Raw genomic sequence first — 121,030 nt, forward strand, 5'->3', positions numbered from 1 at the left:
CAGGTGCATTGTTAAGGTAATTAATTATGAGAGGATCACTGGACTCAGGAGAGATTTTGTTGGATTGGAAAATTGCCAGTGTATCGACAGTACATGAGAGTGGTTCTCTAAGAATGTAGTGGGAAATTACTGACTGGTCAGTCTAACTTCAGTAGTAGGATGGAGGCAATGAGCAAGGGTGGAATTCAGGATCATTTAGACAGAAATGGAATTCTGAAGGATACGCAGCATGGTTTTGTAAAGGGAAAATCCTGTCTTAACAAACCTGTTTAACTACTTTGACAGGATCACTCATGAGCTGGACTTAGGGAATAATTTCGATATTGTTTATTTAGATTTCAGCAAAGCATTTGGTTCAGTCCCACATGAACGGTTAATTTATAAGCTGGAACAGGTTGGAATCACATGAAAAATTCTTAGATGGATAGCAGGATAGCTTCAGGGAAGGAGGCAGAGGGTTGTGATAAATGGTTGTCCCTCAGGTTGGGTTAATGTAAGAAGTGAGGTTTCCCCAGGGACCACTGTTGGGGCCACTATTGTTTTTGATATTCTTAAATCACATCCATGAAGGTATAGATGGAGGGACCTCTAAATTTAAAGTTAATGTAAAGATTAGTAGAGTAGTTAATGATCGCCGCCAAGCAGAGCTTCTTAAAGTGCTGCCACTTTATTAGGTACACCCCTGCTGTGCAAACAAATGGTTTCTCCCACAACGTTGCAAGTCACATGACCACAGTTCTGGATATAAATGCAGCAGAACAACCTTTATAGTATCAGTTAAGCGTACAAACCGTAGCAAGAATGGGGAAAAGGAGTGATGTAACGGACTTCGAACGTGGCATGGTAGTAGGTGCAAGACGTGCTGGACAAAGCATCTCTGAAACGGCAGTTTTCCTGAACTTTTCACGCACCACAGTTTCAAGGGTGTATTGAGAATGGTGCAACGAACAGAAAACATCCTCTCAACGGCACTCCTGTGGAAAAAAATCGCTTGTTGATGAGAGAGGGCAGAGGAGGACGGCTAGAATTGTGCAAGCAAAGATTCGGCCCACAATGTCGCACATCACATCACAATACAACCTTGATGCGCAGAACAAAATATTGCAACGGGCCACTTTGTCGAATGGGGTACAACAGCCGATGGCCACATCGCGTACCTTTGTTATCAATGAAGAACAAGAGAGCACGCCTCCTGTGGGCATTGCAACACCAGCACTGGACTATCGAGGATTGGAAAACAGTTGCTTGGTCTCACGAGTCGAAGTTCCTGGTGCATCATGTTGATGGAAGGCTCAGAATTTGGCGAAAACAACATGAATCCATGGACCCGTCATGTCTGACGACTACTGTGCAAGGTGGTGGGGTCAGTGTTATGGTGTAGGGAATGTTTTCTTGGCACACGTTGAGTCCATTGATACCCATATATTCACGTCTGAATGCCACATCGCAATTAAACATTGTTGCTGACCAAGTGCATCCGTTCATGCTCACAGTTTATGCTCAGTAAGATGGTTACTTCCAGCAGGATAATGCGCCGAGGCACAAAGGCCGAATCACTATGGAATGATTCCAGGAACGTGACATTCTTTGCTGCATTGGCCCGCTCAATCCTATTGAACAACTTTGGGATGAGCTGGAAAGGGCTGTTCGCTGCAGGCCTACACCTCCGTCGAATCTCAAGGAACTGCTTGACACACTCATGTCTGCATGGTACTCCATTCCTGCACAACGTTTTCAGCATCCTGTTCAATCCATTCCTAGGAGAATTCATGCTGTTTTGAAGGCTAAAGGAGGCTCAACACGCTACTAGGTAGGTGTACCTAATAAAGTGGCAGCACAGTGTAGTTCAATATACCTGGGGAAAAGTAACCCCAAAATAACTTATTCATTTGGTGGAGTTCAACTAAACCCAGTACTGGAGGAAAGGGACTTCGGTGTTACGATACGGTCAGACATGAAATTCTCTGAGCATTGTAAACAGGTTGCAAGGAAGGTCCATGGTGTCCTATCGATGATCTATCGAACAATTGTGATTCGACGTAATAATCCCATTATATAAGGCTTATGTTAGACCACACTTGGAATACTGTGTTCAAGTATGGAGACCGCACCTAAAGAAAGACATCGAGCTTCTTGAAAGGGTGCAAAGAAGGGTAACTCGCCTGGTGAGATCGGCGAAAGGGCGTCCTTATGAAGAAAGACTTCGAATATGTGGGTTGCAGAGTTTGGAAACTAGACACCTTAGAGGAGATTTGATTGAGGTGTTTAAGGCTCTGAGAGGCATCAGTAAAATGAATGAGGACAAAATTTTCAAGATTATAAATGATGCTAGAACTGGGGGACATAAATTGAAGTTACGGTGGAGGTGTTTGGACTGGATTGCAGGAAGTTTTATTTTAACCATCGAGTTATAAATTACTGGAATTAGTTGCCTTCATAAGTGGTAGAGGCTGACAGTTTTGGGGAAATTCAAAAGTCATCCGAATAACTACCTACAGGAGGCGGGAAACGCATAGGTTGTCCATTTTTATTTATTTATTTTATTATTTTACTTATGTTTTCCTTTTTTGTTTTGGTGCAGAATAAGAAGAGAGAGAGAGAGAGATTTGCGTTTTTAATTGCAGATCCTTTTCTATGCACCAGTTGTTAGCGTTTGAATTATATTAAATAAAATTTACATTTTATAAAATGTAATAAAAATATACGTTTAATAAAATTGAGGCATACCTTGCCCATGCTGACGATTCCCGATTGTTCAATTGTTTTCTTTCTTGTTATTTTGGAGAATTTTATTGGCGCATCGACTTCTTAGACCATATGGACTGATGTGATCACATATCCCTGTACCATTTGTTTGAGCAAGCTGAAAAGCCGAAGAAAATTCTACCCCCTTCTTATTCCTGAGATTGAATAACTGTAGCCCCCATCCCATTTTGAGATATTTCAAGAATTTTTCCAATCTCCAATGAAAATCTCTTTAATTGGGCTTTCAGAGAATACCTATACCTCATATTATTAGTACTAGGGATGATCATTTAATTGGAGGACTGGTGCAAGATCTTATCTTAATTGTCATCATCTGAATCTTCTGTGGATTTCTCCTTCTCGGAATACTCCCTCTCCCTTGAAGTTTACACACTGTTGTACGCATTGAATGCTTGTTGCAAGCTATTTTTCGAAAGAACGCGAAGTGCTTCCGTTGTCTCTCTGCCAGCATCATTGTGTCACGCGAAACGCTTGCCTTTCAGAGCTTTCTTCAGACGTGGAAACAGGAAGAAATCGCACAGGGATAAGTTCGGTGAATAACAGGGATGTGGCAGAATCTCGGCACCTATGGCAGTGATCACTGCATGCAAAATATTAGCCAATGGGGCCTGCCTTTTTCTTGATGGAGAAATCACTTCACACCGGAATATGGCCGCCCTACCAAGACACTCGTTACCACACGCTTCGTTCATCTCTTTAACTGTTTCCGATGCATTTAAACCTTGTCCGACACAACAACGAATCACATAGCGCTGTTCAATCTGTATGTCCGACATAATACTGTGTAAATACATTATAATATCTGGCTCTGTAAGTTGGAAAAGCAATAAGAACTTATCTACTTATTACTGAATTTTAAGAGTTTCCTGCTGGATACAAATATGTATAAGATTTGGCCACATCTCTGCACCAATTCTTTTAGGATCGTTGTGTTTAATGCAGGATGGCTCGTGTTCTTAAGCTGATAAAAGGCCGTTACAAGATAATTAGAAATTTAATTAATGATATCCATGTTTCGCTCCTCAGTGATACGATCATAATTGAATGAACTATTTTAATAATCAATTATATTGGTAATCAGTAGCATTATTAATTATCATAAATATTCATTAACAGTTTAATTAATAATAATCTACGATTAAGTAAACACGGCGAGAGGAAACTTGACTATGTAGTTTAATTTATTAATAAATTCTTGGAGAGCTATTATAATAAGAAATTCAAGTTCCCGAATTTCTTAAGATTTAACTGAAGCTCAGCCAGAGTCGACCACCCTTAATTCAGTTCTTCGAAAGTTGTTTTGTTTGTTTTAAGCCATACTGCATCCTATATATTATCTCTAAATTGCTGTTGTGGTGGTTTTTTTATTTATTAGATAAAATATCCGAGTTTTTGGGACAAAAAGTGCCGAGACCGAATAACTGGGCCACGTCGTGAAAAAGGCCATAAAATTTCCCACAACCAGATTCGAACTCAGTTGTTTTCCGCCCCTTTTGACCATTCAGATATAAGGATTGATATACAAGGAAGGCAGTAAACGACTCTGTTTCTTCAACGATTTGGGTAGAGTTTTCATTTCCAATGTTTTTATATCAATTTTAATGAAAACGAGATTCATGTTCAGCACAGCGATTGGTCAATGTGCGTAGGAGAAGCTACAGAGCTAAACATATTTCTGTGACATGTTTACATTCAACAGGAATTGCCAATGCGGGAGCTCTAATAAGGAAAGGTGTCGTGATTGCTTGATTGCAGTTGTAAACCACGCTTTCAACTCCGTTGCCACGAGCAAATTCAGCTCTGAGCACTCAAATTGAAATCGGAGATTATAATGGTAGTTTATGCCCTTGTAAACAAGTAGAGATTACCGTGTAATATATGAATCATAAATTAAGTGATCATGCGTGCTTCTCGTCTCCTAGAAAGTGCATGCGATCTGCTCGACATTCCACAAATTCCAGCACTAATATTTTCTGTAGTTGTGAGAATGCTCTGGCTCCATCTACCGAGTAAACTATGTACTGTATGTGTATTAACGTCATATGCCTTTCAGGTTAATACCTCCAAACATAAAGCCGTTTTAAAAAAATATATATATATATAAATAAAAAAAAAAAAAATATATATATATATATATATATATATATATAGTTTTAAGGATAACATTGTTTCCTTTAGCCAATTTTAACACCCTTGATTTTTTCTTTTTTTTGTTCTGTAGCAGTCAGTAAAGAATAAATTTTTCAAATGAACGTATTGGTAGAATTATTTCATTCTTCATCTTCTTATTTGGATTCAATTCCGTATTAACCTACAAAAATGTTATTACCATAATTGCTAAAATCATTAATATGTGCTAATAACCTTTTTTTATTATTATTTAAAACTAACGCTTTCAAAATTTAATCCGTTAAATTAGAAATTCATAAAGATCAAAGTGTAAATCATGTATTATTCATGTAAAGGCTTATTTGCAAACCAAAATTCACTTCATTGTGTAAATTTAAAAATTCAGATAATTTATTTTGAAATGGTGTTCCAATAAGTTATTTTATCCGCTCTAATCTTATTCTCCGAGGTTAAATTTTTTAAATTATATTTAATTTATTTTAGAACCTTTTCTCTATTTGTCAGCTGTTCCGAAAAATTTTATGTACACAATTGCCAGCCAATGCCATTTTTTTGAAATATTTACCTTTTTTTTTTTTTTTGCACTTCAAACGAGAATAGTTTAATGTTCACTTCATAGATGGCGCCACCTGAAAATGGCTTATTATCTCGCTATTATTACGTATTATAGTTGGAAGTTAAGTCAGTTAATCACGTTAAGTTTTCGGATTAAAATTTGTGCTTCTGGTTTTTTATTATTCTTTAGCTTTAAGTACCTCCTTTCTCTTACTTACAACCTTGTTCACAGGAACGAGAAAGAAGTGTGATATAAAAAACAGGAGCAATATTTTACGTAGCCGAGTGGTCAAAGCAAGAGTGTAGTAGCACGCGCTCTTTGAGTGGACCGCGGTTCAAGTACGTGACTGATAAATACGATTAATTTGTATTGACGATTTATTGTAAACTCCACTGACCTGGTGTGCGTGCCAGAGTACAAACAAGAACATTTTTAACTCACTAGTATTTTGCTGTCCAGGGGGTGAGATGATGTTGAACTGAATAAATAAATAAAAGTAGATTATTTATTATTCTTAATATAATATATTAAAGAAGTTAGCTTTATATGCTAATAAGACAAAAATTCTTACAATAAATGCTGCCAATAAGTCCTATTCTGAGACCTAAAAAAATTAAAATGTCAGAATATTATTTTCTGAAAAAAGCTGTCTTAAGGTCATGTCAATACCATAAACGAAGAAAGTGATGGAGCATCGTTGGCCCGAATCACTGATCCAACACAGGGTAACGCCGAGTCAAAATGACAACAAAACTGTCTTTAATTCCTTTATTGATAGGGCAAAAGATAAGACTGACAGTCCCTGTCTTTCGTGTTCATCCCACAGATGTTTATTGGGATTAGGTTCCGCGTATTTGTACTGCCAAGGCCTGCGCTTGAACTCTTCTTTGTGTTCCTCAAACCATTTTCACATATTTGGCGCGATGGATGGTTGCACTGTCATCTTGAAAGTCGCCTTGTCACCTTGTCCACCATTTCAGGGGTAAACATTGCCGGGCGCACTTGATCTTTAACTATGTTAAAATGTACTTTGGCGATCATGATTCTTTCCAGTGGAATGAATCAGAGGCTCAAGAGTATGCCACAGAAACATATCCCACACTATTAAACCTCCTCCATCAGTCTATGGTGTCGGTACACAACAGGATTGTTCAAATGCCTTTTGTGACGTCCTTCCTCTATATGTGCTCTCTTCCATCGATGCTGAAAAGCTTAAATCGAGACTGATGACTGGATTGAAAGGGACCATGGATGGAATAGGATGGGTGGATGGATAAACAGAAGAGAACCATGTATGGATGGATGGAAGGAAGGGCACCGGAGACAACCTCTTCCAATCTTCAGAAGAGGTAACTCTGGTGCACTTCCATTTATCCCTTGTACTCCTACACAAAAATACTCCAATACAGTGTATTTTCGGAATACTTAGCGTTAATGCAGTGTGGTTACTGTTGCTTCGTTACGTTTCTGCATTAAATGTGAACGGTAATTGTTTAAACGTAGCAAAATTTATACATGATATACATTTATACATGGCGCCTCCGTAGCCGGGTGGGAAGGAGCAGCAGTGCGTAGCACACGCTTCTTGATTAAACCGGGGTTCGAGCCCGTCACCACCAAATACAGAGGATGCGGAAAGGTCAGGGAATGACCACCGCATATCCCCGGAGCAATATGGCCTTAGTTGCTAATGCTCCTAAAAACCAAATAACAACAACAACATTTATACATGATATACTGCAGGTGGTGGAGGATCTTGCTCCGTAATCTTACATTTTCAGCTGCAGTTCTGTCTGTTCACTGTGTTTCAGTATTTTCAGTTCGTTAAAGACTCATATGACACCATTCTTTGCACATGGAAGGCGATCAAATTGCACACATTGCAGAAAGCCATGATGCTGACAATCAAAACGCCAAATCGATCAAAATGCCGATATTGGAATGAAACATCGAAACCTGAAAGCACCATATCGTTCGAAATGACAGTCCTTCAAAACTCCGAAAGAATCGAAATGCTGATACCTCAATTGCTAGTTTATCAATTCTTGGCATTTCTAGCAGTTTGATTTTGGATATTTGAATTTGTGGCATTTTGACCTTAGCGGCATTTTGATTTTCAATATTTTAAATGTCTGTAATTTGAACTAAACCCTTTGAACACTCGACCAGCACAATCATCGAACCTTCAGTAACATCTGCAGAAGGTGCACCAACAATCGTGTCGCTTGGGAAGGCTCTGAGATCCTGTCCGTCCCTCCTCTCTCACTGTCTTACCAATCAGACCCCCCCCCCCTCCGAGATGCTATGTTTGCGACTTCTGTAACCGCATCTTCAAAGTCACTCCTCATATGGATTATACTTCTCAAGATAATTTTTTTCAAAATAATCCAGCTTAAATCACAGACTTCATGACGTTTCCATCCGCTGAAGTTACATTGACCAGTGCATGATTATCCGTCAGTTCCTTCAGCCAATCCAGTACAATGAAACTACCCTTGATTCTAACGATGATGTCATTATTAAGCTTAATGGTTAATTATGAATATTAATCATACTCGATGTGGACGTTCGTCATGATGCCTTCCCAATCAATCATGACGCTTTCAGACAGTGGTACTTTTCCGTCTGAACCATTCTGAATATTGGGGAGATTTTTCATTTAAAATTAGAGATCTAGAGGACGATAGTTTCTATTGGATTCTTGAGTTTTTTTTTCTTTTTTTGTAAATATGAATGCATTTTCAAAGATGTTGGATAAATTCCTTCTATCAGTGAAATATTAAATAATTTCAAAATGACAGATTCTAAAGTCTCCCCCTCCCCCACCCCAAAATATGGCAGGTATTTCGTTTAAAAAGTAATAAAAACGTTTGAATTTTTGTATACCAACATTTTCCAAAGCAAACGTCTCTTTGAAGTATTGATAGCACTAGATTTTGCTTATTTTTTCAACAGACCCAAACACTTTTATTTAAATTTGCATGTCTGAAAGGCAAAACTCTGGCTATAGAAGAACTGAAAATTCCACTTCCTTTGCGAAGTTCTTGAAACACATTTATTTAAACCTTTGTGCACCAAATTGTGAATTGTGGACAATAATAAGATTCTAAAAAAAATTCTCTTGCAAAGTTTATTCACTAAACGTTCTTCGCGAATGAAATTTTCGGTGTCTGTCCATTAGATATCGACTCAATGAAATAGTTCTTTTCGTTAAACCTACAAGTAGTTTTTTTTTGTATTTTAAGCTCTCATCATTTGAATTCCCTCTAAGGAAAAAGAAGAATTTGGGTAATTTGGCAGTAGACGCTTGATGGTTTCAAAAACAGCTGTAGAAGACTCGAATCCGATTTGTTTTGCAGCGTCAAATAACTGGAAAGTTTGCACAAACTTTTAAAGCGAAAATCTTTCTCAGAGTGCCACTTGTACAAGAAAACAACGAAGCGCACCTGCATTAAAATGCTAATCTAACTGCAACGTTTATTACTATTCTAAAGAAAGGCGTATTCTAAAGACAGTTTTCTTACAGAAACATCCGAAATTATATATAAATAACACTGAGCAGCTCTTAGAAAAATCCCTAATCTTTTAAAAATTCATGATCAATAACATAAGCGACGACAATGTTTAATTCATAAGCATTTCAACCAAAAAAAACCTTTTTATGAATATTTAAATGAACTCTGCTCTTTCAAGACATTCTTTGGAATACAAAAACCAAAGATCGACCAAACATATCAATCTGTTCTAATTAGAATCGTCAGTCATTTAAAACTCGATATATTGTAAACTCTATAAAATAATCGAAAGAAGAAACTAATTATAAATTAATGAGCCGCATATTTTTTAAAATAATTGCGCTAATTGCCAGTTAATGGATGTGTGTACATGATTACGAGTCATTAAACAAGATAAGAGTTTTATTTATTAATAAAACGATAGTCGAAGCTCTATTAATTATTATCTCACCGAGTACTCAAAGACATCTCTAGAATAAAACAAAAATGCTAAAGTGTTTAATAAATGAGTCAATATTAAAGAAAAAGAAAGATAAAAATGATCCCGGTGAAGAGTTAAGAACATTCTCAAAACATCGAGATTAATGACTTCCTGTCTTTACTAAATAAATCAGGTGGCGCTAGCTTCCACCTTGGTATTTAACCGGAAGTCAGATATAACAATTATTCTGAAATTCAGGCAACAAAAGAGTCGCATATTTTTATCGAATTCGACGCTAACTCGTGTATATGTGTAAAAAGAAAATCGGGGGGATGTCTAGAAAGCAGATGGATGGTGGTAAAACGAGATGGTAACAGAATAGTGATAAAGAAGAAAGTTAATTGAGAAAAAAGAGAACAAGCTAACGGTGAGTGGTGTCCTGGATTATATTTCCGTCATCTAACACGACAGACTCCTAATCCACCAATCAGAAGAGAAGGATGGCCAACAGAACATGACTCACAGATGTCATACTTACTCGCGTTTTAGGAGGTAGATTAGCCGAGAAAAGAAAACAGAAAGTCTTTTTGTTTTCCCTTTACCAACTATTCTCATCTCACAAACTGTTGGGAGCGTAGCTTGTCTAGAAATAACTTGACAATCGTGAAACCATAGCAACGGGTAAATTACTAACTGGGATTGGGCATCGTGAGATAAACACGAGATACCGGTCAGGTGAAAGTTTCCAATTTCGCCGAGTAATGAACTGGATTTTATGTTTCCTGATAAGGAAACATAAAATATAATAAAATATCCAATTAAAATTGGATTTATTTTTAAGGTAAAAAGGGTTTTCAATAGAGGTCCTGTGTTATTTTGTTTTATTGCGCAAGAAGACTTTATTTGATCATTATTTTTATAGGGTTGTAATTAGAATATTATATGATTTGGTCTTCGTTAAAGGAAAATCATGTTTAAATAACCCGGGAAGCTATTTTTAAACAGGAACCCATGAGCTGGACGTAGGGATGCTGGTAAGATTCTAAGATGGACTGCTTGGTGACTGGAGGGTAGAAAGCAGAGGGTTGTGATTAACGGATATTCTTCAGATTGGTGTAACATCAGGAGTGAGGTCCCTCGAGGGTTTTGGACCACTGCTGTTTCTCAGGCGTGATGTAAAAATTTACAGATGACTTAAATATTGGTACAGTCAGTCATTAATGATCAGTACCAAGTAGCGCTCCTTTAGGATGACTTGAACAGGCTTCAGGAATTGTCTGAAATGTGACAGCTATGTTTTGAAGAGGCTTCAGGAATAGCAACCCCCTAATAACTTATACACTTGGGGGTGTTGAAATAAAAACAGTAGAGGAAGCAAGGGATCTTGGAGTTGTGATACTGGCAGATATAAAGTTTTGTGAGCATTGTAAAGAGGCGATCAGGAAAGCCCGTGGTGTCTTATCGATGATTTATCGAACGATATCCTGTAGAGATAGGAAGTTCATAATTCCACAGTATACAGCAATTGTAAGACCACATTTGGAATACTGTGTTCAAGTATGGAGACCTCATCTGAAAGGTTCAAAGAAAGACAACTGGCACGGTGAGATCGGCAAAAGGGCGAACGACGAGGTGGGACTTTGGTTATTTTGGCTACGGAGTTTGGCAAATAGGCACCTTAGTGGGGACCTGATTGAGGTTTATTTAGCTCTGAAAGGGGTTAGTAAATTGAATGAAGGCGATATTTTCACTGTTGTAAAGAATTCCAGAACTCGCGGACGAAAATTAAAATTACAGAGGAAGTGGTTTAGAATAGATTGTAGGAATATTTCTTTTATTTGGTGAGTTGTTGATTACTGGAATAAGTTGCCTTCCAGTTGTAGTAGCAGAGTTTTAGGACATATATATACACGGAGGCCATATTGCTCCGTGTATATTGTTTCTAAATTTAGTGTGTTCTGTGATCAATTTTCTGGACGAAAAACCCGAGTTTCCGGGAGAAAAAAATGTTTGGTTCCATTAAATAATTAAACTTGTCATTAAGGGATGTTTATCAATTTTTTAATTTAATTAATGGATTATTTTTTAAATAAGAATGAATAGTTTTAAATTAACCATTTTGGGCATTCCTTTTGGGATAAATCTTTTATAAAAATTTGTATGTTTGATATTCGAACTTAACTTATAAACAAATTCAATGTAATAATCGGATTCCTGGGCAACGTTATTTCAGCCAACAAAATATCCAAGCTGTTGACCAGTTCTCGAATTTTAAGTTTCGAAAATCCCTCTCGAAATTCTACAGTGAGAGGATACCATCACAGACATCGATTGCACACGCTGTGATCCCCTAATTGTTTTGAATTCGAATTCTCTCGAGACTGAAAGACTCCTTATACCTCCAATCCCTCGCATAAATCAACTCCCACTGCACCAGCACTCGCAAGACAACCTAAGGCAAAGCTGTGGATACACACTGGAATCTACTGAAGCTTTGATGGGTTCAGTGGAGTTTAATGATTCCAATTACATTTATAAGACTGGTGATTCGCATTCTATTCACACAATTATCGCCTTTGACTCAAATAACGGAGTTGTTCTTAAAACTGGAATTTAAATCGATTTTCGACTTAAAATGCGCATAACAGGAGAGATAAGACCGTGGCAGACTAAGCACCTCATTTTCATTTGGGGGAAGGGAGAACCTAAAGCGCCCAATTTCATTTCTAACAAAAAAAAAGTCTGCGTCTCTTTTCTTCTTAATTCATGTACACACCCACACATTCAGATAAATCGCCTGTTAAAGCTCTTTTCGAAAACTATTTCGCTCAACATAATTGATTTCCAAGAACGAAATTCTAAATATAAATGTGAATTCCAACAGTAAAGAACGGAACACTGCTGAAAGACGATTCTCACCTTCTCAGATTCCTTTAATTCCAGCAGAAAAATATGCAAGGAATTCTGAAATTTTCCGTTCAACCGAACAAGCAGATCTTCGGGTGGATTCTTCTTTTACTTTTAATTTTCTTTTTTAACTTAGAAGAAAAATTTAGGGATTTGTAAGCAAGACAAGGGTCTCCCACGTTGAAACGAAATTCTAATCCAAGGTGGTGATGATTTTTGCCTGGAATGTGTTCCGGTTTGTATCAGGGAATTCGAGGAAGTGAGAGAAAAAGAAACGAGAGATAGTGATACAGTTTCTCATTGGATATTTGTTGCCTGGCGACGTGTGCAGATACCGCGGATACCTGAGGGATAGTGGGACCACAGGAAGATACCCGGACTGATTAGGTTTGGTCACTGTGACGAGCACCTCTCTGCTAATGATCATTAATGGCGAACTCGAGCACTAATTTCCGTCTTAGAAAGTCAAAGTCTTGCGTGATTTGTACTCGGATAGTCAATTAAGATGCACGCCTTTCTGTTATTCAATTACTTAACTTTTAGAGGGGGTGATCATTCTTTCTGCGAGATTTACAAGACACGTTTCGGGCTGGATTTTCAGCGTACCACGCGCATATTTGCGAGAAGACAAAATGCACGTGTCAGATTTGTTCATTCCTACATCCTTAGGAAGATAATCCATCTCATAAATAAAGAAAGGAATGTCCAGCACTCTAAACGAGTCACAAATCAGGTCTCTCCAGAACCAGTGAACCTTCCTAATTGCTAAAAGATCAGTATAATTGATTAAAGCGATGATCTTGAGAAAGAACAAAATGGCACTCGCATTTTTCATCTCGATATTTAATCCTGTCCAATCTTCCAGCCTACACACTCTTACGCGACCCTGAGAAACTTTTCAAGTCAACAAGAGAAGCAGCTCTTCTTAATTATCTCCTTAATTCCATCATCCCACAATATTTCTTTTGTCCATTTCTATCACTCAGTTTTCTTGGATGATTTCCGCATGAATTCGTTGTAATCTAGAATTCATCATTCGCCATTGGCTGATGCTCTAATGTATTTTAATTTTCGTTAACCTGTAGCGAAGGAATATTTTCACCCTTCAATTAAATTGGTGCGAACATTGAATTTGTTCTCGAATTAAATCCATTTAATGTTTCTAATTCGTTCTTTCTTTGCATCTGCTAATTGGTTTTTTGGGAGTTAATAATCTCTGTCTGAACTAAATTCATAAATCTTTTTTGAGTAGAATCCAGTTAATGATCTTTTAATACAGGAGAAAAGTTGTCGAGTGGAATCTGTAGTTATGTAAATTATCTCCAAAAAAATTCGTTTTCAACAAATCGAATAGCCTCGGTTTATTTTTCATTAGAAATGTCCCGCGATGCCAGTCCACACCTGTGCACGCCTATAATTTCAATAGATATCAACCGGGTGGTGTGTCGGAGGATGGTGTTACCAATATTTCAGAAATTAATTAATTTTATAATTACAATTTCTCATTAACGATTAAAACGTAGTCTGGTGAGATCAAGGTGACTCTGTAACATATGGACTACAAACTATACGCATTTCGCTGCGTGGGATGCTGTACTTCGCCAGTTGCCATGGCAAATAATTGAGTAAGATGTCTTTCTTTTAATTCCTAATTTACCACCGGGTAATAATAAACTAATTTGGCCATTTCGCGTGATAGTTAATTGCAGATGGAAGCATCATTCGAAAGTGACAAATTCAAATTGGGTGAAAGTACCAATTGGGAACACATTGCCTAACTTGTAATGAAATTTGGAGCATCTCTCTGAACAAGTTCTAACGCACCCTTTGCTCTATCTGTCCAATCACAAAAGGTAGAGAGACAGATAGAAAGATATCTAAAGATAACTAGAAAATAAATTAGAAATGGCATCATAGTTTTGTGATCTTTCCTTTGTATTACTTTTTTCTTTCCACCCGGAAGAGTTTCCACACATTTCTATCGATTCAGTCAGTAATCTCCCAGTTTCTTCTGTTTTTACAGAGAACAAACGCATGGCTTTCAGCAAAATCCTTTGTTTTCTGTTCAAACTTGTTTTGTTATGTTTCTCAGTGGAGATAGAGTTTCAATCAATGTTACATTTCTTAAAAAACTTAATACTTGCTTTTTTTGAGGTTTTTGTAGAAATTGATATCGGTGGTCTGTCAGCAAGTTGTTAAAGATGTTATGTTTATCAAACCCCATCATTCACTCTGCCATTTCGATACCAGTTAATTCCTCGAATGGATATATTTTACGATAGTAATTAAGAAATTTAAATTGTGGTGATCGATTTTCTAATATTAATTTCGAAGCCTCTTCTTTTCTGTGCTCCTACATCAATGAAACTCTCTATAGACCTAAGGATGCAGTTTCAATAAGACGAATGGAAATGTGTATCGAACACTTTTTCCTCTTCCTAGCATCCTCACATTCTACAGAGAAAGAATCCAGATTAATAGTATGAGTAGACAAACATAAAGCTCCATTCTAATAACCATCATGGCTGCCCATACGTTTTATAACAGCAGTAAATAATAATATGACAGACCTAAGTCTTTGGATGGACTGGAATGTCGTGTTTTGTGGGATGGGCGCGATTCTCTGAGGACACGTCCTTTGAGCAGTGAATGATGACCGCTCTGCGTTATCTCCTCGACACACTTAAATCATTAAGATCGCGGTGGCAATAGATTTACAACGGTCACGCTGCGATCGGGGAAATTGGCAGCACATAGTTATGGCAGGAAGATGGATGAGCTCGTGTAACTCGAATAAACTGCCGTGTTCGATATCAATATTTGGATAAACATCTATTTGGGACGGAACTTTAATGCTAGGAGGGTAATAGTCGTGCAAGGTGCACCAAGTTAGGCAATTACTACGTTAGTAAAGTTATTATTTCTGAAACTGTCTCGTTTATCGAATTTAAGGTCATCATTCTTATCTTCTGGTTTGCGATCCATGCAGTTTCCTTCGGTATAAAATATAACCTCTGTTCTTTTTGTATTTTCCAAATTTTGTTCAAACAACTTGGAGTACTAGAAAACGTCTTTGCCTGCGATAACTTTTCCAGTTGGTCATCAATCACTTAATGCGATGTTTTCCATCGAATGTAGCGATCTTTTTGTCCATTGATCAAATTAATTTGAGCTTATTATACACAGAATTAGCTTTGCAATAGCAAACCCCCCTCTCCTTGCTTGGCAATGGACTGGTGAAGACTCTGGTAACAACTTAAAGTCGGGAACGTGTGATATAAGATTGTAGTTCGCAATCATTTATGGAGAGTCTGTGGGGAAGAATAGAGATTTAATAATTGTATGCACCTTTCATGGGCACGTCAACGCCCATGAAAGATGTGAGTTGTTTTGTGAAGTGTTGTCCTACTACCTAATTGCCTGAGCTTTCAGTGGCAAGGATCTAAAAGGAAGTTAGGGTAAAAAGTCAAGAGAGTGAGAGAAAAGGTAGAAGTATGGGGATGAGGGGGAAGGCATCCCCAGAGGTTCAATGGAGGAGGTGCGTGCTTCATCAGAGGAAAAGGGAAGGAGAGAAAGGATAAAAGTAGTTGCGCTAGAGTGCACTGCAGGCGGTCGCCAAGTGACCAGTACTATCAACCACTTTTCAGTGTGATGTCAAATGCAATGATGTGTAGTCCAGTTCGTGGATGTCCGGTGAGTTTATTCAAATCCGAGTGTGTTAGTCACGTTCTGTAGCTATGTCCAGTTTGTGGTTGGGTATCTGTCGGTGCTTTATCTGTTTTATGAAGGTCAAGTAGACGTTGCATCCTAGTAGCATCTTAAATTTGTATCTGTCTGTTGGAAGGAGTCGAGTCCTGGTGAGGAGTTTAAGTTTTGTCCAAAATTGGTGTTACTGGCATTTTCATCATATTTATCAACAGATGGTCGATCTCTCGGAGGTGCTTGTCTGTCCTTTGGTTGTGGCAGCGTTCTTCTGCTGAAGAGGTTTTCGCAAACCGCGAGAAGGCAGCGTATTCCTCTCTGAAATCCAAAAGGTGTGGTTCTTGGTTATGGCAGTAATCAGGATACAGCTTAGGTTCTCATAGATGTGACCAAGTCTCTAGGCCTCCACAAGCGCATGTGGGCTCATCAAAGATTCCAAGAGATGTAAGCTTGCCCCCGATGGGTCCATGTCCGGTTATTAGGTATGTAGTATAAAGCCCTGGTGAGAACAAAAGGGGAGGTTTGGGGTGAACACTGTCAATATTGGGAAGTACACTAGTTCATGATGACAATGTATCCTGACAACGCAGGCATCTATCAACAAGGTAATCCGCCATGCCATAAAGCCCGGCAGGTTACTAACTGGTTTCAGGAACGTGACAATGAATTCTCTGTCATCCCATCGCCACCCAAATCACCCGATCTCGACCCAACTGAGCATGTTTGAGACCTACTGGTAAAGGACATTCGATGCTACGACCATCCACCTGATGGGCATTACTGGACACATTGTGCAACGCAGGGGTAGTACAATCGTAAGATACCCGCAACACCTTGTGGAGTCCATGCCAAACCTTAGATGGACTCCACAAGGTGTTGTGGAATCCATTTAAGTTTTATTAAGTTTGATTTAAGTTTTCTTTATCATTTTCTTCAATTTAAAAAAAAAGTTATAATATTTTTATTATGATATAAGCATTTTGTTAAAATATGAATGGTTTCATCTTCTGACAGATATTTGAACTCGTTGCTTTTCAAACAAATGTTTGTTCATTATTGTGTTGTTAGCCAAAATATTTCCTTTTTGATCGATCTGAAAGATATTTTCGCTTCTGGTTGAAGAGAAGAAATGAATATGAGAAAACAGCACGCCATGTCGTGCGCTAAACAAAGAATAACAGAAAGAACAACAGGAAGAACTGTAATCATGCAGTGGAGAAGATGGGGTGTTGGAACGATATTTCCTTTTGCGGAGAGCGCGTCATTTGTTATGTGGTAATACTTTTGGCCAGATTATACGCGACACGTGCTCATCTCCTCCTACGCAGTCCTTCGCAGTGGATCACGTTTGTTGTAACAAACTACTTCTTGTTCCCGGAAGCCTTCCTTCCCCAAACTCGGACGATGGTTCTGTTCATGCCCTCGTCAATCTCTCGCCGCCACCGGAGGGATGGTTAGCTGGTTGTCATGGAAACGGATGACAGCTCCCAAAAATAAGTCCGATTCTCACCGCGCATTTCGTCCATAGCAATCTTAAACAGTTTCTTTTTTCGTGTTTATCAAGAACTGCTACAGATTTTGTATTTCCATATTCACTTTTTTTATATTTCGTTTTATCGAATTAGAGTCTGCTGAAAGGACAGGGGTGGTCTAAGATTGATGTGTTATTTCTCCGAGATTTATTTATAAAGAAAATAACATCTAGTCTGATCTGGTTTTTATGAAATGAACGCAATCTATATGCAAGATATCTATAATAAATGGTGTGTCATCCCTTGGGAGTCCGCCTTTCTGTAGGAGTCCAAGTATTCCTGCCCAAAGAGGTCTTTATTGGAAGCACAGCCAGAGAAATCTGTAATGATGGTGTTCTCTTCGAAACTGAACCCATCGGAGGAATGATAGAGAAGGAATCTTTCACTTGGTGAAAGGTTAATGATCGCTTGGTTAGTTAAAACTCCAAACTGGAGGCATAAAACAGTTTCACAAAGGCTTCTAGATACTTTGTCGCAATGAGTATAAATATTTACTCTCTCTGAAAAAAAAATTAGAAACTTTATTCAATATCTAGTACTGAACGGAATTCAGCAGTTGTCTCGGACTAGCTCCAGATTGGACCATTCTTCCATCAGAATATTTGTCAGCTCCTGTATTGTCGGTGGAGTACTATGAAGCCGAACAACTCTTTGCAATGTATCCCAGACATTGTTAATTGGATTCAAGTCTAGATAATTAGCGACCGCGGTAGACGTTGGAAATCCGGGAATGTTCCTCGACCATTTGCAATTTTTCCACGATGAACAGTTGCCTTGTCGTCTTGAAAAAAGCTATCGCAATCCGAGTTAAAATTGAAGCCTGGGATGAAGCTGGTTCTCTATAATAGAAAGATACTCATTGAAAGGAACACGATTTGTATGAGTTGTCAGTCCTTACCAATACAACATAGTTCATATCATAATATAACCTCTAGCTACTTGAGTGATGAACATGAGACAGTCTGGGTACAAAGCTTGAAGAGCTTGTATCCAGACTGTCGTCCTACCATTGGTGCAAAACAATTGCAAATCGAGACGCAATAGACCCAATGATATTTTTCCCAATATTCCACAGTCCAGTCTTGTCGCTGGTGGCAGCACTGCAGTCGCCTGAATGATTACTATCGCTTGTCTCTTCCCCATGACCGGACTGTATCGACTAGGAAAGGTATATAGAATTTATGTGATCCCAAGAAATGATTTCATACAGTAAGTTTAATTATCTGTTGTTGCCAATTGTGAAAGGCTACTAATTTTGAGGCCAGTGAGTGTAATTGGCATGCTTTTAACTGGACCATGATTGTGAAGGGATGTTAATTGAATTATTGGATCTCAACCTTACCACTCGAAGAGTTTGTTTGTTGGGTTGCTTGCGTGGGAATCGGCAATCATTGTAGATATATGCCGAGATTCAAAGTTCAAAGAACATTACACGTTTTGTAGATTCCAGTATCGTACTGTCTTAAAAAAAGACTGCTTGAGTTAGAGCGAAGAAAGTCCAAAGATGTGTGGTTTAGTGATACGCAGTGGTGAATCTACTGCGCATGGGTACTCTCCGTACACAAATTGGAATCCAGCAACTGGATCTTGTGCATAGAAGGACGTTGGGGTGGTGTGTGTGCGTGTCGGAAACACGGACCACGTGTGAGAGATAAGCAATTACTCTTTTTACTCCCTAAAAGAATTCATTTGCATCTGATTTCTTACTCGGTGAAACTCTAGATTCGCTGTGTGGAAATAAAAAAGCCTTTCTTTTCATAAATCATCATTACAGTCACCCGCACGAATTTTATTAGGGTATCTAAGCGGGCTATCGTCAGCGGGATCGCACAGGGTGAAAGATGTATCATTTTTCTCCAGTACACGGCGGCATTCTTTTCCAAATCTGAAACGACAAAGATAATAAAGTGGGAGGTACTTCGGGGGCTGTTAGATGACGTATTAAAGCGGCGATTGTTCGAGTTTTGGAACTTTTATGAGTAATGGTTCTGGAAATAATACACAGTGCAACTAACAAGAGGCGCAATAACGAAATTGATAAAGCATTTTCTGGAGGTTAATGATCAGCAAGAGGGTTTTATCACATGGCCCATTTTCTATTTATTTTATCGGTGTTTACGAAAGGGAAACTTGAAGAAATGATACCGTTTAGGGGGTCTTTCTGAATAAGAAAAATTATATCTTTATTGGCACGATGTTTTTGTAATAAGAGAAGCAACACAAAAATCGAACTCCCATTATGGACCACATAAACTGTTTTCTAGTGGTGCTGACTAATATTTTTGTTTGGGTGGGCGTGAGAGTAATGAGAGAGGAATGAATGACAAGATACATTGCTCGTACGTTTCGTTATTATGTTTATGACACTCACAACATACAGTGGATCTTTTAATATATTTAAAAAATAATATATTATTACAATGGTTCAAACATCTGTTTCTGGAGATCCGGTTCCTGAAAACACTAAAAATACTAACACGATTGAGTTCTTTCTCTGTCTCCCTTCCTGGAGGGCATCCTTCAAGTCCTTCCTCTTAATTAACGGTATAAATATACTGCTCCTACCACAAATAATACGATCGAATAGGTACTAGGTTCTTCAACGTAATGAGGCCAGTTTAGTTTCAACAAGATGGCAGGATGCCTCACACTCCAGGTAGTCAATGGCCGCCGTACGACTGCTCTTTCATAACCACATCATCTCCAGGAACGGCTACATTTCTGGGCCTTCGGATGTGTCTACATTTTTACAGGGGCACTTAAAAAGCAAGCTGTACTCTCATTGCTCACAAAGCTGAAAGAAAGAATTCGCGAAGAAGTTGCCGGAATGCAGTCATGGGGAAACATGCGTGGAAGATTAGAAGAATGCTTGTGCAGAGACGGAGGTCACCTCGGGTATATTACCTTCAAAAAATAAACGCCATGGTGTGTGCTTTAAGATGGCATATTTATAATTTAGCAAATGCAAATTCTTTAAGAAATCTTTATTGCAATAATAATGATAATAATAATGATACAATTTGATACATTGCAATGTTGCCCTTCACGGCCACCAGGCCAGGGGTTAACAGTAATAATACAATATAAATATAGGGAACATTGATATATAAAACATAGGAAATGCATATGCGGAAGTACAATTCCAAACTCCAAGTATCGTACAGTTATTTACAATACAATATATAAAGAAGATATCGGCGGAAACAGATAATTTCATATACATATAGTAGTATAAACAGGCAACGTTCTTGGCACTGAACAGAAGTAGTTAGTCCATCATTACTAACTGTCATATTGAAGAGTTAGTATGCCGTCTTCATATATCAGGTGGTATTGATGGCTTGCAGCATTAAGACGAGCTTCGAGGAGAAGGATCAAGGACAGGGAAGTACAATTCAAGGATGCGACATCTGTATTCCCTGTCAGAAGCGAACTTGTTAAGGTCAGCATCCAAGGACTGGGCACACGAAAGTAGCTGAAAAGGCAGAAACCTATCAGATAGGTGGAGACGGCTGTGATGTGGGCATAGAGTTGGAGTCGCTCTGAGGGAAGACTGAGGGATTCTCCATGAGCACAGGTCCCAGAATGATGGTGCCGAAATCTCGCCAACCATCATTTTGATAGTCGTGGTAAGACGTTTCACCCAAATCAGCGTGGGGAGCCTGTGAATCTGAATCAAGCTGGCCATTTCAGTTGTCCTTAGCTGTGGGGGAAGTTTGTGTTTGTTTATGGCCCATTTTAAGAGCCAGTACTCAGCAGAAAAAAGTGGCCTGATTGTGCTAGTGGCAGCTGATGCCCATATCTCTGCAGCATATAAAAGCGGAGAGTATACAGTGGTTTTTATATATTTTCTAGTAGTTGTGACTTAATTTATATAATGTAGATGCTGTTTGGCAATCCATCGGAGTCGAGCTGCCAGGGTGAGGAGCTTGTCTATATGGTAACTGAAGCAGAGCTTAGGATCAAACACAACCCCGAGATCAGTATGCTTATTGACGATGGGAACTGGAGAATTACACAGAATGGGCTGAATATAAGAAGGCGTTTTCTTTAAAGAGAATATCATAAATTCAGATTTCTCTGGGTTTATTTTTAATCCGAACTGGTTGAGGTAGTTTTCAATTTCCGTCAGTGTATTATTAATTGATCCTGTTATCATGAGAAGATCATCGTATGGAGAAATCGGTGTGAGGAGCTTTATATCATCTGCATAACATAAGATATCATACCTGGACTCAACAAGTGATGAGATAAGTGCTGTGAACAAGAGCCCAGATAAGACACCACCCTGTGGCACGCCTGAAGAGATACTTCGCTCATATATGTGCCCATGGACAATAAGCTGGATTATTCTGTTTCGAAGGAGTGACGTGAGGAACTGTAGAGTATCTCCCTTGATCTGGTAGTGGTCAGAAAGTAGCTTCAGCATTGCAGGAACGTTTATAGAGTCGAAAGCTGCTTCAAGGTCTACATAGGTGACTGCAAGCTCTGCTTGGGATTCAAATGCAGAGAGGATAGAGCTGGTGGTGGCTAAGACGTTAGTCACAGTGGATCTATGAGGAAGGGAGTAATGGATTTGAGGAGGCTGATGTGGAAGAAGTTGTTTAGTTAGAACGGGGAGAAGTACCTTCTCAAGGAGCTTTAGAAGACTTGAGGCATTGGAGATTGGCCGGTAATGCTTAAGAAGTGAAGGAGATTGAGTTTTGGGGACAGGCTTCACAAGGTAAATATTCCACTGCTGGGGAAAGAAGTGGGTTGACAAAACAGCATTAAAAATAGTTAGAAGGGGATCCAAAATATATGGGCTGAGACATTTAATAATGAATTGGGGGATTCCATCAGCACCTGTTGTCGCAGAAGCTGATGTAGAATTAATGGCAGCAATAAGCTGTTCCCTGGAGATTGATACTGCCGACAGAGTGTCAGGCGGGATTCTGGTTGTTGGAGTATGAAGATCAGGACATTGTTCCGTGTTCGAAGCAAATCTAGATATGAAGTCAAGCCACTGGTCAGGTTCAAGATTTTGGGGGAAATCAGAAGGCCGCTCAGAGTAGGGACATTTTCCGCTACGAAGGGTTCTATCCATATAATGCTTAATTGCTTTTGACTTCTGCTTATTAAATGTTGCGCGAGCTTTGGAGTAGGCTATCCTGTCATGGATACTGTGCGACTGCTTCCACATTTTGTGCAGATGCTGCTTTAACTTGAAGCTCATGTTAAGATGGGGAGTCCACCATGCTCTGGACCGAGGCATGATGGAAATTCTTTTTGATGCTGCAAATGTCGCAATAGTCTTAAGCCAGTTAGTCAGCAAATTCACTGCAATTTCTAGGTCACAATTTTCTAAGACTGTCCATGGGATGACAGAGGCAGCCTCAACACATTTAGAAATACTCAAAAACCTGGGACTTACTATTACTTTGGTATTAGTCGAATTCACAATATTGAAGTTTGGAGCTGGTATGTGTAAAAGAACTGCAATTGGCTTGTGGTCCGAATTGAAATAAGTCTCTGGCAGGTAATCAGGTGTGCAGGGAAAAGAAGCAAGGATGAGATCTAATTGGTTGTTACCTCTTGTCGGGAGATCGTTGATCATTTGTAACCCTGTACAAGATAAGTTTGATAGGAGCATTTGCTGAAGGTTAGCTAGCTGAGGAGGAAGATTAAAATCTCCACAGACGAAGTGCAAGGCTGAAGGATGAAGTTGGTTGATGATCCAGTTATATATTTCATGGATGGCTTCGTAAGAAGGTGCTGGGGGTATGTATATAACAATTACATCTATGAGAACCCTATGGTAGCTGAGAGTAACAGCAAGCGCTTCGTACGCTGATGTTTGGCTAGAGACTTGATGAATGAGTGAGGTTTGTGAGCTCTTAAAGAAAATTGCAACACCACCTCCTCTTTGCCCAACTCTGGAAGTGAAAGCAGATTTATATCCAGCTGGAACACAGGATATAAAATATTCCTGGTCTTTATCCAGCCAGGTCTCGGTGACACAGAGGATATCGATATCACTGGCGAGGAGAATTTGGTCAACGGTATCCAGCTTATTGCGAAGGCTTCTAACATTCTGGTACAAGACTTTATTTAGTTCTTAAAATTGCCGGTTTCCCTACCTGGCCCTGTATTACCAGCATGCAAAAAGGGGCACTTGTTTTTGATAAACTACATATCTACCTGTTTTATTTTGTTCAAATTACTCTTATTACCTTACGTACAAAAAGAATTTTTAAAATCTTAAGGATTCTGAAAATTCTGGCAAAGTTAGTTGCAATCAAGGTCTTTGAAGAAGAAGAAGTGTGTTCCACGGAATCTTGTTCAATGGACTTCACTTCTGAATTGACGTCCTGTTTGATAAAGTTCGTAGATACAGAAAGTTTGTGATTGGCCTATTCGATTCAGTGGACGCATTCGAGATTTAGCTCCACCCTCAGTAGCCCTCGTGGGCGCACAGTTGGTAGAATCGTCCTTCCTCCCTACACCGGGTGGAAAAGATCCGAGTGTAGGGAGGAAGGGACCCTTTTCACAACATGGCTGAATTAGTCGGTTTCAGTCGAGGATAGCATGGTTTTTTCTCCCGGAAACTGGTTTTTTGTATAGAAAACAAAAAATCGACCACAGAGCGCATGCAATTTATAGATAATTTACACCTAAAACAGAATAACAGTAACAACCACTCTGAGTAAAGAAGTGTGGATGATCCAATTATTTCCACCTGCTTCATGATTTTCAACATGCAACTATTTAAAACGAAAACCGATTTCAATCCAAATCGAAGTTTTTCTCTGATTTTCTTCTTACTGGGATTTGTAAATATATTATTAATTTTATAGAAATTGGAAATAAGAATAAATACAAAGGAGCGTTCAAATCTGCATTTCATCAGGAGCAGAAAAGGAAAATCGTTTCTGGACGCTCATCATCCTTTGGATACACGTGATCAGGCGAACTAGCGTGCTTGTATCAACGTAATATTTCAAAAACTGCTGACAAGAAAGATTGAAAATATATATACATAATTCGATACACAGATTGGGAAAGAAAAAGTATTTCTTGGTGGATGCGCGCCCTTATTAATAAAATCGCAAAGAGCTCTGGGTTGAATTTAATACTCCGCGAGCAATCCATTATGTTCTGGGCATCGCGAGCATTATGGTAGAGTGCATGTAATGGATCAGAACCAATTAGACTCACGAGATCGATGGAGGGAAACAATACAGGCAGACAGAGACATGTGATTATAACAGCTGACCTGTCATTGGCAACAACATATCCGTTCACTAACCGTGGTCGAATTTCAGCCGAAGAATTCGGTTCCATTGTATTGAGAAGCCACTTCTATTGCACGAACTGCATTCGGGATTAAATTGGGCTTAGAGGAATGAACTATATTGACAGAGATGTAACAGTTTAGCGAGGTTCCTGGAATAAATTATCATTTATCCGCTGTTCCAGGACTCACCCCTCGAAAGAGCTACAAGAATCTGTCAAGATTCTTCAAGTTTAATGTTGTCATAAAAGACAACTTTCGTTTTACGTATTCGGTTATCGCGGACAGTTTCAAAACATCCACTTATTAACCGACCCAATCAACTAACTGTTTTTATAAGCGCTAATCCTTTTTTAATAAATCCACAGCTCGTTTAAACCTTCGTCCATAAAAACCTGTTTATTAATCTTAAACTTCCTCTTTGAAACTATATTAGCTGCTAATCCCAGCAAGGATGTAAAAGAAAGCATCGTGCACGCAACACACCCATTGTATCCATCTTAAGTTAAAGTAATTAGGTGATTTCGAAAGAGAGCAATTCTGTTGAGATAGTTTTCAAAAGTAATTTAAGATAGTCCAAGAGCTCGAGATACACTGCCTTATCAAAAATTAGTGGACTTCTAAAGAAAAAAACTCTATACTTTATCCTCAATAATATCCGTGTAGAGTTATCCTCAATGGCCCATGATTTTTCAGATATCGGATTGCTATTATTTTCAAGTCTGATGCAGTTAGTCCCAAAGATAGTGAATGAAGAATGCCTACCATTGAATTAACTTCTTAAGGCTATTAGTCTCATTATAATATCGAGTCTTTAGCCCATGACAGATCTACAAGTCATAGCTCAGCCCCGTCACTTGTACATCCAGAAGGAATGGAGAGCCATCTCTTAAACAGAGGAGGTCAGGTTTTCTTAGTCCCACCCACCTCAGTGATACGGAGGTTACTTATGCACCTCCCATCCTTTTTTACTGAGCCTATATTCCATAATATTACTCTCATCCCGTGTGTTCTATGGCATCATCGTGCGATGTGAGCTAGAGACTCGGTAGCCAAACACCCAGCCCTGCAACTTCCATCCGTACTTCATCCTCTAGATGTTCTGGAGAGGGTCAGTAGAGCATTGATTCTGGTTTTAATCAGGTCAATAAATGCATAGCCAAATGATAGTTTGGTACCGTCCCAACCAACCAATTCTGGGGGTCGGACTTTGCATGATTCCTCTAGGCCACAACCATTAAAGTACGCGTGTAAGAGACACTAGGACATCCTTCACAGATGTCCTAGTTTCAAGCCTAACTCTTTCATCTATAAATTGTTTATTAACTTCACGTAATCTTTGCAGGATAGATGGAATTTCCGCAAGAGATCTTATTAAAGATGAAAATGAGTCCCTCAGCCCTTCAAGGCGCTTCTTTTTCATCTTGGGAGGGGGGGGGGTGCCGTGGTGGATTTAAATATCTCCATTTAATCTTTATTCAGTAATTCACATATCAAAGCTCACTGTTCGAAGCCTCCCCAATGGCCCGTGATTTTATCTGCTGCAGATATGAAGTTTTATCGTCTGTCTCCAGAATCCTAATATAACTTCAAAGAACGAAAAGATCTTTTGATTTCGGAGCACTGATGCGTAACCATGACGACCAAAACGTGTGTAAGGAGAATGGAGTAACTTGTCCGGAAATACTACCTTGTAAGGCACTTTAATGGAGTTGAACAGGTAGCAATATTTACTTCTGGTGCTCTGTAAACAAGAACTTTATTCGGAGTAGCTGCTTTGGGGGAAAGGGAGAAGGAACATCCTTCGTTCACCCCCGAAGAGGAGAAGAAGAAATAGTTCTCTAAAACACGGCGAAAGAAATATTCTTTCTTTTACAAGATTGGTAATCATTTTTGAGCCCTTCTACTTTTCCATTCTCTCGCTTCGATTCGTCCTTGGATCATTTATTGGAGAGCGAAGACGACAGAGAAAATCCCATCAGGACACGCGGAGAAATCCTTAATGAAATATTTCTGTCAGCGATGACCAGACACGTCACAACTGAACCGACTCTCTTTGCCCACACTCGGAACGCTTTGTGAATTTAAGGAATTACAAAATCCCGGCTAAAAGCACATCTCTGGGTACAAGACACCCTCGTGCTCATTACGAACTGTAACGAGAGACCTCTTGACATCTACTCACAGCCTCAAATCTCTCGGGAAGCCAGAAAGAGCTTCGGATGAGCACACTGGATGTCAGTATTAGTCCGCTAACAACTTTCCGCTCTCTTTCTCTCTCTTTCCACTCTCTTTAAAGACTCCACAAGAACGTTGCAAATGAAGGTTGGATTAGTAATACGATATCCAATCAACCGTGCGGTGCAGCGCTACTCCTAATATTTTCCCAACTACTAAATAATGTTTTTATGGATTATCTGACAGCGCGAGCACTCCACAGCTTCTTTTTTTTCCCCTCCCGTAATTGTTTTCTTAATTAAAGAGGAGACGATACTGCTGCGGTCAAGTTCTTCCAGTTAATGACGTGCATGAGGAGACTCGATAATCGAGCAGTTCATTTACCATAATGGCTTCATCAGAACCCAGTGGGGTGTGAAGCAGTTGAGGACGGTCGTGTTGCCGCCGATGTTTCCGCAGACGACTCAGTTGATAGGATGTGAGAAGCGTCTCGACATTAGCGAGTGTCTGTTCGTCCGACATGTGAGAATTTGTTGATATAACGGATGTGGAGGCCTCTCTCTGTCTCTTTACTTTGGTTGGTATTAGAGAGGATTCGATGAAAGACCCTTCGTGGTGTGAGTGAAGCTGAGAAGTATGTAATTAGCGATATTGCAATTTCAGTAGGTTATTTACTCGCGAAATTTGCGCGCCTAAAGGCGAGTAAAGCTCCTGGAGTTAACTACATACACCAAATAATTTTTAGGGAGGCGGCGAGAGGGTGCGTTGAACCATTAAGGTAACTTTTAAAGACATCGCTGGTAAAGTGCCGATATATCGCCATAATAAAGGTGGTTCAAAGGGCGAAATGGATAACTACCGACCGGTCAGTCTGACTTCTGTGATAGGACAAATTATGGAATACTACTGATTTGAAAATTTGCTTAAGTTTCGAGAATTTCTAAAGCCACATTGGAAAAATATTATTTGCAGTATAGGATCATTTAGATAGAAACTGAATTCTGAAGAAAAATTTCATGGACAGGATTCGAACTCAGGCCTTTTCCACCCGGTGTGGTGATGATGGTGATTATACCAACTGTGCTACTCATGAGGACGAGAGATAACAGCTGAACTACTGGATCCAAAGTATGGAGTCCAACCTAAAAAGGAATGGAGCTTCTTGAAATGGAGACAGACAACTCGCTTGCTGAGATCGACAAACCGGTAGTTCATATGAGGGCTGACTGCGAATATCTTGACTGCACAGCTTGAAAACTAGACACCTTACAGGAGATCTGATTGGTGCATAAGGCTCTGAAACTAAAATAAATGAGGCTGAAATTTTCGCTGTTATTAATAATTCCAGAACCAAGGGGGAAGAGGATTGAATTTCAGGAAGTATTTTTATCCAGCAAGTATTCAGGGACTGATTAACGAAATGACAGTTTTATGGCGTTTTGGATCTACAGTTGGATGTTCTTGAACTTGATCCCTGTCAAGAATCCTGTGCTCCTTCCTCACGCAGGAATTATATACCCTGATAAGAAAGTAAAGTACCTTCCGAATTTGGATGGAATCCATCTGTAACTTAAACAAGTTCTCGTCAGCGCGTGAAGTTACGGAGTCTTGTTTTGAGGCAAGGATTCTAAGATTTAGTCTGCGTGATGATGGCACTGAATTATAGAATGCCGGTCTTAAAGGTATTTCTTAGCGAAGAATCCCTAAAATTCCTTGGCTAAGTTAATGGGACTGGAGCGAAAGTTGTATGGTCTTATCTCCTGGAAAGAAGCTGTGTTCTGGTACTTAATATACATACATGCACAAGTTTGGCACCTCAATGTAAATGGAATGAACAGCAGTGATCGAAATCGGTGCGAAGGCATGGTTAGAGAAATCCAAAAAGAGAGAAGAAATTAAAACTGCCTTGTCAAAGAGAATTATGTTTTAACTGCTAATTAATATTAAAGTTCACGAGCTGAAAATAAAACAATAGAAATATTGGGACAATCGCAGTTTTGAAAGAACATTTCAAAATGTAATTGAATACAAAAGATGAAAAATAGGATGAAGACGCGCAAGATGGAGATGAGGAGGATGGAGACGAAAATTAAGATTAACAGGACTGACACCAAATAGAAATAAAATGAGTAGTAGGCATCAAAGTACAGACTAGAAAGAACATAATTTAAACACTGGGGATAATGGTGGGAGAAATTAAAACTGATACTCAGAATTATGCACAGAGATGAAGTGGAGAAAAAGTGATGCGGATGGAGATGAGAAAAGGAAAAGCGAGACCAGAAAAGATGACATGTCCGGGTCGATGTAGCGGCGGATTCATTACGGAAATTAATTACGTTCAACTGTACCAACCCTCGACCCTCGAGGATATCGGAGCAACAGCGGTTTGCACGAGGACTTTCCGAGAGCACAAATAACTGCGCTGCACGTGCCGCGCTCTACTCCCCAAGCACATAAGGAGCGTAGTGTCTCGCTGTTTACAATGCGGGCCAAAACAGTTCCGGACTACTAATCGAGGTGTCTACGAAACGCTGATTAGATCGACAGGCAGAAGGTTGAGCGGAGAAACAATCCTCTCTATATGATATTCCGCCAGTGTATTGTTTACTAGAGGGGGCTCCGCGATACGTGTTTGGTTTCATAACACGAATCCTGAATGAAGTGCTCCAACTCAATTAAAATATACTCGTATTAATGAGTTGGGGGGAACACCGCCCAAAAGATTAATTTTGCTCTTAGCGTAATATTTTCATTAACTCCAGTAAGTTTCAAAGTGGATGGTGTCCAAAAGAAGCCTCCATATTATTTGGTGCAATGTCACAATAAACCTAGAATGGCTCAACGCAGCGTAGAAGAGGCTCTTCTGCCTCATTGTGTCATATTCTTGTCCTTTTATATGCAAATAATACAGACACCGGACAAAAGATTAGTCTTGTGGTATCAAGGACTTATCACAAATTCAACACGAGTATCTTCTACGCTCGTTTGCTTACAGCACTGAAATTAAAGTTAACTCATTTTCTACATTTACAGATATTCCAGCTTTGACTAAAGAGGAGGGTATTTACCACGAAAGATGGGGGGGCAGGAAAGATGTTAAGGAGTGGCCAAAAGGATTGATAGCGTTAGCAGGTTGAAAGGACATCAGAATGGACATACCCTTAAAGAAGTAGTTTGGTTTTTGGAAAGCCTTGATGTGGTCTGACGAATTCAACTTTTCCCTGTAATTGAATGATGCCGGGCACCAGATTCCGCAGGAAATGCAATGAAGTGTTTCATCCAGACTATACGTATTGTGTTGTACAAGCTGGTGAAGGGTTAATGATGCTGTGGGGATGTTTAACTGTTATAAACTGGGTTCCTACTTGAAATACCAATAAGGATGAATCAGGCTGGCTATACAGTTTTCAGGTTGATCAGGTTGTGCCATTTGCTGAATATTTCAGGGATGCTCATGATTTTGGTATTTCTGTATTCCAGGATGACAACTGACCAGTTTCTCTGCTGTTTTAAATGGCATGTGGAATAGGAGGGAAAGGTTGAGCAATTGGCCATCCAGGTAACCAGATTTAAATCCTATAGAACTTGTGAGACTATCCTGAACAGAAGTGAAAACGCAACAGCAGAATCCACAAAACTTGACTGAATTACGGGCTCAGTTGTTTTCAGAATGGATTGATATTGATATAAATTAATTATGGGGTCTGATTGGATCCCTGACAACCAGAATTCATGGAGTGATTCGCGCTGGGAGCTTAGCGCATTATTAATGAAACACATTATTAATTAAAAACTACACACATGACTAGTTTTTGTCGTGTATCTTTTAAACGGACAAATTTGAAGCTTCACAATTTCTAGTTCATCTCCATTGAGTCCTACAAGCAATACCACCCCCAGAGGTTCCCTGAATTCAAATGCGCTTCACCCATCACGATTTAATTGTATTAATTTAACTAATTTGTTGGGAGAGTGGCATAAAGGAATCGATACTCACTTTCATGTACTTAAGATTAATTAAATGTGTCAGATAAAATGACACGCATTTAATTTTAATATAAAATCAAGAGGGGACATTTTTAATTTTCAAGTCACTTCGCCCTTTTCTCTTCCTTGTCTAAGGGAGTGTCGTATTAACAGGCGTTATTCCGAATCAATAAGGTATTGCTTTCTGCGATGTCAGGAGGATAACAAAGGAGGCCATCCGCCATTGCCTTCAATGTTCAACCATTGTGATGGTAAATTCATTTCAATCACTCCAAGTCTGCTTTATTTACATCCCCCTTTATGTCTCGAATCTGATGAGGTGCGCCGAACAATGATGTGCCCCTCCAGAGGGTGGTCACGAAAGAGAAGCTAAAAGTTTTGGCTTCCACTTCCTACAGTGCTCCCTAGTGGTGATTTGAGGAATCTTGAAAGTGTTGAACGGTGACAGGACGAAGCTGGCTCATCTTTCAGCTACAATAAATTATCCCTTGGAGATAAATCCGATAACAACGGGGTTAATAGCTCGTGCAGATACCCAAACTCACCTGGCTAATTATGCAATAACAGCTCAGGGGGATTCACGAGAGAAGGAAGGCCCCAATTACTGTTCGCAGCTGTTTAAGGCCATCATGACTTGCTCAAGACAAATACCCCGGGAAAGATTTAGTTCGGATTATTAGCATTTCTGGGATGCTTAAGATCAGATCGAGGAAGGCATCTGCCTGGCTTTCAGAAACCATATCAGAAGCAGGTGCTTCACAGTTCATCAGAACGTCCTTGGACCTTCATAATAAATTTGAAATTATGTTCACTCACTGGATAAAAGAAGAAATGATTTAAAGGAATTCTTTGTCTCCTAAGTTTTTCTGACAGCGATCTCATTTTCTTCTGTCTGACAGCTGTTTATTCTGATGTTTTCGTGATAATAAGACACGAAAAGAAGTTTCTGATAAATCTTTGGAAGTATTTCTATATATATAAAAAAGTTGGACTTCACCAACAACTTTATTCCGGTGTGAAGTTCTTAATTCTCCCTGAAGGAAATATTGTCTCACCTGAAGAAACCCGTTTGGCTCTCCTTCGGTGATTTCTTTTCTTTCTCAGGAAATAAAGGCAGCTTTTATCTTCAGCTCCAAATCCTTCGCTCCGATGCCACATTTCCATCAACTGGCAGTTTGTAGTGCATGTAATTACGAGTCTCTACCAGTCCGTTCTTCGAAGAAAGGTTCTGCATTCCGTTTTATAATGATGTGTCTTCTTCTTGTAACAAAGAAGAGCGCTCCGGTTTGGAGGTATGTGTCAAGGTACGTAGTCCATGAGATATAATACTCTTAAGAGAAATCTGTTTACGCTCTAATTTGGCTACTTAAATATCTCTAAGATTTCTTTCTCGTTCTTTAGCAGTCCCCATAATGGACTACGTCTGAGATGCCTTTTAATAAGTTCTTGTAACTTGATGCGCAAAAATTTTCTTAACTGGGGAAATATTTGAAATTAATTTTGAAGAGTAAACATACCTTAAGAAATTACTTATTCGCAAAGCCCTTAAGGAGTTCTTTCGTGTTTAGAAAGATGTACAGAAGTTTGCAATCTCCAGTGAATAAACATTGCACAAACATATAATATAGTATAATGAAACATTTGGTTTTAAAAAAATTAATATCACGTGTTTCTTAAGGGGTTAGATGTGCATCTTTTGATCTAATATTACAGCTATTTGTATGTCCCAAATTTCATTTCTAAAACCTTTCTGTTAAAAAAGATCTGTCTGCTGATTTAAATCCTTTTCCAGAGAGGAACACTTTGGCATTTTTAAATTGGGCTGTCTGTTTAAATTGATTTTAACCATTGGTTTATAATAAACTTTCCTTATTATGGTTCTATCTTGTTAAATTAGTGTTAAATGCCTTGGTGCTCCTAAAATCCTACTACAACAACAGCAACTAGCACCATCGAACCCATTGATCTTAAATGAGAACTGTACAAACCCACCGGTGAATATTCACTAAATCGAGAATGTTGGACATTTCAAGACTGTCCGATAAAAATATTGAACTTGGTCAAGATGTATGCTGCTGATCAGAGATAAAATATCAATCCGACATCCCAATCGTAACCATGAAGTTGCGATTGGTTTGTAAACAGGAAGTGGAGAAAACATCACCGAAAAAAACTGCAAAACTCCAATCCGAAATCACAAGCTCAGAAAGAAATGGTGTCCTTGTCCAATGCAATGGCTGACATTATTTTATCTTTTAAATAACCCGATCTACTTTGTCACAAACGCCTCTTGTTTTATTGGAATTCAACTTACTAAGTATCTGCAATAACTGCTGCGTAAGTTGCATTTTTTCGATTATTTATTTAAAGAGTAGCAATTATTCGAACAGAAAAGCACTGACACAGAAGCGGTACACAGATAACATCGAAAGAGTTTGTCCTCTTAGACATGACTGACAAGATAACTGTCGAGAGACGTTTGGCCATGTTAACCGAAGTCCTAAAATAGATCGTGAAGCATTCAACAGTCCACCGTTTTAAAAGGGTTATTGTGAATCAATTCGTTTTGAAGAAGTGTGCAGTTACAGTATTTTCCTAAATGGGAGATAATAGGGGACATCTGAGGTCGTTTACCTCTTCCTCTAAGTCTCAATCTATCTTTATCCATTAGTTCTTTTAGAAAGGAAGATTATCGCTGAACGCAATCACCCAACGTTTATCAAGTTGATGTAAACTCCAGACTGCTGTTTCGGGTAAAGAAAACGGACACCGGCTACCTTTGACCTTGTTATTTTGACATCAACCAGATACATCGACAGAATGTGAAAGAAAAAGGAACGTAATCACTTACCCAATAGTTTGTTCTCTTGATCATTAGAACATCGATTATCTTTTTCTTACTGGGAGATGAGAACAGGATATTAGGCCAGGATCGATGGAATTCCATTACCGATAGGTGTTCAAGACATCCTTGAGAATCGCTGGGTTAACTGAGGTCCACCGGAAGGGGGCCCATTATATTTTTATGACTTCATTAAAAGCGACAAAGCCTGGGAGGCCTAATACAGCGTTTCCCCCTATCCATCCTCCTACACCAGGTTATTCCACGAGATTCTTTAGTCAGTAATGAGATTGCGTGCCTACATCTTAATTAGCTATAACCTCGTTACATCAAAGAGAATACTTTATTGTCGAGTAAATAATGCATTCTGCATTGCATCGTAGTAAAGCCACCCCATTCAGTGGATCGTCAGCTTATGTAAGGCCCCTTTCTTGCGTGCGCGCCATCTCTGGTGGCTGAAGAACAACTAATGAGAACCATCTCCTCTGCCGTGTGATTTTACGTTCGCAGAAATGAATTATTTAGTGAGTTAACAAAGAACAGATTCTTCTGAGACAATGTTAGCGTCTTAATTGTAAAATACGCTGCAGAAAATAACTTTTATAGGTGCTTTCAGAAAGTTCTGTCACATGATTGTTTTTCCCAAAGAGGGTACGGAAGTTAAGAAGTAGGTGGGTCGGGAAACTGCTAGCTTGGAGGGGAGACACGGACTAATAGATTAACAGTAGCCGCTGGCACAGGTGAAAATGATTCTTGCACTACATCTATTGAAATGCAGTTGAGCAGCAGCCTGGAAAGCAAGGCAATGGGGATTTCCAGGACTGCTGGGAGTCATAGTGGAACAAGTAAATACATGATGTGTGTTAGGTAATTAAGACTAGAAACAGGTGCATGTATACTTGCATGTACATCAATGCTAGGAGTATAGTTAATAAATTCGATGAGCTTGAAGTGCTAGTCAAGACATCAAACGCAGATATTGTTGGGACATCAGAGACCTGGTGTCACACAGACATAAGCAGTGCAAAACTGGAATTTGGGGAGTACAACGTCTACAGAAAGGATAGACAGAACAGGAAGAGAGGAGGGGTTATGCTGTTAGTTAAGAAACACATAAAATCTAAGGAACTGCATCCAATTGATGTTGGTGGACAATGTAATATTGAGTCTGTTTGGTGTGACATAACCACTGCGAAAGAAAAAAATGAGAGTAGGTGTGTATTATAGGCCAATTGAATCTGATGAGTACAATGAGCAATTGTGCAGAGAAATAGGGTGGGCCAGTAAATCAGAGTCTTATAATGGAGGATTTTAATTTCCCAGATATCGACTGGAATTTGTGGGTTGGTCACTCACACACTAGCAAGGCTTTTGTGGATTTATTGGACGATTGTTTTCTGCAGCAGCATATTCGAGAGGCAACTAGATGGAGTAATACTCTTCATCTGATTATCAGCAGTGATTATTCATGCATTAAGAATCTGCAGATAAAGGAACCACTAGGTGGCAGTGATCACAGTGAGCTGAAGTGGGATTTACTCAAAGAGGTAACTACCATTAGGGGTAAAGGGAAGGGTTATTGCTTCCGTAAAGGCGACTACGATGGACTGAGACAGTATTTAAATTCTATACAGTGGGACCAACTGATGATGTTACCAACAGCAAATTCAAAATGGGAAGCATTCAAAGAACTTATCTTGGAAGCTACTAGGCTTTACATACCAACTAAGAAATATTGTTCAAGGTTTAGGCCAAAATGGATGTCAGATGAACTAATGAGGCATATGACAGAGAAGAGAAATGCATGGGATACTTACAAATTAACACATGACACAGAAGCCTATGATAGATATAAGCTAGTCTGTAACCAAGTCACAAAGAAGGTTAGGCAAGCAAAGGCAGATTATGAGTAATCTTTGGCAAAGGATGCAAAGAAAAACAGCAAAGAGTTCTTTACTTATGTAAACTCTAGAAGGAAGGGGATGAATCAGATTGATCCATTGGATATCGATGGTTCAACTGTTGATGATCCTGGAGGCACTGGTTAAAGAAGCACTGCAGGATCATCTAGACAAGACTTCAGTTATAGCTCGGACACAACATGGTTTTGTTAAGTGAAAGTCTTGCCTGCCCAATTTGATTGGATACTATGATGCAGTCACAAAAGAACTGGATGCAGGGAATAACTTTGATATCATATATTTGGATCTTAGAAAGGCTTTTGATATTGTTGCACATTGAAAACTGCTGCACAAATTGGAGCGGTGTGGCATTGGAGGCAAATTGCTGCTGTGGATAAAGGGATGGTTGAGTGGCAGAAGACAGAAAGTGGTAATCAATGGACACTGCTCATCGTGGACTAATGGTATTAGTGGAGTACCCTAGGGTTCAGTGTTAGGTCCATTGTTGTTTTCTGTATTCATTAATGATATTGATGATGGTATATCAGGCTTAATGTTCAAGTTTGCAGACGATACAAAGGTAGGCAGGGTTGTCAAGGGCACTACTGACACTATGCTGCTGCAACAGGATCTGGAAAGGTTGAGCAGATGGGCTGAGAGGTGGCAAATGAAGTTTAACATTGACAAATGTAAAGTACTACATATGGGAAACAGCAAACCCAGTGCAACGTATCAACTCTGTGGTACTACACTGACAGTGGTAGAGAATGAAAAGGACCTGGAGGTAATTGTGCAGGCAGATATGAAGTTTTCTGAGCAGTGCAGACGGTCTGCAAGAGTAGCTCATGGAGTATTGTCAATGATATACAGGAATTTTTCCAGCAGGGATAAGGAGGTGATTATCCCCTTGTATAAGGCAGTGGTCAGGCCACATCTTGAGTACTGTATACAGGTCTGGAGGCCTCATTTCAAGAAGGATGTAGAGATGCTGGAACGAGTAGAGAGAAGGGCAACAAGATTAGTGAATGGAACAAAGGGGTGCTCTTACGAAGAAAGGCTTAAATTTTGCGAATTACAGTGTCTGGAGACTAGGCACCAGCGAGGTGATCTGATAGAGGTGTACAAAGCCTTGAATGGTTTGAGCATGCTCAATGCTGATGGGATTCTTCCTCTTGCTCAGATTAATCACCTGTGAGGGCATAAGTTCAAATTCTGAGGAAAGACAGTTGTAGGATGGATGTGCTAAGTTTTCCTTTAGCTAGTGGGTGGTCGATTGCTAGAACAAACTTCCATCTGTGGTTGTAGAAGTTGATAGCTTAAATAGATTCAAGGCAGAACTAGACAAACATTTGGAGCGGGTGGATGGGTGAAATGAGAAGGGGGTGTTTTTTGTTTTGCTGATTTTTCTATATAAGCTTGCTTTCTTGAATCATGTGCCCTTGCTAATGCTAAAGAAGTAAGTTCTGGTTCCAACGTATCTTTTTCCAGCCAGGATAGACACTTTTCTCCACGTCATGTACGAAGTGTACCAAAAGCCGTTGTAACACGCTTAGATCAAGAGGAAAATCGATGTATTAATGACTCCTCCAGCTCGAGTTCTCGAGCTGGGCATCTTTTAAACTGCCATCTTTTAAAATGGTTTAACTATCCATAAATTGCTGAAATATTTTGTTGTTTCCCTCAAAAGGAAGTTGAAGTGAGCTCATAACTTTATCCTGTCTTCATATGCTAACTGTTTAGATAAAAACTTTCCATACCAGAGAGACATAAACATACACTAACATAGGAATTTAAGTCTGAGTACTTGCCTGTTCAGCTGAGGACCATTTCTTTAATTATCTCTCTGTTGTTATATTCCTATTTCTGCTCGACCATATTTGTTTTTTGAGCGTACACCTTATCTTTCAGATATTTTCATGCAAAATATCTAAGGGACTGGGGTCCGGAGACCTTGGAGGGCATTCAAAAAGCACTCCCCTTCCATTATTCACGGAATGAATTCCCTGTCCAGGTAGTCACGGCCAGCAGCATGAAAATGTGGAGTTGTGCCATCCTGTTGGAAAAACGCCGCCTTATATGAAAACATTCTATGGAGTACGTTTTCAGATAAGATGGTGGTTTTTCGACAGGATGGAACAACTCCACATTTTCATTCTGATAAGTCTTTCTTCTTCTTCTTCTTCTGGCGTTATAACCCATGATGGGGCTTAGCCTTCTCAACGATGTACCACCAGTAAGCTCCCAGAAGTCAAACTTCTTTAACTTCTTACTCTCATGATCTTTTCCACTGTCTTCCTCTCCTCCTCATACCACTAGGTTTCCATTTCATTATACTGTTAGTTGTTCTGCTGTCATCCATTCTCATAACATGTCCCAACTAGACAAGCTCTGGCTCTTCACAAATCTGATGATGCCCGCATTCTGAATAAGATGGTCAAGTTCATGGTTCATTCTGATCCTGCAGGCTCCATCAATATCTTGTCCAGCGCAAAAAAGTTTCGTAAAATTCTACACTTCAACATTCTCAACAACTGCTCATCTTTGCTCGTTCAAGTCTAAGCTTCACAACTGTGTGTCACAACTGGTCTAATGAGACTTTTGCGTATTTTCAATTTTAAATGTCTGTTCAATACTCATGCTAATACTGGATGCTTAAAATGCCTTAACATTTTAAGATAACTCTTCCCAGTAAGAGTGCTATTGAATCTCTAAGGTCCGATAATCTCATGAGAGGTGATTCCCATCCAGACAGTCCCTGGGATATCCCTAGCAGGTGAACATCTTTCTTCTCCAAAATGAGATGAGAATTTTCACTGGTCCAGTAAACGCAGTTTTGCGATGTCCATTTCATTTAAACGTGGCTTTGTCTGACCATACTACTCCATCCTCAAAGGTGCCGATTCCGCCATTACCACCCATCCATCCAATAGGAAGAAAATCTTCTAAAAGATCATATGACAAAAATAAACTTTTCAGATTATCACTCATTAAGCGTGAAATTAATTTTTCCATTTTCGAGATTACTTCCTTCTCCAACTTCACTCGAAAATAAAGAAAAATTTCTTTTGCGTAACTTCAAATACACAATGCATGGTTTTCTCCTTTTTTTTTCGCTGGAAGTACAACGAGGGAACTAACCGAACTGCACGCTCCACAGGAAACAACGCGTGGATTTTGACAGTCTCATTTCTCTTCATCGGAATGAAGATGCGATGTGCTCTCTGTGGGGAGAGCTTGTTTTCGGAGGCGTGACAATCACGAATACAAACAGCTAGTTCTTGCTTGGCAGTTGAAGAAACGAGCGTAAGAAAACGCGACTGTTCGTGTTTACCTTTCAGGGGAGTAGCTATTAGAAGGGCCTGATGAATTCCGCATCGGAGATCGATTGCCGGGTTCGGATGACGTCATCAAGATGGAAAAGGTTCTCAACTTTCTTGGCAATTATTTCCTTATGGGGGAATTTCGTGCCATTACTTCTGCGATTGCAGCAGAAAATGAAACGGAAATATGCCATTCATCTTCGCGACTTCAAGCAGGGGATGACCCAAAAGGCGAGAACGCAGTCGTAAGGAATTGCAAAGATAAACAGCTCGGAGGAGAACTGGGTTAACAAGCTGGCTTCTTGACGCGATTGGAGGCGAGGGATGTCATCGATAATTCGAACGATACTCTTACGGTGGTGGGACCTCCGGCACATTCACAAACGCGTCTTTATTAAATGTTTTCATCAGTATCTCATTAAGAAAGAAACTTCCAGAGAGCACAGCGCAGATAGTGCGGATGACGCAATCGATGACGTTGGATCAGAAGATGCGAGATTCCCATCTATTATTCATTTCTCCGGCAGACACTCTTCAGCTGCACGAGATAAGATGCAAATGTATGTGGACACGTGTTTGAATTATGCAAGAGAGATTCTCCTTGACGACAGAGAAATCTCTTTTCATAAAAGATAAAAGATAAAACAGGACACGGGTGATTTGGCGCACCATCTCAGAGTTATGCAGATATTTCACTTTATGTCCAAACTATCGTTTAAGAGAAGGGATGGGCGTGAGTTCGTGGAAACTTTTTTGAGCCGTTCTTGAGTGAGTGGACTACAGAAGCCTATGATGAGAAGGATTTTCAATAAGAACTCCATTTTTTAACAATAAAAGATACAGATCCGTTAGCGAGCGATAAGAAGGGAAATAGATAAACAAGGATGGTAAGTGCTTTAAGGAGGGCCAGAACATGGTAAGATAGTATTCCCTTCCACCGTGTAAGAGAATAACAAAAGTAACTGTTTCAAAGAGCGAGTTCGAGTATTTTTAATTAAATTTTTGATTCTGTTTTTGAACTAGTTTAAAAGAGGTCCTGGGAGAATCTCATTAAATGAACACATGCTCAAGTTTCGAAGTCCTGAAATTACATGAAACACGTGCTTAAAGGAAGCGGTTTAACTTTATCAATAGTGTCGCGAGTAATGCAATTAAATCGGATGTTTCCATGGAGACCACTGAGGGCGCATGGTGGGATGTTGACCTACATGCATTTGTAAAACGATCTCTCACGGTATTCGAACTGCTCTTGTGACTGGATTTCTACTATATACTTGCGAACGGATTCAATTCCAGAGAGAATCCTTCATCTCTGATTAGATTTTAATTGCATCCGATGTTTTCTTTTTAATTTTAAACCTCAATGAATTTGAAGTATCTCAAGATGGAGAAGAGTTCTACCATTTTGGTGGCAGAAACTTCGTTTTCTGAACGAAGATTTTTCCGTACGGCAAACGCTTTCTTTTTTTTTTAATTTGTCAAAAATTTCCATTTTATAGTAATATCTTATAAACCATGCAGTACCGTGTGAAAATTCTAAGCAGCCTCTGAAAAGGTCCCACGTCAATGTGGGACCTTTTTGGAGGCTGATTAGAATTCATAAAGTTTATTATTCAAAAGAAGTTAATCTAAAATCTTTGTTTTCTGAATATCCTTTCCTATGAAAGAGAAATTTACCCAACACTTTGACGCTAAATTATCTAAATGAGCTCTAATTAGTAAGTGCAGTGACCCTTGTAATCTTGACCGTCCTCCAACTTCTAGCTTTCGCTAATTATGATTGTCAACAACATGAGATGGACAGGATAATGGAAACACCTAGGATAAGAGTCACAGGCACTCATTAATATGGTATTGGGCCACCCCTTTACGTTTAAAACAGTTTGCATTCTACGTGGAATAGATTCAAATAAATCTCGAGCTGTTTTAAGAGGAATATTGGACCATTCTTCCTGCAGGGACGTTTTAAGCTCCTTGAGAGACGAATGTAGAAGAAAAAAGCTGCTTCACACTCACCCCTCCAAATATGCCCACAGTGCCTCAATGACATTTAAGTCTGGTGATTATGCAAGCCATGGGAGATGCTTAGCCTCAGTTTCATGCTCCTCAGACCAAAATTGGACACACCTGGCTGTGTGTATTGAAGAATTATCATCTTAAAACGTGGCACCGTTTGTCATACAGCATCATATACCCATTAAAAAACTTCATATCGGGTGTTTCCCTTATTTTGTCCACCCCTGTATGTGTTCAAAAGGAAACGAATATAGATGGCAATAAATAACAAGTGGAATATCACGCTAGCCACGTACCTTTCCCCTGAGAAAGGGCATGGTATTTTTGGTTCATTCTGTTGCTTACTTTATCAATTGAATGTAGTACATTCTCCAAACAATAACAATAATCCGACCGGAGAACTTTCCTCTTCCAAAACTCATCACATTTTGGACATGTCCCTGTCCCAGCTTCCATCACCAATTCAACTCGTTAAATGATTATTTTCTGTCCTTGTCAAATTGATTTCACGTCACCTGGATAACTGTAATCCTTCTATTCTTGGTCCACCGAGTGCAAAGGTGAACCGTACTATTGGCAAAGAACTATAATCCCACAATAAATATCCTCGGGGGGTTTTCTCGGCATAGAAAAGATCCGGCGAAATGAAAGAGGAGCTCTACTTTCTTATCTGGAAGAAATATTTGTTGGCACAAAGAGTCTGGCTTCTTCTTCTTCGTTTCTCTAATGTAGCCGTCCACATTAAAGACAATTTGTCGACAATAGGATGGCTGTCTGTAAAATGCCTTATATCACAGCGCCGCCTGTTGTCTCTTCTGTTTCCCAATGCATTAAACAAAAATAATTAACACGTTCTTTCCCTTATTGGTATTCACAGCAGCGCCATTCTTCATCTGTGCCCGCGAAAGGGCAAATAGGAGAAGGGCACACGCTGTTAATCCGAGAGGAATTAATTATCATCGATCCTAATTTTTTCGCCCTTTGACCCACCGGCACTTCATCTCCGTCTCGATCGATGGGGTGGCGAAAGAGAGAATTAAAATGAACTTCTCGAGGGTGCAGATGGTCACAAAACACATTTTATTATAGCGCGGGAGACGATGGCAGTGGACAAATTGAATCTTGTTACACAGCGCAGCATCTGGGAAAACAACATCCATCTTCAATTAGCCTGTTCTTTGCAAGGATAATTAGCTGCCTGCTGTCACCAGAAAGGGGTTCTTAGAAGAGGATGCGATACCATACGTCTTTGTGCGTGCGCATTAAAACCTTGTTTATTTGCTTCGCTAAAGAAAGAAGGAGGAGGGATGGGGGAAGGTTCATTTGCTGTTTAACTTCCTGATTCTACATATGTATCTGTGTGTCGAACAACTCCCAAACTGCTTCTTTAAAACTTTCGCTATCAATTCACTTATTTCTTGTATCCACTTTAACTGTTTTCTTCGTGTCTTTATCTTTCAATTCCTTTTCTTTCTTCTTTGCTTAATTATTGTGCGCGATTTTGTTTTCTCGAATATCAGCAAATAAATCCATCCTATTTCTTTTCATATTCATACTTTTATATCTTCTTCTGTATTTCTGTTTATCATTATTTCTTCCTACTCTCTATCGCAACCGCTTTCTCTCTCTCTCTATGTCTCAAGTTTCACTTACCCTATCCATTCGTCATTTTCCCTCCATCTTCATCTTTCTCTATCTCCTCTTCTGCATCTCCATTTATCACTCTTACTCTACATCCGCATCTTTCTATATCCCACTCTTTCTCCATCTGCATCATTCCTAATCCTCTCTTCCATCTGCATCTTTTCTATCCCACTCTTTCCCCAAATGCATCTTTCTCTATCACATTCTTTCTTCATCTGCATCTCTATTGATCCCCTCTCCACATCCGCATCTTTTTATGCCATTCTTTCTCCATCTGCACCTTTCTCTATCCCATTCTTATTCTATCTTTTCTTTATTTCCCCTCTCCACATCTGCTTCTTTCTGTGTCCCACTCTTTCTGTTTCTGCATATTTTTCGATCCCCCCTCTCTCTTTTTCCTCATTCTCATTCTTCTCTATCCTCTCTTACCCTCTTCATCTCATCTCCATTCTGTCTCGCTCTCCATCCTCTCACACTCTCTTAAGATCTCTTTCTCTTACTCCATCGACGTTTTCCATCTTCTCTCACTCCCTCCATCTCTGTCTATCTCTTTATCTCTTCTTTTGTCTGTCTCAGTCTTGCTATCTTTTAATCTATTTGTTTTTTTCTTTTCTCTTCTGTCTCTCTCTCTCTCTCTCTCTCTCTCTCTCTCTCTCTCTCTCTCTCTCTCTCTCTCTCTCTCTCTCTCTCTCTCTCTCTCTCATCCTGTTTATCTCCGTCTCTATCTTAAACGCCTGATCTATTTCCTTCACATCATTATCAGGCACGCTCCAAAATCTACATAGTCTATTGCCTGCGCTATCTTCCTCCGTTCATCCACAAGTGGCTGTCCGAAATTTAATTAAAATCTGAGTAATGCAAAGTCCCCCAGTTCCCTTCAGAGCTTTATATATTGTTCTGGAAGTTCAGGAATTACTAGAGATGAAAAATTCGAATTCTTCTTGGCCTGTATGCCAAATTTCACGACTACAGATCAACTCACATGCCCTGTGCTCCTGTCCCTTCACCTTAAAAAAAGTTTATGAGGTTTTCATAAACTCTTCTCGAAAACATTAAGGGATAATGTTTTCGAATTATTATCGAATTTATTATTTCGATAATAATAAATAAATAATAATAAGAGAAAAAGGAAATGGACAACCTATGCATTTCCCTCCTCTCATAGGTAATTATCCAGCTGACCTTTGAATTTCCCCAAACTGTCAGCCTCTGCCACCCATGTAGGTAACTTATTCCAGTAATTTATAACTCCCTGGCTAAACTAAAACTTCCTGAAATCCAGTCTAAACATCTCACCCCCCTTAACTTAAAATTATGGCCCCTAGTTCTAGAATTATTTATAACAGTGAAAATTTAGACATCACGCCCTCTATCCCTTCATCGATGTCATTTATGAAAATCAAAAAAAACAGTGGTTTTTGATTTTCATAAATCTCTTTAAGGCTGCTCTATCTTCTTCATTGAAGTCATATCTGCCTCTCAGGAAATATTCTCCAAACTTTGTAACCAAAAAAGTCGATTGGTGCCAAATCTGAACTATATGGAGGATGCAAAATAACTTCAAATTTCAGCGAACAAATTCGAAGAGTTGAGGTTAGTAATTAAGAGTCATTATTTTTCGGTCTGTCCTCGTAGAAGAAAACCAACCTCACACAAACAGAAACTTCTAAACCGCTAAGAAGTTATCAGTTTACAATACAAACTTTGGTCAAAAGTAAGATGTTTTCTTTTTCTTTACGCGCAAGATAGAATTCTTTTTAGTTTTAGAAACAAAGTTCCAAATAACTAGCTTATGTTTGTCAGTGGATGACTGAACGCAATTTCCATCTTTAGGATTTTTTTTCTTTATAGCGAAAACTTGCATTAATAGAGTCGCCTTTTCTTATTTTTTCAAAAGGAATATTTTAAATAAAAATAAGATTATCATTTATTTTACGTTTCTCTCTTGAAAAGTTTTGTTGTTATAAAGTTGAAGAAGTTCTTTTTGTGCAGTTAACAGTTTTTATTGCGAATCCAGCTTAATTCAAACTTCTTATTCTCAATTTAGAATTGCATTTTTCTCCTCTATCATCCCACGAAAAAAAATCCTTCGAAGAAGTAACGCAATTACCGCAGAAAAATCCGGTGTGGGTTCTCCAGTTGTGTGGCGAGTGCACGAAAATTCCGAAGCGAACTCTCGCGTGGATTGCAGCACGCAACTTTAACCTCCGACAAGTTCGCGCATAACGCTCGCGTCTGACATCACAGAAATCAACAAGAGTGACGCGATGCAACTAGCGGAGCAATAGCGTTACTGAAAAGCAAGGTGCGGTATATGCACGAGATGTCCCTACCCTTGCGCCGTTCCTCTTAAATGTTCCGAGGACGCACTCTCCGAAATTTAAAGCGACACAGCATCGGATGAAGGGTTCAGTTGTCCGTTGAGACACATGTGGAAAGTTTATCCCGCTGTAAGGATGGAGAAGTTCATCAAGGATGGAGAAGTTCTCCAATGAAAGAATTGAGAGATGGATGACTGGACATTTGGCATCTGAGTGGTATATATTTTAAATTTCAGTCATGATACGGAGTTATGCTCGCTTGGAACTGACCCGTCACTTTCACAAGACTTTACCCTCTCCAAAATCAGGCTGTTCCCTGACCGGTTGTGAAAATGTGTCCCTAAGTACAGTCGAGTTTTCACCTTCTTATCTCAACACGACTCCTCCAAGTACAGAGTATTCAGTGAGAAATAACACTGAAGATGAGATACCATATTATTATTTCTATCAGGTAAGCACTTTTTATACGATAGTTTCGATTTTCTGTCTTGGGGGAACCTTTAGTCCCACCAGTGACCAAAATGTCCTCAAATACCAAACCAGAAATGATCTACATCAGTTGCCCCTGGCAAACATTCTTCCCTGTATGACATATATGTATTACCCTGGTGCGTGTACATGTATGAATTTTCGATACCGAATAACCACTTTCAGGGGTCCTCGGCGAGAATAGCTTTAGGGAACTCGTTCCCAGGCAAATATATAAAACAATTAATCCTGTTTACATGAACTATAAGTAAAAGAAAAGTAATTATCTAAGGAAAAGTATTTCAAAAGAGAAATATCTTCACGATAAATACATCGCAATAGAGAAGCACTTAACTATTAGAATATTTAAAAATTTTCCTTTGTAATGTGAAATTATGCAATGCAATGAATAAATTTAGATCGGGCCCCTAAATTTGGAGGCCCTAAGCGTAGATAGTGTCTTTCTTCTCTTTCATCATGGAAACCGGAGGTTTCAAAACCGGGATGGTATCTTTTATTTGTCTAATATACGTGACAAGTTTATTGAAATTTAAGATAACATCCATCGGGTTACCATCGTTACCGTTTGGTAATGGAAAAAGACAGCTATGTTGTTCATAGTCGGTCCATTAGATTCTTAGCTCAATTTTTCTTTTTGATTCAAGGTTGTCTGCGAACAAAAGGATTATTCAAGTCTTCCAAAACATACAGGAAGGATATCGTGGAAAATATGCCATCTTATCAGTTACATATTCCCAAACAAACTCCCTTAGGATATCGAATTGCCTCTGTATCAGCTGTCTCTTAAAGGTCTGAAAGAGGAGTCAAAGAAAAAAAAGTTTTTCAAAGATAGATTCGTTTCTAAATGTGTGAAAAATGGGATAAAGAGCTCGCTGCAGACGAGACGAGACATTGTTCTAGAAAGAGGCGATCGTTGCCTGTCGCCAGCCAGATGCCCGTTTATGCGATTGTGAAGCTCCTTTTGTACACGGGCAGGGGCAGGGGCAAGGGGTAGAAACAGCCTGAGGCACAGAAGAAGTTCTTCAAATCAGACCTGAAAGCTTAATAAAGAACACGAGTTAGGAAGTACTGATGAAGAAGACGGATCCGCAGAGGACTGTATTAGGAATTCTTTCTTATTTTTAAAATGAAGTAACAAAATTAATTAAAGGATAAATTAGCATTCATTAGCAAGACTTTCTGTTTTTTTTTTCTATTCTATAATTTTCTGTTCCAGTGTGTGTTCGCAGGTTGATTTGCGGGTTAAGAAAACAGCGGAATAGTTCAAAGGAAGTCCAACTACCTCCTCAAGGGATCGGTTAATTCAGTTCCTATTAAGGAGACCATTAAAGATTCCTTCAGTTCATAACGGGACCCAAACCTAAGCCTCTCCAAAGGGGCGAAAAGTGATCCGTCGCACAGGATCCTTCTGTCCATGACTGCTGACGTTCCAGTTCATCTTAAAAGTATTCAGTGCGGTTAAAGGCTGAGATCTGGGTAACTCAATAAATCCTTTCGCGCCCATATCTTCAAATCAAGTCGCTACAGGCCGCGCAGTATCAGATTTTTATTTATTTTTTATGAAAATCCCAAAAGGATTAGAACCTATACTACTTAGCACCGTTCGTGGGTTGAAGGTTGAGAAGAGAGAAGTTACTTGTTGACATTAGACTTGAACTTCCGTAGATTGTAATTTCAGGAAATTGGAGGGAAGTTTTTCCAGAAAACGGAGGTTGAAGGAATAAATAAGGAAGAAGAAAAGAGAGAGTGAGCAAGCAGGATGCGATAGATTGGAGAGACTTACTCTACTAATTACCCTAGCTGCTCCCTTTTGAATTCTGTCCAGAAGACTGGGAGAGGTGCAATGCCCCAGATGTGGGAACAATATTCCATGGTAGGGTAGATTTGAGATTTGTACAGAGTGAGTAGCAGTTTAGAAGAAAAGTAACATCGAGAGTGAAAGAGAAAACCCATTTTTATATGCAGACGAAGAGAAATTAGAACTCAGGCTAATCCCTAATAGAGATATGCGGTCTTGTCTAGAAATCAGAGTGTCATCAAAGATAAGCAAAGGAGCAGATCATTTTTGCGAAGTTCTAGAAGGATCAGGATGGAGCATTATCACGTTGAAACAGAAAAGACCTCCTCTTCATGCTGCTGCTGTGCAGGAAGAGCGACATTTTCCAAAAGATCAATGTACCACATGATATTCATCAGCGACGAATGGTTCAAGTCCAAACCACGAGTCATATATCACTTCCTACGGCCACCACTGAACTCTGGTTGACAGTATTATCCAATGAGGACTGATGGAATCTATGTATGGCTTTTTGGAGTGCCCTGTGGTCTCTTTTCGTCAATTTCAGCGGTCTTTCCATTTCCTCCCTCAACTTCAGACACCAGGATGTCTCCATTTTGTGACAATGTAGGCAACCATTGATATACGGTAATTCAGTTGTGCTGCAGTGGCACGAACAGATTGGTAATATGCATCCTATGATGGATCTGGCATCTTTCTTACCTGTTTCTGGCATCTTTCTTAAATTCCTTATACTTTTGGCAATGTAGGGAATTTCGCTGACGTCTGTACGTGTTCCTGGTTAATGTAGTATTAAGAATAGAATTTAACGTTGATGAAAAAGACTGTTAAAAAACTCTTAGGAATGGAGTCTAAGCGTGCATATTTTTACTTGAAGTTTGTTTGTTTGTTGTTTGTTATTTGCTTTTTAGGAGCATTAGAAACTAAGGCCATATTGCTCCGGGGGGGGGATATACGATGGTCATTCCTTAACCTGTCCGCATCCTCCGTATTTGGTGGTCACGGACTCGAACTTTACTTGAAGCAAACTCGATGAAACATGGTGGCACTAGTACAACCGGGATACCGGGCTGCAATATGTGGAGGGCCCTATTCTGTTTCACCATGACCAAGCACAACGTCATGGACTCTTCAACTCAACTTTTATGGACTCTTTTTACACCATGGAGAACTCAGTCGGTCTTAGGCGACGATGGCAAGGTTTTTCTTCCCTGAAACTCGGATTTTTCATCCACCAGAACTACCATTAAGGTCAAAGGCTAATTAAGGTGAAAGTTTCTTTGTAACATTAAGATTACTTTTGAAAATAAAGTTTGTTTTTAACTCCTAAAGAAAAGGTTTTCTTTCACCATAGAAGAAAATATCAAAAAATAATAGTCGGTTACTTTGCGAATAATTTAGGGATCCATGCGCAAGTGAAACAGCACTGGACAAGGGCCATGGAAGAGGGACCACGTATCGCATTGTACCGGGTTTAAAAAAGACTGGATGATAGACTCCTGTTATCTCCATTTCATCTGATAGGTTTAATGAAGAAATTTGTAAACATTTAGACTGTGTTTTGGACCATGGACAGCAAAGTTAAATTCAACAACACTTTGAAGAAAGGATGATCAAATTTGGGTCAAAAATGTGTTTTTGTTTCGCGTGAAAATACTTGTAATTTTTGTTTTCAAGCCATGGGGCATCAGTAGTCGAATTTAGCAGTCTTGTTAGCCCTCGTGGGTAGCGCAGTTGGTATAATCACTGCGATAGCACTATGTTAGCAGGGTGGATCAACAGACACAGAGAGATAGATAGAAACGGTAAGGCAGTGGAGGAAATAACGCAGAGAAAGCGATAAAGACAGGCAGAGGGAGGGAGAAAGAAAGGAAGAAGTAAAAGGCTCGATGGAGCATCCCATTGATAAGGGAGAAAGGAAGATAAGCAGAAAGAACGGAGGAGAAGGACAAACGAAAACAGATAACAGACAGAAATAGTTGAAAGAAAAGACAGATACAAAGTATGATGAAGAAAGGCAGTCAAAAAAATCACTCTTTCCATCTGCCTAAATATAGGCAGATGGAAAGAGTGTAAAAGAAAGCCAGAGATAGAAAGAATTCGCAAATGAAAGAAGATGATAGAAGCGGTAATAGAGGGAAAGAAAAGAGGAAAAACGGCTGAGCGAAAATAGATAGATTGAGAGAGAGAAAATAAGAACGAACTAAAGAAAAAGACAGCGAAATACGTAAAAAAATAAAACAAGAACAATAAACAGAGAGAGAAGTAACAGAGAAAGAAATAACATAGAAACAAAAGAATAGAATGAATGAAGGGAGGAAATAGAGGAAAAATAATTTTTGTAGAGAGAGAGAGAGATGGAAAGGAAAGGAAAACAGAGAGTAAATAGAAGATCAATAATAAGGAAAAAACTGAAGAAAGTGATGTAATGGCATAAAAAGAAAGAGGGTCAGAATGAAAGAGCAGAACAGAGAGGCAGAAATAGAGGGAATGAAAAGAAGTGGAACGAGGGAGTGAAGGAATGAGTGGAAAAGACAGAAAAAATAAGGAATGGAAGGAAAAGTTACATCAGCTGAAATAATGAAGAAAAAGATAGAAATAAAGTGGGAGGAGAGCAAAGTGAGAAGAGCTGGAGGAGGAAGAGTGAAACCAAAACACGGAAAAGTAGACAGATAGAGGAATATAAGGGAAAGAAGGATACTTAGACAGACAGAAGAATAAAAGAGAAAGAAAGAAGAAACGAAATTAAAAGATAAAAAGATGGATATGTAAAAACAATGAAAGACGATGACAGAGGAATAGAAAGAGAAGAGATATCGAGGAAGGGAAAAATGATAGATTGAGAGAGGGAAAGTAGGAACGAAAGAAAGAAATAGACAGCAGAAAACTGTACAACAAAGAAAACGAAACAAGATGAATAAACAGAGAGAGATGGAGAATAAAGGGGAAAAGTGAAATACAAAGAGGGAAAGAAAGAAAGAAAGATAGATATAACATAAGGATAGATGGAAAAAGAATGGGAGGAAGAGACAGAGCAGGAAAGTAAATCGAAGAGAATAAAAATTAACGGAATGTGAAAGAGGGCGAATGTTGGCTGAATATTTGTTCTTCGAAAGAGAAGCAGTTGATGGGGAAGATGAAGAGAGCTGTGTGGATGGAATAAAGTCACCCTCGAATCAACTGCTCCACGAACGTGTCGAGGATCCGGAGACGAGGGCCCCTAACAACAAAATCGATAATTTCCCCGCGAATAATGTCCCCGAAGATTGCCCCTCCTCCTTAATCTGGAGAAACAGAAATTGCTGGAAAAAACATCTTTCTTTTTGATGCGGAGGTTGCACTAACACGCTCTTCTCCACTTCTACATCGCAAGATGAACTTATTGGCTTCAGTTCGATGGTTTCAAAGTGCTGTCTTCTCTTCCCCCACGCACCTCCCCCTCGCAACAAATACCGCCCAAACCCTAAACAACAAAACCATTTTTCAGACAACACTTTCTAACTTGCGAAGATTTCTTCATCTTCTTCCGTCGTACATGCAGCGCTTCTTCGGGTGGTGCTATTTTTGGAAGGACTTGTCTCGGTAAACACGCTCCTGTCTTCCTTGAAAAAGGTGACTACAAAAGATTAGAAGAACGCTGTATTTTTCCAACCGCCCGTTTAAAAAAATGTACGAAGTGTGTTCCGCAAGCTCGGAGGAAAGGTAATTAACAGAACGCTGCGCAATCGCGAGTTATTTAAGCGCAACGGAAGGTTTCTAATTAAATAGTCAAATGACAGAAAGTACTTTTGACACGCATTTCGCAACAGGATATTCAACGACACGCGCTTAACGGGTCGTGGCTTAAGACAGGTGGTGTATTAGCGCTTCTGCGCATTGGCAGAAGTATGAGACGCAAACAATGGACTATTTGTCGAATCCACTGCACCCTGCAACGTTACTCTTAGCCCAAAGGCGTGGGCCACTTTATGGATGACAACGCAACAGAGTCTTGCCAGAATCGTGCAAGAATGGTTGGAGAACGACACGGATTTCCACCATCCTCCTTGGCCTCCATATTCTTCTGATCTCACTCCTATTGAGATTGTTTGGGATATTCTGGAGAAAGCTCTTCGGCAACGAATCCTGTCCTCCAACTTTGTGGCATCTGCGCTATGATTGGACGAGAATGAACCTTTTTTTTTTCGGAATCAATTCGATTCTAAAAGGTTCGTATTTTTTGGACACTGTGTGTATTTTGGTAGCTGACTGGACTCGGTGGATTTAATCCTGCTTCTAGGAGAGCCATCTATGTAGTAAACTAAAAATACTTTGCTATAAGTCAGACGAACTTTCTTTCTCTTTTTTTTACTGCTAGAAAAGTTTTTCCTTTTCGAATTTTTCTGGTGGACTCTGATGGACAGTTTGTAAGTTTGAATTGAGAATGTGGTCGACATCTACAGAACTTGTGCATCGTCCCTATCGACAGATTGGTCCCTAACCCCCCATGCAACGTTGACGGTATGGAGATAGTGACATTCCACCTGTCTCCTGCTATCGATTTTAATCTGAGTGACCTCGTTTTCCGAGGAGATTCGAGCAATAGAATCTGTTCGAGAGGGAAATCTGAGATTTGGGAGTTGGGGATTTGATGTTCTCACCACAGATGTAAATCAAAAAAGTAGCAATTCGGAGCGGTCGTTTCATGCCTTTCCATTATTGCTCCTGCGCCTTTGCTGGCCAAAATCTGCTCTGACTGATCACAGAAAAACTAAAACACGTTAGCTAATGTACGTAGTGCCTTAATTTCAGGCGCAAAAAGTTTTTTATTTAAGATTATATTTTTCTGTGATCAACAGAAGTGAAAAGAACTAATTATCTACTTAATTACTAATTACTAGTGAACTGTCCACGCTTTCGTAATGAAGTTTACTTATTCTTTCCTGACAGACTGGTTATACGAATAATAACAGTTGAAATATGACTCGTGTTTAAAGTTTCTACTGCGATTAATATAATAAGCAAGTAGATTCATGATTTATGTATTTAGTGAACTGATTACAAAAACACAATAGATGGTTATAAATGAGCGAAATTACAATTGAAGCGCATATGCTAACGAGCTTAAAAGGAAATAATAATTGAAAGATTTCTATTGGTCCGATTTCGATGAAATCTGGAGTGTCTTGAAAAATATTTTTAAAGGATTTGGTAGTCTCCTTTTCGTGAAAATCCACCTTCCGGGAGTCGAGTTATTACTTGAGACGGATGGACAGACATACTGATGGACATGGTGAAGACAATACGCCTTTATGCATATATGATAATGCTTCTAACTATAAAAGAAAATAAATCAGAATGGTAGAGCCATACGCATCTACCATCTATCCAAAAGGGTAGTTTAATGGAATACCTTATCCTCACTCATGATGGCTATTACTCGCGAGGATATCGGGCACCTTTTGTAATTAATTCTGGACGTATAATGGCTTAGAGACATTATGGTTCCTAACTGTACTCCTACGTGACACCGCACCATCTCATGGGATGTCATGGTCAGTATCCCAAGAGGAGGATCTTCTCTGGAAAATGCAAAATGGGCCCGATTGTAGTTTTTGCCAATGAATTTCTTTTCTTTATAAGAAAGAATTCTTTATTCTGCATTTTCTGAAAGCGTTTTCTTTGTATCTCTTCGTGTTTTCCAGAATTTACTTTTTAAAATTTTTGAATCTCTTTTTCTTTTCCACTAAGCAGTGAACTCCTTCTGACACATTCTTTCCTTTTGTAACTGCGAGCTTTGATATTAGTTTTCTTGTCGCTGACAAGGTTAGCCTTTGTATAACCTCCACAGATCCCCTTCGCCCGCAGGCTTATTGCAAAGTAAACAGATTCTGACATGTACATACAAAGGATATTGTTTCTCCATTGGTGGAGGAAATCATTCCAGGAAAAAAAAAGGCAATAACTGTTGTCCGTTGTGGAAACCCATCTGTCTTCCGTTTACGTGAGCAACAAAATTTTCAATTAATATCCAGCGCGGGGTTCCTGTTTTCGTATTGTCACTACCTTCATGTAGTCTCCCGAAAAGGAAGATATTCGTAATAAAAAAACGAAAGAAAAAGTTTATGTACAAAGACAAAGAGACATTGTGGAAGAAGAAGAAAGGTTTTAAAATGGGGTCTCGCTATAATAAGCCGTGAGAAAGGTACTTCCCAAGAGAGAGATGGAAGGTAAATATATGGCGGAGAAACAGATCGAGGGATACACCAAAGATTACCACACACGCAAAGAAATGGGCACTTTAAAGAGATAGCAAAGCTGGAAAGTGAGAAATTAAAGGAGCGAACTTCTTTCAACTATTTTTCTTTTCTCTACTGGAAGACTTCTGTTATTATCATAAACTCGAACGATTCTGCGCATATTGTTCAGAAAAAGAACTCTCCTCTTTTTCATTTGGCAGTTATTAAAATGGAAGATTCTCTGAGTTTTAAATATTCGTTTAAAACTTGAATCTTTGTTGGAACAATGGATACCGTGATGGTCTATTAAACATTCTTGCAAGATCGTCTCAGTTAGTATCTCAAAATGGAATAATGATGGAAGAAGCGAATTTATTCTACATCTTCCAGAAACTCTAATGTTATTCTGGTCTTCAAAAAGTGGTCCAAAAGGTCCAAATGATTTTTAAGCAACATAGCCTGGTTGCGATCATTAACCACCCAATAGGTTGTCACCAAACTTTGCCACCTTTTCCTTAAAAATGGGAAAATAAGTATAGATGATTTTCAAGGTGTTGGGAAGGAGGTCCAGCACCTCTTTGGATATCTGGACCTTTCGAAAGGCATTTTAAGCTATTTTTAATGACGATAGGTTGAAGTATTCCTGTGTGGAAGGAGCGAATTGATTCTAAATCTGCCAAAAACTCTCTCTGATGTTATTTCAGTCTTCAAAAAGTGATCCAGTCTCTCCAAATGGTTTTGAAGCAACTTAGCCTGGTTGCGATCATTAACCACCCTTTATGTTGTCATCAAACTGTGACGCATTTTCTTAAAAGTTGAAAAATAAATGTACATGATTTTCAAGGTGTTGGGAGGGAGATCCAGCAACTCTATTAGGAACAACAGTACTGCCAAAGATTATTCATTGACTCTTTGGACATTTCGAAAGACATTTGAAATTAAGTGTTGTTGTGGTTCGATTTTAGGAGCATCGGCGACTAAGGCCATATTGCTCTTTTTGTATATTGTCCGTTAATTGCGTGTGTTCTGAGGTCGATTTTCTGTTTGCTGGATGAAACACCCGAGTTTCCGGGAGAGAAAACCATGCTACCCTCGATTGAGACCACTAACTCAGCCACGCTATGGTAAAACCCCATAAAAATTCCTCCCATCAATGATGGGATTCGAACTCAGGTCTTTTCCACCCGGTGTGGGGAGGCTGGCAATCCTACTAACTATAAAGCCACGAGGGCGATGCGTTTGTGTCATTAAGTTCTCTTTGAACTTATCGACAAAAGCACGGTTCATGCATGAGTTATTTCTAACTGAAGGTTGTTCAAAAAGTTTAAACTGACGCTGCCAATGATGGTAATCCCTGGATTATCCGAAGTGTTTAAATGTCTCGTGCAGTAAACGTTGAACAAAATAACTCCGAAGCAAATTTTTAGAACCGAATCGGAATGCAACTTTAATTTAGTCCAATTATTCCAGGTACCATATGGTAGAACTTAAACTTCATTAAATATCCTCCTGTGTGCGTGTGCGTGTGCGTGTGTCTGTGTATTTAATTAATTTACCTGCACATTCCCAAAGAACAAAAATCAATTTGGTTGTTCACTAAGGTAGATAATTCCCAGATGGACAAATTAAACAAGTTTCTGGAGTCAGTTGTAAGCGAGGACAGAAAATCTTTCTCTCAATATTAAACTCTGCCACAATTATCTTACTTCACACTCGGATTTCCTCGTGGATTTATTCATAAGGGACGTTGTCTGATGCAGCTTTTTCCCCCATCGCGTTCTTTTAATTACGAATCCCTCTCGTGGGAAAATAAGACAATGTCATGGCAGCTGTTCTCCAAATGATATCTTTATTAGCTAACTTTCAAGACAGTTTACTGATTCACAACTGAATGACCTGGAAACGTGTTTGGTAACTGCAAAAACGGAAGATCTCATTAAAACGGAACACTTTTATTTTTGTTAGAAAGAAACCACATGAAGTGAGCTTCATTAGAGAGAAGAACTCGCGCACGGATGGCCAGTTGGAGAATAAAAATACAACTATTAAAAAAGTAAATGTCAGTACAAAACTTGCTGTTGTCTTAGACATTAGTTTTTCCTTGTCTTCCAACGTCATTTTGATTTCTTAGACCCTATAGTGAAATGGTTACTGTTTTACAAATCATCCAAGCCTCGTAAATCATACTTTCTGTGGTGAATCTTCCCTTAACCCTCCTATGTGTCCTGTTAACTCCAAAATCTCTTTTAATTCTTCCCATCGAATACTGGATCCATCGTTGGCTACACAGAACACTTAAAACCTTGTACGATTTCCAAAAACATTCAAAGCCCTCCTATGTGTCCTGTTAACTCCAAAATTTATTTAAATACTTACCATCGAATACTGGATCCATCGTTGGCTACTCAGAACACTTAAAACCCTGTACGATTTCCAAAAGCATTCAATGCCATATCAATATTCTTCAAGGATCAACAGCCTACATTTTTTTTGTTTCACTCCCAAATTTTATTATCGAAATTCTTATAGATGTTTGTTTAACAGGAGGACTATTTTTGAAGGCACCTTATTTGCCTCTGAAGAAAGTTGACAATAGATAATCCAGTCTGTTGTTGAAGGACAACAGTCTGAACTCACACGTGGATCGTTTACATCGGTCTTTCGGAGGGAGGGGAAGTGGAACTGCTCTCCTTTCTGTGTCGCCCCAGATCTGCCAACTGCTGAGAGAGCTTAATGAGGTTCGGTGAATTAAGACCGCAAATGTCCTAATTACGGGAGTATCGGTTCTCGGCAGCAGACTGCGGAGAGGATGGATGCATTCCGGGATGCTGATAAAAAGTTTAATCCACTTCCAATTATGCGTCATCGATATTAAAGCGCACATCTCGTGCGGATTATTGATGACGTGTTTCTGGTGTTCTCTGAGAGGTGCACCTAATTATCGGATTCTCCATCTGAATTTGTCTCAGAAGACAAATTACCAAATAAAGAAGGAAAAGAGTTTGAAGATATCTTTTAGAAATGGAAGATAAATTGAAAACATCCAGTAATTTTTAATGATCAATGACAGAAGAGCCAACGTGCTTTTGTCTGCTCAAAGCAGGCGACCGTGAATTCGTGTACAATTTGAAAAATGTTTTTTTTTGACGTCATTTACAGTCCTTAAAGTATTTTCAGAAAAACTCCATGGTAAACAACGTAACAGCTTGTTAAGAGAATAGTTTGGCTTTGATTTGGTGATAAACACATGGATCTTGGTGTTGATAGTCATGGTCCCATGATAATTTCTGAAGAACAGAAGCATATTTATTCTCCGAATAGAAGAATTTAGTCTAAATTCCTCCGCCCCTGTTTCTCCTGACGTCTTCATTTCACCAGAGATGTTTTCCTCGATGATCTCCTACAACTCTAATACACAATTTGAGACCCGCTGTGTCCAGTCATAATCTCTTCGTTTATAAAGGCCGAAACCACATTAATCTGAGACAAAGAAATATTGCAATCATCCAAGAGAAAGCCTGGCGAGATTACGTTGCTTTGTTTTCTGAGAAACACTTGAAGTAAGATGTAATTGATGGCAATCACGGTTAATTCGAATTGCTGCAAAACCCTTTGTAATGTATATAAGGGACGGGGAAATTTGATTGAGGTATTTAGAAGGGCTTATCAGAGAGCGAGATCTGTTAGTGTAATGTCAGCGAACAGCTAATCAACCTCGTTAAAAATAAGCCTCTCGTTGTCTTCGGTATGTCAGTCTTAATATAATTAGCGAGATAATGAAAAACAATTATCTTAAATGGCAGTCTCCATTATCTGTTGTGGTAATGATGTAGCAAGTAAAAACTATGCGTAGATGTTGTACCTCTTTCATCAAAGGTGAATACATGTCCTGTTTTTCTCGGATTGTCCTGATTTAGTGGGTTGGTGCACCTTCTTGCATAAACCATGTCCTGTTCCGACTTTTATATCTTCCAATAGTTCTCACGGATTGTTCCAGAACAAATATATCATTCCTGAGACCCTTTCTGGTACTAAAATGACTAGTAAGGTTGTTCCTATAATGAATCAATGTATAATCCCTCCCCACGACTTATGGAAGTGAAACTTGGGCACTCACCAAAAGAATGGAAGAGAAGCTGAAACCTACAGAGAGAAGAATCACAGAATGGTACCGAAGAGGAGCTAAAAGAAAACCTGGAAGACAACGACGGAGATGGATAGATGAAATTCACGAGTTCGTGGGTGGTAAATGGATGGCCATAGCACAAAAGAGAAGGAACTGGAAAGTTGCTGGAGAGGCCTTCATCCTGCAGTGGATTGAACATGGCTGATGATGATGAAGGTTGTTCCCCAAGACAAGGCACCAAACATTAAAGGAAAAGGTATGTTGATAATGAGTACTATTTTTTTTTTATGTGAACCCCAAACACGAGAGGTATTAGAACCTATAGTGCTCAGTACCGTGCTTGGGTTGGAAGTTGAGAAAACGAAAGAAGATATTTGTTGACATTGGACTTGAACTTCTGTAAACTGTAATTTTCAGGAAATACGTATGAAGGAAGGTTGTTCCACAAAACGGCAGTTGAACGAATAAATGAGGAAGATGAAAAGTTGGTTCTGTGAGTTTGAAGTTGGACAGCAAATGGATATTGGGTGGTTGGACTGTTTTGAAAGAGAGAGCGGGAATTATAGAAGCCAATTCAGAAGAACAGTGCCCATGGAAGTATCTGTAGAAGAGGCATGCAGCAGAAACAGTACGTCAATCAGACAGCGAGTGAAGGGACTCTTTTAAAGAGAGGAGTCATTATTTAACCTAACTGCCCTCTTCTGAATGGAATCAAGAAGCCTGAGAGAGGTTTTGAGGGCACCACCCCAGATGTGGGAACAATATTCCATGGCAGGGCGGATTTGCGATTTATACAGAGTGAGCAGCTGTTTGGAAGAAAAGTAACGCCGAGAGCGAAAGAGCTTGGCTACCATTAGGGCAAGAAGCAAGTTTTCTACTCTTAGCCTGTTCAAACTCTAGTTTGGACTGATTAATAACTGCTTTACAATTGTTGCGAGCTTTGGTGTAGGCAGAAAATGAAACTGAAGAATTAGAAACAAGCCAATTACGATATGCAACGTTCTTCTCTTGGACAGCCTTAGCACATTTATTGGAAAACCAAGGTTTAGATAAAGGACGAGATTTTAAAGTAGAGTGTGGGATAAAGGATTCCATTCCTGCTAGAATAATTTCACTGACACGATCTGAGCAAACGTTGACATCAGAAGTTTTGAAACAGTAATCAGACCAAGGAAAAGAAGAAAAGAAGTCTCGCAGGTCATCCCATTTTGCATTCTTGTAATGCCAACCAACACGAGGTTGGGAATAGCCATGAGATATAGGTTCCATTGGAGAAGAGACAATCACCAAGTTGTGATCTGAAGTGCCTAATGGATCTCTCACTTCGACCGTGTACTTAGAAGGGTTGTTTATGAGAAAAAGATCCAGCGTATTAGCTGTATGATTAGGATTGTCCTGTATTCTTGTAGGTAAATGAACAATCTATTGCAAAAGCCTCAGCATCTCGGCCAGTTGGGTCGGTGTGACTAGAAAACGGAAGTCAGCTGTAGTTGTGAACATTAAAATCACCAAGGAAAATTACCTCACTGTTAGGAAAGTTGGACTGGAGAAAGTCAAGTTGCAAAGAGAGGAATTCAAAGAGCTCCAAGTGATTAGTGGAGTTGGGAGAACGGTAGAGACAACAGATGAATTTGACACAATGAGGTAGAGAGATTTTAAGCCAGAGAAGATCGAAGAGAGGAGATTCCAAATTGCCAAGTCTCTGACAGGGAATATCAGAACGGACATATGCACAAATACCACCTTTGAGTACCAGCAGTACCACCACTAACCATCGTGTGAAGGATTTTTTCCGCCCATGTTTTGAAAATTGAGAATTCTATTCCTTGTAAAATTTATGATAAAAAATATGATTCGCCTGCAAACAGAAGAAATTTTGAGTTCGTTTAAATCCTCCCTCTACAAGTACACGAGTGGCCGGTCCACATGACAATTACGAAGAAGAAATTCGGGAATAACATCCAAGTTACTGTTAACGGGGAAAGAATTTTTGAAATATTTATATTTAACTAAAATTACATCGATCTGGACATTTGCGAGACCCATCCATAAAATTACTTTTATGGATGGATTAAAATTACTGTTATGGATAGAATAATTTATTACTTATTTATTTTACCTTACATTTTGTTATTATATAAAATAAAAACTTTTTCTTCTTTATGGGATTTTTTTTCCAATCCATGACGAGTTCTGGTGCCAAATGCATGGGCTGCTTCGTTGCATCCAGTTACTATTAATAATTTATTGTTACTTTTGGTCGAGGAACTCTCCTACTATACTTCGCGACAACACCTCTCCCATAGCTTCTTGGGGTTTTTCTCCTGGAAACTCGGGTTTTTCGTCCAACAAACAGAAAATCGACCTCAGAACACACGCAATTAACAAACATAATATATAGACCTAAATTGTTGAGGAGGTTTCCATCCTGCAGTGGGTTGATAATGACTGCAATTTTTTATGTAAGAAATTACGGGTAGACCTAATATAATAATTTGAATTTTGAGGTCATTGTAGTGTCTGCTATGGAGTGCCTTCTTCCTCGTCTTTCTGTCTTTGTTTCATCTGTTTCTGTAAGTGGAGTCACCTAAAGTTTATGTCCTTTGCCATTGTTCTATGTTTGCTATGGCTTGACAGATTGGTGCTGTGTTTTCCTGGAAGTAATCCTGCAGTTCCTTAATCGCCTTCTGCTCTGATAAACCCCTGTGAAACCCTTCACTCCTTCTTTCCGGCTATGGTTGGTCTCTCGTTGGCCAACATCGAGTGGTGTTGGCGGTTTTTGGTCATCATTATTCTGGCCAATCCCATAATCTCGTCCAGCTCAGTGTTGGTCCAATCTATGATCCCGAAAGAGTCTGTTAGTACTGGGCTATGTAAGTGTTTATGAGTGTGACAATGTTCCCGTAATTCAGCTTTGATTTTAGCAAGCTTTTCAGTCTCTACTACTATTTCTCAGTAAGGCGAGCCCTGATCTCCTTGTGCTTTTACTGGTGGGCCTGTATCATACCCAGATATTTGTATGTCTCTCTTTATCATTCATGGCTTCAATGTTTTCATCGGTCTTCAGCTTGTAGTTTCATCCGACTGGATGTCCTTGATACAATCCATGGGTCTTGCATTTGTATGGCCAAATTGCATCCTGATGTCAGTGCTGAACTCTTCGTTGATCCGGAGTAGCTGTTGAAGTTCATTCTAAGTTGTTGCATAGAGTTTGATGTCATCCATGTACATCAGGTGAGAGAGGTTATTGAGCAGGGTGGACAGTGGATTGAGTGCAAGACAACCATAATAGGCTCAGGGCATATCCCTGGAAGATTCCTCTTCTGTTGAATATCGGTCTGGTCGTGATATTCTCGATCTTGATGGTGGTCCTCCATTTTGCCATGGTTGCTTCTAAGAAATGTGTCAGTGTCGGGTTGACTTTTTAGGTTTTCGGTGTCTCAATCAGCCATAAATAAGATTATATTAATAATAATAACAATTATTACTATTATATACTCCCTTGTTAAATTTAATATCAATGCGATTGAGGCAACACGGGCCTTTATTTGCTGTTCTCCAGCTGCCAATTATTAAAAGAATTTGGATTTTTCAGATGCAATCCAACAAACGGATCTGTAGATGTACACCGTTTTAATTATTAGATTAGTTTTATTTGTTTAAGACCTCCTTAAGGACTTAAGTACTCCTCTATTTGAGAAAATCCTTCCTGTTGAGACATGCAAGTTAGAACCAATAACCATTTTTCATGTTAATTTATTGTCAAATGAAGAAAATCGCTATTAATGGTAAAATTAAATTAAAATCTAATAAATCTACGAATATTACCTCGAAATATTTGCTTTCAGCCAAATAACAAATAAACTTTCAGCATTCGCAGACAAGATTCTGGCACTGTCTGCGATGTAATTCAAACAGCACTGACAACAAGTTTTCTTGTTACGTTGCTATGAGCCACATCCATCATACTTGAACAACTAAAAAATAAGTTGTGTGCCCACGTTAATTTAGGCTTTGTAACATTCCTAATGAGCGCCTTACATCATAGTTTGAAGTTTAAGATGCGGATTGGAAAGTAGAAGCTCTTTGTCGACTGTTGCTGCAGATTTTCTTTTTTAGAGTAATAGTTAAGTGGGAGAAATGTCTCAGTTTACTGGAGAACAGGAAAACACTCCTCTGCATCTTTTACACCCTTCTGGAAGGGTGTTTATGTAACAAAGAAATTCGCTGCAGTCTTCAACTTTCTTAAAGCATCGTACAACTTACAACAACAACAAAACATCACAAATTTAAGTGAATTCTTTAAAGGCACCATCTTAGAAAAAGAAAGGCCCACAAAAATCCCTCACTTCATCGACTGGACTCAGACGCAGGTCTTTTCTACCCGGTGAAGGATGGAAAGCCCACCCACAGACTTCTTCCTGTGATGGGATTCGAATCACCTCATTTTCTACACGGCATGGACCCCAACCACAATGATACCTGAAAAGCCGTTAGTATGAAGACAAGATGTAAAGAAAAACTTTTAAAATGCGTTTTTGGGAGAAGTCTTTTGAAGTCCATGTTTTTCAAGTGGCTAGGATTGGTAGTTGCAGGATAAGTCCATCGAAGTACATTGTTTTCTACCAGGATGGATTGTCTGAGGGCTGGGAAACCAGAAGGCGAAATGAAGAGACTGAGGTTTGAGAAGCTAGAACTGATACAGAAACCAGTAGAAACGGAAATAAATGAAGATGATTGGCGCTTCTTTTTTGACTGTTTTGACGATTGGAAATTGGTGGAGTCGTGCGCTATGGTTCAGGGTTGATAAGATAGAATAAACTTATTGACACAGAAACCACAAGACAGGAAAGGTAATGAAGATCGGGTCCTTTTTCAGAGAACTCCAAAGCCTGCGAAAAGGCACACACACATTTGAATTCTGAGCACTTTTCCAAGGAATTCACAGGTAATTGTTCAAATCAAACCTGACTCGACAAATCTGAAGTAATTATAACAATCTGATAAAAGAGAAATAAAAGAACTCTTTTAACTTATATTTTCTTTACGTTTTTACCTTTCAATATTTTCTACTAAATTCGCCCCAATGATTTATTTTATATAAAGAGATCATTTAAAAATACATTTTTAACCTCGTTTTGTTTTAAATAAACATATTTGGTAAATTACATTTATTTATTTATAATAAAACTTAGCGTTACAACGCCAGCTGCACTCAAAGGATCAAATGTTTTTCTGGAAATAAATTATAACACTTTATAACAAATTATTAGACCTAAATAATTTTTATTTTTTAAATTCCAGACGGAGCAGTTAACTTTCTTGTGGATTTTGTTCACCATGATCATTGTGGGCAACAGCGCAGTCCTTGTGGCACTGGTGCTGTCCAAGAATCGGAAGTCCAGGATGAATTTCTTCATAATGCATCTTGCAATAGCGGGTAAAGCCAATAATTTGTACAATTTAAGATTTGATTTGATTTGTGATTATGCTGGAGTGTATTTCCGAGATACGCCTTCTTGACATAAACTGCTTTACCATTAATTTCTTTTAAAAAGAAGAGACTGCCCATCTCTTCTTTTTGGGCAGTCTCTGCGCACACGCACTCGACAATCCAATTCATCCTGGAGGTTCTCTGTAGGATTCAGTCAGAGTTGTGGGCCAGCCAGTCTGATGCTAATGTCCTCGAGCCAATCCGTCAACGTGAGTAGTCTGACATGGAACGTTGTCCTGCTGATGCAGCTATGGGCTTTTCCTGAAGTGTTGCTACAACGTAAAAATTGCAACTATTATCGATCCACTGCAGGATGGAAGTCTTCTCAACAATTCCGGTTGAGGGACCATAATCTGCCACGCTGGTCTAGTGCGGGTTGGCAAATCGATCGTATTTAACAGTCTGTCAAGGGCTTGAACCGTGGTCTACTCAAAGAGTGTGTGCTGCTGCACTCCCGCTCCTGACCACTCGGCGACAGAGGCCGTCAAACGTAGGAAACGCATTATTGTCCAGGACGTCTAGATAGACCTCAGAATCCATGGTTTTGTCCAAAACAATCAACAGTCCCAGGCCAAACCATGAAATAGAGCCGGTTACCATCACGCTGCCTCTGCCAAACTTCATTATCGAGACGATACAGTTCGGCAGGTAGATTTCTCCGCGCCATACCAAGGCACAATCATCAGACTGGTAGACCATGTAACGTGACTTGTCACTGCAAAGCACAGCTGTACGTTGATCTACGGTCCAAGAACAGCGGGCCTTACACCAAGGGAGACGCCCACAGCGGTAATTACTGACTTCAGGAAGTCTCCGCGACCGTTGGTAAAGCATATTGTGTCCAAATCGTCTCATGTAGGGCTCGTGTGCACTGAACGCAGGTCGATAACGTCGACCTGCGTTCAACTGACCGACTAACTTAGTCACGCTGTGAAAAAGGCCCATAAAAATTCCTCACAACATCGACGGGACTCGATCTCAGGTCTTTAATACTCGGTGTGCAGAGGACGACAATTCTATCAACTGTGTTACTCACGAGGGCTGAGCAGTGCGGACTGGCTGCCAGGGCAGGTCATGAAGTCTTGTCAATGATATATAGGAATTTTGCTAGCAGGGACAGGGAGGTGATTATCCTGTCAACCGAAGGGTGTCCGGATATTAATAGTAGAGCAATGTACGAGGGCTGTTCAATACAGAATGATTATATTTTTTTTCACAACAAACCTTTACTAATCATCCATATTTTCATGATTCTTTTCAAAGTAGTCTCCATTTGATGAAATGCAATTACTCCAATGGTTTCTGCTACTCTTCAAAAACATGGTGGAAGCCATTTTTTGACTTGCGTTTGAGAATCGCCTCCGATGTCTTTACAACTTCTAACAACCTGACGACTGGAAATGTTTTCCTCACAGCTCGTTCTTTAACTTTAATCCAGACTTTAACTTTTGAAGAACCTCACCATCTTCATTAACCATCCATTCCAGCTCCTAACAAACTTCCACTGCGAACTTGCTGTTCCTCAGGTGTGAGTAGTCTTTGAACCCAGCGTGCAAAAACACGTGTCACATGCAAATGGTCATGGAGAATACCGTGCCCTTCCTACTGATATTCTCAACATCTTCGCTAGTTTCCTTACTGCTATACAACGATCTTCTCTCACGAAGCAGTCTTTATGGTTTCTGTGGTGACAATTGTTGGAGCTCCAGGACTGCCCTTTGTCGTGATTCAATCACGTCCATCTTTAAACATTTTAAACCACCTGTGAACTGCGCTGTATGGAAACGTAGATTCACCATACTCCTCTTTTAAAAAGAAACGTCCTGGAAGGCAAAAACAGAATATGATTTCAGTTTTTTAATAATACTGAAAACCGAAATAAAAATTTTACTTTAAATGAAATCTTATACTATATTAAGGCTCTAAATAGACCCAATCAGATACACTAAATTCTTAACTGTTCCTTCTTCGAGGGCATTAACCTTTCTTTGAAAAAGAGATAACGTTGTCCTCTCCTTCAAAGAATATATTGCATCCTAAGCCAAGACAATGAGCTCATCTAGATCATCAGAAAGATAAACGAGAATGCTTTAGCGACTTACGTTGACCAGAAACGTAAACAAATTTGACACCTGATTGGACACGGTCCCTTCATCAGCGCACCTTGTATATTAACTTTTATAGCATCATCCGTTAGGTCGTCAGCAGTTTGCTGACGGAGTAGCCAACTTTCACCAGCGGCACAATTAAGATGATGGCGAACTCGTGGTTGATAAATGACTGAGGAGTACAAGATTACGGCCAGCTTTCGCTACACCAGAGGATCAGATTGTTTGTTCAATACTAGTCACACACCTGAGACTAGCGTTCATTAGGTAGCCTCAGTGATGGGAAAGTAGGTCTTTTGAGGCCAACCGACGGACCTCTATAAAATTTATCTCTCGAGGATGCGTTTGCAACACATTTAGCTCATCAACCCCTTGCAAGAAGACTCAACTATGAGTTGCTGAAGAATTCTTGAAGGCGTTAGATTAAATATTTATCGCTCTTAAGGAATAAATTGGCATCTTTTATGGAAGACAACGCTTGAAGGGGTGTTGTCCAATTTGTCACGTGAATCAGCTGCAGGGCAGAGCGAATTCTGATTAAGATTTTAACGGAAACACGCATGCTCATAAATAACTAGCTAAGAGACTGCACAACTTAAAAATGTGACAGAATTCGCCTCCAAGGCTGAATTCGCTCATCTTTCTCGCCCGTTTGCCTCCGTATTGCATCTTCCATCTTCGGGAAAAAGAACGGAGTCGGGGAATGTGCGAAAGATGGCAGCCGACACACGAAGTTTCAACCGAGCCAGTAATTAAACGCACTATTTTTGCTTGGAAGTCAAAATCATCCTGTCTGGCTAGATGCACGACCTTTGCTACCGGCGCAACCCGCAACAAATCCCTCCCCGTTGTCAGGCAAACTAACGCAGACGACAGCGGGCAATTTGCCAGGCGACTTCTCATTCCAAACGTAAAATAAGAATATTTCTACGCAACGTCTCGACCCAAATTAATTAGTGAGCGGGGGACACGTCACTCGTGCGTGGATATTATTCTGATGAGATTACACGCGCTGCTAAATGACACTTCAAATGGCAATCTTCAGATGATGACGTTAACGACGGAGAAGTTGCGATCGTAATTCAGACGCACACCCCCTTTGGCAGCGGTCGGACCCCTCCCCCCCTCAGGCAAAAGTAGAAATAGAATTGCGTGAGTGGAACTCAATTTGCGCGTGCTTAGAAAATTTTTGATAATTTTGAGGTTCGGCTTTAATTTATTGTGCTCTGGTGGGAACGTCCCAAAACAGATTATAAAATCCATACTGCGTTAAATAATCGAGGTACGCTATTATACCTACACTAAATGACCAATTTATTAGGCACATCTACCATTTTCATGAAATGGAGCGTGTCGGGATTGAGAGACCAGAAATGACCAAAACAGCATGAGTCCATGGATCCATCCTGCCGGGTGTCAACAACGGAGGTTAGTGATAGTGGTGCTCTAATAGTGTAATGAGTGCACATTTTTCCCTCGATAGCAATTGAGCAACATTTCGATGCCAGGTTATTTAGAAATTGAACGCAGAAAACAAAATCTGACAGATTTGAGATGCCTTAGATATCTGGAAACTGTTTTGACTTGGTGCATTGTTTCCACCTGCGAATGGGTTCCTCCAAGAGGGCAACGTGCCATGTCACAAGGCCACAATTATGTAGAATTGGCACCAGTGACATGAAGTTTAATTCCACGTACTGCTGTGGCGTACTTAATCATCAGACTCAATCCATTAGAGCACCTAGAATGAAGTGGCATGAATTCTTTGAAGTACATATCCGCAACAGTCCAATTTGCCAAAACTGTGTGAAATCAACACGAACCAGCATCCCACTCTTTGGTATGCTGGTTCCTGTTGGGTCTATGTCACAACGGTGTTTTCGAAAGGCTAGGAGGGCACGTATTCGCCGCACCTGATAAAGTGGCCACTCGATTCATGTATATTATTCTAACAATAATCATTGACCAGATATGTAAACAGTTTCCAAACATTCCTTGCTTCGATGTAATGCTCCTGTTTTACATATTTCATCATTGATTATTGAGAGCGATTTCAGCTTACGCTTGATGAATGAAAGAATTACTAGACTTCTCCAGAAATGATTATCTGTTCACGGAATGTGCCACCGATTTTTAGAATATATCCTGGGAAAGATGACTAACAATAACTGCAAATGAGGATTACCATTTTGGTGATGTCCTTTGCTTGAGAAGGCTTGCTGTCCAGGTCAATGTCCTACACATTACATAACGAGCCATCCCATAACGGTCAGTGATGACACATCCCTTTGCCATTATGTGTTAATTTTACTTATTCTTTATGAAGCCACTTTTGTCCCCGAATTTGAATGTGAACGCAGAGATCTGAGGGCAATATTACACTTACGTCTAATTAAGATTCAGAATAATCCAACACTAAATGTAACTCATCCTTGCTTCGCGTGCGCTTTTATATTAACTGTGGTAATTTAGAACTGGATATTTATTTCGCCATCTTAAAGCTTAATTAAATTTGTTTAATGTTCTCTCTTTCTCTCTCTCTCTCTCTCTCTCTACATTAATATTGTAAAATGGTAACCCACGTGACCTCATCTATGTGAAGTAATTGCCTTTCCACATACCATAATGCATAAGGTAATAAATGATGATCATTATCGTTAGAAGCAACTTTCTCGACAACCAGAAGTGCATACAATAAATTTTAAACAAATACAAAATCAATAGCGCCGGTCCTTTAAGAAGGTAATTAATAAAAACCAAGCTTTCAAAAATAAGTAGTTTTAATATCAATATTGAGAATGCATTGGTCCTTTGAATTGGTCCATGGAAGGGTTTTTGGGGAAGGGCACGTGGGCACGTTCCCCCAAATCGGAATTAGAAACAACATCATAGAAACGGCAGGCTAGATTATCATAACTGACATGAGAACTTGTGCATCACCCCAAGAAAAAATTTCTGGATCCATCTCGAGACGATAATTTATAAAATGGACGAAAGTATGGAAGATTTGTAGTTGTTAATGGTTGCTGAGTAGTTGTGCAAGTGTTCGGACTAGTTTAGAAGAAAGGGGCTGCACGTTCGGAAGATTAGTGGCCATATCACTAAAAAAAAACCAAGTGTATGAGACTCAACGTGTGTGATAAGGAGTGGAGTGAGTTTGCGAGGGAGTGTCCTTAATTAGTTCTGAATGTTCTGGCGAGTTGTTCCCCAAATGTATGAAAAAAAAAGATCATTGGCACTGGTGCTGACATAGAGCATGAAAATTGTATTTTTGACAGGAATAGACCATGTTGTTCTTCTTCACAATTGATGGACTAAGTTCAACTCCAAATAGGAGTTAAACTTAGGCCTTTTCAACAAGGAACTTAGGAGAAAATGGTGCAGTATTAGTCGCCATGCAATTAATTCATCACCATACAGAACATCATTACAGAATGATGTTCTGTATCTGATTTTCTCAAAAGATAAAATCTCTAAAATTACGAGGGGGTTCAACCAGAATTTCGTTTATATCTTTAAAAACAGACTCTGATCGAACGAGCTACTTACGATTGATATATTGATGATAGTCAGAGCTTGATGTCACCAGACGGCAGGATTGTTCAAGTTCCTAGTTACAAATAATCTTCTCTCATTTTATTTTTTTATTTTAATGGTCTATCCTCGCAGTTACATCGTCCTAAGAAGACAAAGGACGAATGCCAATCGATTCAGAAAGTTCACTACAATTGATTTCAAACTGCGTGTTTGTTGACTCTGATTTTAACTTTACGAAGGCAATGCGAACCCTGGTATTAAGTGCAGGACAGGAGAACAGTTCCACTGAATGTTCAAAGAGTAGCCAAGGCTTTCATTTGCCACGATGTTACTTAGTTTCATAGAAGAGTTCCTGCATTAATTACAAAGGACAGAGGTGGGAGGGATACCTGCATTGATCAGTGACTTCGATGAGGTGGAAAGAGACCGGTAGTTGGCATCGGAGAAGCTACAAATATCACGTTGCAATATTTGAAAATCTCTACTTTCGAACAGCTCTGCAGCACGCGCACAGTGGTAAGCCTTGCGCTCCACGATTTTAATTAGTTGTTGCATGGCAACCAAAGATTGTGCAAGCTCAAATTTGATTTTAGACGGTAAATGGAAGGGGTTTTCGATTGGGGCACACGCAGAGGCATTGTCCCTTCTGTGCACAACTTAAAGACAAACAGACTGGGGATTGGCAGTTAGAAAGATCAGTAATGTACAATGCACGTAAATTAGCTCCATCTGCTGTTACAGCTAGAAATAAAATTATATAATTAATTATTAAATAAATGTAATAAGTATACTAAATAAAATTAGCTTTGACCTTTGACAATCTGCACCATATTTTTCTGGAAAATATTTACCAATATTCTTTCTTGGAAGCACCCAATAATTATCTTAAAAACTGGAAAATATTATTCGAATCCCAGGAATTACCTCCAACGGCTAAACAGGCCTAACAACGTTGAATCACGCTCAATGCAAGGGTGTCTATAAGATTCTGTGTGCAACAAATCCCATTCGTCTACCACGTTGACCTTAGCTCACCAAGTGACCGAGGAATTCGCTGTCAGCCTGCAGTGCGACGTCTCACACATGTTCGATTCATTTAATCTAAGATATTCCTCCACCACTTGAGTTCTGCGTGAACTCAAGTGGTGGAGGAATGTGCGAAAGAAAATCTAGACCAATCGCGACCTAAAACGTCACACACAGAGTTCGAGGATCTCTTCTCGATACCTCTTTATAGTTATGGTACCCCCGACTCAAAAATATGAAAAAGGGTGCGGCCGTTAATCATTATTCCGCTCCAGACGAGAACACCGCCTCCATAAGTGACCCTTTCTCTGATGTTGGATGTATGGTACCGTATTCCTCGTTGTCTCCAGATGAAATAAATTCTAGAATCTGTTTGTAGGCTAAAACGGGACCCATCGGAGAACAGAACTGTATCCCATTTGTGAGGTCTCCAAGAACATGACCATGGCACCAGTTTCGATGAGCTCTGCGGTGGTTTGTAGTTAATGGGATACAGACCACTGGCTTCCTTGAGTAGAGTTCCCTTGAACTGAGCCTTCTTAATACAGTCCATTTGGTTTCACCTGTGGCCGTACAACCTCAAGAGACGTTTAATGACAGGCCATCGTACGGTTCCGTCTTGCTGTTACAGTCAGATGGTGGTCTCTTCTGGTTGATAGCCCTCGGGTGACCTTGGCCAGCTCTTTTTTGTAATGGTTCATATCTCCTGAAACTTCTTTCGTAGTGCCGAGACGACACTGCGTGACAATTGCTGAAAAGAAGTTCTATAGTGCATCTGGGTTGCGTCACTAGGATCAACTGTCAAAAAGTCTTCCAAAGATAAAATTCAAAGATATTAAAAGAATTTTCCTTGTGTTGAAATCTTCAATCTGATCTTCACTGAGAGACTGTTACAAGTACTAATGAACACACCGATTTCCATTCAATTGTAATTTCCCTAATACGAGTATAACCTTGAATTATAGATTAAAAGAAAAAGGTGTTTCAATAATTTATACCGATTAAGTAAAAATTTCAGTTCCAGAGATTTTTATTTGTAGTTGTTTTTGTGTGGAGTTTTAACATTCCTCCATCCTCTTCCTATTAACTGCAGTCCAGATTGGAAAGGGTTGTTTGTCGTGTATAAATCGGGGATTTTGGTAGTTACTATCAATACCGAAGAGCTTTGGCACTTTCCATCTTTCCTTTTTAATGTTGTTCTTCCTGCTCGTATTTTAATGTTTGCCCATTGCAATTTAAGGGTGCTTTGGTTGTATGATCCGTAATTAGCTCCAGAAATCTCTTTTAGACTTACTGTGCATTGCAAAAAAGGTAATTTAGTTGGAACAATGCTGAAATTAAGGCCTAATGCTGTTACATTAGTGTTGGTCTTCTGAGATAAAAATCTCTCGCTAATGGAAGCAGAACAAACTTCTTTTCTAATAAGATTAGCTTTTTTGGATATCTCTTTCTGAGATGGGCAAGGTTCTTTGCATGATTGATTTCGTTTTATGCCCGAAGAATTTCCCATCATTCAAAGAGCAAATATTTTTACAGCCAGTTAATCCCTGGCACCAAAAACGCGATCGAAGAAGAGTACAATTTCTGAAAGGTGGAATATATTCGCTGACTGTTGGTTATCCTCAAGGAGTTACTCTCCAGTAACCTTTCTGGGAGAACACCGACTGCCATCTATTAGTATATTTTTAAAAACCCTTCATATTAGAACCACTCGAGAACCAACTCATCTGCTCACATCTGTTATGTCCATAAATTTGAACTTATACAATTTAATCAAATTTCCCCCAAGGTATCTAATTGCTAAGCTCTGCAGACCACGTATTCTACTTATTCCTCATAGTGCTGATGCAGAGTGCCCTTCATCAGTCTGTCCTCTTGAGTAGCACAGTTACTAGAAACGCCGTGCTCTTCACCCCGGATGGAACATGGGGTTTATTTTTCTCAGCAACTCAGGTTTTTCGTCCAGCAAACAACAAAATGACCACAGAATACCTGCAATTTAAAGACATATTATAAACGGCGCAATTATGGCCTAAGTTGCAGATCCGCTTAACACCCTACAACAACAAAACACCAATCTAGTTGACCTTCTCTGTATTTTCTTAAGAAGGCTTCCAGACCAGACCTGGATACAATGTATCCAGAAGTTTCGCATCTTCACGCCATAATTGCTGTGGATGGGAATGGAAAAACACTTAACAACTCCACCGCCCTACCATTAATAACCGGACACCCCTCCATGAATGGGGAAATAGGTCCTATGCATGCAACACGTCACAGAACCTGCTATAAATATGCACACTGGGCTTCGAACAGACAATTGCAAAATAGGCATGCAATGACAGTTCAGCAGAATTAACAGACTTCCAACGTAGAATGATAGTAGGATGCCACATAAGCAAGTGTCTGTACGAGACATCGCAGTCACTCTGTGGATCCCTAGTGACGCCATATGCAAATGGCAGAGGAATGGGACTGAATCTGCAAAAACCGGTAAACCCCAAGAACTAACAGAACGCCACAAGAGAATTCTGCGAAGGACTGTGCGCCAAATCGTAATTTACCATTGTTTCAAGTCACACTAACCCTCTCTGAGAGTATTGGGATTAATGTCAGCACTAGTACAATACGAAGGACACTCCACGATATGAGTTACAATGGTTGTGCAACTGTTCAAAAGCCATTTATCACCTCAACAAATGCTAGACGCCGATTAACATGGTCTGGTAAGGAGTGCGACTGTAGAGCAGTGGAAAACAGTCCTATGGACAGACGAGTCGAGGTTCATACTCTACCAGTCTGATGGCAGTTCCTGGTTGTGGCGAATGCCAGGGGAACAGTTCCTTCCTGATTGTATCCTTCCAACGATGAAGTTTGGTAGGGACAGTGTCATGGTATGGGGCTCCTTTCATGGTTTGGCTTGGGCCCATTAGTCGTTATCGGCAAAACCAAGAATGCTGTGCAATACCAAGACAACCTGGACAAGTATGCACTTCCAACATTATGGCAATACCAATGGATAAAGAACACTCTGGGGGGAAAAAGCCATAAGACCATTGTACTGGTTCTAGGCTATGTTCTAGTACTGGTTCTAGGCTCTAAACAGCCAGAAGAATGATCTCGAACCGGAAATCTTACATGGAGAGAGTTACATCCTATTGGTCCCGAAGCTGTGCGAACCATTAGAATGTTTTTACTCCTCTTATTTTGGCAACATCTGGATGTGTTCTTCTTAGGATACTTCAACATCTTCAAGACGAACAACAGAAAATTAAGCGAATAAACGGTTACTGACCATAACCCCAATCACCAAGAAGAGCAGTAAAAACAGCCCGACATCGTCGAGACCAATAGGATGTAAGACCACTGCGCCAGTTCTGTCCTGTAGCCCAGAACTGGCGCTGTGGTCTTACAGCCTTTGTCCTCAGGGTGTTCCTTATTCATTGGAAAGCTTCGCACCATAATCATACTTTTTATTTTTATAAGCGTGTGTTTTCTAGAAGATTGCCTGTTTTGCTGGAAGAAAATTTTTCCGGAGGGAAAACCTTGCTATCTACTCCTGAGACCGACTAACTCAGTTACGGAATGAAAAATGTCCATAAAAGTGCCTCGCCTCTTCGACAGGATTCGAACCCAGGCCTTTTCCACCCGTGGGGGAAAGACGGTGAAGATACCACTGTGCTACACGCGCAGACAGCATTAAACGTTAAAATCAACCTAAACTATTATATTCGGGTCACCTGGAAAGTAATTTTGAACTACCCATGTCTGTGAGCAGTCTGAATAAATTCGTTGAGGTTTTTAGATGCATCCAGCTTCAGTTCATTGAGAAAGGAAGCTAAAGTATATTCAGGTGTTCGTTAAATTTCTATGGTTTGCTGAGCCAAGTGGATGTGAGTGCTTCTTCGAACTTGGCTTCGTCCAGAATTAGAGCAATTATCAAAAATGTGAAGAAGATAAAAGCTTCAGCAACGGCGATCTCGAAGTTGTCTACAACAAAGATGACTCGTTCAAAGGGCCATTTGTTTGAAGAAATGGAAAGACGGCTTAGTGTTTGGGTGGAGGACCAAACACAACGGAACATGCCCATAAGTCATGTTCCTTTGGAAAAGGGAACGAGCATCTTCAGGAGGAAGAAGAAGATACGTGAGAAACATTCACAGCCAGCAGAGGTTGGCTTGACAGATTCAAATGGCGCGCTCTAACTTGCACAACGTACTCTCTGGTGAACTGCTAGTGCGGACACAAAGGCAGTCCATGAATTTTTCCGCGTGATTCCGAAAGTGAGATTGTCTTCAATGTCGATGAAATAGGCCTTTTTTGGAAAAGAAAGCCATCTGATACTTTCAACTCCCAAGAAGATAAATGCGCATCAGGATTCAAGGTTGGAAAAGACAGATTAACTGTCTTACTAGGGAGAAACGCTTCAGGTGATTAAGTTAAAGCCGATGCTTGTGTATCATTCAGAAACACCACGAGCTAAGAAACCATTTTCAAAATCTGCTATAACTTGGAAATCAAGCAAGAAGGCCTAGGTGACGATTGATATTTGCAACATTGGTTTGTTTCATATTTTGGCCCTGTAGTAGAGAATTATTGTAAAGAGCACAATTTTCAACCAAGTTGGTGCTCGATAATTCCTGAGGACACCCCGAGAGTCTAGACCTCCTGTAGAAGTGGTTTACACCAACACCACTTAATTACCCCAATCAATGGATCAAGGAGTCATATCGAATTTTAATGCCTACTACCTTCGCCATACATCCAGACAGCACGTAGAGGAAACAGATGGTGAAAATAAACAAGCCATCGGGCAGTTCTGGAAAAAATACAACGTTATGAATTTCTGGAGTAGTTTCAAATCCTTGGATTTATGAATTTCTGGAGTAGTGTCGGATTGAACACAGATTTATCCTTGGTTTTCTTATCTGTAAAGTTGGATTTGTTTAGCTCTTGAAGCGATGTATTAAATCCACTCAAGGATTTATGCAAGAAAATGTTATATATTCTCACAAACCATTCATAGGAGAGTAGAGATTTTCAATCACTGTCCTTCATTCTTTCAACAGAAGTATTTCCATATCGGCTGAAAGAATGTAAGTGAGTGATTTAAGGTGAGTGTAGGGTAATATAAGAATGTAGGAGCGAATTGATATCGTATATCACCATCCTCTCAAAGCATATATGCGGAGCCCTCACTCTAAAACCCAAGACAGGCACGTGGGGCCTAGGGAGTGAGCACGAAATCTGCGAACAAAGATTTTCTGAAATTCTTTTACAGTTTTCATTGCTGCTAGCCGAAAAGTGGAATGTAAGGAACGAAAGAGACCTTCTGGGCTGGGGATAAACGTCTTTAGTGACTCCAACCAACGCAATACAGTTGAGATAAAAACAAAACACCAATGTCTTCTCATTAAAGAAGATTCTGGTGATAACTCTGCAAAGGTAATTGTAATAATCGTGAATTCATAAAATATTTGTAACGTCAAGCAATAGCACAAGTGGGGGCTGAGGGGGTCTAACAGTTTTGCTTCAGAAACTACTTCCAAAATCAGTTCAGAGAAAGGACGCAAGCTGTAAGGGCACGCGAGAGTAATGAACACTCTGTGGACTAACTGGAACCACTCGGACTTTTATCGGCATTCGTGAGCAGGGTACTTCAAAGACAAAACCATCAAAAGAGGGTGATTCGCTGTCGCGCGACTTGTTTGTCGTACACTCCCAGACACCTCTTTGCTTTCACGAGGGCGTACATTGAGATTTATTTACACGAACTACGCCTCTTTCGATCTCGGATTGCTTTTTTCATTGTTTTGCTTCCCTCTGAGGAAGGAGTTTATTTAAAAGTGTGAAGAAAGAGTCGCTAATAGGGGCTGCCTCTTCATTAACCGATTTACACAGCAGGTGGCGGTATAGTCGCTTGGTTGGCATTTCTTCTTATTAACAAAACAGAACTATAGTTAGGAAAGGAAGTTAATCCCTACTCTATTAATTAACTGCTGGCAGTGCCTCTTGCCAATATGCACATCCAGTTTCTGGGAGCATCTGTAACGGTAACTTAAAAAAATTACTTTGCAACCATAATTTGTAAATCATGATCTTAAATTGGTAACTGTGATCATTGATTATATCCAAATTAGTAACTCTTTCTATTTATCTGTTTCCCCCGACAGCTTGTTCCGATGACGGGTATCGGTAAGACACCCGAAACGTCACCCTAATGTATAGTAATGTAGGTCAACAGCCTAAAAAAGAATATCGTTAATTTTCGCGTGGTATCATCAGAGTAGTTTTAATATAATTATAACCTTAATAGAAATAAACAAACTTATGAATACATTTGGCCGCCAGATGTCAGCACAGCTAACCTTCTTCGATAATTGCAGGGAAAACAATAGCGCGTAATTTGATTTTCTCGCGTCATTTTAAATATCGATCGCTTAGCGACGACTCCGAAAATGGCACATCTTTACAAACTGCAAAAATTAAGTTTCTTTTCTCTTCCTGTAAATGTCTTTGTAGACAATAACGTTTGTCTGATCTCGCGCTGCCTGATGGTTTATCTTCCTCGTTCTTATTGAATTCCAAGCCGCTGGAACAGCTAAAACGCAAAGTATCGAACAAAGTGAATGTCGATTCGAACGCATCCTTTATATTCCGCAGTGCCGTGCCGCTTGTCGCACCCATTTGAATGAAGAAGCCGCGTTCGGCCGGAAGCCTTTTCTACGCAAACGTTGCAAACGTATATTTTTGATCATTTCCACTTGATCTCACTTTGATCGCGGTCTCGGCACGCAATCGCAACGTGTGCGCTTGAAAAGCGTGAAAGAAATAAATCTTCCCAAAAGACATTAAGGATACATTATAAAGGCATCGATTCTTAATTCAGAACTGATTTTAACAAGAACTTCTAAATATGAATAATGGAGTTGGATTTGCAATTATTTCAACGCGGTGAATGATGGAGGCTGTTTCGATATTGTTTCAAAATGGCTGACTGAAATGAAAATATCCTTTTGAGAATATACCAGGATTTCCACCACCGCCCTGGACAATTTTTTTTTTTTTGTTTGTACGAGACTATAATCCTCTAATATACGTATTCTAACAGTTCATTTAATTAATTAAAATCTTGAATTATTTTAGGTTTTTAATTAATTTATTTATTTCGTGTCGAAAACGTACAAGAAGGCAAATACAGAAATATTCACAATGCTGTCAAAGATAAGAGGGGAAGCCAATAAACAGAACGCTAAATATCATAAACATACACTGCACTATCATTGATATCCGGACTATAAATATGCGCAGTGGGCTTCGAACAGACAGTTGCAAAAGTGGGCATGCAAGATGACAGTTTCAACAGAATTGATCAACTCAACAAATGCTAGACGCCGATTAACATGGTGTAAGGAGCGCGAATCCTGGACTGTAGAGCAGTGGAAAACAGTCCTATGGACAGAAGAGTTGTGGTTTGCACTCTACCAGTGTGATGTTCTTGGGTGTTACAATTTCCAGGGGAACAGTTCCTTCCTGATTGTATTCTCCCAACAATGAAGTTTGGTGGAGGCAGTGTCATGGTATGGAGCTGCTTTCATGGTTTGGCTTGGGCCCAATATTCGTTATCGACAAAACCATGAATGTTGTGAAATACCAGGAAATCCTGGACAATTAGGCACTTCGAACATTATGGCAATACTTTGGGGAAGACCCATACCTGTATCAGCAAGACAATGTCCTATGCCATACTGCTCGGGTCGTAACAGAGTGGTTTGAGGACATGGGTGTGGAAAAGTTGGATTGGCCAGCCCAGAGTGTGATCTGAACCCTATCGAGTCTTTGGGATGTATTGGGTCGTCGAGATCGCCCAAAGAACAAGGCCGAACTAATGGCTGCGTTAAAGGCCGAGTGGAGGAACATATCACGTGATATTTATAAAAAGCTGGTTGAGAGTATGCCGCGAAGGTTGAAGGACGTGATAAAAGCAAAAGGTTTCAGCACCACAAAATATTAAATGACACAATAAAAGCACATTTTTTGTCTAAACGCAGGTTTCCAGATATTAATGGTAGGGCAGTGTATATCGTAACACAAAATAAAATATCTGGATAAAGTTCTTTACACAATTTCTGACCAGAAACGGACCACTTCAATAGAGTTCTCTGTTGTCTCCAAGATCTCGACCATGTTGCTAATTATGGGGGCAACTGATAAAATGTTTTGTTGTTTAGTTCTAAGACGGTTGAGTTACCGCAAAACTTTCCATCCGTACAGATGTCTGTTTAGTAAATTTTCTTGTGGGGTCATCCAACCTTGAGCTTGTACACCTCTGGCTCTCCATTTAACAATGGGGGGCAAGGATGGTGTTGTAAGCAATTCAATCGTCGTCGCAAGAAATTCTCTTGATTTCAGTCTTTGAACAGAAGGTTGTTGTTCAAACATTGGGTGTAATGGATCCTCCATCACTTTTTGTAGTTCAGGGCTCGCTTGTATCTCACATCCGGAGGGGCAATACCAGCAAGGGTGTATAGCTTTTCGACCGGAATAGCCTTTACGCATCCGGCAAATGGTACATTTACAGTGGTACATCATTCAGTGGTACATTTACCTTCTTTTCATGTGTGGAGTGGTACCAGACTGGGCTGGCATATTCGGCAGCTATGGAAGTAGCTTAAGTTGTGCACCCCATTTTGAATTTGTCAGTTTTTTTAAAAAAATTGTTGCGCGTAGGGACCTTCTGTTTAATGTTTTCGCAATGTTTCCTGTATGTTACGGCTCGGTCTAGCGAGACGCCCAGATATTTTGGGACATCACAATGTTCCAAGGCATTAAGAAATGGTGCTCGTACCTACTCTTGCATTCGAAGAACTCATATATTTAAGAATCCATGTAAAAACGGCTACATTCCTTTGTAAGATGCTTGCAGGACTGCTTTGTTCTTTAATCTGTTTTTGCAGCCAAGATTTAAATTGCTTGGACAATGCACTGGTCTTAGCGCTCACTGCAGAACGAAATTTACCCTTCCTTATCGCGAGGAATCTCATCTTAACTTTTTGGAATCCCATCCAAAAATTTAAGATCTGAAACTTTTAAAAGGCAGAGATTCCGAACTTTTGAGAATGCAACCCATTATCGTGCTTAAATCTAGTGACGTGATCTCCTGCCTCTAAGGGGAGATGGGTTCAAATTGATGTGAACGGTTTGCCTGTTACTTTTTTCATCTACCTCAACAGCCAGTCTCGATACTGTAAATTTCTATGAGTAGTTTCTCGGAGAAGGAACACATAATTGAGGCGCACCAGGAACTCAAAGCTGCGCGAAGAATCATAAGATGCTTGCAGGACTACCTTTAAACTTTTGCAGCTAAGATCTCAACTTTAGAGATAATGCAATCGTCCTAATTTTCACAACAGAACTAACTTGCTTGCCTTTGCAACAAGTTTTCTGGTATTGCACTACCTCCAAACAGACGGCCTCTTCAATTGGCCATTTGTTTAAAAGATGAGACTAGGCCATGATAGCCTGTTTCAGGAATAAGTGGTCTCTAGTGACAACACGCAGACAAAAAAAAAAAACAGTTGTAAATAAGTTGTTCGATGTCAGCTGCATCCAAAGTTGAAATATAGCTAAAGCTACCTGTCCTGTTGAAAGTAATGCAATACCAAAGCGACTCGTTCAAAAGGCAAGTTTGTTCTGCTGTCCACGCAGTTAAAATCCTGCCACAGAGACGGATGGAAGAACAAAATAGTCATTATAATATTTACAGATATAAATTGAAACGTGCTCCTCTAATTCCATTTAAGGCTGAGTCAAGGTCGTGGGTTTTTTGGACAATGGATTCACCAATTTACGCTTGGATGCGTTCTTTTTTTTTATTCGTAAACGATATTTGAATAAAAAATAATACTGCTTTCGATTTTCGATCATGGGCACCATTCTGCTTCCACTGCACCGTTTGTCCAATTTTCTTCAAATAATCGCCAACGCTGGAACATTCTACAAATTCTTTAACGTTTTGCAACGTTCTTAAACTCGGAAACTTTCGTAGACAATTTTTGAGTTGAAGAATGATTGAAGAAGTCGTGTTCGATAACTTTAAAAATTCCATTTATTTTTAATTTCCTCCCATGTGCGTACATTCAACTTTTTTCTCCTCAACTTAGTGTTAAGTCATTGTTTTCACTTTTATTATTAAAATAATTTAATCCCTCAAAGTTGTAAATATAAATACGAGACAGTAACTGAGCTCAAGGAATATAATCTAAAAAGAAGAATGAAAAATACACAATCAGAGGGACACTTTAAGGGAACATTCCTGTTATTGATAATCTGGTGGGGCTTCAATTTGAAAATACTAATTAATTTCTTTGATTTATTTGCAGATCTGACAGTGGGACTGATAAACGTTCTTACGGATATTATATGGAGGACTACTGTAGCCTTCTATGGAGGAAATATCATGTGTAAATTAATAAAATTCTTACAGGTAGTATCTTGCTTAATCTTATTACCATTCTGCATTGCTATAAATCCGGTCCCTCCCATTTGCGTGATCCGGCCCGTGGTCGTTTTCAAAATATGTATAATAAACGGCCTGCAGTTTATTATATATATATTTGATTTAATGCAATTTCTGACTTAAATTTATAAAATACTCCGGGCCAACTCTATGACTTTGTCCGATCCAGACAGGAATTCATTGATGAAAATCAACAGTATCAAATCAATCATTAAATATTATAAAAATAAAATATTGCAATTTTTGTTACTGGAATTGTATTTGTATTTTGTTAATATAATTGTATTTTTGTAATTTTATCTTGAATTTGTATTTCGTTTTTCTTATTAATAAAATTAATTCTAAAAATCGTGGAGAGCTAAATTTGACCATCGTATACCTTACAGACATTTTATTTGTCCCCCATTTTTATGTGTTGCCCACCCCTGCTATAAGTAAAAAATGACGTTTACTTTTCCAAATAGTTTTTGAGAATTAACAAAGCAAAACTTCCATGAAGCCCTTGATTCTGTTGCAGTAGCACTGTCATTATCAACCCTGCCCTTCTCCGATCCAACCTTTGTATCATCTGCAAACTTGAACATTAAGCCTGATATACCACTAATAACCTTCATCAATATCATTGATATATACAGAAACAAGGGGCCGAACAGTGAACCCTGGTAGACTCCACTAATAACATTAGTCTACAAAGAGCAGTGTCCATTGATTACCACTCTCTGTTGTTTCCCACTCAACCATCCCTTTATCCATTGTAGCAGCTTACCCTTGATGCCATACCTCTCCAATTTGTACAGCAGTCTTCCATGTGCAACAGTATCAAAAGCCTTTCTAAGATCCAAATATATGATATCAAAGTTATTCCCTGCATCCAGTTCCTTTGTGACTACATCATAGTATCCAATCAAATTAGTCAGACAAGACTTCCCTTAACAAACCCGTGATGTGTCTGAATTATTTATATCCTGCAATGCTTCTTTATCCAGTGACTTTATCTTCCATGGAACAGAATTTAAACTAACAGGTCTGTAATTATTCGAGTCACCCTTTGATCCACTTTGTGAATTGGGATACATTTGCATCTGCAGTTCGTGGAGACTTCAACTGAGTCCAAGTATGCTCTCATTATTATGGCTAAGGGTTTGCTTACTTCCTTTTCCGTCTCCTTTAATATAACTGGATAGATCCCATCCACCCCAGGTGCCATTCTTATGTTTAACTTCAACAATTTGGAGATACTTAGTGTCTCGAAATGTAATTTCGAGATTAGACGAATAATTTGCTAGAAAATCTAACCTAATTAAAATCTAATTTTGAGATTGAATATACTGATTCTTATTCTATTGTAACAGGGTGAGTATATTGAAGAAGATGGTCGTGGAACATGATTTAGATTATTAAAATGACAAGATCAGATGCACAGGCGAAGCTATAAATTCTGGGCTTCCAGTAAAATTGTCCAATGTTGTCCATGTTTTTTTAAAAACCATACTAAACCAGCCATCGGGTCCTCTAACTTCTTAGAATCCACCGCGAGGTGACGGACCTAGTGATACATTTCGCCATTGGTACAGATGTTTCCAATGATCCAAGTTACCGGAAATTCGCTAAAGAATATCTCAAAGAAATATAGTAATTCATTTGTGAATGATAAAAGTGTTTGCTAAAGCGTCTTTAGCAAAGGAAGGTGTCCTGATATGGTAGGGCAGTGTATTTGATAAATATCCAGAAAGAAAATTTTGTATTTTCTACAGTATAAAAGTGGCTTAAAATCAAATCCACAGCAATAAGGAACTGTTGAGCGCTTTAAAATCGAAGCTGTTGAAAATCAAAAAAGAACTGTTGAGCGCTTTAAAAAGCTGAATCATATTTGGTACACCTTCTATAAAGATCAGCAACATTAGAGCTTTTAAAACTTTTCTGTTGCTTTTCCAAAAAAAGCGTTACTCGTGTAAAAGATATTTATGCCATGCATCATCTCTCTCTCTCTCCTTTTCGTGAGAACCCCCATTCTTAAGAAAAGGACCACTATACAAATTCTACTGTCCCTTGAGCTGCTTGGCTTACGGTAAAGTGCGAAAAACGTGCTAAACCATCTCGAAATCTCCGCTAAAAGTGTGAGCTTTATACCAATAGTCTTTTGATTGCTCGCAAAGGTGCTACTTTACCCAGAAGACTTTGAGGTGTTATTTGATAATAGTGCGTAACATTTTCCTCTAGAAGGCGAGAAGACCCTAACACGTCATTCATCACTGTCACAGACCAACGCTAAATTGGCAGGGAAAGTGTGAAAGATGCCTCCTTACGATAAGCCTCCTTCAGAGATTACAGGAGCAATAGCAGAACTCGCATCGATTTTGGAAAGGTTAGGATCCAACAGGTGTTTGCATGCAATTGGGAAAGCTGTCTTTGTTACGCTTCCTTTCAGCAACAGTAAAATCAAAAAACAGCGAATAGTAGAGCAAAGGAAATAAAATAAAACTGGACATCCGAGAACTTGAAAAAAGAGCGCAAGTCTCAGCAATCCCCTGCCCTATTTTCCAGGCAATACATCTCCGTGTCAGCCAAGTTGATCTCAATACTGAAAGCTGAACTTCTTGTTTCAAATATAGTGTTTCCAAGTCCGTTGCTACTACACTTTATATTTATATTAAATGTTGGAACTGTATTACTTTCACTCTTTTAAAATATTCATCATTCTAGACAGCATTTCGATGTTCTTTTTATTTTCTATCTCTTTGCGAAACCCCTAGAGTAATAAAAGTTTCACGACGAATTTCATTTTAATAAATATATTTTTTAAAATATCGAACTGTATATTCTGGTGATGAGTATTCAAAGAATCTTTTTATATAAAAAATAAATTAATACGATACAATGTTTTATTTCAATCCAGGAAAATGAATGTGAAGTGGTCCAATCTTTATTAATTTACGTAGCATTTCGATTTTAATCATGTACCATCAGTTTCATTTCTCGTACATGATCGCTAACTTTCGTTTTTTCCACCATGATAATTATATTAGAGGGAAAAACAACAGGTAACCCAAGGTCATTCACCAGCCTTCTCTTCCACAGCCTTCGTACGATGGGCCTTTGAATAGTTTGTGGCCTGAGTATACAGGGTTTATTTGAGAAGTCTGGTAGCACGTTTCTTTCAGCCCCTTCTTTGGAGTCAATACACTTTTTTTCACCCAGGCTGCAATGCGTTGATTCCATCTGCGAAGAAAGTTTTCTGTTTGGCATTCAAGAATGAGTCTACTGCTACAATGACGTCACTGTCTGTGGAAAAATCGATGCCAGCCAGGTATTATAAGAGGCTTCTGGGCAAGGCATTGTTCTTGTGGAACATAACTCCTTTACTGAGTTTTTTTTCAGCATTTGTCTTTGATATTTTCATATAAACGCTTGACAAGGTCCGCATAATCTATCCCTATAACTCTCTGGCCTTTCTGAAGGTAATCCACTAGCAACACTCTATCGGCACCCCAAATTACACATGCTGTCACCTTGCGAGCAGAAGCAATAGACTTCGCTTTCTTTGGAGCGGGAGAAGAGCTGGGTTTCCACCTTCCAGGATGCTCTTTGTTTCTGGCTGAAAGTGATGGGCCCACTTCTCATCCATGGTTGAGAAGTGGGCCCATCACTTTCAAACCTTGGAGGAAATTTGCTGTATGTACTTAAAAACGATGCAAATGTTCACTTGACTTTGCAACCCTTGTGGTTTGTGATCTTCTGTCAACAACTTTCAACTTATCATGCTCACACCGTTTTCAGAGCAAGAACCTTTGCAATTATGTGGCACATGTGTTCAGATGAGTTGCCCATGACGCCGGTATTGAACTAAACGGTCACTTATCGATCACTTATCACAGATTATGCATACTCTCAATTACTTCTGCAGTGATAGACGCTGCAGGTGTTTCACAGGATGGGTCATCTTTCGGTCTCCTCTAATTTTTAAAGTCTGCTGCCCATTTCTTAACGATGGAATAGTAGAAGCATCCTTCCCCAATGTTGTAGCCATATCCACATGAATCGCCTTTGGGGTTATTCTCTGTTTTCCCAAATATTGGATGACTGCATGGTGATTGATTTTATCCGTCCTTCCTCATTCAATGCGTTGACTTCAGGACCTGTAATTAAGCAAAAGACTATTGAAACTGCACGAAACTCGGTGTGTTACTATTTCAGTGTTACTCATTAAGTACAGAAATTTATGACACTGTACCATTACCCTTTCATACTCAGGCCACAGACTTTTCAAATCCCCATCGTACATAGTTGGATCACAAATGGGTGATATTGAGTAGCCTGCTGTTTTTCACCATACTATAGTGTGCAAATTTAATTCTACAAAACACTGTCCTGTGGAATTAAATGTTGTTTGTGCGCTTCAGTTTATAGAAGAAATTAAGCATAGCTTTAATCAAGCATGCATTTTTCCAGCCGTACCCCTATTTTCTATGTCTCTCTCTCTCTCTCTCTCTCTCTCTCTCTCTCTCTCTCTCTCTCTCTCTCTTTGCTTTCTAATTCTTAAAGAGGCACGAAATTGGTCACCGGCTCACTCCAGCGCTGTATGATCAGCCACATAGCTGTAATTTGTAAGAGTAATTCGCACTAAATTAAGAGGTTCACTGAATAAGAGATGTCACTAAAATAGAAATATAAATAAATAAAAAATATATGTCATATTTTAAACTCTTCTTTTTTTATAAAATTTATCTAGAAATAAACTGTAGGAATGAAACCTAATAGAATTAAGTTGAATGGAGTACAGCGCATAAAAAATAATGACAAAAATAAAAATAAAAAATACTGGTAATATAAAATTTGTAATATAAAATAACACAATTTGTAATATAAAATAACACAATTTGTAATATAAAATAACACAATTTGTAATATAAAATAACACAATTTGTAATATAAAATACTACTCAAATTACTGCTATCGATTTTATTCCTTTAATTTAAACATTTTCTTTTGTAGGTTTTAGTTACCTATTCCTCCACATATGTTCTGGTGGCGCTGAGTATAGACCGCTACGACGCCATAACGCACCCAATGAATTTCTCAAGCAGTTGTAAGTATTTTTTTTAAGTCATTGATTTATGGATAATTTTCTTTATGATTCATGGCTGATGCATGAAAGTTGATTCATTATTCACAAACTACTTTTCCAGCTGAGGATCAATAAAATCCACATTTTCAGGACTGCAATATCCATTCGCTTTATTTGCTTATTTTAATGTGGGTCACGCGTCACCTTTATAATCAAAATATTCTCCTGGAAGTTTTTCTTTTTCCTTTCTTTCTGTTTAATATGAATTTTGCATTTGATTGGGAATTTATTAATTTTGCTTCAACTCAACCGAAAGTTTCCCAGAGATCCCCAAATGATATTTGCTTCTAGAAATGCTTTATGAATATATCAGCAACTTTTCCTCCAGGAATTACAATTATTAAATTACGCGTGCGTTTTAACGGAACTCTTTCAAACAGCAGAGAACACTTCATGCTAATTAAAGACATTGATGGAACCACTCTAACACGGATGAGAACATTTTGATACCTTAAAATGTATTAGATATCTTCTATCTCAGTCTCATTTCAAGTAAGGAGACGTCAGCAGCCCGGTGATTAGCTACAGGTAGAGTATTTGAACGTTGCGTGTTCAAGCACTTGGAATAATGCTATCCGGAAAGCTACTTTACTTCTATTGAATCGCTTATTTCCTAGCTAAGCGCTTAATGCGCGTGTTATCTTTACTATGTTAAGTCTGTCTGTCCGTCCGCACGTAACAACTCGACTCCCAGGGGACGGATTTCATGAAATTTTATATTTGGGCCTTTTAAAATAAGATTTGCCGTCCTGTTCCAAATTCCACGAAATTTTATTAAAATCGGACCAAACAGAAATTTAGTAATTATTATTTGTTTCTTTTTCTTCGTCCTCATGTAATACTTCGACTCCAAGTACATGGATTTCATGGAATTTTACATTTGAACATCTTAGAAGATTTGTAGAGCTAACTCGAATTTCATTAAAATCGGACCATCATCATCAGCCATTTTCAATCCACTGCAGGATGAAGGCCTCTCTAGCAGCTTTCAAGTTCCTTCTGTTTTGTGCAATGGCCATCCACTTATTACCCACGAACTCGTGAATTTCATCTGTTCATCTACCTTGTTGTCTTCCAGGTTTTCTTTTAGCTCCTCTTCGGTACCATTCTGTTATTTTCTTAGTCCATCTGTCATCATGTCTTCATTGTCTGTCCGTACGCATGTAATAACTTAGTTTCACGAAATTTTATATTTGGATCTTAGAACGACGACTTGTCAAGCCGTGTCAGATTTCATAAAAATCGGACCAATAGAAATCCGGCAATTATTATTATTATTTTCTTTTTCCTATCATATAAGCTAGCCATAGTTAGTTGTTATAGTTAGTTAGTTAGTTGCTATGCACCGGTTGATGAAATGAATGGGCAATATGGCGGGTGGGCAGAAACGAAATTTTTAAGGTTCTCTCATAAAAGTCTGCTTTTTTGCTCTTCTTTGTAATAAATTATGAATTATTACTATTTACTATATAACGCACTGCGTTCAGGCACGAGGACAGAGGTATAGGAGCTTTGAGTGGACTGTGTTTTAAGCCTGCGTGATTGCTAAATGGCTGACGTACAGATTTCAAGATCCTCAGTTCTCAGTGCTCCTGTACAAAACAACTGTACTCCCTATACTGGAGATTTCTTCTCCTAAAATGGAACCCACACTACGCATACTTGATACAGCAAATAGAATCGCTGCAGATGAAATTTATTCACTATCTACTTCAAGCTTCAAGATTGAAGCTTGAAGTAGAAACTCGGAGAACTGTTCTCGAACCCTTGTACCATAAGATATGGTTCAACCTTTCTGCCGGATCTTATATGTCATATTGATCTTCACGCTCCAGCAGTGGCTACTAGACAAAAGTCTGCATTCCACATTGGTAACTCTAGATTTGAGATATCGAGGAACTCATTCTTCAAAAGAACTTTGGCTCTCTTGAACAAGTTTAATCTGGATATGTCTGTGAATAACAAAAAGTTTCATAGAACTATTTGGAGTAGGTTTACTGGCTGATGGAGGAGTTCTGGGTTAAAGATGTCCTCATTAATTCGTGTCTATGTGATGATGTCTCCTGCAACAACCTCCTTTGCGCGATTTTCTTCATGGCACTGGACTTGATGTCACGAATACCTTTTTTATTTCCTTGAATTGGACTTTTCCCGTTTGAAGAACTCTTCATTGTTCTTCTATTTATTTTGTTATCTTTTATTTCTGTTCTCTTATACACTTAAAGATTGAATTCATTTTCAGAGCAATTAATTTAAACTCTCCTGACCTAGTCGAGCCTCAATATAAACAAGAACATTTTATTTTTTTAAATGATTTTCTTTTTTATTTCTCAACTGTTTTCCTCTGCGTTTGCTTTCTTTATACATCCCATCTGTTTTCTCTACTTTCCTCAGTTTTCACCGCTTTTTTGCTGACCACCAGAATTTTATCTAAGAATGGATCTATCGATGCAGTACAAATCAATGTACACAGTTGCGCAAGGTTGTCTTCAGTGACCTTCGGAATTCAAAACAAGGGACTTCGTTCGTAGTTCACAGCCAGTGAACCGTGTCTACGACTTTTTTTGCATGCAAGGAAGTAAATCACCCAGAGGTTTCTTGGCCGGATATGAGTAGAAGGGAGAAAAAATCTGACTTCCTTTGACGGAAATTGGCACCAATCACAAGTAAAAATTAGTTGAATACAAAACTTCAAACATTTCACCATCATAAAATAAATAAAAAATAGCATCGCTGCTTAAACAAGAAAATACTGCGAAAGAGCAAAGATTCTGTATTTTTTATGTCTCTAGTCAAGAAATCTATTTGATTTCTTGTATTTTTTTTATGTATTTCTCCATTTTTTATTTCTTTATTTTTGTGTATGTAAATTTATGTATTTATTTCTTTATTTTTGTACATGTAAATGTCACGAATTTAGTATTTATTTCTTTATTTTTGTGTATGTAAATTTATGTATTTATTTATTTTTTTATGTATTTACGATTCTGTATTTTTTACGTTTCTAGTCAAGAAATCTATTTGGTTTCTTGACTAGAGACAAAAAGTGATTATTATGATTACGTCATCATTCAATAGACACATCACGTGATTATTATAATTACGTCATCGTATTTTTTATGTAATGTCTTTCCATGCCTTAGTGTGACCTGCACATAGATTTTAATTTTAAAAAATCGCTTCTCGTTAGTTTTACAAAATAAAAATAAAAAAACATTTCAGTAAATGAAATTTAAATTTGTCTTCTCTAATTTATAGTTAATTACTCGTAGTTAATAATTGTTAAACAGGAATTGATTGAGACACCTTTTTCTTATTCAAAGTATGCGGAGAGTTTGAAGTGATTACGTCATTTCCTGTGATTTATTAGGATATATCTAATCCAACTTTTGTAAATTTATTCGAATCTATTAAAATCAAAATATTAATACTGTACTTCAAAATGAATAATAATTCAACAAATAATACTTCAAAATTTATATGATACAGTATTTCTTATAAATAAAATATTGTTTCTAAGCAAAAAAAAATCTCTAAACGGATATTTTTATTTTTGCAGTACTCCTTTTGACACATTTATTATTGATTTTAAAGTCAATATTTAAGTGGAAATTGCTACTTTTATAGACAGTAAATTTTACAGTTTTTATTTTATTTTAGAGAGATATACCTAGTGGCTGAGCAGTGGCACAAACAGCTGAACTTATTTTACATCTCTAAACATTTGTAATGATTGTCTTGTCCTGTCTGAAAGCGGAACAAATTTGCTTCTGTAGCGAGTAGCCCTGGTATTGCACTACTTTAAACTGATAGCTTTAGCTATATTACAGCTTTGAAAACTGATTTTTTATACTGGTGCCAGATTGTAAAATGTTCTAAAACTTTTATTAATAAAAGTATAGAAATTATTTGGACAAATAACGGCTCTTTTAAAATAATTTTAAGCGATATTCATTAGAACGAATTTTCGGTACAGCGAAATGGTTCTTGCATTCCGAGAAGTTCGTTGTAACGGGATTTTACTGTAGTTTAATGAGAAAATCTTCGCAACAGATTTGGACAGGTCAATTTTGAGCCCATATTTTTTTTTTTTTTTTTTTTTTTGACAGCTTGATAACCTTTATTGGATCAGTTATCTGGGCGATCTTTGCGTTAAGGGGTCACAATTTTAAAATCGTCAATGTAGCTTAGAAGACGTTGGCTGTTCTTCACTAGCAGCGTAATCATGGCAGTAAAATAAGACACCTCATAAAACTTCCCCTTTAGTTACAGCAGTTGTTACCTCCTGCACCCAAATTCTCTCAAAAATTTGAAGCTGGAATACACGGTTTCGAAAAAATATCTTATGAAACTAAGGACGTTGCAAGTGATGTTATAGTGGATGTCTGACAGATTGATACGCTTCTAAATCGAGATTAGCGAATGCAGGTTCCTCTTTTTTTAAGAACTGACCAAATACTTTTGGGTGGTAACACGATTAAGTGCTCAGATAGAGGTAGCAAATTGACGATTTTCTTCTCCAAGCAGATGGGAAGTGAGAACTGACAAGAGTACCTTCTGATAATGTTAGAGGGCTTGAAGCGAAAGTTCTTTGGTTGAGTATGGTTTCACACCTTTGAGTGGGCTCCTGTCCTGTGAATGTTCCCACTCACTGGGAGCCCTCGTGGGTAACACATTTGGTAAGACCGTCCTCTTCCCCATACCGGGTGGAAAACACCTGAGTTCGAGTTCCATCGATGACGTGAGGAATTTTTATGGGTCTTTTTCGCAACATGGCTGAGTTAGTCGGTCTCAGGCAAGGGTAGCCTGGTTTTTTCTCCTGGAAACTGTTTTTCATCCAACAAACAGAAACTCGACCTCGGAACACACAATTTATGGACAATATACACGGAGCAATATGGCTTTAGTCGCCGATGCTCCTAAAAAACCCAACAACAACAACAACTCACTGGGAAAATCATTAGTTTTAAGAATTTTGTTGACGATGGAAAGGAGTGGTTGGAAGACATATAAGCTCAACTTTCGCAGAAATTGGAACTCTCCTCCAGTACCAGCACCGCTACTGGGAGGCAATGGCTTCCAGAAACAGTTCCGTTGAATCTATGGCTGTAGTTGGGTAGGTTTAGGAGGAATGCATTCATTCCCCTGGGTTTATCTGAGGTGCCAGATCATAGATTCTGCTTTTGTAGGGTTTTCAACCTTTAGATGTGAGTTTAAAAATTCATAACCGTGGCTACTTTAGACAAATAAAATGAGCGCCAGCTTTAGAGCAATTCTTTTTCAGACACCTCGCTTTTCTGCTTCCATACTTGGTGGAGCTGTTGCTTAAACTGGAACGTCATATTAGATAATTATTCATATACAGTCCTAGCAATCAATTTCTTATTTAGGTAATGAATATTCAAAAAGATGTTATTCCTTTTTTTATTGTAATTTTTCATTGTTCTATAAAACATGCCCTTTAAATACAACTAACAGTTAGATATTTTCTCTGAAAGCAGTTCGTAAAGCTCTCCTAAAGATTCGCTAAGTTCTTACCTCGGTTATAAAATGCAAAACTTTTAAGCAGACAGCAAGAGTTTTCGAGTTTTTAATGAACGCCTCGTTAATCTTAGAGCTGAGAAGGCTGGATATTAAGCTCGTTGATGTTATACACGAGATGATGGAGAGTTTCGGGTTCCCTCCGGAAATAGATTCGGTGCTCGCTTTACCCTGTTTAAACTCAGCGGTCGGCATGGGCCACGTCATTCACCATTTTCTTTTGTTTAAACCAGGTGACAAGCGAGACAAATTGCTTGTTAGGCGTAACCGGTTTCCCCATGCCTATTCTACAAGAAAAGCTGGAGTATTGATTTTTACAGAAACGAATCTGTCGTTGGACCAGAAGAAAATTTAAAGTATGATGGATAAGTTAGGGAAAATGGACGCACATTCTTTGGATTTTTGAATTCGTAGTGTGAATGGACATCAATCTTTTCGGTGCGTGCAACACCAGAGAAAGGCGGAATTCAGCGGTAAAAGCTCACAATTATTTCTGTAGTTTGAATCATCTGTAAGACACACCTTCGTGAAATATTAAGTAGCATTTTGTTCGATACGTTCTACCATGAAGAGTTTAGAAAAACTTTTATTGAAGTGGAGGTACTTCGCTAGTCAGTGGCATATGTTGGATGGTGCATAAGTAAGGAAATACGTTTAACTGTATTTATTTTAATTAATGCTAGCACAATAGAAAGGGCATACGTGAATTCAATTTTGCACCATTTTGGTCTTTACAAAATTGCAGTCTTTTGGGCTAAGGCACAATTCCTCACAAATGTGTTCTCGAATTCTCTAACTATAGATTGAACTCCAGCTGTTATCGCTTTATCCTTTAAGAATCCCCACATAAGTAATCACAGGATGTTAAATCCAAGGAGTGCAGTGGCCATTCAAGGGAACTGAGCCGTCCACCGTCCTGGAAACTTTTCGTCTAAGACTCGCTGATTGAGCTGGTGCTCCATCCTCCATAAAAGAGCAATGCAAATGTCTTTGAGTTACAAGGTCTACCAGACTTTGATAAACTGTGTACTGTTCTCATTTCATCAAACTTCTTCACAATTTGCTTTATTGTCGGTGGTTTATGTCCAAAAAACTTATTGAACTGGTGGCCAGCTGCTGCAGCATTTTTATGTTTTGAACTTTTCCTAAGTTATTTGAACCATTTTTCAAATAACATGCATATTTACATCAGCAGTTATTCAAAATAGTTTCCATGCTTTCAGACCACCCAGTATTGCCCATAGCAGTGCTCTTTTTATTTAGAGTACTGCAATACCCAAGTAACCCTTGGTGAAGTACCTCTCAGTGGCATGTCATCATGAGCTTGGGCCCTGGTGCAATGTTAACTTATTTGGCCCCAAAAATCTCTTCGTTTGAGGAGTCCCCCTGCAAGAACTAATGTTGTTTAGCTTTTCTAGGATGAGGCTCAAGTAAATTTTGATCTAAATTTATTTAATTTTTTTTTTAAATCATTACTTAATAAATCATCGATGTAATTTTTCTTGTAATTTTTTACAGGGAGGAGATCCAAGCTTTTAATTTCCCTTGCATGGGGATTCGGTGCTTTATTTTCCATTCCCGCCATATATTTGAATAAAGAAGCATTCGTCAAGGACCGCATGCAGTGCTGGATTAATCTTGAACCGTGGCAGTGGCAATTATACATCACTCTGGTAGCGATGTCTCTGTTCTTCATTCCAGCTCTTATCATCTCAGCTTGCTACTGTATCATTGTGTACACGATTTGGACCAAAAGCAAATTGATGGCGTATCCAAAGTTAACGAGATATTCAACCATGTCCAAAAGTAAGAAGAACCAACCGTTTGATTTAAAAATGGAAAAAATTGAGACTCACATAACAGTGGAAGACTCGTCTTTCCCAAAAATATAAAGATCATAAATTATGAGATTGCTTGTTTTCCATTAAGATTATTACTAAATATAATACCACGTGAATGGTTCTATTTTAACAATAATCCAAACTTAGAATTGTTTATTTGCATATCGTAATTGTAATATTCATAATTGTATTCAAATTTGTAATCCTTTATATTTTTGTTCTCCCAACAGCACGGTCTGATGACGGGTATCTGTAAGATACCTGAAACGTTACCTTAATATTTGGGCGAATAGCTTAATAAACCAGATTATTAATTTCACGTGGTATTATATTTAGTAATAATTTTAAAAGTAGATAAAATCAAATAATACTTATTAATAAACCATAATAAATTAATATTACAGTTGAATGAAATTAAAAATCATAGCAATATATATATATTTGTATTCAATTAAATATTCGATAAGGCAATTATTTTATTGATAAAATATTAAATTGAAATTATAATTCGTATATTTTGTTTTCAATTGATATTACTTCGCTAGGTGTCGCTGTACAACAGAAAAGAAGCACTGATAACGATGTTGACAGAAAGCGGACCAGTTCTCGAGGGATCATCCCACGTGCGAAAATCAAAACTGTCAAGATGACATTCGTAATTATCTTTGGTAAGTGTCCCTACTCGACTGAAACATCTGCGAACTACAATATGTATATAAATCATCAACCCAAAGTGTCCAGTCGTGTTTATGTTAATAGAACGGTTCCCTTGACAACAACACCCCTTTATTGCGTGAATGTTTTATAGTGTTTTTGGCATTGACGAACTTTAAAAGTGATCTCTGTCCTTTATTGCGCCAAATCCGCCAGCACGGTCCGCTAACAACAGATCGATAGAAGACAAACGTTAGATGAGCTATCGGGAGGACGCGACATGACAGCCCCATTGAGAACCTTATCGCTTTCTCCCAAGTGATACGCCACTGTCGGAAGTTAATAAAAAAGCGAGCCTCCTGTGGAGCCATTGTTCGCAGTGAGTGACATTTTTAATCATTCGCAGAAAAATGGATATTTAAATTGTGTTCCGAGTTAGAAAAAAACTGAAACAAGCTCTTCTGTTGCTAGATGGCGCTATATACATCCGGATGCAAAACAAAGCTGACATGTTGGACATCTTTGGTAGTGGAAAATGAGTCCAGAAGAAAACAAAACTTCCCACATCCCCTCCAATAATTTGCCCAGTTCTTCCTTGAATTTATTCAAACTACCCACTTCCATAGCAACAGATGGAAGTTTGTTGCAACAATCAACCGCCCGTTGGTCGAAGGCTAATCTATCCTACGACCATCCTTCCTCTACTTGAACTTATGCCCATCCTGTGTATAATCTGAGCAAGGGTAAGAATCACCGAGAGGCTATCAATCGGATATCCTCTCTGTGTGTAGTCTACAGACGTTGCAATTTGCAAAACTGGAGCCTTTCCTGGTAAGAACATCCTCTTCTTCTCCTCGCTAATCGCATTGTTCTTCTGTGCTCTTCCTTGTGTTCCCGTTTCAACAAATAAACATTCTTCCTAAAGTGAGGTTTCAAAAGTATGCAGTACTCACGATGTGGTCTACAAGTCTGGAAGTCTCATTTTAGGAAAGATATTGCTGATGCTGTTATCAGGGAAGGCTTTCCTAGTGTGAATCAATGGCACATCTTGTGAGTCTTCTGTGAAAAGTAGTTAATGGAGAAAAGAAGCTTCAATACCCTACTGCAAAAGCCATTGATGAAACAACACTACTCTTGGATGAAAATCATCGTATGAGAGGGCTAGCACGCCCTGCACGTCATGTGGATAGAGTTGCTGTTTGGGAAGAATTTTCCTTACAGTTTAATGCGCAACAGCTATACTTCTACTACATTTCTCGTGCTAGTTTTTCCTCGATCGTGTCTTCCACCTGTTCGTCTAAAACAATTTCCCAATAAAGACTCTAATTCACTATTCCCTCACGTGGGAAATTACTGCCTCACCTGGGAAATGCACTTCAATAGTCTTAGAAGCACCTGTACGCAGACCGTAGCACTGACTCTCCCCTTCAGGTACAAATTCCTTGTGAATCATATCCTGTCGAAAAACATGACCACCATTATCTTGATCGTGGACTTCTGTAAAAGAAACGTTTTGGGCCTTTATGATTTTGAAGTCGTCTTCACGATCTGATGCTTCGTGTATGGGTTGTACCAAAACACCTAACATTCATCTTCAATGACAATACTGTCGAAGAAACTAGGATGGTCTTGACAAGTCTGGATGAAACCTTTGCATGATTACACTCTTCGTTGCTTCTGCTCATCCGTGAGGCTGTGCAGAACAAATTTTGCAGACACCTTCCTTTTCTTTAAATCTTCATGCAGAGTCTCAGGATTCGTCTCCTTATCCATCACATCAGCCTTCAATCTGAGGGTTAAACGAAGATATCTCTTCCCAAAATTTCCTGAACTTTTGCGATCCTTTCTCCTCATTTGGAGAGGTTGATGTACGCCCACTTCTTGGGTCATCGCGAACATCCTCACATCCGTCTTTGAACCTCTTATACTATTCAAACACACTGGTACGGCTTAACATTTCCTCACCTAAAGAGTTTTTAATATTTTATACGTTTCTGTTACAGATTTTTTCTCAGTTTAAAGCAAAATTTGATATTCGTTCGTTGCTTCATTGCAAATAGCACCTGCCCGGGAACTTTATTGCCATACCTCGTATATGCATTTTTTAAATTTGATTTTAATCGAAGAATACAGAATAGTTAAGCTATTTCCGTGCACGAAAAAGGCATTAATAGCTTTTTTATTCATTTATTCTCAACCAAACAGAATATTTCTTCCCATTACAGAAAATACTTTGTTTTTCCTTTTAAACTATACATTGTGCAATTTTCGCTTTTTAAAATTCCTATTTATGGATAAAAGCTGCATTTCTCGACTTTCTCTCGACCTTGTACACGTGTATATTTTGTTTATGCCCATGTTTACTTCATTTCGAATACACCATCATCCACGTGTAATAAAAGTTAGTCGAATTTGTATGAAAGCTGAGCCTGTTGCTTTTTGATGTTGTTGTAATTTAATCTCTTTGAGAAACACAGTTGAAATTTAACCCAGACATTGAAAAGCTTCGCTTCTCCCTTCACGTGTGTTTTCGGTAAGCAGCATCTAAATGTCTAGTTAATAGAATGGCCTTATCGCTCACAGCAGAACTAGCTTTCCTTTATAACGAGTTGGCTTAATATTGCACTACTGTTAAACAAATATTTTAATAAGTAAATGGCAGAATAACTTCTTGGTGATGCCTATTTGTTTCGTTTCCCTAGTTGCACTACTTTGCAAACGGATATCTTTTACATCAATTTTATCTGCGTTTAGTCACTAGAGACCGTCTGCTAGCTGATGAGGGACCAGTTAGTTCTGAAAGCGGCCGTTATAGCAGTCACATCTATGGTTGACTTTTTGTAGATGATATCTGTTTTGAACGTAGTGTAATACTTGGGCAACTCCTTGCAAAGGCAAGTCTGTTGTGCTGCGAGAATTGAGACTGCTTTATCTCTGCTACTTCACCGAAATTTATGTTTCTGTACACGTTATTCTTTGTTAACTTGTAATACTTTGTGCAAATTAAATCGAAATTATTGCATTTGTTTAATTTCAGTGTTTATCCTCTGTTGGAGTCCATACTTCATCTACGACTTGCTGCAGGTCTATGGCTACATCCCAGTAAACCAAACCACGATTGCCATCACAACATTTATCCAAAGTCTAGCCCCACTGAATAGTGCAGCCAACCCTATTATCTACTGCCTGTTTTCCACACGGATCTGCCGTAACCTGAGGCAAGTAGAGGTCAGGGTCACTCTTGTACTCTTCCTTAGTGTGTAGTTTGTTCATCTTTTTCTTTGATGTGACAATTTCTTAAATTTTTTACCAAATTTTATAAATAAATAATTTTAAATAAGCCTTCTGTATGGGTCATTTGTGTCAGCTGCAAGTTGGGTGTATTCTGTGGACAGATTGCCTGGGTTGTAGGACGAGAAAGAAGAGTTTACGACCAGAATTTTCAACTCTCACCCCAGACCAACCAACTCCCACAGTGACTCTTTATGAGTCATCTGATGACTCACAACAGTAACTTCAGCTCTATATGTAAACCCTCTACAAGAATTCGTAAGAGAGGATCTCCACCAAAAAAGGAGTCAACTTAACGAAATGTGTGGTTTCAGCAGGATGATGCTATGGCTGGCATCATTCTGTTCCATGGATACTTTAAAGGAAATATTTCAAAATCACAGTCTCGTTTTTGGTGACAAATTAGCCACCAGGACTGCAAGACTCATCTGCTTGCGATTTCATTTTATGGGGTTCTTAAAATTCAAAGTCCATGTAAACCATCCAAGGGCAATTGAGCAACTCAAGTAAAAAAATCATGGTTACATTGAAAGAATACCAATAACTTCGAAGAATACATTACGCAAATGGATAATGTGGGAATAAGAGTAGAAATTGTGTTCGTAATGGAGGTTGTCATTTAAGGGACGTCACCTTGAAACCTGCAGTGTAATGTAAATGGTTTGATGCATATTATTAAAATATAATAACAATAAATATCTTTCCCTATTTGTACAGTAGTTATTTAAATTTTAAAATGGGTATTTCCTCTCTACCACTGATCTTGATTTTCCGCATTAAATAACGAACATCCATATATATGTCCACTTCAAGATCCAGTTCGTTTGATATCTGAGCTCTGAGATCCAGTAGTTTTGTATTATTAATCAGGAGGAGAGACAAATCTTCTTCGATTTGCTATTTAAAATAGATCGGCCTTCTTTGGTTACCCTGCAACGTGTTGAAGACCTGCGGCAATTGGGAGAGCTGTATTCTTTTCAATTTGAAGATCGTTAGTATCTTAAATGTTAACGCACTTTGCTCTTTAAGGCTGTTGTCCTTTGTGAAAAAGATACTGTACATTGAGTGTATCTATATATGGTTTCATGACAGCTGGCTTTGCATTGATGCAGTGCTTCTGCCTGGGGGCATTCCCCTATTGAATGGTGGGTATCTGCGAAATCTGTTTATGTTCCACTCTTCCAAGAGAAGTGTGGCTGCCTACAATGGAGACATATTCACTTTTGTTTGGTTTTCTGGGCTCTTTAACTTCCGAATATTTTGTTGCATAAACGCTCCAAGCAGCGAAAAGTTCAACGACATTAGAGACTGAACAGATTTCAAGCAGTTGCTCATCACATTCTACTGTGGCGATCTCTGGTGGCCACACCAGAGAACGCTTCAATGAGGTAATTGACATGAATGACCTCGCTAGTATTTCCCAGAACTTTGGTATCTCAGTAAAAACATCTTGGCATAATGTTAGATGGCAGATTAACCTTCTCCTCTCATGTTAATTATCCCGCCCTGAAGATCAAGAAGTTTACTGCAGAAATTATCCAAATTGGACTTGGGAATAAATAGAAAGACTCTCTTATTATATTATACGGCAGTATTTGTTCCAATTACAACATATGCTTCGGGAGTCTGGTTTCATGGGACCGTTAATATTAAACTTCGTTTCAAGCTTATCTCCATTCAACAGAATTTGCTGTTTGCCATTCTCCGGGCCTGCAGGAGAGTGTCTTCTGTTGTTCTTGCTGGAGTCTTACCACTAGACCTACATGTCATCTTCAAAGGACTGTGTTGTCATCTAAAGCACGGACTTCCTGGCAATGTTTTCGGCATCTCATCTGACCTAACTGCTGAATCAAAAACGAGAAACAGAGAATTTGGGATGAACTTACCAATGTGTGCCAATCACGATGCTGTTCCAGTACTATTGGTCAAGTTACTCGCTCTTTTGTACCTGTACTTGCCTTCTCTCTCAATAAGAATATTCGCAAATAGTATTCTCCTAGTTTAACAACGTCATGTATGCTGGGCACGGTTCCATCAACACCAGACTATTTCAGTTTGGCTTCTCTGACACCAATCTTTGCTTGTTTGGTTGTGAGGAAACCTGGACGCACATTCAGTATCGCTGAAACCAAGGTGTAGAAAGAATGGTGACCGGTTCGTCACCATTCTTTCTACACCTTGACCACAGTGGCCCTGAGCAACTAACAAGACGTACCGTTTCGAATATGGAAGCATCGAACGCATGAGCTGCCACAATCATGCCGTTTGGAAACTCCTGATATCTTTACTACGTCCCATAAGTGCTACTTTATCACTTTGAGTTGCACAACCAGATGCAAATTACCACTGCTCTAGCGTACGAAGCTGTTTGGTATTTTATTCTGTACGCTATGAGAAACTAAATTATGACCACTCGATTACTAATGGAGTGGTCATAATTTATGAGTGGTCATAAATATCTTCAGAGTACTCATTCGTATCATTTATTATACAAATTTGTTATTATAATCCTCGAGTTAGATTAAGAGTTAATCCATCGACAGATGGATTAAATCTTAATCGTTTAAAACTATTGAGGATTTAGTGAGTCATGAAATTAACTGTGTGACTTGTTTTTCTTCCCCAGAGAACTAACACCGTGCAACTGGCTAGCCGAAGCACTATGCACGCGCCTTCTCACACCACCAAGTCCTCGATCGGAGACCACGTTTAGCCGCGTGTCGGAGTACGCCAGCGTCGTGGAGTCGACGGAGGGGTCGTCGGGTCACTCCACGCTGTTGCGGAGAACTTCCGTCGCCGGTTCTCAGCAGGCCCCAGCGAAAGGCACGCGCATCGTTCAAAGGGACGGCGGCGCCCTTCTTTCTTCCAACTCCCACCCGTAGGTCATTCCGATACAAAACCAGCGCCGAAGGTCGAATGCGGCACGGACACGTGCCGAGGAGGAGCTTCGTAGTCGGTCGAGTGAGATTCCAGCCACCCTCTTTTCCAAGGAACGCTAAAAGACATTTTATTATTGGGTCTTGCGATTTTCTTTTCTTTTTCAGCTCTACACGCCATCTACCGACACCCCTGCAAACGGTTCTCTCCAGAAGAATACGCGTGGAAGAAAAGAAAACCAAAATTCATGTTTTAATGAGAGAGAGAGAAAAAATGTAACAATTTTTGAAAAATTACCTAAATTTATGTAAATATTAAAAGGGTTTGTGTTTTTGTTTCCCGAACATCACATTAAATTTTTCTCGTTATAAACGACTCCATTAACTTCAGCCGAAAATTTCAACCATCACTCGTTATTAGAGGAACCAACGAAAACTCATTACAGGTGATAAGAATTATAATTGAATTCATTCAAAGGAACCCGTTTAAGAGAAAGAAAAATGTAAAGCCGCTACAACATAAATTAACAATCCTCGGGGATACTTTTTAAAAGTAGAAAAAACTTTGTAATTATAAACCGGCCATCCCTCGGTAATAACAATCCATTAATAAATTAAATCTATTAATTAGCTGACAATCTTACTTCGTCCATACAAACGTGGCTTTTCAAAATATTCGCTGTTATTGTATTCACTTAAAAGAGCGAAGGATAAAATTATAATCAAAAAACGGCCTTTATCAGGAAGAATTCTCCTCAAAAAACTTCCTCATTTCTTTCTCTCTTCTCTAGGAATTCATCAAGTGGTGGTACAATAAAAATGAAGAAACATTTATTTCCAGGTTAAAGAAACACTTCCCACACATAGTCCAACACTGGTAATATTATTTTAATGAATAGCATTCAATTCACAATCGACTACCCAAAGCCCTCGTAGGAATTACCGTTTGTAGGATCACCATTCTCCTCCACACGGGGTGGAAAAGACCTTGAGTCGGTCCCAGACGAGGATAGCATGGTTTTATCTCCAGAAACTCGGGTTTTTCATCCAGCAAACAGAAAATCGCTTTTAGTCGCTGATGCTCTTAAAAAAAAACCCTACAACAACAACAAGAACTATCCAAGAAACGTTTAGCCTTGTTTAAGCCTCGTCAGAGATGTGCACGTAACCAAGTGGTAGTACAATAAAAGCTTTAGGTGAATACTTGCATTAACTAGTTTAAAGCATTCTCGGGATTCTGATTTCTTGAAAACCCAATTTCCTGTTTCTTGGGACTCGTTTTATTCTCCAGTCACTGGACAATTATGAAAACTATATTGACAACGTGTAAAGTCTTACGATGATGTATTTGCATCAGTGAACTGAACCAGAACTGAACACTGATGATTAATGAAGAAAATTTGCTGCCACGTCATACATTCGCCCTAAGTTTTCTTGTTGACAGGCGTGATCGATGAGAGTGATTTTACAATTAATGCGACCACCTATATAATGACATCGGGTGAATTATAAAATTCGTCTTTGCCAGGGGTTGAAGCAAGGTGAAGAAAGACGAACTTTTATAATTAATATAGCTATTAATTTCACCAACAAAACAGCAGAATTAATGGAGAAAATCATCACTGGCTTAATCTGATGTCAATCAAGGTGGGAGTTCTTTAGTACTGAAAGATGACGATTGAGAAAATTGTCCTATTCCAAAAACTAGTAAAGTGGGATTACTAATTACCATTGTATTTTTGATTTCCATTCTCCCTGGTTCTCGTGGGTAGCACAGTTGGTGGAATCGCAGTTCTCCCCACAAAAGACTTGAGTTCCAGTATATATTGTTCTCTTACTGGAAGGAATTTTTATGGGTTTTTTCCACAACGTTAGTCTGTCTCAGACGAGGATAGCGTGGTTTTTCATTCAGCAAACAGAAAATCGATCTCGGAACTCACGTAATTTACAGACAATATACATGGAGCAATATGACCTTACTCGCCGATGCCCCTAAAACCCCACAACACCAACCATCCAACCTTTGTCCCTTTCTATAGCTCCAAATACTCTCCTACACCGGGTAGAAAAGACCTGAGTTCCAGTAAATATTGTTCTCGAATTGGGAGGAATTTTCATGGGTCTTTTCAAAAACGTTACTCTTTCTCAGGCGTGGGTACCATTGTTTTCCATCCAGCAAACAGAAAATCGATCTCGGAACTCACGTAATTTGCAGACAATATACATGGAGCAATATGACCTTAGTCACTGATGCTCCTAAAACCCCTCAACAACAACAACAACAACCTTCCAACCTTCGTGCATTACTGTCGGTTTCTATAGCTCCAATTACTTTCCGAGCATATCTCATAAGAACACAAACAGCTGTGTTGATGGAGAAGTCATCTTAGTTTCAGAAATGCCTCTTGCTTTTCCCGTAACTGTCTTCAGACCTCGGGGATTAATATTGCGCAATCCGGACCCACATAATTTAGATTAACAGGAAGTGTCGGTGACACGTGAATCATTGGAACATAATGGAACTTGGCAAACAGCGAGAACAATATTTACATTAATAACAAATCCTGAACTTTTGCCTTATGATATTTGAACTCGGAGATTTATTTATTCTAATAAACGTGCATGGATGAACACGAGAACCTGATCTCTGTCTTGTGTCAACTTTGATTCATTCTGACAAAATCTGCATCAGCAGTTTCCGCTTGTAATTCTTTGCTTCTATGTACAAGCTGCATCCGAATATTAACTGTAGCTTCCAGAAAAGACAGTTGCCGGTTGCAAAAATTTTACCTTTTTTTTGGTGGGGGAGGGACTTAGTGCTGTTTGGGTTGCTACAGATCATCATCAAATGAGAGAACTGAGTTTTTGCTTTGTTAGAATAACTGGAGATTTTTCCAGGATTATAAAAAATTAAAGAAGTCCATTCATAATTAATTCATATTAAAATATTAAACAGTAATATAATTTATTAATATCAATAACTAATCTAATTACAATTACTCAAAAGGATTTGGTTTTAATCACCCCGATCTGTGGATATTTCTAATTGAATGTTTATTGAAACCCCTCATAACGTAGTTGAATCCAAAATCTACTCCAGTGCTCAGACGGTAGTCTTCAACAATCTTAAGTCTTTTCAAAGTCTTAACTCACTTTAAGCTTTCCGGATATGCTAAAATCACCATAGCAATATACACAAGACAGGATATAAGGGCCCTCGCGGTTGCACTGTTGATATAATCGCCGCTTTCAAAACCACGTGGAAAAGATCTGGGTTCGGGATGATGAAGAATTTTTATGGGTCTTTTTCACAAAATGGTTGAGTCAGTCTGTATCAGGAATTGAGAGCAGGTAGCGTAAAGAGTCACTAAGAAGTGGACCTGAAGATTCACTTAAAAAGTTTTCAGGTTTGTAACTCTACTCGTTTTGTTTCGATTTTAACGTCTTCAACAATTCTACTGGACTTTTTAGAAAACTTAAGAGATTTTTGGAGGTTGTTATTATATTAGGGGTTTTTTTTGGAGCATCTGTGTAACTTCAGTGTAACTGATCCAGTTGGTGAGTAGAAACTTTACTGATAATCTTACATAAATCGTTCAATTATCCACCAGAATACCAGACCATCACCTGCAGAAGAAACTGATCTAGCTGACATATTTCCCCCTCTAACTGACATTGATGACCTTAGTAAAATTTCCCATACCACACCCAACACACCTATTGAATGTCTCCGTTAGTTTTTCTATAGAACCAAAATTAAAGAAAAAAACTTGAATAATCTGAACAAGATTTTGATATCGGCATTTAAGTGTGGTTACTTGAGAAATTAGAAGAATACGTTGAGAGAGAGGGAGAGGAGGGGTTAGCATTAATGGTTTCTCAGCAAGCATCTTCCTTTGGACTGTTTACAAATTTTTAAAATTGGGCAGCCCGTTTTCTCTGTTTCTCCACTCAATACGTGGTCTCTATGTCTTTAAATTTTCTTACCCAGTCCTTAAATATTTCAAGATTCTAAACGCAAGCTTTACTATTGGTAATACGTTACTGCAGAGAGAAAGAAAAGGAAGGAAAAAGTGCTTTTCAAATCCTGTTATGTTATATGTGAATGTTGTCTCAAGCGAATATTGTTTGAAATTTAAGTGCCATGGCACTCTTCTTTTGAATCTCACTGTCCAATTCAACTCACAGAACATTTTTTCCCTTTTTATCAATCATCCCTTCCACCTCTGATCTTTTAAACGATTTTCCCTCGCATGTATTTCTTAAAAATTACAATCTTCAGAAATTAAATCTGAGGCTCATTCACACGAAAAAGGCAAAGGACACGAAATCTTTTAATTCCAAGAGAATGCAGTGGAACAAAGAGCTAATAAAACTAAAAGTCAAGAGGTAGCAATTATGCTCTTCCAACTGGCGGTTACAATCTCTTCTACCATTTCACTTTACCTAATAAGCGAACAGTTTGTTCGATGCGTAATGAATTCGTAATGATCATCAACAAAGGTTTTCTGGACTCCATTACAAGAGCATTCCAGTCACAGAGAAGGAAGGAGCAGATATCAAATGCCACTCTCATGGCCAGCGTTTTAAAGAGAACGTAAATTGGATGACAATAGACGTTGCTTTTCAGCGGAAGAGCAACATCTCTTGTTTCGTTGCTAAGCAACGCACGAGTATATAACCGACGTTATTCTTTGGAGAACCTGTTGTTTTAGCGATCATCCGATGGAGTGGAAAATCATTTTAAATTTGGTTTTCTGAGACAAATAGCCGAAAACCATTTGAGACAACGTCCCACAGAAATATATACTTTGCATTTGTGTTTCTGGAGGGACTGTGAGTTAACACAAACACTGTGAAAATCAATCGGTTCTTCCCTTAGACTTGGCGTGTTTTAATGCCACATGGGGACAGTCTGTCACCAAATAATTGGATTCAAACGGAAGACGAAAATACTCATCGAAACTGAGGTCTGATTTAAATGTGGCTCTCCGCGAATTTTAACGATTTCCTTTGGCAGCGAGTGAAGGAAGACATCCGATCGACAGCCTCCTAATGACTTCACCTTTCTTTCTTCTCTTCCCTCTACCAAAGTACTAATCGTCTGCGCTTCGTTTAATTTTCTCCCACTTCTTCTGGGTTCTGTCGTTTGATTTATTTCGACCCGAAACTGTGTAAGAATTGAGTTAGCAGGCGCACCGTCTGACTTCTTAAGAAAAAGAGAAAAGACGGAACTGGAGAATGAATCAATTACGTCGCATCTCTCCGAGGTGAAAAAGTATCTTCCTCCAGAGAGAGACCATCAACCAGGTCTCTTAAGCCTGCTAATCTCTATTCTAAGTAGTCGCAATACCAGTCCTCAGTTATAACTGTTAACAATTGAATTATAATGAGTTATCTTGCTGTAGGAATCATCTTAATGTGAAGTTCCAAGGATGGTAAGGAGAATACAAAAAGCATTCGAGCGATCATTATAGACAGTGTTAACTTGTTGACTACTGTCCAAAGATTCAGACACAAATTAGAGTATAGAATAAGTTGGCGGTTACTGATCTTTCAGAGGGGGAAGCCACGTTGGCGCTGAATACCAAGAAAATCATTAAAAATGCTGCAAGATATCTATAACTTGCGACTTAAGTTATTCTGGCAAGAAAGGATATTTTGGATAGATAGGTCTATGGTTTCCGAATGAATCCCGTGATCTTTTTTTTTTGTGAATCAGCATGATATAAATATAATGAAGTGACTTGAGCATTGACCATTTCGAAGTTAGAGAAGAAGAAACTTAATATGCAATGGAGTATATCTGGAAGAAGACAAAAAAAAGTATTTCATTTTCGGTCTTGTTCAAGGATCTAGAAGATCTAGCTCTAAGATCTATTAGTATCAGCAATGGCCATATGGCGAGAAAGCCTATGGCTTATGCGTCAACAGCCAAAAAATAATAATAATAAATAAATTAATTAATTAAAAATAAATAAAATAAGATAAAATAATAATAATAATAAGAAGAAGAAATTTTTAAAAATAATAAATAATTAATAAGAGAAAAATAAATAGACAACCTATGCGTTTCCCACCTCCCGATGGGACCTGAGTTCGAGTCCCATCGATGCGAGAGGAATTTTATGGGCCTTTTTCACGACGTGGCTGAGTTAGTCGGTCTTAGGAGAGGGTAGCGTGGTTTTCCCTCCCGGAAATACGCGCAGTTTACAGACAATGTACACGGAGCAATATGGCCCTAGTTGCTGATGCTCTTTAAAAAACCAATAACAATAGCAAACTCAACGATAAGAAGTTGAAGTTATTGGTCTGAGTGGATAAGAATTGTTCAAAAGAAACAGTCATATAGGGCCACCCGAGAATTTCACCCACCTGTGTGTATTGCGTATGAAAATTATGTGTATTCGCTTCTTTTACTGGATGAAAAACCACCAAAGATCGGAAAGCTGCGTTATCTTCGCGTGAGACCGACTAACTCATCCACGAAGTGGAAAATATTCCGTAAAAATTCCTAGCTTCATTAACAGGCATCGAATCTAGACCTTTTCCACCCTGTGTGGGGAGAACGGTGATTATAACCACCGTGCTACACGCTAAGATAATGAGAATTGTTCAGTGTATGCCTATGCAAGAGCCCGAGATCAGCGGTTTTTGATCCATTAAATAATTGGAAAATATGGTTTCAGGTGTTTTTGACTCCAAACAGCACAAAATAAATGAAACTTTCATCAAAGACAGATATGTCATTTGATTTCGGAAAATTCTAAAGGCTTTTATGTCCTTGCTTGTGATCAAGTTTATCTGTTCTAAATCAATTTATGAATGGTTACTGACTGAGTAAATTGCTTCTTCAATTCATGACGAATAAGCTCATTCAGAGAAAGATGGTATGTATCACCAGAAACCTTAAACTCTTCTTCCGCTAAGCAATTTTTTTCTGTTTAGCATAAATCCTATCCGTATCCGTTCACGTGTTGGCAAGGCTACAACGTGGGTATTACCTCATTGTCGGACACGTGCTCTAGTTTATTCAGACAATGCTTGAGAACAGGACTATTATTGTTCGCGATGCCAATCTGCGCTACACCAGAACTCTTACAGCTGGAGTCCCACAAGGTGGGGTCCTCTCTGGTATTTTGTTCTCAGCTGTTCTTCTGCCTCTTGTGACGGGCCGAACTAATATTGTCACCTTCGCTGATGATATAAAGTTGTTCACTGCTATCAGCCCTGGAGACACTGCTGTCTACACAAATGCCTCAATCCTACAGAAAATCTAGAACCTCTGGGCCTTCCTCTCCGGTTTCGGAATTCACATCAATCCTGAGAAGTCGAAACAGTTGACTTTCTCGCTCAAACGGAACCCAACGATGGTACAACCTAATCTAAGAGGATCCACAATTTCTGCTGTTCAGCAACACACCGATCTGGGCGTTATTTTTGACCACAAGCTCTCCTTTCTACCACACATAGACCATCTACAAATAAAATTCTGTCGACTCCGGTGGATGCTTAAGCAACAACTTATGCATGTCCATGACCAGGCTGTTGGGTGCAGATATATTAAGACATGTGTCTATCCGGTCATACTTTATGGCGCAGAAGTCTGGACCTCAATTGCCACAACGCATCTGAGACGGATTTTCGCTGTCGAATTTTGGCTACTAAATTCGTAGTTACAACATATCCCAGACTGAGTATGTCTGGGATATGTTGTAACTTCGCAGATCTCCACCAACCACAATGCAACAAGTAAAAAATATATCTTGATGGAAGAATGGTAAAATCATCAGTTAGACTCCCTCAGACAGTTCGAGGAATCAGTAACACAGCGTCTATGGGGCTGCAATTCGGCAAAAAATGGACCTTCTAGATTGAATGAAGGTTTCTGATTTATGGTCAATGAGTGTACATGGGTAGTTGATCAGTTTTACTCCAGTAAATTAGAAATGTTTTATTATTATTTTAAATTTATGACCATTATTCTTTCAAAACTCCTATTCTTTGTTCAAAAAACAGTTCAAAACCAACAAGACTTTCCGACCTGGTGTAAATTCATCGCTCTGAGTCACTGGTTATATTCACCGTCCTCTTAGCCTGCTGAGAAAACCTCAGTTTCGAATCCAGTGAATGACGTTGGTAATTTTTATCGGCTTTTTTATCCAAATTGTAGCCAGTTTCGTGCTGGAACTGAAAGGTTTTGTTCTCCTGGAATTGTGGGTGTTTTGAACAGCAAACAATACTCCAGACAATTCACTATTCATTAGTTTTTTTTCCAGTTTCCGCCTCAGGAACACAAAACCCAAACATTGCCCACGAGAGAAATTTCTCCACAACTACTCCTATAGACGAATTCAACTGATGATGCAGCAAATGTTTCGGCAATGGAATTTGCATACAAAATTACGGATCCTTTAATACGACCCAAGGGACACTTTAAATATTCAAGTGACAGTGTTTACGTAAATCTCGACAACGTTCCCAAAAGATGTAAACAGACGCAATTGAATTCTCATGAAATTGGAATTGCAATAAATCCTTTCCACTGGAGAAATTTCCCTTGATTATGGTCACAAGGGAAATCTCGACTTCAATAATTATAATCCCGTCTTCAAAGGCTGCCCTGTAGCGAGTTGGGAATGATTTCAGCGGTACCACTCTTATTTAATAAGGTTATCGTTGAATAATTTATAAATACATCCGCGGTATACATAATAGTCATTAAAATATGCTCTTTGGTGGAAATAGTCTATCTGGTAGGTGTGTGGAACCGTTTCGAGACCTTTAACATCCAATAATACTTTAAATAAAGTAAGTAGCGTTTGATTTACAGATAATTATCATTAAACCAAGGTTTAAAAGTATGTGTGATTTCTGAAAGATTTCTTTCTTGCTATTGTCACATGATTGAGTTAGTCCAGGAGGGTTGAATTTTTTTTTCTCCTATAAACTCGGGTTTTCGTCTAGCAAATCGACCAAAGCATAAATACAAACAATTTCAGATACAATACTGACTCCACAAAGCCTTAGTTGCTTTGGTACTTAACACACACACAGCTAACAGATCCAGCCAGATCATGCCACAGCAATGATTCAGCTCAACGGCAGTCCAACATAATCATGCTCCTAATACAGCAACGAGGGAGTGTACGCTGAAAAAAAAAAAAGAACTCATGAAATACCTGGTTCCTGGGCAAAGCAACGCTGTCACTCCTCTCGCTAGTGGACGAACCCACCGCTTGGCAGGTACACTGCATTCACGCAGACGGTAATTCGATGTCAGAATGGATAAACGTCGTGAGCTAACCGACTTTGAAAGAGGGATGAAAGTGGGTACCCAACACATGGGTCACTCTATCACGGAGGTGGTACAGAAATTGCACTGTCCCCGTTCGACAGTATCAAGAGTGTATCGAGAATACGCCATTTCCGGAATAGCATCTCATCGTGGACAGCGCTGTGGGCGGAGAAAGGTGGTGAATGAACGTGGCCATCGTCGTCTGTCTCGCATTGTGTCAGACAACTAGAGAGCGACAGTGGCACAAATCACTACCGACTTCAACGAGAGAGATGCCAGAAACATTTCCACCGAGACCATCAGTAGGTTATGGGAGCCGCCAGCCCACCAGAGTCCCATTGCTAACACCACGACACAGGACTCTACGCCTCAACTGAGCGAAAGAACATCGGCACTGGACCTTGGGTGATTAGAGACGGGTCTCCTGGTCCGATGAATCCGTTTAGAGTTATTTCGAATGGACGGGAGGGTGCGTATCTGGCGGAAACCGCACGAAGCTATGCACCTGTCATGTCAACAAGGAACTGTTCAGGCAGATGGACGGTAGGCAATGGTCTGGGGCATGTTCAGCTGGCACACGTTGGGACGTCTGGTACGTCTAGACGCATCTCTGAATTGTCCAGGTTACATGTCCATCCTTGCAGACCACCTGCATCCCTTCATGGGCATCGTGCACCCACAGGGTAATGGACTCTTCCAGCAGGACAGTGCGCCTCCCGACAGTGCCGTGGTGACTAGAACATGATTCGAAGAGCATTTCGCAGATTTTTAGCACCATGGAATGTCCTTCCCGTTCACCTGACATAAACCCTGTGGAGCATCTTTGGGATGCTGTGGAAAGGTCCCTTCGAGCTTTGGATCCTCCCCTAGGAATGCGACGGAATTATGGACAGTAGTGCAGCAAGCATGGATGGAAATACCTGTGGATCGCTTTCGTGAACTAGTGGACTCAATGCCTCGCCGTGTGACTGCCCTTATCCGGGTGAAAGGTGGGCCTATCCGTTACTAAGTAGGTATCCCATGATTTCTGTCCACTCGTGCTTCCTAATCGTTTCGTATTTCTAGCTGCATATTGAAGTCCATCGAAAGCTGATGGCATGCATTTCATGGAGAACTCAGAGTTGTTAAGATTCTTCTTCTTAAGATTCTTTAACCTAAATTGTCGAATGATTGATCCAAAAAATGGTGAGATCTGGATTTTTCATCGCCAAGATGGCTAGCTTGATCAATTCGGAAGAAGAGGTGTGAGAAATTGAAGGTACATTAATAGAGGGGAGCTCAACGTTTTTTCTTTTCACGGGTATCGAGTTAGTCATAGCATTTCAGATGGGCTGTTTCGTTTTTGTCCAAAGTGGTTGCTCGGTATTTTGTCAACGGCTTGACAAGGTTGCTGTGTACCGTTGTTCATTGAAAGAAATGGGTGGATATAACTTAATTAGGAAGTACCAGAAGCTGATTCGATGTGAATGGGCTCGAGGTGTTGTTGTTGTTGTAAGGTTTCAGGACTTATGATGGGACAAAGACATCGGGATAGATTTAATGGTGACATAAAATCGCGCATCAGAAATTGAGCCATCCGTCCGGATCCAGTGTTTTGCGAAGGCGAAAACGGCTTCTGAGTAATGGGGGAGGAAAACTAATCCCCACCATTCAGAATAGTGGGAGGATGAAGCGAGATACAAAGAGGTGAGAATGTCACCATAAATATAAACTTATTTCAACGGCTTTTGACGTTATAATATTGTAATGATGATTCAATTGTACCACATCCAAGGGCAACCAAATAAACCACTTTTTTTTTTAATTATAAATCTTTTTGGAAAACCTTCTCCAAAAATTAATTTCACTCAAATGCCTTGATGACAAAAATTCCAGGGAAGGCCGGCGAGCTTGTTTTCCTTAAGAACTGATGCGAGAAAGAATGTAGCACCGTTCTAAAATTATAATCAGTCCAAAGTGTAAGGAGGCTACAGTTTAATGAATTCATACAATCGACTGAGCTCCATTACTCCCTTTAATGCGATTACCCAACTGGATGAACACGAGGAGATTAATTTAACGTGACCTTTGTCATTATGTGTCACTTAATAAGTTGTACGAAAGGAATCGTCTTCCTCTTGTTGCAAACAATTTAATTCATAAAAGATGAATGATGGAAATGAATTCATCCCGGCCAAATGAGAATCTTCCAATATTCATCAGAGATTAGAGTCATCTTAGGCTGGATAATGTACGCCGCGTTCAGATTAAATACGTGCGCGCGCAGCCTGACGTGAATTAGTCACGAAAGGGTTAAACGCGTCGCAGCATCTGCAATGTCAGGTTGTCGTAGGCTGCCAAATCTGGAGAGAATGTCCTTTCCAGGAATCTCTCCCGATTGGTTTTAATTTCTCCACTGAATGCTGTTGATTATTTTGCTCCAAAAATTCAGTTTAGTTCGAGAGAGTGTGAACATTGTCGTGGTGGTGGTGGTGGTACGCAAACATCGCGCGTTCATTCGTCACTGCCATGACCTGCAACAGATAACCCGATGGACTCGCTCTCCGAAGACCCTCGAGTATAGTTGGCTGACAAAAAAACCTTTCTTACTCTCTCTAACAAGGAGTGACAGGGATTGATGAGACGAATATGGATTGCTTCTTGCAGTGTTCTCTGTCGGAAGGACTTAACGGAAGAGATTACAGGGGGTGTCAAGGGAGTCTCGGCAATGAATAATGTCCACTGCTACCCGTGGGTCTAATAAAACCAGCCATTAGAACTCCCTGCCTCCTACGCAACCAAATCCTCTCTTTCTCTAAAACATAACATCCATAAGTTTTCCTTTCATCATCACTGCAGAAGGTAACGGAAAAGTGAAGTTCTACTTGAGTGTGTTCTAAGGCCAGTTTGATGGGAATAGCGTTTTCCTACCATATTAAAAATAAATGGTGGACGACTGGATTGAAATTGTCATGTGGCGGATTTGAGGAGAAAGGAACGCTCAAATAATTGAGACACGAGTTGTTATCGGAAGTAAATTACAGGAAAGAGAGAAAGAAAGAGACAGAGAGTAAGAAATAATGTCAGAAGAGTGAAACCGAAAGAGAGAGAGGGAATGAGGTGGCAATTTGTAACTTAAAAAGAACCTGAATGCAACGAATGTGTCGGATGAAACACATTAGTGCAGAAAGAACGAACGAAGGAATCACAGAAATTGTCGACAGAAATGAGAAAGTAATTTTATCGTTTTTTTTTTTTTTTTTGGAAATAAATTTTGCGCAGCGCAGTCTTTAAAAAAAAAAAAAAAAGAAAGATTTCCTGGCAAGAATGTCGACAAAAATATCCGGTTGGTGATTGAAGAGTGATGACGTCGGTGAAAGAAAGAGCACGTGCGAACATTCCTGGTGCATAAGGGAAGGGGGGGGGGAGTGACAAATCCCGTTATCCATCGCGGTGGGCTTTCACGAGAGTGGCATCGACGCGAAACTAAGGTAATCATAAAGACGATTGTCTCTCAACGCTCTCCAAGGGGATTCTAAGAAGGAAAGGAAAAAGAAGCCGATCTCGTTTTAAAAGGTTCGGAATTCTGCCGATGGGGGCGCTCTCGGAATAGAATCGTTTATTTGATTCTTTGAGTAGATTCGATTTACTGCGAAGTGAAGAATTAACGTGTCTGCTGGGGTTTGAGGGCGACCGTGCGAACAGCCAATGTTCTCGATATTCCGAACCTCTTTAACTCGACTTCTGCGCACGATCTCTTAACCAATTTTGCTTTACAACCTCATTTAAAGAACGCGTTGAGATAAATAATATTATAGATATTATTTGTCTCAGTTGGACAGTAAAAGGATGTTGATTGGTTGCGGCACGTGTTCGGACTGGTCTAAAAGAGAGAGGGAATTAGAGAAGCCAAGTCGGAAGAACAGTGGCCATGGAATATCTATAGAGAAGGCATGCAGCAGAAACAGAACATCTATGAGACAGAGAGTGGAAAGAGTCTGTTAGAGATGAGTCATTAATTAATCTAACTGCCCTCTTTTGAATAGAATCTAGAAGCTTGAAAGAGGTTTTGGGGATACCACCCCAGATGTGGGAACAATATTCCATGGTAGGGCAGATTTTCGATTTGTACAGAGGGAACAGCTGTTTCGAAGAAAAATAACGCCGAGATCGAAAAGGAAAACCAGATTTTAGGAGCAATGTGATATGCTAAGAGAGATTAGATTGAGTTTGACCACTTTCCCATTGAATTTGTTCATAGATGAGTAACATAAGCCAGCATATAACCAATGGATCGACACTGGGGGAATTGATACAGGCAATCGTTGATCAGATGGAAGATTTCTAGATAGGTTAAGAGTTGGCGGTTAATAGATTTCTCCATTACTTCAGAAAGAGTAGAAGTAATTGCAATGGGATAATTGTATGGGAGGGATTTGTCAACCTGTTTAGAAACTGGTTGGATATGAGCAAATTTCCAAGCAGAAGAAATCTCAGAACCAAATGTTTTGAGAACAAGTGGAGAAATGCAATGAGGTCCTGGAGCTTTCTGGCATTAAGGCTGTTCAAAATTCTTCTGACATCCTTTTAACGGAAGACCACAGGAGGCATTGAGTTGAATGTTCTAGGAATGGTAGGGGCTGGTTTACCAAGACGGTTAATACAAGAGTTAAAAGAAAAGTAGGATGATTACAGGTCTGGTTTAGTTTTAGTCGAAATGAGAGTAGAGAGTTGCAAAAGTTGTGGCCATTGCATCGCTAAGAAACCAGAATGGTCTACCACCATTTGGACAAGAAACAAGTTTTCTACTATTAGCCTGTTCAAAATCAAAATGTGTTGCTCTGTCTATGTCTCCATTTCTCTTCTCTCTATCTCTATCTATTCTCCTTTTCCCCCTTCTATCTATCTTTCTCTTGCATTCTTTCTTACATTATTTCCCTCTCTTTTTCTTTCATTCTGTCATTTTTGCAATTCCTCTCTGTCACTCGACATGTTGCGTCTATCTTTCCTTCCGTCTGTTTCGTACTTGCGAGTGCATTAAGCCGTTCTACTGGCGCGAGATGAAACCTTCATTCCATCAATGTTTATGCAAATATTTCTGTCTCAGCCATCGGCAATCGCACGAGACGTAATCATCAAGTTTTTCCATCTTTCAGAACCCGCATTGAAGCGGCGGTTTTTGTAACAAAAAACGATTTTAAATCCAGTCCCACATCAAAGTTGTTTATGGGCGAACTTCATCCTTCTTTCTCTCTTCAACACGAGCGAAAATGCGAAATCATTTGGCGTTTATCGATCGCGTCATCTTCTGCACGCAAAGTACACAATCTGATGGAGAAACAGTCCCAGGGTATTTGCTTGCCGAAGTTTCAACCGCAAATCTCGCCCACCAGAGGACTCTTAGGATGGTGGCGATGTGCGAGGAACGCGCTAAAAAGCAACACCCGATTTCCCAAAGTTATCTGCGAACAATCCCTCTGTGACACTTTTGACGTCAGCATCTTTTCGCCTTTCTCTCCCATCGCAAATAGAAAATCGATGTCAGCTAATGCTTTAAGTGATGGCTTCCCATATGGCAAACGGGGCCACATTTACGCTTTAGAGGCCAGTTAAGCGAAGGATTCTTTGCCGTAAGGCAAGAGTAGCACCGTCCCTACTTTAGCAGCCAATTACCAGAACAAGTGGGAGAAATATGCAACCTGTTGAATCTTCACAGATGACTCTCTTGTAGATGAAGTAAGCCAACAATGGAAATGTAATCCAAGCTGCATAGATGTCCAGATTGATCTTTTCTTTCTTGTTCAAGTGCTTGAAGAAAGGTTTGTGATGGAGGATTAATGGATGTTGACTGGTTTGCTAGGTAGACTTCTTTTCTTATTAGTAGAAGGCAAGGCTCTTTTCTAAAATCTTTAAGAGGCTTGATGAGTAAGAAGTGGTCTCAAATGGGTAGATTTGGGAAGAAAGTTGCTTTTCAAGGGAGGACCTAAATCTATTCCATCACAAGGTAAAGAAGCATTGTTCAAATCATTGGTTACAGACGGAGAAAAGTCGATTTGTGATATTCATCATGAGCAGTTCTTTATCAATAAAGATTAGTGATGGCGTCAAGAAGGGAGCGGTTTGATGTGAAAACCTGGTAATACACTGGCCTACCATTAATATCCGGACACCTACCTTTAGACAAAAAAAAAAAGCTCTTTTATTCTGTCGTTTAATATTTTGTGCTGAAACCTTTTGCTTTTATGATGACCTTCAGTCTTCGCGACATACTCTCAACCAGCTTTTTATAAATGTCACGTGATATGTTCCTCCACTCGACCTTTAACGCAGCCTTCAGTTCGGCCTTCTTCTTTGGGCGATCTCGACGATCCAATACATCCTAAAGATGCTCGACAGAGTTGAGATCAGTACATTGGGCTGGCCAATCCAACTCTCCACACCCATGTCCTCAAACCACTTTGCTACGACCCGAGCAATTGTCATTTTGCAATTGTCTGTTCCAAGCCCAGTGTGCATATTTATAGCAGGTTCTGTGACGTGGTGCATGCATAGGACCTGTTTCCCCATCCATGGAGGGGTGTCTGGATATTAATGGTAGGGCAGTGTATATTTCATTCAAATCGCTGGAGGATTTCTTGTGAAACTGAACTGTGGCCTGCTCTGATCAGAGTGAAGATGGTTCTGGAGCAGGAAAACTCAGTTCTGAACACCAGAAGATTTCTGCTTGTTGGTCAGATTTGTTTGGCTTTGAACAACGCTGTCAGTTAAGGTGTCCACCATACTTTGTAACAAGATTCCAGCCTTACAGTTTTAGTGTCTGCATAGTCAGAAATTGTTTTCATTTGACAAGTGAGAATGTTAACAGCGAGGCTAAGTTCACGGTCAATACGAATATGACAGTCAACTGAGAGAGAGAATCCACAGGGCTCTTTGTGTTAAGGTGTTTTGGAAGTGTTTGACTTCTAACTGCTCTGTTGATCGAGATATCGAAATTGGGACTCTTCGGAAACACAAAATGGGTGATTTGGAGATTGGTCAGACTGGAATAAATCATAAGCAGCTTCTTGATAGAGACAAATCACTGAGCCCACGAGTCCTTGGTGATTTTGAAAGAAACGAAAGCGAAACTGATTTGCAATTGGAGATAGATTTTGGTTGAGGTCTCTACATATCAAATGTTGAGCAGTTGTATGGAGATGATGATGGATGAGTCAAAGTGAAAATTGATCAGCAATTTGACTGGATGGTCCGGGCAGTATGCTGACGTAGGAGAATGGACTGTTGCTGCTTTGTATCGGTTTTTCGAAGCTGTGATGTCTCTTTAAGGCCATTACAGCTTCGAAGGACTGCGTACTGTTTTAAACAGTAGAAATCCGCTCCTTCATGTGTCAATAAAAGCCTCGGAGTATGCAAAGTTTAATTATGATCACCCTGTATTTTTATAATCAAATTTAGGATCATATACCTTTTAATTATTTTAAAACACTTTGGTGGTTCCTTCTTATAAAAACAGCGTAATCATTTTTGCATTTGCCTACCACGAAAGACATGCTTCCCAGCTATTGGAAATTAAACGTACGATACTTTGACCGTAATTACAAACGACATTCCAAAGATATGAAAGAACATAAAAACACACTTTTGCCAAGTACTTAAGATCTTTAACGATGTCTTAAATGCAGAAACAGGTGTTTCACCCATCTATCTTTCCTGGTGTCTCTTCAGACATCGCGTGTCTCAGCCACCGAATTATGGCATACCTAAACGTGCTAAAAATCAATTTTCTTCTCGATCTAAAGACCCCATCAAGACAAAAGGTTTCATCTCCCCAATTACCTTTTCCTTTCAAAATATAAGGTACTTAAGCGTAGCCCACGTGCGTTTGATGAGAAAATAATTGCAAATGGTGGAAATGATTTTCATTTAGCAATCTCCACGAGCTACCAGTTATTATTGCTATCGCCACCTAGCGTTAATCAGTGTTATGTCCACGCTGGTGGCACTTGCAAATTCTAATAAGCTGTGATCGGGGATGGGACTCGTTTTCAACATTTCAAACTTCTTTCTTTAGAATCTTGCTAAGCCAACCTACCAAGCACTGGATATTATGAAAATGCGCAATAGTTTCTTCCTCCCCCCCCCCGTCCACCTCCCCAAAGCATCAGTTCTAACAAAGCACGCTCCTGACATCGCATATGTATGAATTCAGTCGTCCGCTGGCTCCACCCTTGTTAACAGCTGGATTCCCCGAAGGACAATATCTCCCACTGATATTAAATATTGAATTTTGCATTGAGGATGAGAACAGAGTAACGCGTGCAGTACACGGGCTCTTCTTAGAAAATCGTGAATTTAATATGTCTAGTAGGAGATCTCGGAAGAATCTATAGAATTTATTTAACCACCAGGTGTCGTGTGGCCCGAAATTTCCAATTCAGTCCGGCATCCATGCTGTGGGGAGGTCATCTGCGGGTCTAAATTTGAATAACTTTCATTTTCTCTAAGCTAATGTTAAAACAGACAGATTTATAGTCTCGATCTCAGCGTTTAAGTTTCTTTGTCCCGATGGTGTCGCTCTGGTGATGTTGAGAAATATTCCCGCTCAAGTTTTGATAGACCTGTTTCATATTTCCCTGTGGTCCGATCATCTTCCCAAATCCTTACATCGGGCCTGCTCTATATTCCAATTCCAAAGAAGAATGCTGCAGATTGTCCTGCTGACTTTCTTCCTATTTCGGTTTATGGGACAGCAGAGAACATCTGTCCCCTAAAGACATATGACTACAATCAGACTTTAATTCTATCTTCTAGAAGTTTCCTCTTAAACACTTCTTAAACATCTTCATTTGGCTATTTTGGATATTAAGAAAGCCTTTGATAAGGCGATCACTGAAGCTTTGCGTCGATACATCAACGAGCTGCAGTCTTCTTCGAGTATTTCATTGAGATTCCTTGGCGGGTGCCAGTTCCTGTTTAATTCTGTTATAGACCTCCTCCTAAAAGATCTATTTAAGCTATCCTTTAGGCTTTACAGTTAATGCCCTGGAATTTGCTGATGCGCTGATCCTAGCAGCCACTGCTACTGCAGGGTTGCAATGACTTCTTTATAGAACTAATTCCTTTTTATCCAAACGTGGCCTCATTAATATGTCCAAGTCTTGGACGCTTTCCCTTATTCTTTCAGGAAGTTAGAAAAAGATTAAGATCCAATCTTGGAGATTTCTGTTGGGTGGAGATGTCTTACCATCAACCAATGTTTTTAACAGGTGGGACTTCCTTGGGGTTGGGTTCTCTCCTGCTGGGAGAACTACTTTTGATGCTACCCTGGATTTGTAAATAGGGAGACACAAGAGAGCCTCCTTGAAGCTACGACAAAGCCTTAGCTTCAAGGGGGGGGGGGGTTGTTTATCTTAAGAACTTTCCTTATTCCTAGGCTTTACCGTCGATTGGGCCCAGGCAGGATAACAGACGGTAAGCTTAATAATTTCCTTCAAATCCGATAGCTATTAGACAATGGCTACCCATCCCCAAGGATGTTATTACCCTTAATTTTATGCGGATGTCTCTCAAGAAGGTTTGGGAATCCCATCTTTTTGTTGGGTTGTCCCCATTCTCAAGCAGAGACGTCTGGATGAACTTTTCTTCTTCCTTACTCAATAAAGTGGTTGCAAATTCTCCCTTCCTGAAGAGCGAAATTAACATTGCAAATTCTAATAAGAAAAAACTTCTTGATGAGAGAAATGTTGTGGATTGTAAGTCCAAGGTGAAGGAGCGATAGAGATTCCTCCAACACAAATCCTTTGAATCCGCTATGGTCCCAGCCCAGCATCAGTGGATCGGAAACGGGACGACTCTTGTCAGGTCATGTTTTCTTTGACTTGATTAAGACAAAAATAAATGCCCTCCCGACCATCTCAAGAACATCTAGAGGACGCACTATCGATAGGAGTTGCAGGGCCGGCTGCTAAGCAGTTGAGTCTCTCTCTCTCTCTCTCTCTCTCTCTCTCTCTCTCTCTCTCTCCACATTGCTCTGAGGTGCAATAGGTCCCATGGCATTAGAGTTAAACGTCGCGATACTGTGGTTAGTATTGTCAATAACAGATTCAACCAGAAAGTTTGGATGACTCTTGTTGAACCACACTGGAACACCGAAGAAGACTTACGTAAACCCGACCTTCTCTGTTTACTTATTTGACGTTCAAATTACAGTCTTGAAACATCCCAGAGACTGAAGAGGAGGTACTACGAGTCTAATCATAGTCTGAAAAACTCATCTGGTAGTTGACCAACTTGATGTTTATCAAGTTGGTCAACTACCATTAGTTTCTACTATAACCATATCATTTTGGGGGCGCATTGGTGTTTTACATCAGCCTTCCCTCTTTTTTCCCTTGGATTATCCAGATGAGATTTGAAGATCATTGCAATCCGAGTCCTGAGGGAAACATTTAGCTGCTGGAGAGTTCATCAACAAATGACTGGTTAGCGCTGAATGATAATCTGTCATGTTGGAATTTGTATAACACAACTTTTCAGTTACCACAGCCTTATTATGGGAATTTAAAAAAGAAAAAAAATTCTCTAAGCTGAGTTTAAAACAGACAGATTTATAGTCTCGATCTCAGCGTTTAAGTTTGTTTATCTTTTTGAAAAAAAACATGAACGTTCTGTATCTGTAATAAAAAAATGTAGTTATAATTTTTATTGGAACGTTATTTTTTCCACAGCTCTTCCCACGATATTTTCTAATTTATCTTTTTATTACCCTCTTTCTATCTTATCTTTAAACTGGTTAATTTTAAGTTTCCTTTTTTCTTTAAAATTATATTTATCTATTATAATTCCCTGAAGCGTAAAATATACGCGCACCTAAAAAAACATTAATCAAGCGAGTACTCTAAAATGTGCATAGATGGCGCCACTAATCGACATGAAAATTTTCTACTTTTCAAATGCACTGAATTTATCAGACTCCTCTTCTCTTTTAGCTCGGTCCGAATCGATACATTAATAATAAAACAGTGATTATAAAATCATAATTAATTAAATAAAAATTATAAAAATATTATAACATTAGAACCACCATACGATTTCAATTTAATCTAAACTACATTTCTAAATCGATGCTATTGCGCATGCGTCTGACTAATATCCATCTTAATTTAGCAGAACGAGAAAGGCCAAGTTGTTTGCAATGTGACGTAACCAGTGACGTAAGCGGTGACGTTTCTCTTCAATAAACTTGAAGTTAAAGCAGGATTCTTTTTTCTGTAGCAGTCCATAATTTTAGAGTTCATAAACAACAGCAACTTGATGAGGGGAAGGTTGCTGTTCGGGATTTTTAACCTAGGTAATAAGGCTAGGAGGCGTGAGTCTGTAAACGAAAAATAATTGTAATAACTTAATCGATCAGTGAGGATACGTTTTTTGAAAACCTAGTGGCCAAGTTAAGCACAGTACAGGCCAACAGAAAGTAACTTTTCTATTATTTTTAAATTCTTACTTATTACTAGTTTGAAACATTTGTTCGTCTTCTTGCATTTCAGTCTATTCTGCTGTGGTGCAGCATTGACCTTCTGTTGACGCTGCCATTGTACAGCTGGGATTTCCCACTGTACAAGGGGCGTTCTCGGTTGACCACCCGGAGATTGTGTTCACTTCTTTATCAGGAATGCTCCGAAGTCTTTGATCATTCGGCAATAGTGTGGTAGGTGCAGCAGGACTGTAGCTAGCAATCCTCTTTTTCCTGTTCTCATCCTCGTGAATTTCGACGCACAGACTTCTGGATTCAGACACCCTCCGACGTTGTGTTCTCCTCAAATACATTTTCAGAGAGAAGGCACTGGCTAGTAAGATCAAAGCGATGATAATTACAGCAAATACAATCAGAAGGCTCATAATCCTTCGTGATGGAGGAAGGAATTTAAAACGAAATGGAAGAGAAAGAAGATTCACTTTTCTTCCAACCTCGGCATCTCAGGAAGATCGGATGGAGCTTCTATTTAGACTGAAAAAATAAATAAATAAAATAAAAGAATTGTACAAATGTATTGTATAAAAGTTAATACAAAATACAATTTATCTTAAAACGTGCC

At 39.2% G+C, this 121,030-nt stretch overlaps 1 protein-coding gene across 1 annotated transcript; it reads left to right on the forward strand.

Annotated features, from left to right (window-relative positions):
* Positions 1 to 45,094: 45,094 nt before the first annotated feature.
* LOC150075780 (cardioacceleratory peptide receptor-like) lies at positions 45,095 to 99,915 on the forward strand. The gene is made up of 8 exons (XM_090387460.1): positions 45,095 to 45,465; positions 62,950 to 63,085; positions 80,193 to 80,296; positions 85,323 to 85,416; positions 92,515 to 92,802; positions 93,383 to 93,505; positions 96,529 to 96,719; positions 99,409 to 99,915. Exons 1-8 carry the CDS (start codon positions 45,253 to 45,255, stop codon positions 99,493 to 99,495), a joined length of 1,236 nt encoding a protein of 411 aa, XP_090243586.1. The 5' UTR covers positions 45,095 to 45,252; the 3' UTR covers positions 99,496 to 99,915.
* Positions 99,916 to 121,030: the final 21,115 nt, after the last annotated feature.

This window comes from Mastigoproctus giganteus, chromosome 13 (assembly GCF_048544385.1).
Source record: "Mastigoproctus giganteus isolate SK-2022 chromosome 13, ASM4854438v1, whole genome shotgun sequence".
In the NCBI taxonomy this organism is placed as follows: domain Eukaryota; kingdom Metazoa; phylum Arthropoda; class Arachnida; order Uropygi; family Thelyphonidae; genus Mastigoproctus; species Mastigoproctus giganteus.

Coding starts and splice junctions, on each gene's coding strand:
- LOC150075780 (XM_090387460.1), top strand. CDS start 45,253: ATGATACGGAGTTATGCTCGCTTGGAACTGACCCGTCACTTTCACAAG. Junction 45,466..62,949: donor CATATTATTATTTCTATCAG/GTAAGCACTTTT, acceptor TTTAAATTCCAG/ACGGAGCAGTTAACTTTCTT. Junction 96,720..99,408: donor GTAACCTGAGGCAAGTAGAG/GTCAGGGTCACT, acceptor TTTCTTCCCCAG/AGAACTAACACCGTGCAACT.